General features: G+C 42.3%; 1 protein-coding gene and 1 pseudogene across 2 annotated transcripts; one reads left to right on the top strand and one right to left on the bottom strand.

Moving 5' to 3' along the window:
• Positions 1-17,523: 17,523 nt before the first annotated feature.
• On the bottom strand, positions 17,524-101,444 carry UBE2K (ubiquitin conjugating enzyme E2 K). 2 transcript variants are annotated; one of them, XM_054553452.2, is made up of 8 exons: positions 100,814-101,367; positions 93,455-93,565; positions 62,500-62,593; positions 54,224-54,282; positions 41,566-41,648; positions 22,680-22,779; positions 19,796-19,924; positions 17,524-19,268 (listed from the first exon to the last, which is right to left on the bottom strand). In XM_054553452.2, exons 1-8 carry the CDS (start codon positions 100,874-100,876, stop codon positions 19,194-19,196), a joined length of 714 nt encoding a protein of 237 aa, XP_054409427.1. In that variant the 5' UTR covers positions 100,877-101,367; the 3' UTR covers positions 17,524-19,193. The 2 variants fall into 2 exon arrangements, with proteins under 2 accessions (XP_054409427.1, XP_002814730.1); XM_002814684.5 differs by lacking the exon at positions 93,455-93,565 and having other exon boundaries at positions 100,814-101,444.
• Positions 24,702-27,075, top strand: LOC103890399 (zinc finger and BTB domain-containing protein 12-like; annotated as a pseudogene).
• Positions 101,445-103,465: the final 2,021 nt, after the last annotated feature.

Here is a 103,465-nt window from a genome sequence, read left to right as displayed (position 1 = left end):
TGGCTCATGCCTGTCATCCTAGCACTTTGGGAGACCAAGCAGGGCGGATCACCTGAGGTCAGGAGTTCAAGACTGGCCTGACTAACTTGGAGAAACCCTGTCTCTACTAAAAAATACAAAATTAGCCGGGCGTAGTGGCACATGCCTGTAATCCCAGCTACTTGGGAGACTGAGGCAGGAGAATCACTTGAACCTGGGAGGCAGAGGTTGCAGTGAGCCGAGGGCACACCACTGCAGTCCAGCCTGGGCAACAAGAGCAAACTCCACCCCCAAAAAAAGAAAGAATAATATACCTGAAAAGAAAATACATAAATCTGCAATTATATTTGAGGATGTCAATATTCCTGTCAATAATTGATAGAGGAAGCAGGCCGAAAATTACTAAGGCCATAGATGACCTGAGCAACATCACTATCAACTAAAGTGACCTGACACTCAGAATACTCCACCCAATAATGTCAGATTATACTTTTTTTTTCTTTTTACTTTTTTGAGACAGAGTCTTGCTCTGTCACCCAGGCTAGAGTGGAGTGCAGTGGTACAATCTCGGTTCACTGCAGCCTCCACCTGCCGGGTTCAAGTGATTCTCCTGCCTTAGCCTCCCAAGTAGCTGGACTACAGGCACACACCACCATCCCTAATTTTTGTATTTTTAGTAGAGATGGGGTTTCTCCATGTTGGCCAGGCTGGTCTCGAACTCTTGACCTCAGGTGATCCACCCGCCTTGGCCTCCCAAAGGGTCAGGATTACAGGCATGAGCCACTGCACCTGGCCTTTTTTTTTTTTTTTTTGGTATTTTTGTAGAGACGGGGTTTCACCATGTTGGCCAGGCTGCTCTCGAACTCCTGACCTCAAGTGATCTGCCACCTTGGCCTCCCAAAGTGCTGGGATTATAGGCATGAGCCATCGCACCCGACCTCTACAAAAAAAGTTTTAAAAATTAGCTGGGTGTGGTGGCATGCCCTTGTAGTCCTAGCTACTTGGGAAGCTGAGGAGAGAGGATTGCTTGAGACCAGCAGGTTGAGGCTGCAGTGAACCATGACTGCACTACTGCACTCCAGCCTAGGTGACAGAGCAAGACCCTGTCTCAAAAAAACCCCAAACACAGCCAGCCAACACAGCGAAACACTGTCTCTACCAAAAAACACACACACACACACACAAAAAATTAGCTGGATGTGGTGGTGAGTGCCTGTAGTCCCAGCTACTCAGGAGGCTGAGGCACAAGACTTACTGGAACCCTGGAGGCAGAGGCTGCAGTAAGCCAAGATCACACCACTGCACTATACCCTGGGTGACACAGAGTGAGACCCTGTCTCAAAAAAAAAAAAAAAAAAAAAAAAGAGACCATATTCCAGGTCATAAAAAAACAAATCTTTTTTTCTTTTTTTTGAGATAGAGTTATTTTCGCTCTTGTTGCCCAGGCTGGAGGGCAGTGCTACAATTTTGGCCCACTGCAACCTCCACCTTTTGGGTTCAAGCAATTCTCCTGCCTCAGCCTCCCGAGTAGCTAGGATTACAGGCACCCGCCACCACGTCTGGCTAATTTTGTATTTTTAGTAGAGATAGGGTTTCGCCATGTTGGCCAGGCTGGTCTTGAACTCCTGACCTCAGGTGATCCACCCACCTCGGCCTCCCAAATTGCTGGGATTACAGGCGTGAGCCACCGTGCCCGGCCAAAAAAACAAATCTTAACAAATTAAAAATAACAAAATTCAGCCCGACATGGTAACTCATGCTTGAGATTAGAGGACTGCTTGAGCCCAGGAGTTCCCGGCTGCAGTGAGCTATGATCATGCCACTGAACGCCAGGCTGAGTGTCCCCCAAAAAATATAGTGAAAAATATATTTTTAGGCTGTAACAGAATTAGAAATCAATGACAAAAACATCTGGAAAATCCCCTAATATTGAGAATTAAACAAAATAAAGTATTTATTTTGAGACAGGGTCTCACTCTTACCCAGGCTGGAGTGCAGTGGCTCACACCTGTAATCTCAGTAGTTTAGGAGTCTGAGGTGGGAAGACTGTTTGAGGCCAAGAGTTTGAGATCTCCCCGAGCAATAAAGCAAGACCTCCACTCTACAGAAAAAAAAAAAAATTAGCCTGGCATGGTAGTGCATGCCTGTAATCCTAGCTACTTGGGAGGCTGAGGCGGGAGGATCCCTTGAGCCTAAGTGATTGAGGTTATGATGAGCTATGATCACGCCATTGCACTCCAGGCTGGGTAACACTGCAAGACTCTATCTCTAAACAAAACAAAACAAAACAAAACAAAGAAAGAAAGACAAGAAGAAAGTAAAAGTCTTCTATTCATACATGACATGATTGTCAACATTAAAAAAAATATATAGCCACCAACTGAAGAGACTCTAGTGAAAACAGTAGCTTCAGGGAGTGGTCATGTTTGAGTTAGAAATTTAATGGATAAAGAGATGTGGTGATAGCCATTCTACTCCAAGCTGTTTTTTGTTTTTGCTTTTTTTTTTTGAGATGGAGTCTTGCTCTGTCACCCAGGCTGGAGTGGAGTGGCGCGATCTTGGCTCACTGCAAGCTCCACCTCCCGGGTTCATGCCATTCTCCTGCCTCAGCCTCCCAAGTAGCTGGGACTACAGGTGCCCGCCACCACACCCAGCTAATTTTTTTTCTTTTGTATTTTTAGTAGAGATGGGGTTTCACTGCGTTAGCCAGGATAGTCTCGGTCTCCTGACCTCGTGATCTGCCAGCCTCGGCCTCACAAAGTGCTGGCATTACAGGCGTGAGCCACTGCACCGGGCCTAATTTTTGTATTTTTAGTAGAGACAGGGTTTCACCTTTTTGGCCAGGCTGGTCTGGATCTCCTGACCTTGTGATCCGTCCACCTTGGCCTCCCAAAGTGCTGGGATTACAGGTGTGAGCCACCGCACCCAACCTACTCCAAGCTGTTTACCCAACAGAAATTAAAGCATGTTTCCATACAAAGAAAAAAAAACAGTTGAAGTTACATGGAATTTTGCTCATGACTGTTCCTAAGAATTTGGGAATGGAGGAAGGAGGCAGATAGGAGGCTAGTTAGTAAGATTAGATAAAGATTAGGAAATACACAGGGTGCAGTGGCTCATGCCTGTAATCCCAACATTTTGGGAGGCCAAGGCCGGTGAATTGCTTGAGCTCAGGAGTTTGAAACCAACCTGAGCAACATAGTGAGACCCCCATCTCTACAAAAACTACAAAAATTAGCCTGTTGTGGTATGCGCCTGTAGTCACAGCTCCTCAGGAGGCTCAGATGGGAGGATCACTTGAGCCCAGGAAGTGGAGGTTGCAGTGAGCTGACATCAAGTCACTGCACTCTAGCCTGGGCAACAGAATGAGGCTCTGTCTCAAAAACTAATGAATGAAAAATTAGCCAGGGATATGTGGTGTGTGCCTGTAGTCCCAGCTACTTGAGGGGGCTGAGATGGGAGAATCACTTGAGCCTGGGGTCGTGGCTACAGTGAGCCCTGTTGGTTCCACTGCACTCCAGCCTGAGCAACAGAGTGAGACCCTGTCCACCAGCCACCCCCCATCAAAAAAAAAAAAAAGAAAGAAAGAAAATACAGAGTTTTATGCCAAATAACCGGAAAATACTGAAGTGAGTCACCAAGGTAAATTGAGATGAAAAGCATGATTAGTCCCCTAGGCGTTGGTAAAGTGGGTAACATTTTCATAGTGGTCTTATCCATACAGATAAGACTATACTATTCCCTACAAGGAATGCTGTGGGTCTCCCTTAAATCCTGTCAGGACAGAAATAAAGTTGGAGGCCAGGTGAAGTGGCTGACGCCTGTAATCCCAGCACTTTGGGAGGCCAAGGTGGGCGGATCACAAGGTAAGGAGTTCAAGACCAGCCTGGCTAATATGGTAAAACCCCATCTCTACTAAAAATACAAAAATTAGCCGGGTGTGGTGGCGGGCACCTGTAGTCCCAGCTACTCAGGAGGCTGAGGCAGGAGAACCGCTCGAACCCAGCAGGTTGCAGCGAGCCAAGATCACGCCACTGCACTCCAGCCTGGGCAACAGAGCAAGACTCTGTCGAAAAGAAAAGAAAAGAAAAGAAAGGAAAAGAAAAGAAAAGAAAGAAGGAAAGAAGGAAGGAAGGAAGGAAGAGTTGGAGAATAAATTTATAGATTTTTTTTGTTACTTCAGTGATTATTTTAAAAATTCCTAACAGTCTTATTTTCTTAAAATTCTTTTTTATAGCATCCTGTTTCTATATGGGCGCAATGACTTCTTCGATGTCAATAACTAGATCTCGGTTCACTGCAACCTCTGCCTCCAGGGTTCAAGCGATTCTCCTGTCTCAGCCTCCCGAGCAGCTGGGATTACAGGCGCCCTCCACCACACCCAGTAATTTCTTTTGTATTTTCAGTAGAGACAGGGTTTCGCCATGTTAGTCAGGCTGGTCTTGAACTCCTGACCTCGTGATCCACCCACCTCGGCCTCCCGAAGTGCTGGGATTACAGGCGTGAGCCATGGCGCCCAGCCTAGATTTTTGTTTTAATTATTCTGATCCCTAGATTAAGTTTCAGCCAGGTTATTTTTCATCTTGGTTTCTTTTATGTTGAAGGCTCTTCTAAAAAAAATTTTTTTTTAATTTTTTTTTTATGAGATAGAGTCTTGCTCTGTCACCCAGGCTGAAGTGACGTGGCAACATCTCACCTCACCACAGCCTCGACTTCCCAGGCTCAAGTGATCCTCCCATCTCAGCCTCCCTAGTAGCTGGGACCACAGGCGCACACCACCACAACACCTGGCTAATTTCTTGTATTTTTTGTAGAGATAGGTTTTTGCCATGTTCCCCAGGCTGGTCTTCTCAAAGTTTTAATCTTAGTTCCCCTTACGGTTAAGAGTGAGACACTAAAAGGCTGATTAAGAGCAGTGTGACTGTAAGATAATCATGCAGGGTGAGAATAATTCCAATTTTCAGTCAATTCTTTTTTTTTTTTTTTTGGGAGACAGGCTTTCACTATGTCATCCAGGCTGGAGTGCAGAGGCCACAATCCTCTGCACGCATGGAGTGCTGTCTTGATGTCCCGTGCCCAAGCAATCCCACCACCTCAGCCTTCCAAGTAGCTGGGACTACAGGTGCATGCCATCACACCTGGCTCTTTAAAAATTTTTTTTGTAGAGAAAAGGTCTCACTATTTTGCCCAGGTTGGTCTTGAACTCCTCAGCTCAAGTGATGTGCCCCCTCGGCCTCCCAAAGTGTTGGGATTACAAGCGTGAACCACCATGCCTGGCCGGGTAGCAAGAGTTTTGGTTTCAGGAAGTTTGAAACCTGGTTTGGTCAGGTTATGCTTTGTTGAGTTCTGGTGAGTTGTATATACTATTTCTTCAATTGTAAAAAGACTGTAATAAAAAAAGTACTCAATTTGTTTGAAGGATTCAATGAAATAATATGCTATACTGAAAATGCCATCTGATACATTGAACCACACCAAATCTTCACTTAAACACAAATCCCCATTACTTTCACCTTCATATGAACTTTTTTTTTTTTTTTTAAATAGGGTCTTGCTGTCGTCCAGGCAGGAGTGCAGTGGCGCCCTCACAGCTCACTGTAGCTTTGACCTCCCAGGCTCAAGCAATCCTCACACCTCAGTCTCCATAGTAGCTGGACTACAGGCGTGGTCCACTATCCTCAGCTAATTTCTAAAATATTTTTAGAGATGAGGTCTCATTATGTTGCCCAGGCTGGTCTCAAATTCTTAGGCTGAAGCAGTCCTCCCACTTCAGTCTCCCAAAGTGCTGGGATTATAGGTGTAAACCCACCATGCCCAGCCATATGAGTATTTTTGAAGAGAATACTTACATTTGCCATGAGTAGTGTGAAACTTTTATATACATGAATGGTTATATATATAGATATATAGATATATAGATACATTTTTTTTTTTGAGATAGAGTTTTGCTCTTGTTGCCCAAACTGGAGTGCAGTGGCGCGATCTCTGCTCACTGCAACCTCCGCCTCCCGGGTTCAAGCGATTCTCCTGCCTCAGCCTTCCGAGTAGCTGGGATTACAGGCGCCCGCCACCACGCCAGGCTAATTTTTTCTATTTTTAGTAGAGACTGGGGTTTCACTATGTTGGTCAGGCTGGTCTCGATCTCCTGACCTCAGGTGATCTGCCCGCCTTGGCCTCCCAAAGTGCTGAGATTACAGGCGTGAGCCACTGTGCCCGGCCATGAGTGGTAATATTTACTAGTACAACATGATGGGGAAATACTGTCAATAAAGGAAAGTTCTGAAGAGTGCCCTTAAGGAAATAATCTGAAATACATACAGTGTTTCAAGATGGCATTATTTTTTGTTTTATCAAAGGAATATATAAATTTTAAAAGTCAAATATTGCTAAAAATATTATTTTAAAAAACAAAAGCATGACTGCTAAGGGGTGTTGGGTTTCTTTTTCAAGCAATGAAAATTTCTAAAGTTGATAGTGGTGATAGATGCACAACTTCATGAATATACTAAAAGTCGTTGAATTGAACACTTTTTTCTCCAGCTTTGTTGAGGTATATAATTGGCAAAAATTATGTATACTGTGTTCAATATGTCCCGATGTACTGTACACGGTATTTAAAAATTTTTAATTTGGTAGAGTCTCGCTTTGTTGCCCAGTCTGGTCTCGGACTCCTGGCCTCAATGTAGCCTTACACCTCAGCCTTCCAAAGTGCTGAGATTACAGGAATAAGCCACTATGCCTGGCCTGTATTGTACTTTACTTTTTGAGACAGGCTATCCCAGGCTGAAGTGCAGTGGTGCGATCACGGCTCACTGCAGCCTGGACCTCCTGGGCTCAGGTGATCCTTTCACATCAGCCTCCTGAGTAGCAGGGATTAGAGGTGCACACCACTACACCCAGCTAATTTTTGTGTATATATATATATATATATATATATATTTTTTTTTTTTTGAGACAGAGTCTCTGTCGCCCAGGCTGGAATGCAGTGGCACGATCTCGGCTCACTGCAAGGTCTGCCTCCAGGGTTCACGCCATTCTCCTGCCTCAGCCTCCCAAGTGGCTGGGACTACAAGCGCCCGCCACCACACCCGGCTAATTTTTTTGTATTTTTAGTAGAGATGGTGTCTCCTGACCTCGTGATCTGCCTGCCTCAGCCTCCCAAAGTGTTGGGATTACAGGCGTGAGCCACCGCGCCCTCCCTAATTTTTGTGTTTTTTGTAGAGATTGGGTTTCGCCATGTATGCAAGCTGGTCTCCTGGGTTCAAGCAATCCACCTGCCTCAGCCTCCCAAAGTACTGTGATTACAGGCGTAAGCCACCGTGCTGTGACCTACTTTTATTCACTGCTTTTAAAACATACTTTTTGAAGGTAGTTGAGTACTTACTTGGTTCTTTTACATGGTCCACCCCCACTTCCATTCTTCTTACATTATGACGAATTATTTGTTGCTTAATGAGCTTACTAAAAATGGTTCTTTTAAATTTTATTATTATTATACTTTAAGTTGTAGGGTACATGTGCACAACGTGCAGGTTTGTTACATATGTATACATGTGCCATGCTGGTGTAAAAATGGTTCTTTACATCTTTTTCTATTTGATTAGTTTTCTGTTTCTACTAGTTCTTCCTATTTCTGCTAATTCCTTCTTTGCACTTCATCGCAATGTAATTACACACATAAGATATATGTGATAACCTATTAATTTATTTTGTTGATCTCCATTCTGGAGTATTTCACAGTTCTGGTCCCATGGACAGGAATGGCTGCATGTAAGGCTGCTGCACAACTGGCATTCTGGACTTCATTCATCCCAGAAATAGCCAGCTCCTGTGTTGTATCCCGTTTCATTTGCATGACTTACTCTCCTCCATTTTGGAGGAGTGTACCACTCAGGTGCTTTCTGAGAAAATCCAAATGGAAGACAAAATTTGAGATCTTGAGTATCTGACAATATCTAACTTTTCACTCAAAACTTAAAATTTTTTTATATATTTATTTTTTAAGAGACAGGGTCTCACTCTGTTATCCAGGCTGGGGTGCAGTAGCACAATCATGGCTCACTGCAGCCTTCACCTCCTGGTCTCAAGAGATCTTCTTGCCTGAGCAACACCACACCTGTTTTTTTTTTGTTTTTGTTTTTTTTTTTGCAGAGACGTTGCCAAAAAACAAACAAACAAACAGAAAACAGGTGTGGTGTTGCTCAGGCAACACTATGTTGCCCAAGCTGATCTTGAACCCCTGGCCTCTAACACTCCTCCTGCCTCGGCCTCCCAAAGTGCTGGGATTACAGGCATGAGCCACCACGCTTGGCCTCACTCAGAACTTAGAAGTCATTGCTTCCTCGTCTTGTAGCTTCATATGTTGTTGAGAAAGTTGATGCCATTCTTATTCCCAATTCATTTAGCTCTTTTTTTTTTTTTTTTTCCCACAGACGTAGTATTTAACCTTTGAATATGGTTGTATTTTCAGGTTTTCTTCTCCCTGTAGTTAGAACTATTTTGATCTTGGTCGTTAGTGTTGGGAAACAATCTTTAAAAATCTAGTGAAACTTAAAGTTGCTCATGTTTTGGAATTCACTGGGTGAAAACTCGGCTTTCTCATTGGAAAAACTTCTCTTCTAAAATCTGAATCCCTTTGAAGTTCTTTTCTCTGGGAACACCGAATTTCTATAGAAAAGGATCTTTCCTCCTTCTCCCTGAGACTTAACTGTAAGCATTGTAGAAACTAAGAATCTACCATCCTGTATAATTAGTTGATCTTCATTTTCAGTTTATGCCTGGCATTTCTCAGTCTGAAGATTTCTGTTTCAAATTCTCAAAGAGCACTTTTCCTTCCATGTTAAGAGCACAGTAGTAACCTAGTTACCTATCTCACTGGGTAGAAATAATACAAACTTTTCTTTTTTTTTTTTTTTGAGACGGAGTCTCACTCTGTCGCCCAGGCTGGTGTGCAGTGGCGCGATCTCGACTCACTGCAAGTTCTGCCTCCCAGGTTCACGCCATTCTCCTGCCTCAGCCTTCCAAGTAGCTGGGACTACAGGCGCCCGCCACCACGCCCGGCTAATTTTTTGTATTTTTAGTAGAGATGGGGTTTCACCGTGTTAGCCTCGTGATCCGCCCACCTCGGCCTCCCAAAGTGCTAGGATTACAGGCGTGAGCCACCAAGCCCGGCCTAAGAATACAAACTTTTAACGAATCTCCATTCTCAGTCATTCTGTAGGGCCTGTTTTTCTCCACTGTCTAGTTCTAAGTTGTAAGGAGTAAATTGGCTTGCTTCTAATCAGTATTCCTACAATTAGGTTTGAACTTGCTCTGCTGTACTATGTCAGTACCTATTTTCCGTCCACTTTCCATCTTCTAAAAGTATTTTGACCTTTTATCTACCATTCTTTGTCCCTAGAGCTTTGTACCTCTAAATGTCATTTTGCTTAAGTCTCAAGACACAACTATAGTATTAAAACATTTGTGCTATCCACCATGTTTAATCAGAAGTCCATGGACCAATATTGTAATAGAGAAAAATCAGAAACAATCTAGATACCTAATAGGTAAACTGCCATAAAATATGGCAGCCCTACTCAATGGTCTCCTTATAGCCATTCAAATGTTTATGTAAAGAAACTTTAAAGAACTATAATTTCCATGTTTTTAACAGATGAATATTAACAATTATATGCCCAGCTGGAGTATTAGCTCACTTGTACTGAGCTAAACATAGTACACTGAAAGAATACTTCAGAATACTAAGTGAATTCAAGGAGGTATGGTTACAGCTTATGATTTCTGAAATGAGCACATTTTTATTACTAAAATTGTTTAGGAAAATAAAAGCAAAGCAAGCAGTTTAAGAGAGAAAACCTGAGTTCTTAGTTTGACAATGCCAGTCATCATAATCTGGAAGGGCAGCAGAATTTTCAGACCAATTTTAGATCATGATGCAGGCCAGGCCCAAACTGTAAGAGATAAAGAACAAGAAAAGGGGCCAGGCGTGGTGGCTCACGCCTGTAAATCGCAGCACTTTGGGAGGCCGAGGCGAGTGGGATCACCTGAGGTCAAGAGTTCAAGTCCAACATGGAGAAACCCCGTCTCTACTAAAAATAAAAAAATTAGCCGGGCGTGGTGGCACATGTCTGTAACCCCAGCTACTCGGTAGGCTGAGGCAGGAGAATCGCTTGAACTCGAGAGGCGGAGGTTGTGGTGAGCCGAGATTGAGCCATTGCACTCCAGCCTGGGCAATGTGAGCAAACTCCGTCTCAAAAAAAAAGAAAAGAAAAGAAAAGAAAAGGATAAGGAAGCAATCTATTCAGGATGCAGTATTTTTCAAATGTGATGGGAAACAGAGTAGGGAAAAGAGGAGAAATACACAAACATTTAAATAGTTTAGGGGATGAAGTACTGAAGGGAAGAACATCTAGATGAAGGAAAAAAAAAACTGAAATAAGACAATAGAAAGCATTAAAGAGTACAATAAGTTACCCTTGGGAAAAGAGGAAGCTTCCCAAAGTGAAAAGGCCCAGTGAAGAGTTTTCTTTTTTGGAGACAGGGTCTTACTTTGCACTTTGTCCAGGCTAGAGTGCAGTGATGCAATCACTGCTCATTGCAGCCTCGACCTCCTGGGCTCGGGTGATCCTCCCATCTCAGTCTCCTGAGTACCTGGGACTACAGGCGCCCACCACCCTGCCCGACTAATTTTTGGCTAATTTTTTGTAGAGATAGAATTTCACCATGTTGCCCAGGCTGGTCTTAACTCCTGGGCTCAAGCAATCCACCTGCCTCAGCCTCCCAAAGTGCTGGGATTACAGGCATGAGCCTGAAGAGAGTTTTACTGCACTGAATGGGGGATAGAAAGCAGTACTGGCAATATTTTAATCAACTGGACTTTAACAATTTATTTTTGAGATGGAGTCTCGCTTTGTTGCCTAGGCTGGAGTGCAATGGCGTGATCGTGGCTCACTGCAACTTCCGCCTCCCGGGGTCAGCGATTCTCCTGCCTCCGCTTCCCGAGTAGCTGGGATTACAGGAGCCTGCCACCATGCCCAGCTAATTTTTGTATTTTTAGTAGAAACAGGGTTTCACTATGCTGGCCAGGCTGGTCTCAAACTCCCGACCTCAGGTGATCCGTCCACCTCGGCCTCCCAAATCGCTGGGATTACAGGCATGAGCCACTGCGCCCGATCTTTAACGATTTTTAACAAATTAAAAGGATTAACAAAGCATTTGGGGCCAAGATTTTTAGTTATACTCTCTACACAGAATCTTCCCACATAGGCACTTTTATCCTTCCTACTCTGCCCTCAATAGGTTCATAACCTTGATTTTCTTTTACCACACCTGGCCTTTTTGTTCTTTTTATAATCTCTCTCACCTATCTCTTAAATCTTTTTTTTTTTTATTGAGACTTTTTTTTTTTTTTTGAGACAGAGTCTTGCTCTGTCGCCCAGGCTGGAGTGCAGTGGCGCGATCTCAGCGCACTGCAACCTCCACCTCCCGGGTTCAACCGATTCTCCTGCCTCAGTCTCCCGAGTAGCTGGGACTACAGATGTACACCACCATGCCCGGCTAATTTTGTATTTTTAGTACAGACGGAGTTTCACCATGTTGGCCAGGCTAGTCTCAAACTCTCACTGTTGCCCAGGCTGGAGTGCAGTAGCATGATCTTGGTTCACTGCAACCTCCGCTCCTGGGGTTCAAGCGATTCTCCTGACTCAGCCGCCAGAGTAGCTGGGACTACAGATGCCCACCACCACACTTGGCTGATTGTTGTATTTTTATTTTTATTTTGAAACGGAGTCTCACTCTCTCCCAGGCTAGAGTGGGCTGGAGTGCAGTGGCACGATCTTGGCTCATTGCAACCTCTGCATGTTCAAGCAATTCTCCTGTCTCAACTTCCCAAGTAGCTGAGACTACAGGCACACGTCACCACACTCGTCTAATTTTTGTATTTTTAGTAGAGACAGGGTTTCACCATGTTGGCCAGGCTGGTCTTGAATTCCTGACCTCAGGTGGTCTGCCCGCCTCAGCCTCTCAAAGTACTGAAATTACAGGCATGAGCCACTGCGCCTGGCCTGATTTTTATATTTTTAGTAGAGACAGGGTTTCACCATGTTGGCCAGGCTGGTCTTGAACTCCTGACCTCAAGTGATCCACCTGCCTGAGCCTCCCAAAGTGTTGGGATTACAGGCATGAGCCATGGCGCCCGGCCTATCTCTTAATCTTCTAATTACTACCTTTAGGTACCATAGTCTCCTTGTTGCAGTTACTCATTTTCCTTTCCTCTGCCCTCAGTCCAAAGCAATTTTACTTCAGTGAGTAGATGCCCCTTAACTATACATACTTGCCCCCAAAACCATCTGATTTTCTCAAGGTTTTTCTGCATATGACAGCCCTCCTTTAACCTAAACTCCATTGCTGAGTGAAGATAAAGTTGGGGATAAAAACAAGGAGTGAAGAGATAACTAGGTGTAACTGACAGAACAGAAATGAGTTACTTAAACAGGAATAAGCATATTATTTAGTGACCTGGAGGTAACCTAAAAACAAAAAATCCATTATTTAAAAACTGTCCTGTGTACTAGTAGTAGAGTTTGGTAGAGAATTAGTTTTTTTCACTATGAACTCTTACTACTGACTTTTTAAAAGCAATGAGTTTATTTGGAATAACAGTCATTTTTTTTTTTTTGAGACGGAGTTTCGCTCTTGTTGCCCAGCCTGGAGTGCAATGGCACGATCTCGGCTCACTGCAGCCTCTGCCTCCCGGGTTTCAGTGACTCTCCTGCCTCAGCCTCTCGGGTAGCTGGAATTACGGGTGCCTGCCACCTTGCCCAGCTAATTTTTGTATTTTTAGTAGAGACGGGGTTTCGCCATGTTGGCCAGGCTGGTGTAAAACTCCCGACCTCAGGTGACCCCTCGGCCTCCCAAAGTGCTGGGACTACAGGCGTGATCAGGCGTTAGCCATTCTGCCTGGCCTAATACTTTTTTTTTTTTTTGAGAGTCTCGCCCTGTCGCCCAGGCTGAAATGCAGTGGTGCAATCTCAGCTCACTGCAACCTCCGCCTCCCGGGTTCAAGTGATTCTCCTGCCTCAGCCTCCAGAGTAGCTGGGCTTATAGGTGCGCGCCACCACGCCTGGCTAATTTTTGTTTTGTATGTTTAGTAGAGACGAGGTTTTACAATGTGGGTCAGGCTGGTCTCGAACTCCTGACCTTGTGATCCACCCACCTCGGCCTCCCAAAGTGTTGGGATTACAGGTGTGAGCCACCATACCCGGACTGGAATATATATATTTTTTAATTTTGTTTGGAGGCAGGGTCTTGTTCTGTTGCCCATTCTGAGTGCAGTGGTGGATCATGGCTCACTGCAGCCTCCAATTTGGGCTTAAGTGATCCTCCCTCCTTAGCCTCCCGAAGTGTTGGGATTACAGTTGTGAGCCACCACACCGGCAAAGAAAATCAACCATGCTCCAGCTAATAATCACTTCAGCAATTATCCTGAATTTGTGTCATTTTGCAAACTTTGCCATTTGACTTTATCTGATACCTTAAGAAAGTTATCCTTAATAATTTTCATATTATTCACTGGAAAACTAATTCACTGATGATCAAAACAAGTACCAAGTGTCTGATGCTCTTTGAGTATCTATTGCCAGGGCATGAGAGCTCCTTAAATTCTCACTCTGTTGCCCAGGCTGGAGTGCAGCAGTGCAATTTTGGCTCACTGCAATCTCCGCTTCCCGGGTTTTCATGCAATTCTCCTGCCTCAGCTTCCAGAGTAGCTGGGATTACAGGTGCGCACCACCATGCCCAGCTAATATTTGTTTTTAGTAGAAATGGGGTTTAACCATGTTGACCAGGCTTGTCTCTAACTCCTGACCTCAGATGATCCACCTGCCTCTGCCTCCCCAGGTGTTGGGATTACAGGTGTGAGTCACCACACCCAGCCTTGAATTCTATTTGTTATCCTAGATTTTTAGTACCTAAAGACCCAGTCTTACTCCACAAAAAGAACACTTTATATTGATATCCCATGTCAGGAGGAATTCCATTTCTTGGCAAAGAAACCTATAGGCCTGCTGTGAGTTGGTTACAAATACCATAAAGACACAATCAGTTTTGCCATGTAAAATAATTTGTACAAACTCTGACAAAGTGTCTTCTAATTATCAGCATTTATGGAGGAAGGGACCATCTACAGATAATAACCAATCAATGGACCTTTGAAACAGTCAGACATAACAAAAAATAGCTACTTTGCCAAATCAGAACAATTTTCAAACAAGGTATCCTCTTGGTGGTTTCAGATTAGGAACAGAGTAACCCTTTCATAGTTTAGCCAAAATTTAGTGTTAGAATTATATTAACGTCTATACAAATATATTAAGTAGTTTTATAATAGCTACATCAATCATTTAATTTGATCTTCACAAACATGCTACCAAGTACTGGGCAAATATCTTACCTAGATGAGGAAACTGAGGCTCAGAAAAGTCCAGGCTCTCTGCTCTTGAGTAAAAGCTGGGATTAAACCCTGGACTTTCTGAAACAATTCAATCTTTTTGACAGTACCAAGCAACTTTCCAGAAAGCATATACGGAAACAGAATACAAAGTATTACTTAACTAACTCTTAATTACTCTAAATTTTGGATACCTAAGCAAATACGTTATTTTAGTAAATTTAATTAGAACTACATTTCAATCTGTTTTTAAATTCAAAGATCTGATACAACTTACTGCATTTATATGTCGATCACTATGAAATTTGTGAAGGAGAAATATCTGCCTAGTTCTTATTTAGAGTAAGACTTAATTGCTTGTCCACAGATGAGTACCCAGAAATAAGATATAAACCATTTTCAGGGGAAAACATGCATGCATTTATTTTTAAGAATTCCCAATAAGGGGGGAAAAATTCAACATCTTTAAAAATGTGTTTATTTTTTAAAAAATCAGTTGTGTACAAAAGTGTTTCGTAGTTTTTAATTCTCAAGACAAATACCCCAACCCTCCACCCCACAGCCCACCCTGCTTCAATGGTATTTCTGGTAACCCACCCATTTTCCCCTTACAGGAAGTTAACGGCTCAGAATAGACCCTCCTACAGAATTTATCATCACTAACAGATTGTTTAGAATAGAGATCTAGAGAAGCTAACAAGCAAGGTTCCCTATAATGGCAGTAGACTTCCAGCAGACACCACAACAAAGCACCATCAATTGCTGAAAGCTAAAAAATAGATATTATTTTCAATAATATTTCATTTTCTATTGGAAAAGTTTTTTAAATTACATTAAATAAGTCTCTTTCCCCCCAAAGAAATAGTCTAGCTTTTATTATGATGCCTGTAAAAAGTAGGTAACAGCAAGCAGACAAGGATCGTTAACAGCACAGTGTAATGATTTCTATCCACTCACACCTAGAATCAAACTGACAAACTGTGCCACACCTGATTATATATAGCAGCATGGTTGAAATAACCAAGCAAAAGGTGACACATTCAAGACTTCCATTTAGGTGATTGCAAGTTCATGAGGGTATATCAGTCCAATGAAGCAGTAACAGAACAAATGGGACAAGGGAGATACTAACACTCCCCTACCCCTATGCCACAAGATCTTTGATCTGTATTGCAGCAGTGCAAATAGAATGTGTGACATAATATGTAGACACTGAAGAAAAGTCACACTTGGGAATAAAGGCTATTTATCAGTAAATACTTCAAGTTGCCTTCTTCCCAGTGACAGCAACTGGCTGATGGTAAGCATTTACTTTAAACTGATACTAAAAAGAATGGAAACATAATTTTTAAATCAATGGTTTGTACCCTGGAATTGAAATTCCTTAAACTAGAAAAAGTGATTAATACAACGACATTTTGTAGAAGTCCATGAAATAAAGTTAACTGTAAACAGACGGCTTCCTTTTTCCTATCTAAACATTGTTTCCCTCTACATACTAGAAGGTATACCTGGCTCCAGCTGTTCCCTACCCCAATCCATCTTAAATCTTTAAAACAACAACAACAAAAATTCATAATTTCCTATTTTGCTACACAGGATTGTAAAACATTACCATACACCTACTGCACAGTTTTAAAAGCTCAAATCAGGCATACACTTATACCCAAAATCTGCTTTTCACATTGGTAAACTTATTAAGCAGCCTCAACAGTAATACAGTATGCTGCATTCTGTAGTGCATAAATAAGCAAAATCCGTTTAAACTGCCAATTCTTTCTTGCAGATACTTAAAAAGAATTATTTTGCATAGTTTTATGTGCCAACAATCATAAATGTGTATTACTTCTAAAAAATGAAAAAAAAATCAAGTCTTTCATTTCATAGATTATTCTCTTCAAAAGCAAAATACTTAGACTCCATTTATATATCCTTGAATGTGTTACGTGTTTAAGTAAATCATAGTTGTAATTCCAAACATTTCGGGGTGCCAACTCAGAGCACCTAATTCAGTACCTAGTTCCTCAAATATTTATATACCACTGAATACTTATTTGGGTCCACTAACTGCCATTCATTCATTCATTCATTCATCAGTACTGAAATACTATACAGCTAATTACTTCTTCTTTTAAAAGAGGCACATACTCAGGAAACAGGCCTGATTATAACAAAACCCTACTGGAGTATCAGTGACTTCTAACAAATCGGCCTGCCCTAAATGGCATTTCACTGGATTTTTTTTTAACATAATTTTTGAGGCTTTTAAAACTGACAAACGGAGCCAACTCAAAAATATTAAGAATTACAAAAATAATTTCCACCAGGGTACTTTTCCCCTAGGCCTGATCTTTTAGTGTCTTTTTTTCCAAACATATTTAAGACCAGAGGAAAAAAGCAATTGCTTTAGTTTCTATGTTTGGGTAACTAAATCTACCCACAGACAAGAGAATAACAAAAACCAAACAGTACAGTGGGAAATATACCAGAAAGAAAAAAAAGATCATCACATTAAATGTAAATGAGGTAAATTTTTATCATAAAGTATCTTTTATGAAGAATGTCTCAAACCAAATATCGTACTTTCCAATTTCTTGGGCACTGGGGATGTTGAAGTGTAGTTAGATGAGTATATAACCCTATAGGGCTCATGTGCATAAAAATCAAAGCAGGATATAGCTGCCTCCAAGAGCATGTATGTATGTATATATGTAAAATGCTTGACCTTTAGAAACCTCTGAGCTCTCTCACCTTTGTTTAACCACAGGACAATTAAATATACCCTGATAATACAGGCAAAAAATAAACTGGGTAGATGTGTCTGATATTTTTAAACCCAAATTCTACTAATACTACCAAGTTGCCCTCCACTTAAAAAAAGTAATTCTAACCAACACTGGAGAAAAACCATCCACATTTTCACACAATCCCACCTTACTTCAAAATATAAAGTACAAGGTTTCAGGTATTTAAAATAAATAAAGAAAAATCTTGTTTCCTTTGGCATCTTTAGAAAATAAACTACAGCAATAAAAAGAGGTGACTGTATAAAGACATGCGTAAGCAAACATATGGGGAAAAAACAGCAACTTGTGTTTAGTATGCAATAATATCAACTATAAGAGTTTACTGTTAATTAGGAAAGCCTTACAAATTTTTGGAAGAACCTTCACATCTTTAACATTACAATATATTTAATAATGGTTCTTTTATTGCTTCTAGTATCAAGATTATTGAGAAGTCAAATGAAGTTATGCTGACGTTATGATTCAAAAATTATCTTCCAAACACTTAACGATTATAATTTAAGATAAATAACACTTAAAGAAAGCAAACCTTTTATAATATGACTTTCAATATACAGCCTTACTTTAATTCAGTCTGATTCCATAACATTTTTGTTATTTTGTATTGGTCCTAAAAATTTAAAAAGAATTGTATTTCTATATATAGAACCGCCTGCATAAATCCACTTCAACCTTCATATAATGGTCACATTAGTGTTTGATCTTGCAAAACTAATAATTTTCAAACTTTTGAACTTAGAATGAAATGTAAATTTAATACAAATAGTCTGACTATGTACAAGAGAAGGTAAAGTTTTCAATTCTCATATTATCAGAAACATCATAAAGAAAGCTAGATTTATAACACACTTCTATTCCTATGTGCATCTGAAGTATGTACAATAAAACACCAACACAGCTTTCATGTGTCAATAGGGGAAGTGCAAGCAAGAATGACTGGAAGTATCCAATAAAGCAATCTCTATAGACCCCAAAATCAGGCTAAAAACTGCAAACAGCTGACTGCATCCTTGCCAGTTCTCAAAGAAAAATTTCATCATTTAAAAAATAGGAGTCAAATTCACTGAAAAACTAAGTTGGGTTCTTTCATTAAACCTGGGAATAATGTAACATCAAGTATTTACTATTTTTGCAAGAGAAATAAAATTGGCAGTTCCATTTTCACATTACTTACGAAAAATTTAAGAGTGTTTGAAGAACTGGGACAAAACATTCCAAACCTACGACCTAAAAATGAAGCAAGGGATACATACTGTCCTTCAGCACATTTCCCCACCTAATACAGAGAAATTTACCATTAGAGTATTAGCTGTGTGTGGCAAGGCAGGGGTGGGCGGGGGGGGTCAAGTGGGGGGAACAGACACTATGTCCCAGTCTGTTGACAAGGACAAAAAGGCTCTGAATAGGTCACCATCTTCACTTCTGAATAAATTTCATATTTAAGAATTCTCAAATGCTTAAAATGGTGGTCTTTTCAGCTACCCATCCTAAGAAGTCAAGTACAAGCATGCAAGTAAATTCACAGGCACAGAGGATCCATGTTAAAAACAGTTAAGGTAGCTGTGATGCAACACCAACAATTTGAATGGCCCTGACACACTCAAAATATTATCTTAATTATTCAACAACATCCTGAAGCAAACTCTTGCTAGTCTTGGTACACTGCTAAACACTAAAGTAGCATGTTTCTTCCATGGTTTTAGCTTAGCTCAAGGAATTTTTACACTATTAAGAAAAAAAATTAAAGTATTTCCCCTTTTTAAATTTACACAGACGTTTAATTAGCTTTATTTACAGAGCAGGGATTTTTTTTTTTTCTCAGTCTCCAATGGTGCCTAGATAACATCATTAGGCAAGAATGCCAGTTTAAAAGAAATCTATGCAGAATCCTAAAAATAACAGATGTTGGTGCTCCTCAAGAAGAGGCAAGCTTGACTATATCAGCAGCTCTCTATGCCTCAGTTACTCAGAAGCAATTCTGTTGCAGTCTCTACATCCCATGATTTTGAAGACAAGGCCACTATTACTGCATTCTGTAGAGAAGAAAAGGGGACAGGAAATTAAATCTCAAGGAAACATTTAAACAATACTGAATCATTCACTCTTTATACTGGGATTTAACACCTTGTGTCTTTTCTGTAAGTTGATTTACATTTGCAGTGCATGAAAAGCTTCTAAAATCAATGACAGTAATTAGTAAAAATAAAAAAATCACTGATTTTGAAAACAGAAAATATGTTTACCAAAACTAGATTTTCTCTTATTTTCCTTTTTTTTTTTTTTGAGTCAGGGTCTTGCTCTATCACCAAGACTGGAGTGCAGTGGCATGACTATCACTCACTGCAGCCTCGACCTCCTGGGCCCAAGGGATTCTCTCACCTCAGCCTTCAGAGTAGCTGGGATTACCACCACGTCCAGCTAATTTTTGTAGTGATGGGTTTCGCCATGTTGCCCAGGCTGTGAATTTCTCTTATTTTCTAAACCACTTTTGTCAGCCAAGAATTTGCAATAATTTAAAATCAATCAATGTATCAAAATCAACATGCCCTTATGTACTTACCCTATCAAAGCCCATAGCACATAGGTTTTCTATTTTTTTGGTGTATTCTGGACTAGAAACTGGTGCTCCAGCATACACATGTGCCCAAAGTCGAGCTGTCTGTTTGAACATTTCGGGATTTTGTTTGTACTATATGGGGGGAAAAAATTGATTGACATGACATTACAGTTATAATATTTGATATATTTCAGCTCTTAATCGCCTACAACCCTACTTTTCCAAATAAAACAAATCTACATTTAAAATGTGATTCACTTTGCATTATAGACAAGCTATGTCACTCGAGAAAAGACCACTTAACCTGAAGCTTCGACTCACAATTTGTGTTGACAATAATAAAGACAAGTAACATTAATCTACTTTAATCTCCAAATTCAACAAATATAACTAGCAAGACTAAAATTAGGTTAAGTGAGGTATTAACAGATGCTCCAAACACTGGAAAGCAGCAAACATTATACAACTGAACACAGATTACTAGCTTATAAAAATATGTGGACATTAGAATAATTTTTTACGATGTAACCAGCTTTTGTATTACCCACAGCCCAGGCTAGAATACAACTAGATTCTTCTGTTTTCTTACAGCTGCATTAGTGTACAGTGATTTATGGAAACCCCACATGCAAAGTCCTAACTTATGACATAACTTGAGATGATTATAAACTCACAACAGAGTAATTTTATTAAAAGACTTCCTATATGCATTGGAAAGAGGTAAATTTATCAAATACTTTGGAACCACCATTACTTAGTAAAGCAAAGTATAAATTACTAATTATTCAATTCACTTTAATATTTCTTTTAAAAGTAATTTATATACTTAAATCTATTACATATTAAAACGATAAATCTAGTTTCTACCATTGATTCATCACAAGGAAATAAGTCAAATTATTGAACTACTTTAGGAGCTAAAAGAAACCCTTGAGTCCAACCTCAACGTGTAAGGCTTAGAGCTCAACAGGAAAGCAAAGCTGGAACACAAGCCATGCTTTTAACAGCCAAATATGAACAAATAGCACATATATAAAACATGGAAAACCCTAATTGGAAGTACTCCGAGACAAATAACAGAATATACTGACAAGGATATATACGTATATATAAAAACAGATCTTCAAGGGAAAAGAAGAAAGATAATATATAAATTAAAATCTTATAGGTTAAAGAAGTTTGCCAAGAGGAAGTTTCCTCAGGCAGAGGAAATACGGTAGATTGGATACAATATGTAAAAATGAATGCAATGCTTGAAAAAGCATGAGTTTGAAGAAAAGAATTTAGGAAATAAAGCAGAGTTCAGATCATGGAAAAACTCTGAAAACTAAAGAATTTGGACTCAAGTAGGTGACAGTAGAGCTACTAACAAGTTTTTGTTAGTGAAGTAAGATTTGCACTTTATAAAGCTACCTGATAGCAACGTAGAAGACGGAGAAAGGAAGAAAGAGGTTGAGAAAAGGAGATCTATCAGAGCAGTTGAAAAGAAAGTTTTTAAAAAGTGACCTATGGCAATCAGAGTAATTATGTAAATATAGTGACAGAATGATACAGGGAATGGTTATCAACAGGAGCAAAGGAGACACAGAGAAAAACTCCAAAGGCTGTGACTTGGGTGGTTAACCATATGAATGTTCCTTGGATACCTGAGTGTAACACTGCCAAAACTGAATGCAGTATCAGAAATCCTACAAACCTATCATTCTATGATACCATCACCTACCAATTTAGTTAAACACCAGGCTCTCGTGCTTAGGAGAGAGGGCAAGCCTAAACATTTTATCAATGTACGGGTGGTAACATCAGTACAGATATGATCATCCAAGTGTGAGTGTGTACAGAAAGTAAAGGTAACAAGGTCAGAACTGAGGAACTACATTTAAGAAAGACGAGTAGGAAGGGAAATAATTGTGGGAAATAACAAAGAACAGCTATGAAGTGAGGAAGAAAAGAGGGCAATATCTTAGAAGTCAAGAGAAGAAAAACTTTCTAAGTTAAAAAAAAAAAACAAAAAAACTTCATTATATTCCAATGGCTTAGAGTAGGTGCTGGCAAACTTGTTTGTTTTTTGAGACAGGGTCCCGTTCTGTCACCCAGGCTGGAGTGCAATGGTGTGATCTCTGCTCACTGCAACCTCTGCCACCCAGGTTCAAGCGATTCTCCCACTTCAGCCTCTCAGGTAGCTGGGACTACAGGTGCATGCCACCACACCGGGCTAGTTTTGTGTTTTTAGTAGAGACAGGATTTCACCACGTTGGTCAGGCTGGTCTGGAACTCCTGACCTCAAGTGATCCACCCACCTCGGCCTCCCAGAGTGCTGGGATTACAGGCATGAGCCAACGCACCTGGCCAGCAAACTGTTTCTTAACGGGTCAGATACTAGTAACTTAGGTCCAGTCTCTGTTGTAACTATTAAACTCAGCCACTGTAGCTAGAAAGCGAAATGAAAAATATTTATTCCGTTCAACACATTACAAGGTCATCGGAAACTGCCATTTCACGTAAGCGCCACGGTAGGAGGTGATTAGAATTATCAGCAGGGAGGGATCATCACTGAATGGAAGGGTAAAAAGATGGACACATACACGAGCATTAGTCATAGAATCTAGATGGTAGGAATATGGGTGTTCACTGTGTAATTCTTTTGCCTTTACGTTTTGAAAATACTCATGTTAGGAAAACAGCACCTATATCCAATTAAACTAGGATGTTAAAAGTCTATTAAGTTTTCACTATTACACCTGACAAAATAATCCTACCACAAGAAAGAAAACCATTTCAAAATTTAGTTTCAATAGAGTATGCTCACGTGTTAATGTGCAAACCACTAAAGTGGTTAGAGACTCATACATAATATAAGAAAGTCTTTCAAAAGTAGCCATCTTACCTGATTTGCTACTACAGCATCCTGTGGATCATCTGGCTCTGCAGCTGCCAATAGTGCTTGCAATGACAATAATACCGTGCGGAGAGTCATTGCAGCTGCCCTAAAATTCAAAATATGAAAATATCCCAATTAAGAGGGCTCTGCAGGCAAAAGCAAAGTATTTTCTTAATAAAAATTAAAAAATTGTAGAGCTAAAAGTTACTTAGATCTTTATCTTAATTATAAAGTCATAGACATTTATAATTACATATCTGCCTATCATATATTTTCTTCCTTACTTTACAATTTGCCTATTTCTTTTTTCTTTTTTTTCCCCGAGACGGAGCCTGCCTCTGTCGCCCAGGCTGGAGTGCAGTGGCATGATCTTGGCTCACTGCAATCTCCGCCTCCCGGGTTCACGCCATTCTCCTGCCTCAGCCTTCTGAGTAGCTGGGACTACAGGGGCCCGCCACAACGCCCGGCTAATTTTTCTATTTTTTTAGTAGAGACAGGGTTTCACAGTGTTAGCCAGGATGGTCTCGATCTCCTGACCTCGTGATCCGCCCGCCTTAGCCTCCCAACGTGCTGGGATTACAGGCGTGAGAAACCACCCGCGCCCGGCCTTTTTTCTTTTTTTTGTGACAAGGTCTTGCTCTGCCGCTCAGGCTGGAGTGAGCAGTGGCACTATCTTGTCTCACCGCAACCTCCACCTCCCGGGCTCAAGCGATTCTCCTGCCTCAGCCTCACGAGTAGCTGGGACTACAGGCACACACCACCACACCCAGCGTTTTTTTGTTTGTTTGTTGTTTTTTCCTTTTTTCGTAAAGACAAGGTTTTGCCATGTTGCCTAGGCTGGTATCGAACTTCTGAGCTCAGGTGATCCATCCACTTTGGCCTCTCAAAGGTCAGGGTTACAGGTGTGAGCTACTACACTCGGCCAACTTTTCTATTTCTTAAGACAACTCAAATTCTGAACTGTCCTTGTTTTTTTTGTTGCCAAGATCCTTCTTGTTAGTTTTATCCACTCACTTATTTTCTATCCATTTCTCTAAACAAAATTAAAGTGATAAATCATTAGTACTAATAGCATGTGAGACTTTCTTTCAATGGCACTCTAAAAACAAGATACTATGAAACAAATATATTTTCTTTTTTCTTGAGATGGAGTCTCACTCTGCCGCCGAGGCTGGAGTGCAGTGGCGCGATCTCTGCTCACCGGAACCTCCACCTCCCTGGTTCAAGCAATTCTCCTGCCTCAGCCTCCCAAGTAGCTGGGACTACAGGCACATGCCATCACGCCCGGCCAATTTTTTGTAGTTTTAGTAGAACAGGGTTTCACTGTGAAGCACAGGATGGTCTCGATCTCCTGACCTTGTGATCCGCCCGCCTTGGCCTCCCAAAATGCTGGGATTACAGGCTTGAGCCACCACGCCCGGCCATATTTTCAATAAAATATGAAATCATTCCATAACATTCTGAAATAGGACAAGTTTTTTGGCTTAAACTACATCACTTAATTTATGATTCTAAATGTATTTATAAGGAAAATATCTTTATAAAGCTATTATTTGTCTAAAAAATAGTATCTACCTGTCTAGCAATAATTCTTGGCATTTCTGTTAAAAAGTTGTCTCACTGGCTGGGCGCGGTGGCTCACGCCTGTAATCCCAACACATTGGGAGGCCAGGGAGGGCAATCATCTGAGGTCAGGAGTTCGAGACCAGCCTGGCCAACATGGTGAAACCTCATCTCTACAAAAAATGCAAAAATTAGCTGGGCGTGGTGGCATGTGCCTGTAATCCCAGCTACTCAGGTGGCTGAGGAAGGAGAATCGCTTGAGCTCGGGAGGCAGAGGTTGCAGTGAGCCAAAATCACACCACTGCACTCTAGCCTGGGCGACAGAGCAAGACTCCATCTTAAAAAAAAAAAAAAAGTTGCTTTACCAATTAATAGAGGTATGTATAAATATGTGGACATATTAAAAATGTTGCATGTAAAGAGAATGCCCATTTTTACCATGTGAATTAGATCATTCTTCTTTTTTTCTGAGATAGGGTCTTACACTGCCTAGGCTAAAGTGTAGTGGCACAATCAAGGCTCACTGTAGCCTTGACCTCTTTGGCTCAGGTGATTCTCATACCTCAGCCTCCTGAGTAGCTGGGACTACAGGTGCGTGCCACCACACCCAGCTAATTAAAAACAATTGTTTTTGTTTTTTTTTGGTAGAGACAGGGTTTCACCATGTTACCCAGGCTGGTCTTGAACTCCTGAGCTCAAGCAATCCTCCCACCTCAGCCCCTGAAAGTCATGGGATTATAGGTGTGAGCCACGACAACTAGCCAATTACTCTAAACCAGCCTTTTTCAACTGGGTTCCTGATTTGAACCACAAAATAGAAAAAATTAGTGACTTCTCAATTTTCCCAAGTTTGGTACATAAATAGTACTTCCCTAGATGCCTACGATAAAAGTTAATTTAGGCTGGGTGCAGTGGCTCACGCCTGTAATCCCAGCACTTAGGAACGCCGAGGCGGGCAGATCACTTGAGGCCAGGAGTTTGAGACCAGCCTGGGCAACATGGCGAAACGCTGACTGCTAAAAATACAAAAATTAGCCAGATGTGGTGGCACATGCTTGTAATCCCAATTACTTGAGGGGCTGAGGCAGGAATCGCTTGAACCTGGGAGGCGAAGATTATAGTGAGTCCAGATGGCGCCACCGCACTCCAGCCTGAGGGACAGAGCCAGACTCGTCTCCCACACCTCCACCCGTAGCCAAAAAGTTATTGCCAACAATGGACGTCTTAAGGCAACGATCTCAGTGTTGTTCATCCAACCAACAGCATCAGCATCCCTTGGGAAGTTATCTCTATCCCAGAGCTACTAAATCAGAAACTCCAGGGTTGGAGTCCTAGCCGACGCCACACCCGGCACCAGCCGCTTCCGCCCCTCTCCCCTTACGCCCACGTGGAGCCGGCCCCGCCCCGCGCGCGCTGCCCAGGCCCTGCCCGTGTGTGTGGGGCGCTTCCGGCCCCGCGGGGGTGGGGAAAATAGGCGATAAAAAAACAGCGCGCGGAACCGTGCCAGGGTTGCCCACCCCCGCCACAATGGCCTCTAGGGTGGAAGTCCTGCGCTTCCAGCTGCCCGGCCACTAGGCCGCTACGCTATGGAACATGAACCAGCTCCGGGCAGAGGAGTGGTTCTGCGACGTGACCATTGTGGCCGACAGCCTCAAGTTTCGAGGCCACAAGGTCATCTTGGCCGCCTGCTCACCGTTCCTGCGGGACCAGTTCCTGCTGAACCCCAGCTGGGAGCTGCAGGTCTCCCTGATGCACAGTGCACGCATCGTGGCCGACCTGCTTCTCTCCTGCTACACGGGCGCCCTGGAATTCGCTGTTACGGACATCGTCAACTATCTTACAGCCACCTCCTACCTGCAGATGGAGCACGTGGTGGAGAAATGCCGGAATGCCCTCAGCCAGTTCAATGAGCCCAAAATAGGCCTCAAAGAGGATGGGATCAGTGAGGCTAGCCTTGTGAGCAGCGTCAGTGCCACCAAGTCCCTCCTCCCTCCAGCCAGGACCCCAAAGCCAGCCCCGAAGCCCCCACCCCCACCTCCTCTACCCCTTCCACTCCTGCGGCCAGTGAAGCTGGAGTTCCCACTGGATGAGGACTTGGAGCTGAAAGCCGAGGAAGAGGAAGAAGATGAGGATGAGAATGTGTCTGACATCTGCATCGTCAAGGTGGAGTCGGCCCTGGAGGTGGCACACCGGCTCAAACCCCCTGGAGGCCTGGGAGGGGGCCTGAGCATTGGAGGCTCCGTGGGTGGCCACCTTTGGGAGCTGGCCCAGAGCAGCATGCCCCCCAAGCACTGTAGCCCCACCGCAGGGTGTGGTGAAGGCCTGCTATAGCCTGTCGGAGGACGCAGAAGGGGAGGGCCTGCTGTTGACTCCCGGAGGCCGGGCCAGCGTGGGGGCCACCTCGGGCCTGATGGAAGCAGCAGCGGTGGCCATGGTTGCCTGGGGGGTGGGGGGCAGCCGGGGACCCCTGCCTGGGGGCTTCTCAGGTGGAAACCCCTTAAAGAACATCAAGTGCACCAAGTGCCCGGAAGTGTTCCAGGGCGTGGAGAAGCTGGTCTTCCACATGCGGGCGCAGCACTTCATCTTCATGTGCCCTCGCTGTGGCAAAGAGTTCAACCACAGCAGCAACCTCAACCACCACATGAACGTGCACTGTGGTGTCAAGTCACACTCGTGCGGCATCTGCGGCAAGTGCTTCACACAGAAGTCCACCCTGCACGACCACCTCAACCTGCACAAGCCTGCCATTAGGCGGCATCTCAAGGAGCAACACGGCAAGACCACGGCCAAGAACGTGCTGGAGACCAGTGTGGCCGAGATCAATGTCCTCATCTGCTAGCCGCGCAGGCGTGGAGGCCAGGAGGCTGGGGTCCCTGGGCTGGGTGGGAAAAGGGCTCTTTGGCCCGGGAGAATTGGGGGGTGGGGGGTCTGGGGCAGAAAGGTAAGAGTGGGAGGCTGAGCAGATGCACACATCCTGAGAGAGGGAAGATGATTCCTTGGAGAGAAGACTGTTGTTGCTCTTGAGAGTGCAAGAAGCTGGAGCGGGGGACAGGGTTCCTGGAGTAGGCCAGGAGGAATACGGGGTCCCAGAGAAAGATTTCCTTCTCTTAGAGGCGCATGTCTATGTGGAGGGAGGGAAAAGGGTCCTATAGAACGAGGGAAGACAAAAATGTTTTATTCCTGGCTAAGGCTGCCCAGGGGAAGGTTCTGACATTTCTCGAGATAAGAAGGGTTGGGGGGTGGGTGGGAAGAGGGAGGGAATTTGGCAGGAGGACATGCTCCTGCTTATAATAGACCTGGGGTGAGGGAGTGGTAAGGGGAAAAGATTATTGAGTCCCAGAAAAGGAAGGGGGAGACAGTTCTTGCATGCTGGGGAAATGAGACTGCGAGTATGAGGCTTGCTGAAATTTGAGGAAGAACAAAGTAAGACGCCAGGTAAGAGAACATGGGGTGCACATCCTGGATAGATATTGGGAAGTGGGGGTACAATAGCAAGAACAATGGATAGTAGGGCACTTAGAAAAGAAAGAACACAAGGGCTGTTGGGAGGGAGAGGAGTAGAGACATACAGTATTTTTTAAGAAAAAACATTTTTTAGGATTTTGTCTGGAGTTTGGGGTTTTAGTTTTTCTGCTTTTGTTTTCCACAAAACAAAAAACAAAAAAACGAAACTCCAGGGTTGTTTTAACAGCTCCTCCAGGTGATTCTGATGCACATTAAAATTTGACAAATACTGTTAATTAGGGTGGGCATGGTGGCTCTTGTCTGTAATCCCAATACTTTGGAAGGCTGAGGCGGGGAGATCACCTGAACCTGAGGGTCAGGAGCTCGAGACCTACCTGGGCAACATGGCGAAACCCCATCTCTACTAAATATACAAAAATTTTCTGGGCATGATAGTGCACACCTCTAATCCCAGCTATTCGGGAGGCTGAGGTTGCAGTGAGCTGAGATCATGCCACTGCAATCTAGCCTGGGTTAACAGAGTGATATTCTATCAAAAATAGATAAATAAAAAACAAACCAAAATGAGATATCACCTAGCACTCGTTAGAACAGCTACTATAAAAACGATGAACAAGTGTTGGTGATGATGTAAAGGAAAGGAAACCCTCGCACACTGCTGGTGGGAATGCAAATTAGTACAACCATTATGGAAAAACTGTATGGAGTTTCCTCAAAAAATTAAAAATAGGGCCAGGCACGGTGGTTCATGCCTGTAATCTCTGTACTTTGAGAGGCTGAGGCAGGCAGATCGCTTGAACCCAGGGGTTTGAGACCAGCCTGGGCAAGATGGCGAAACCCCATCTCTTTTAAATGGACAATATTCTTTTAAGACATGAGTCAAAACAAAAAGCCAAACTCAGTCCTCAAATGTTCATTCTTGTCTTTCTACTCGCCATTAAAAAAATTTTTTTTTTTTGAAACGAAGTCTCACTCTGTCCCCCAGGCTGGAGTGCAGTGGCGCAATCTTGGCTCACTGCAACCTTTGCCTCCCAGGTTCAAGCAATTCTTCTGCCTCAGAGCCTCCTGGGTGGCTGGGATTACAGGCGCCTGCTACCATGCCTGGCTGATTTTTTTTTTTTTTTTTTTTTTTTTTTAAGACACGGGGTTTTACCGTGTTGGCCAGGCTGGTCTCAAACTCCTGACCTCAGGTGAACCGCCCGCCTCCGCCTCTCAAAGTGCTAGGATTACAGGTGTAAGACACCGCGACGGCCCATCTTTCTAGTCTCACAATAACAAGGGGAAATTCTTTCTCTAATTTCATTTGATAGTTTGAGTAATTTCAAAGAGAATGTTTAAAGGCACATACATATCAAAAGCTACCTAGATGTTATCAGCATAAAGCTGACTTAAACCACCAAAAATAACATAAGGAACACAAAGACAAAATATAACCAATGAAATATACAACACTTAAGTGCACTAATTTTCCAATGGACTTTCTAAGCAACCTAATTTTAAAATCCATGGTGTTGCCTGAAACAAAATCTTATGTAATTTTTTTTGTTATGTAATTTTTAATAAAAATTATTTATTTAAAGGAAATTTACCTGAATAGCAAAGAAAAATTTTCACTCAAAGGAAGTATTTAATACTAAGGCAACTATTAAACTCATAATACTTATTTTAATTTGAAATAAAAACATAAAGGCATGTAAAATAAAAGCATCTAAATCTTGCAAGTCCTTCATACTATCACATAGGTAGTCTAACATATATCTCAACAGGGCAATAAACACTTTTCTTGAAAACTGTTAATCTTGGGCCGGGCGCAGTGGCTCACGCCTGTAATCCCAACACTTTGGGAGGCCGAGGTGGGTGAATCACAAGGTCAGGAGATCGAGACCATCCTGGCAAACATGGTGAAACCCCGTCTCTACTAAAATACAAAAAAACTAGCCCGGTGTGGTGGCAAGCGCCTGTAGTTCCAGCTACTCTGGAGGCTGAGGCAGGAGAATGGCGTGAATCCGGGAGGCAGAGCTTGCAATGAGTCAAGATCACTGCACTCCAGCCTGGGCGACAGAGCGAGACTCCATCTCAAAACAAAACAAAACAAAACAAAAAACAGAAAAAAAGAAAACTGATAATCTCTCAAATTAATGAAGCTGGACCCTTACCTTATTAATACCATATATAAAAATTAACTCAAAATGGATCAAAGACCTAAACATAAGAGCTAGAAAGCAAAAACATAGGGAGAAAACTTCATGACACTGAATTTGGCAATGATTCCTTGGATATGACATCAAAGGTACAGGAAACCAAAGAAAAAAATAAGGGAATATGCACGACAACTTTATCAAAATTAAAAACTCCTGGCCGCGTGCAGTGGCTCACACCTGTAATCCCAGCACTTTGGGAAGCTGAGGCAGGTGGATCACCTGAGGTCAGGAGTTCGAGACCAGCCTGGCCAACATGGTGAAACACCATCTCTATTAAAAACACAAAATTAGCCAGGCATGGTGGCGCATGTTTGTAATCCCAGCTACTTGGGAAGCTAAGGCAGGAGAATTGCTTGAACACCCAGGAGGCAGAGGCTGCAGTAAGCCAAGATCGTGTCACTGCACTCCAGCCTGGGCAACAGAGCAAGACTCTGTCTCGAAAAAAAGAAAGAAAATAATAAAAATTAGAAATAAGAATAAACACTCCTGTGAAGCTGGTGTGGTGGCACACACCTGTAGTCCCAGCTACTTGGGAGGCTGAGGTGGGAGGATCACCTGAGCCCAAGAGTTCAATGCCAGCTTGGGCAACACAGCAAGACCCCACAACTTAAAACAAAAAAACTTCTGTGTTGCAGGAGAAAATATTTCCAAATCATTTATCTGGTGAGGGCTTAATATCCATAATACATAAAGAACTCCTACAACTTAACAACAACAAAACACCTGGTTAAAAAATCGACAAGGGATGTGAACAGACGTTTCTTCAAAGAAGATATATAAAGTGTCAATAAACACATGAAAAGATGCTCAACACCACTAATCATTAGGGAAATGCAAATTGAAACCACAATGACCTATCACTTCATATCCATTAGAATGGCTACCATTAAAAAAATGGTAATTGTTAGCCAGGTTATGGAGAAATGGAACTCTTGTGCACTACTTGTGGGAATGCAAAATGGTGAAAACTCTATGGGAAACAGTATGGCAGTCCTTCCAAAAAAAAAAACCAAAAACAAAAAAAAACCACAGAGTTACTATATAATCCAGTGATTCCACTTATGGGTATACACCCCAAAGAACTGAAAGCAGTAACTGGAGTAGGTATTAATATATGCATGTTGATAACAATATTATTCACAGTAGCTAGAAGGTAGAAGCAACTTAAGGTTTCCATGGATGGATCAATGGATCAACAAAATGTTTGGCTTTTGTGTATGTATATGTGTGTGTGTGTGTGCGTGTGTGTGTGTGTGTATATATATATATATATCTCCTGACTTCAGGTGATCCATCTGCCTCGGCCTCCCAAAGTGCTGGGGTTACAGGCAAGAGCCACCATGCCCAGCCTACTTACTTATTTATTTGAGATGGAGTCTCCCTCTGTCTCCCAGGCTGGAGTGCGGTGGCACAATCTCGGCTGACTGCAACCTCTGCCTCCCAAGTTCAAGCAATTCTCCCTAGTAGCTGGGACTACAGTCGCATGCTACCAGGCCTGGCTAACGTTTTTGTATTTTTGGTAAAGATAGGATTTCACCATATTGGTCAGGCTGGTCTGGAACTCCTGACCTCAGGTGATCCATCCACCTCAGCCTCCCAAAGTGCTGGGATTATACGCGTGAGCCACCGCGCCTGGCCCTGCTTATTTGAGACAGGGTCTCACGGTCACTTAGGCTGGAATGCAGTGGTGTCATCACAGGTCCCTGTAGCCTCAACCTCAACCTCCTGAGCTTAAGCGATCCTCCAACCTCAGCCTCCCAAGTAGCTGGGACTACAGACTCACGCCACCATGCCTGGCTAATTTTTGTATTTTTTGTAGAGATGGAGTTTCACCATGTTGCCCAGGCTGGTCTTGAACTCCTGGGCTCAAGCGATCCACCCACCTTGACCTCCCAAAGTGCTGGGATTACAGGCATGAGCCACCATACCTGGCCTAGTAAATTTTACACTGTGTACTTTGCAAAAATTTTCTTAAAAAATTTTAAGTAGGCCAGACACAGTGGCTCACACCTATAATCCTAGCGCTTTGGGAGGCCGAGGTGGGCGGATCACGAGGTCAGGAGATTGAGACCATCCTGGCTAACACGGTGAAACCCTATCTCTACTAAAAATACAAAAAATTAGCCTGGAGTGGTGGCGGGCACCTGTAGTCACAGCTGCTCGGGAGGCTGAGGTAGGACAATGGCTGAGGCCATGAGGCGGAGCTTGCAGTGAGCCGAGATCGCGCCACTGCACTCCAGTCTGGGCTACAGAGCGAGACTCTGTCTCAAAAAAAAAAAAAAATAATAATAATAATAAGTTCTTACCTTAGAGATTCAAAAATCCTTATTATAAATACTGTCTATTTCCTCCATTTGCACTGTCTTCCTATTGTGAAGACACAATCTACTACAGACTCTAGGTTACCATTTCAAGAATCAGAAACTTGAATGAAGAGGAGGTTAAAGAAAAAGAAATCAGCCGGGGGCAGTGGCTCATGCCTGTAATCCTAGCACTTTGGGAAGTCAAGACGGGGATTGCTTGAGCACCAGCCAGTATGGGCAACATGGCAAGACCCATCTCTATAAAAAATAATTTTAAAAAAGTAGCCAGGCACGGTGGTGTGCACCTGTGATAGGCTGAGGTGGGAAGAATGCTTGGGGCCTGGAAGGTCAAGGCTGCAGTGAATTGTGATCGTGTCACTGCACTCCAGCCTAGGCGACAGCAAAACCGCGTCTGGCAGGGGCAAAAAAAAAAGAAAAAAGAAAAAAAAAAAAAAAAGGCAATTTGCTCTCAAAACCCTCAAAATTGAAAAAAAAATCTAGAGCTGCAAATTTAGATACAATTCATAACAATGTCAAAGAGAAAAAGTTGTCACTTTTCTGCATGACTAATTTTCACAGAATGTGTGAACATGGCTCACTGCAGCCCTGACTTTCAAGGCTCAAGTGACTTTCTCAACTTAGACTACAGGCATGCAACACCATGCCCAGCTAATTTTAAAATTTTTTGTACAGACAGGGTCTTGCCATGTTGCCAGTGCTGGTCTCAAACACCTGGGCTCAAGCAATCCTCCTGCCTTGGCCTCCCAAATGCTAGGATTACAGGTTTGAGTCACCACGCACAGCCAGTTTTAATAATTAATTTTAAGAAAATTAGTTCAATAATTGAGGTCAGGCACGATGGCTCACGCCTGCAGTCTCACCACTTTGGGAGGCTGAAGCAGGTAGATTGCTTGAGCCCAGGAGTTTAAGACCAGCCTGGGCAATGAGGTGAAACTGTCTCTACAAAAAACTAGCCAGGTGTGGTAGCACGTGACTGTAGTTACAGTTACTCAGAAGGCTGAGGTGGGAAGACCGATTGAGCTGGGAAGGTTGAGGCTGCAGTGAGCCACAGCACTCTGGGTGGCAGTGTGAGATTCTGTCTCAAAAAATAAAAATAAAAATAAATATCCAAACAAAACCTATTGATATAGTTTGGATATCTGTCGTCTCCAAATCTCATGCTGCAATGTAATTCCCAGTGTTGGCGGTGGAGCCTGGGGAGAGGTGTTTGGATCCTGGGGGCAAATCGCTCATGAATGGCTTAGTGCCACCCCATTGGTGATGAATGAGTTTATGTGAGAGCTGGTTGTTTTAAGTGTTTTGGCTCGGCGTGGTGGCTCATGCCTGTAATCCCAGCACTTTGGGAGGTCAGGTGCACAGATGATCCGAGATTGGGAGTTCGAGACCAGCCTGACCAACATGGAGAAACCCTGTCTCTACTAAAATTACAAAATTAGCTGGGTGTGGTGGCACATGCCTGTAATCCCAGCTACTTGGGAGGCTGAGGCAGGAGAATTACTTGCACCCAGGAGGTGGAGGTTGCAGTGAGCCAACATCGTGACTTTGCACTCTAGCCCGGGTAACAAGAGTGAAACTCTGTCTCAAAGAAAAAAAAAAAAAAAAAAGTGTTTTAAGGCTGGATGCAGTGGCTCATGCCTTTAACCCCAGCACTTTGGGAGGCCCAGGCAGGTGGATCACTTGAGCCCAGGAATTCCAGACCAGCCTGGCCAACATGGCAAAAGCCTATCTGTATTAAAAACACAAATATTAGCTGGGCATGGTGGCACGCGCCTGTAATCCCAGCTACTCAGAAGGCTGAGGCATGAGGGCACGAGAAGTGCTTAAACCCGGGAGGTGGAGGTTGCAGTGAACCAAGATTGCACCATTGTACTCCAGCTTGGGCGACAGTCTCAAAAACAAAACAAAACAAAAAAAAGTGTTTTTTGGCCAGATGCGTGGCTCACGCCTGTAATCCCAACACTTTAGGAGGTCGAGGAGGGCGGATCACGAGGTCAGGAGTTCGAGACCAGCCTGGCCAACATAGTGAAACACCGTCTCTACTAAAAATACAAAAATTAGCCAGGCGTGATAGCACGCGCCTGTAGTCCCAGCTACTCGGGAGGATGAGGCAGGAGAATCGCTTGAACCCAGCAGGCGGAGGTTGCAGTGAGCCAAGATTGTGCCATTGCACAGCAGCCTGCTCGACAGTGTGAGACTGTCTCAAACAAAGTGTTTTAAAAGTATGTGGCAACTTCCCTGCTCTCTGTTGCTTCCACTCTATTTTCTACCCTCATCATGTGAAACAGGCTCCTCTTTCATCTTCTGCTGTGATCATAAGCTCCCTGAGGCCTCACCAGAAATTGAGCTGATGTTGGCACCACACTTCCTATACAGCCTGAAGAATCAGAAGCCAAATGGAACTTCTTTTCCTTATAAATTACTCAGTTTCAGGTATTCCTTTATGGCAATGCAAAAACGGCCTACCACACCTATTTTTCTAACCCTAAATACTATAGACCAGGTGTGGGGGCTCAAGTCTGTAATCTTAGCACTTCAGGAGGCCAAGGTGGAAGGATCACTTGAGGCCAGGTGCTTGAGACCAGCTTGGGCAACATAGCAAGACCCTATCTCTACAATAAATAAATAAATAAATAAAATAAATTTAAAGTTTTATTATTATTATTATTATTTTATTTTTTTACTGAGATGGAGTCTCGCTCTATAGCCCAGGCTGGAGTGCAGTGAGGCGATCTCGGCTCACTGCAACCTCTGCCCCTCCAGGTTTAAATGATTCTCTGCCTCAGCCTCCAGAGTAGCTGGGATTACAGGCGCATGCCACTATGCCCGGCTAATTTTTTTTTTTGTATTTTTAGTAGAGACGGGGTTTCACCATCTTGCCCAGGCTGGTCTTGAACTCCCGACCTCGTGATCCACCCACCTTGGCCTTCCAAAGTGCTGGGATTACAGGTGTCAGCCACCACATCCGGCCAGCACCAGGCCTAAAACTTTAAAAAAATAAATGAATACTATAGAAACTTTATCTTCGATAATATAAAGAAATGTGTGCAATTTTGGACTGCTCTAATCTAAATTCAGTAATGTGAAAAAGTATATAACTGAAAACATTCTTTTGTTCCATTTCTTCTTCTATTTACAAAGTAGTGATCAAATCTATATTGTACTGATATCTTTAGGATCAGTATATACAATCAACTTAAATCTATTATAACAAATCCTAACAGGCAAACAGGAATACGAAATTTCAAAATGTGTCAATCTTTATAATTTAGAAGATAATGTGAATAAATCAGTACCTCATAAATCTATGTCCAGTAAATAAATTTTGCTCGTCTCAAATCAGTAAGACATAGTTAATGTGGCTATGTAAATATTTATATATTCATTCATAAGGACTCAGTAAGGCCTTACTATGTAGAATAGTCATGTGAATTGTTCATATCGTTGACTTACTTTTCTGTTAAGGATCTTCCAACAGATCATCAATAATTAAACCATGTTCATTCAAAACACTAAATGCTACTTAAAGAGGATGGCAGCTTTTATACTAAAGATTTTATTTTTTAAAGAGGTTGGGTTTCACTATGTTGTCAAGGCTGGGATGCAGTGGCTATTCACAGGTCTTATCTCACTATTGATTAGCACAGGAGTTTTGACCTGCTCTGTTTCCAACCTTGTCTGGTTCACGTCTCCTTAGGCAATCTGGTGGTCCTCTGTTCCTAAGAGGTCACCATACTCATGCCCAACTTAATGTGGACACTTGACTGGCATAGCACACTTCAGCCCAGACTTGCTGGTCTTAAGCAATCCTCTTGCCTCAGCCTCCTGAGTAGCTGGGACTACAGGTGCACACCTGCTATACCCAGCTGCTATAAATTTTTTTGTTAAAGTTTAAGCAAAGTTAAGATATCATGCAGCTGGATGAATTTTTACATATGTATATATTCATGTAACCACCGCCTGGATAAAAATACAGAGTATTTTTAGCATTACAAAGCCTCATTTCTGCTCCTCCTACTCACAACTCCTGCCCACCCTCACCACTATCGTATTTTTTTACTTGTTTTAATTTTTTTTTAATTCTAATTTTTATTTTTTGAGACGGAGTCTCGCTCTGGCTAATTTTTTGTATTTTTAGTAGAGACGGGGTTTCACCATGTTAGCCAGGATGGTCTCAATCTCCTGACCTCATGATCTGCCCGCCTCGGCCTCCCAAAGTGCTGGGATTACAAGTGTGAGCCACTGCGCTGGGCTATCGTATTTTTTATCACCATAAATTCTGGTTCATCTTCAATTTCATAAAAATTGAACCATACAGTATGTATTCTTTTGTGTCTGGCTTTTGTCACTCAACATGACTGAGTCTCATCCATGTTGTTTGTATCAATGATAGGCTCTTTTTTACTGTTATGTAGTGCTCCAATGTGATCACAATTTTCTTGTTGATGAGACATCTGAGTTATTTTCCATTGGGGCTATCAATAAATCTGCCATAAATATTCTTTTATACATGTCTTTTAAAAAGGAGGCACAGACACTAATTTCTTTTAGATATATACCTAGGAATGAAGCTGATAGGGCATACTGAAGGTGTATGTTTAGCTTTGGTAGATATTACTGGCTTTAAGTGGTTAAACCACATTATTATTATTATTATTATTATTATTTTTGAAACGGAGTCTCGCTCTGTCACCCAGGCTGGAGTGCAGTGGCGCGATGTCGGCTCATTGCAACCTCTGCCTCCCGGGTTCAAGAGATTCTCCTGTCTCAGCCCCCCAATAGCTGGGATTACAGGCGCCCACCACCCACGCCTGGCTAATTTTTGTATTTTTAGTAGAGATGGGGTTTCACCATGTTGGCCAGGCTGGTCTTGAACTCCTGACCTCAAGCAATCCACCTACCTTGGCCTCCCAAAGTGTTGGGATAACAAGCGTGAGCCACCGTGCCCTGCCTGGTTAAGCCACATTCTTACCAGCAATGCATGAGGTATTTATGTTTACAGGTATGTAGTAGTTATCTTATTGTGATTTTAATTTGCATTTCCCTGATGAGTAATGATGCTGAGTATACCTTATTGACCAGGCAGATATTCTGTGCCTGTTTATGTCTTTTAGAAGGGAAGCATCACTGAGTGAAATTTTTATGTGTTGCCATTTTCTTCCCCAGGTAAGTAGACACCATTAGTCATAGTTAAATGTCAGTGGAAAACATTAGAAAATAGTTTCCACATAGCATAAGTTGTGGAATTAAGAAATAAACCAGGGGCCGGGCACAGTGGCTCACGCCTGTCATCACAGCACTTTGGGAGGCCGAGGCCGGTGGATCACCTGAGGTCAGGAGTTCGAGACCAGTCTGGCCAACACGGTGGAACCCTGTCTCTACTAAAAATACAAAAAAATTAGCTGGGCGTGGTGGCACATGCCTGTAATGTAATCCCAGATACTTGGGAGGCTGAGGCAGGAGAATTGCTTGAGCCCGGGAGGCGGAGGTTGCAGTGAGCAGAGATGGCACCATTGCACTCCAGCCTGGGTGACAGAGTGAGACTTTGCCTCAAAAAAAAAAAAAAAAATTAATAATAATAAATATATACTAAGTTGTTAAATATTAATAAAGGTATATCATCACCCCTAGATGCATTAATAAAAGACCAAGATTAACCAATTATTTTCTAGTATGCCTGCTGAAAATTATTTATGTAATTCATTTTTCCTATGATTAAGACTGTATTTTTCTCTATCAAATTCCAGTTCTGAAACCTAAACATTCACATTTAAATATGGATATGCACTAAATGTCAATTATACCTCAGTAAAGCTCTGGGAATAGAGTAATGACTTCATGAATATCTAGTCTCACCTATTTTATCAAATGTGTCTTTGGTATATTCTAATATTTCAAATTGTACAGATAAAAAACAAGATTATTCACCTGCCTTAGGAAAAGGGAATAGTCGATGTAAAAAATGTTTTGTTCCTGTACATCATATTAGGAGAAAATGTTTTGGTATAAAAATTCAACTTCTCTCTCTATATATACACACCATAATCTTTCAACTAGCTATATAGGGAGATAATTACAAGTAATAGTACTGTTGCCTTAACTCTGGGCAAAAAGAGAAGTCAATGGGAAGTTTTCATCTGCAAACTTTTTCTTTCTTTCTTTTTTTTTTTTTGAGATGGGGTCTCGCTCCGTCGCCCAGGCTGGAGTGCAATGGCATGATCTCAGCTAACTGCAACTTCCGCCTCCCAGGTTCAAGCGATTCTCCTGCCTCAGCCTACCAAGTAGCTGGAATTACAGGTATGCACCACCATGCCCAGCTAATTTATTTATTTTTGGTAGAGATGGGGTTTCACCATGTTGGCCAGGCTGGTCTCAAACTTCTGACCTCAAGCGATCTGCCCACCTCCGCCTCCTAAAGTGTTGGAATTACAGGCATGAGCCACCGCACGTGGTCACAAGCTTTGTTTTTAAAGTTGTCATCTGGTTGCTGGGAATAGCTTGAGTAGGGAAAAGCCAGAAGCAGAGAGGCAGACTAATGCAATCATGCAGGCTAGAGGTAATGCGTTTGGAAAAGTGTGGTAGTAAAGCTGCTGTTAAGCTGCTGGGAGGTTTTGCCAATAGATCTACAGACAGGGCATGGGGTACCAGAGAAAGAAACACCAAGGATCATGTGATTTTGGCCTGAGAAAATGCAAGGATGTATTTGCCAATAACTTAGTTGGGGAAGACTATAGAAGCAGGTTTCAGGTTAGAAGACTATCAGTTCAGTTTATGTTTGATATGTTCATTATATAGTCAAGGAAAGATGATAAGCAGGCAGCAGGATAGGAGTCCCAAGTTCAGGGAAGATAATTTGTGAGTTTGCAGTATGTAAAGGTGAAGTTATGATGAAATCAGATGAGCTTACCAAGGAAGTGAGTGCAGCTAGAAAGGAGCAGAAATCCAAGACTTATCCCTGAGGCATTCTAATACACAAAGATGCAAGGAACTGGTTAAGGAGTCTGGGAGTGAGCATAGGAAAGGAAGAACAGAAAATCTAATGTCCTAGAAGCCAAGTGAAAACAGTACAATGTCTCTAATACTGCAAATATGTACTCATATCACTGAATCTTAGAGCTTTTAGAGGCCTTGGCGATAACCTAATGGATTAAAAACACTGACACTTTAGAAGTTCAATAAATTGGCAAAAGTCACAAATCAAAAGAGTAACAGAGAAGATAAAAAGTAAGTCTATTCCACACTGCTTTATGTTAGAAAGTCTTGATCTATATGGAATATAGAATGTATTGAAATACAGATCAAGAAACCAGATCCCAAGAGATGATCTACCGAGGGACAGAATTTACTCAGATATACTGGAATAGAAAAAAACAAAACAAAACCTGTAACTCTAGTCTGTTCATCCAGTTACTAAGTAAACCATTGGCCATACACTAAATACTGTCATTCCTATTTGATTTTCTTTCAGGTACCTTTTTTCCCCCCCTTTCTTAACAAATCAATCACACAGCTTAGGCCAGGTGTGGTGGCTCAAGCCTGTAATCCCAGCACTTTGGGGGGCCCAGGCAGGAGAATTACCTGAGGTCAGGAGTTCGAGACCAGCCTGGCCACCATGGTGAAACCCTGTCTCTACAAAAAATACAAAATCAGGCCAGGCACGGTGGCTCACACCTGTAATCGCAGCACTTTGGGAGGTCCAGGCAAGAGGATCACCTGAGGTCAGGAGTTTGAGACCAGCCTGGCCAACATGGTGAAACCGCATCTCTACTAAAAATATAAAATTAGGCCGGGCACGATGGCTCATGCCTATAATCCCAACACTTCGGGAGGCTGAGGTGGGTGGATCACCTGAGCTCAGGAGTTTGAGACCAGCCTGGCCAACACGGTGAAACCTCATCTCTACTAAAAATACAAAAATTAGCTGGGCATGATGGCACACGCCTGTAGTCCCAGCTACTCGGGAGGCAGGAGAATCGCTTGAACCCGGGAGGCAGAGGTTGCAGTGAGCCAAGATCGTGCCACTGCACTCCAGCCTGGGTGACAAGAGTGAAACTCTGTCTCAAAAAAAAAAAAAAAAAAAAAAAACCCAAAAAAACATAGCTTAAAAATTCTAGTACCAACAATAATATATAATCTTTAGAAGATTAGGCAGCCAGGCTGGGCCCATTAAACACAATTTAGGCTCCAAGTCTTCTTACCAACTGCTGTTCTATTTTGTTCTGTTATACCTTCTCTTGTAAAAGAGTAAAATCAGAAGAAAAGGTCATAATACAAACTCACTCAATTGATTTTTTCTAGTTTTATGGTTTTCTCCCACTCCAATTACTTTTTATACCTTTGGTCTTAGTTTTTCCATCTATAAAATCATGTGCTAAATAATTAACTATCATCTTTATCATTGTTAGACTACATAAAGCTTCCAGCCTGGGCAACAGGAACCCTGTCTCTACAAAAAATACAAACATTAGCCAGGTGTGGTGGTATGCGCCTATATTCCCAGCTACTTGGGAGGCTGAGGTGGTAGGACTACTTGGGCTTTAGAGGTCAAGGCTGCAGTGAGCTGTGATTGCGCCACTGCACTCCAGCCTGGGCAACAGGGCAAGACCCTGTCTCAAAACAAACAAAAACAAAAGCAAAGCTCTATTCTAAGGGAATTACATAAAGTAACTTATTTAATCCTCTGAGCTCTATGAAGTGGGTATCAACCCATTTTGCAGATGAGGACACTAAGGCACACAGACTTTAGGTAATTTGCTCATAACCATGCAGCTTGGTAAACTGGAGAGCCAAGATGTGAACCTGGTGGTTCCAGAGTAGGAACTCTTAAAACACTTAATGCTGTGCAGAGCAAATCAGACAAAAAAAGTGAAAGCACAATACTGCTATCCAAATGAAGACATCACCTACAAAGGTGCTCCTTGTTAGAATTCATAAACCAAAATCTTAACTGTGCTCAATTAACACAACTTGCAACAATTTTGTAACTTACATTCCGTCTAAGGGGGATATGACTACTTCAATACTTACTTTCTACTTTTTTAGTCTTTCACAAGTATCTTCTTAAGATAGCAAAGAATCAAATTTACCAAAATAACAAATGAAATCCAAGACTTTTCAAAGTGTAAAGCCAGCATCTAACATTATCTAACAAGTCTCTATTTAAATATGGATTGTGATCTCAATTATATTGCATTTTCAGTTATGCACTTAAAGAGACTTCATAAAGTTACTGTCCAAATAAGATAAAGTATAATATATGTTTTGAGGCAATTACACATTTAACACTCTTATAGTCTTGGTATTCATATGAGAAGGAGAGAAGGTGAATTCAAAATCTCTTACCATTGATCTTTCAGGATATCCAAACAAATAGCCCCTGTGACGGAACTAATATTAGGATGCCATATTTTAGTGATAAACCGGACCTAGAATATAAAGCACACTTGAGTTTTTCAGTAACAGAAATAAGACAGTTTAAGTAGAACTACAAGAAAATGAAATCTTCAAACTAAAAAAAGAAAGGTCCTTATATCTATTACATCATTTTGCCTAGGTGAAAGAAGGGGTGTAGAAGACAAAGGATCCAGTAAGCTGAATGTTGTCACTAACATATGTTGTTTTTAAACTCTTTAATAAATGTTCCGCCTTTAAACAAACCCAACAATTACTAGGAGCTTACAATTTACCTAGAATAATGGTAGATGCTATGAGAATACAACAGAGAATAAAATCCATTTTGGTAAATAAAATAGTACATAAAATAAAAACATAAATAGTAAATGGCACTTTCCTTCATGTGAGGCAGGGTGCAGAATAGGTTTGAGGAAAAAAGTAAGTAAAACCAGTGAACGGAAGCACAAATAGTAAGTGGCTGTGCTTCTCTTAATTTTTCTGTAGAATTTTTTCTCAAATTCTTATTATTGAAATGCCTATTATGATGTAGCAAACACTGAGATACTAAGGCTTAGAGTTTAAGAAACCTAATTAAATAGCTAAACACAGCACAATGTAAACTCCCACAATCTGATTCCAGATTTTGAGTCTAATCATCTCATTATTTGTCTCATTATGGAATAATAACAAACCAACAAGTGAAAATGCTAAAACTCCATTGGAACACCATGAAATTAAAGAGTTCATCAGCTCTTAGTCATGAACTTTTGGAGGATCTTGTATTCTTATCTCTGACACATATGACAATGACCAGCTGAGCCCATATTCTTTGACACTTAGTAGATTTATTACTATGTGCCAATTAATGTTCTAAGAACTTCACAAAAATTAGCACTCACACACCGTAATCCCAACATTTTGGGAGGCCGAGGCGGGAGGATCACTTTAGCCCGAGTTTGAGACCAGCCTGGGCAACATAGTGAGACCATGTCTCTACAAATAAAAAAATCAGCTGGGCATGGTAGCACACACCTGTACTCCCAGCTACTAGGGAGCTGAGGTGTGAGGATCACTTGAATCTGAAAGGTTGAGGCTGCAGCAAGCCATGATCGTGCCACTGTACTACAGCCTGGGCAACAGAACACGACCAACTGGAAAAAAACGGACTCTTTAATATATGCTCCTTAGCTATTTATGGAAAGAAGCTAAGAGTTTCTACTTCTCTCTTCTCTTTGTGACTTCTTGATTTGTTTACACTACCTATTTCTACTTCCTTACCTCCTGCTCACTAACTCACATTCAATCTAAAAAGCCACTTTAATTCGCTAATGACTTTAAAATACCGAAAACAAGATACTTTCCATTCCTTCATTCTTGCTATGCTTGATTCTTTTCAGTCTTAATAATCTTACTACTTTCAAAGATAACTGACTTCTCTCCATCCACCTTCTCATTAAAGGAGACAATCATTCATCACCTAGGTTACTACACAGTCTCCTGACTTTACTGCCTTCCCTTCTGTTCCCTCCAATTTATTTTCCGCACCAAAACTAAAGAGAGCCCTTTAAAACAAATCTGATTTGCATCACTATGCTGCTTTAAGGACCATTAATGACCTCTCATTCCCTTCATGTGGGCCCACTCTCTCTCTTTTTTTTTTTTGAGAAGGAGTCTCGCGCTGTCGCTCAGGCTGGAGTCTGGACTGCAGTGGCGCGATCTCGGCGCACCAACATGGCGAGATGGGGTTTCGCCATGTTGGCCAGGCTGGTCTCAAACTCCTCACCTCAGGTGATCCACCCACCTCGGCCTCCCAAAGTGCTGGGATTAGAGGCATGGAGCCATCGCGCCCGGCCAAGCCCACACTCTTAACCTGGCCCTAGATTACCACTGAAATCTCAATTTTTATCTCTATCCCACACTCCACTCTCCTGCTCAAAAAGTCATATTAAACTTTTCCCCTGCTCTGGGCCTTCATACATATTTGTTTTCTCAATAACATACCTCTGTGCCCTCTTCTCCCAACTAATTCCTACTCTTCAAGTTTCACTTTCCGTATCACTTCTTCCTGATCTATTCCACACACCTGTAGTTTCCTTTGTCATAGTATTAATTACACTTCTGTGATTTCTGCCTTGTCTGTCTGGTCTTCCCTAAAAGACAATGTATCCATCCTACTTAATAAAGCATCCCCAGATGTAAACGACTCACACGAAATGAATGTGCACTTAACATTATGGCAAAAATGTTATTACAAGGCTAAATATCAAATACAATGCAAGTTAAGTAAGACAGCAATATAGGGCTTATGTACAACAAACATTTCTCCCTCCCCCCCCCGAAGGTCTCACTCCTGTGGCTCACTGCAACCTCAACTTCCCAGACTCAGGTGATCCATCTTAAAAGTAGCTGTGACTATAGGCACACATCACCACACCCAGCTAATTCTTTTATTTCTAATAGTGTTGGGGGTTTCACCATATTACCCAGGCTGGTCTTGAACTCCTGGGCTTAAGAGATCCACCCGTCGTAGGCTCCCAAAGTACTAGGATTATAGGCATGAGCCACTGAACCCACATCAAACATTGCTTTGTAAGAGATATAACCACACATTTCACATCTTAATACAGGTTGAGTATTTCTTTTTCTTTCTTTCTGTTTTTTTGGAGACAGGGTCTCACTCCCGTCGCCCAGGCTGGAGTGGAGTGGTGTGATCATGGCTCACTGCAGTCCTAACCTTCTGGGCTCAGGCAATCCTCCCCTGTCGGCCTCCCAAACTGCTGGGATTACAGGCATGAGTGAGCCACAGTGCTTGACCCATGCTGAGTATTTCTTATCTGAAAATCTGAAATCCAAAATGCCCCAATGAGCATTTTGAGTTACATGTAAACACTCAAAAAGTTTCAGATTTTGGAGCATTTCGAATCTCGGATTTTTGAATTTTGAATAATCAATCTCTATTTACTATTCACTGAGTTCAATTCATAAACAAGCATATGCCATAATGTCAGTAACTCAAGGAATTCACAGCATTTTCTAACTTTAAAATGGTGGCTGGGCGCAGTGGCTCACGCCTGCAATCCCAGCACTTTGGGAGGGCGAGGCAGGCGGATCACAAGGTCAGGAGATTGAGACCATCCTGGCTAACACGGTGAAACCCTGTCTCTACTAAAAATACAAAAAATTAGCCAGGCGTGATGGCGGGCGCTTGTAGTCCCAGCTACTGCAGTCCCAACTACTTGGATGGCTGAGGCAGGAGAATGGCGCAAACCCGGGAGATGGAGCTTGCAGTGAGCTGAGATCGCGCCACTGCACTCCAGCCTGGGGGACAGAGCACGACTCCGTCTCAAAAACAAAACAAAACAAACACACACAAAAAACCCCATGTGGTTTAGTATTTTCAACAAGATTAGAAAATATAATTTAAAAACACTATTGAAGATGTCAGAAGGATTATGGTTCAGTCAAGTGAGCTGAAGATATGTGAAGTATATCTTGCCTTTTGTTTTAATCTTATTTTTTTACTTTTATTGAGACGGAGTCTCACTTGGTTGCCCAGGCTGGAGTGCGGTGGTGCGATCTCGGCTCACTGCAATCTCTGCCTCCCGGGCCAAAGTGATTCTCCCGCCTCAGCCTCCCCAGTAGCTGGGACTACATGTGTGCACCACCACACCCGACTGATTTTTGTATTTTTTAGTAGTGACAGGGTTTCACCATGTTGGCCAGGCTGGTCTGGAACTCCCAAGTGATCCGCCCACCTCAGCCTCCCAAAATGCTAGGATTACAGGCATGGGCCACTGTGCCTGGCCTTTTTTATTTATTTTTGAGACAGGGTCTTACTCTGTCACCTTGGCTGAAGTGCAGTGGCGCAATCTCGGCTCACTGCATCCTTGAGCTCCTAAGCTCAAACAATTCTTCTGCCTCAGCCTCCTGAGTAGTTGGGACTACAGGTGTGCACCATCACTCCCGGCTAATTTTCATATTTTTTGTGGACACAAGAACAGGGTTTCACCATGTTGCTGAGGCTTTTCTTGAACTCTTGGGCTCAAGTGATCCACCCATCTCAGCCTCCCACAGTGCTAGGATTACAGGTGTGAGCAAAAAGCAGGATATGGCGTTCAGCACTGCTTTTTAAAGAAGGGTCTTCTATACAGAATTCTCTGTAGATACACAGGAAAAAAGCCAAGACCCAATTAAATTACTGAACTAATTCTTACTTTGTACTATAATCTATAGTTAGAAATAAATAATTTTGAATTTGGGCCGGGAATGGTGGCTCACGTCTATAATCCTAGCAGTTTGGGAAGCCAAGGCAGGTGGGCTGCTTAAGCTCAGGAGTTCGAGACCAGCCTAGGCAACGTGGTGAGACTCTGTCCCTATTTGAAAAAAAAAAAAAGAAGAAGAAAAGAAAAAAGAAAAAATAATTTTGAATTTGCAGATGATCCAATAAAGAATTTAATCTTCAGGGGCCAGGTGTGGTGGCTCATACCTGTAATCCCAATACTTCAGGAGGCCAAGTGGATGAAATCACTTGGACCCAGGAGTTCGAGAGCAGCCTGGGCAACAAGGTGAAACCCCATCTCTACAAAATACAAAAAAATTAGTCGGGCATGGTGGGGTATGCCTGTAGTCCCAGCTACTCGAAGGCTGAGGTGAGAGGATCGCTTGAGCCCAGGAGGCAGAGGTTGCAGTGAGCCATGATCATACCACTGTACTCCAGCCTGGGCAACAGAGCAAGACCCTGTCTCAAAAAATAAAATAAAATAAAAATTTTGTAAAAAAAAAAATTTAATCTTCAAGATTATCTCCATGGCCCAGCACAGTGAATCAAGCACGTAATCTCAACAATTTGGGAGGCCAAGGTGGGAAGACTGAGGCTATGAGTTTGAGACCAGCCTGAGCAATGTAGCAAGACCCTGTATCTATTAAGAAAATAATAATAATGCCTCCTTATTTTTATATACAAAACTAGTACTAGCATTGTATGGCAACTTCAGAACACTCGCTAGCTTTGGGAAGCACTCAATGAATAAAAACGGAAATCTGAACACTATGTAACAACAGATACTAAATGTTCCCAGACAGAAACGAAGGAAACTATTCTTAAATTATCAATATTGGCATAGCATCAACGGTTCTTATCTCTTCCTACAGGATGCACTGTAAATTTCATTCACTCTTTAGTTTAACACTTCAGCTCCCACTTCATGGTAGATGTGAGTTCATATTTCCATCTGTAACTTCCAGTTTTAAGACCTGAAGATATGTGAAGTGTGTTTCTTGCCTTTTTTTTTTTTTTTTTTTTTTTTTGCGATGGAGTCTCACTCTGTCGTCCAGGCTGGAGTGCAATGCTGCGATCTCAGCTTACTACAACCTCTGCCTCCTGGGTTCAAGTGATTCTCCTGCCTCAGCCTTCTGAGTAGCTGGGATTACAGGCACGTGCCACCACACCTGGCTAATTATTTTTAGTAGAGATGGGGTTTCACCATGTTGGCCAGGCTAGTCTTGAACTCCTGACCTCTGGTGATCCACCCACCTCGGCCTCCCAGAGTCCTGGGATTACAGGCGTGAGCCACCACGCCTGGCCGTATCTTGTTTTTATTTTATTTATTTACTTTTGAGACAAGGTCTCAAAACATATTATATTATTAAGCCAGCTTTAACTCCCTTATCATACAAAAGAAAATGCTATTTTGAACATGCATGTACAGATGAGCATATGCTCATTAAAGATTATTAGCATTGGTATGTATATACAACTTAACATGTAAAAAGTATGTTGATAACACCAAAGAAAAAGAGCAAAATTCACAGCTTAATTTCTTTTTTTTTTTTTTTTGAGACAGAGTCTTACTCTGTTGTCCAGGCTGCAGTGCAGTGGCATGATCTCGGCTCACTGCAACCTCTGCCTGCCAGGTTCAAGCAATTCTTGTGCCTTAGCCTCCTGAGTAGCTGGGACTACAGGCACATGCCACCATACCAGACTATTATTTTTTGCTTTGTTTTGTTTTGTTTTTGGCATTTTTAGTAGAGACAGGTTTTTGCCATTTGGTCATGAAGCTGTGAGCTCAAGCCATCTGCCTGCCGCCTGCCTCCCTAGGTGCTGGGATTATAGGCGAGCAAACCACCGCATCCGGCCTGCTCTATTCGAGCAGGATATACCATTGGACTATATTTTTACTAATGATTTTTTTCACTAACACAATATTCGTTGCAATTTAATGCTAGAAATCATATTGGTTGTATGCATTTAATCAAATTCCTTCTACATGATTATCACCTGATTCAAAGATACATCTTCTCTGTTTTGGAAGTAAGCCTACTCTTCTGGTCAATAATTTATTGCATAATAATAATAAAATATTCTGTGACCATGGTAAGACAAATGTGAATTTTTCATCTTTTCTCACATTTTAGCTGCACAGTAGTAATGAGAATATAACAGCTACCTTGATAATTTTACCTCATAAGACTTAAAATTAAGCCTGAGTCCAAACACATGTGAACACACAATTCAGCAAGAAATTTACATAAATATTCCCCATTCTTCTCATTTTATTTACCAGTCAGTAAAAATTCAAATCAACGTAGTATACATCTAGAACATATTTATCATGTTCATTAACATTTACTGCAAGAGCATAATGCCACAAGTGGGGTATATAACATTTATTTTCTTGTTTGTTCTTTATTTTGTTATTTAAAAAAATTTTATTTCATGTATACCGTATTTAAAGAACACTAAACTGCAACTATGACTAATTGGTTGAAGTCACAGTAATACAAATTGGAGTTGAACCTAAGAAGATGTTTCTAAATGTCAAAGCTACCTCCAAACGGAACAGCTAGAATTAGAGATGTAGAGGCTTTTCTTTTTCTTTTTCTTTTTTTTTTTTTTTTTGGTGACTAGAGACAGGGCCTTGCTATGTTGTCCAGGCTGAACTCAAACTCCTGAGCTCAAACGCTTCTCCTGCCTTGACTTCCTAAAGTGCTGGGATTATAGGCGTGAGCCACCATGCCTGGCCAGGTAACAGTGGCCTCAACAGCAAGATGAGGTAGTAGCAAAAACATCAGACATACTTCAGTTATTATGTTTTGAGTCTATTTTTCTCACTTTAATAAAACATGGGAGTGGATGTGGTGGTTCATGCCTGTAATCCCAGCACTTTGGGAGGCCAAGGTGGAGGGATCACTTGAGCCCAGGAGTTAAAGGCTGCACTAAGCTATGACTGTGCATGCCACTAAACTCCAGACTGAGCAACAGAGTAAGACCCTGTCTCTAAAAAAAAGTGGGGATGAGGTGGGAGAGATTTAATAAAATATTTATTTCAAAAATTAAATGAAGTTACAGGTTGAAGTGCCTAAAACAGAGCCACAACTATGCAATTACTTTGAAGCTATTATATACTATAAAGGCTACACCTTTACTGAGACATAATTCACCCACTTAATGTGTACAACTTCCTTTTTTTTTCTTTTTTTGAGATGGAGTCTCGCTCTGTTGCCCAGGCTGGAGTGCAATGGCGCGGTCTCGGCTCACTGCAACCTCTCTCCTGGGTTCAAGCAATTCTCCTGCCTCAGCCTCCTGAGTAGCTGGGATTACAGGCGCCCGCCACCAAGCCCAGCTAATTTTTGTATTTTTAGTAGAGACGGCATTTCACCATGTTGGCCAGGCTGGTCTCGAACTACTGACCTCAGGTGATCCGCCCACCTCGGCCTCCCAAAGTGCTGGGATTACAGGGGTGAGCCACCACGCCCAGCAACTGTACAACTCGCTAACTTTTAGTATATTCACAGACTTGTGCAACTATCACCACAATCTAATTTTTGACTATTTTATCACCTCAAAAAGAAACCCTGGCCGGGCACGGTGGCTCATGCCTGTAATTACAGCACTTTGGGAGGCCGAGGCGGGAGGATCACAAGGTCAGGAGATCGAGACCATCCTGGCTAACACGATGAAACCCCGTCTCTACTAAAAATACAAAAAATTAGCTGAGCTCCAGTGGCAGGCGCCTGTAGTCCCAGCTACTCGGGAGGCTGAGGCAGGAGAATGGCGTGAACCCGGGAGGCACAGCTTGCAGTGAGCCAAGATTGTGCCACTGCACTCCAGCCTGGGCAACAGAGTGAGACTCTGTCTCAGAAAAAAAAAAAAAAAAAAAAAAAAAGAGGAAGTCAGTTTTGTTACTAATAGTAATGAAGCCTGTTTTGTTACTAGTTAGTAATGTTACTAACAGTAATTAGTAATTCTATAAGTAAAGTGGAAGTCTGTTTCATTAACTTCTGTTATTCTTTCTTCCTCCAACTCGAAACCCTGTAACCATTGGCAGTTACTTCCTCATTCTTCTATCTCTAAGCCAACACCAAATTCCTTTCTGTCTCTAGTCTCTAGGATTTGCTTTTTCCAATGTTTCATATAAATAACACAATGTGAAGCTTTTGTGTCTGGTTTCTTTCACTTAGCATGTTTTCAAGGTTCACAGACTTTGTAGCATTTATCAGTACTTCATTCTTTATAACCAAATAGTATTCCATGGTATGGATATACTACATTTTATTTATCCATTCACCAGTTGATGGGCATTTTTGGTTGCTTCCATTTTTTGGCTGTAATGAATAGTGCTGGTATGAACATCTGTGTACAAGTTACCGTGTGGATAAATGTTATACCTAGAAGTAGAACTGCTGGGTCACAAGGGAACTCTAAGTTTGCCATTTTGATCAAACTGTTTCCCAAAGAGGCTGCAACATTTTACATTTCCCCTAGCAATGTATGAGAATATGAATTTACAGAGAAAATTTAAGTGTCAATACTACTGTATTTTAAAACGTTGTTATAGAGGAAAGCCAACAGACTACTTTGGAAAGCACCTCCCTCACTTGGGGTGGCAGTCATTGGTTAATGCTATCTAACATTTACCAAGTGCTATTCCAGGCACTTGTAACTTACATTTCATCAAATATCAGGCACCATCAACTATTTCTCATACCATTGTTTTATGTACCCTTATGTGATATGGTTTGGATTTGTGTCCCCACCCAAATCGCATGTCAAGTGGTAATCTCCAGTGTTGGAGGTGGGGCCTGGTGGAAACTGGATCATGGTTTCTCATGGCTTAACACCATCCCCCTTGGTGCTGTCATCGTGTTAGTGAGTTCTTACGAGATCTAGTTGTTTTCAAGTGTGTGGCATTTCCCCCAACTCTCTCTTGCTCCTTTTCCTGCCATGTAAGACTTGTCTGCTTCCCCTTGGCCTTCTGCCATGATTATAAGTTTCCTCAGGCCTCCCCAGAAGCAGAAGCCACCGTGCTTCCTGCACAGTCTACAGAAACACGAGCCAATTAAACCTCACCCAGGCTGGAGTGCAATGGCGCGATCTCGGCTCACCGCGTCTGCCTCCCGGGTTCAAGCCATTCTCCTGCCCCAGCCTCCCAAGTAGCTGGGATTACAGGCATGCGCCACCACGCCCGGCTAATTTTGTATTTTTAGTAGAGACGGGGTTTCTCCATGTTGGTCAGGCTGGTGTCGAACTCCCGACCTCAAGTGATCCACCCACCTCAGTCTCCCAAAGTGCTGGGATTACAAGCCTGAGCCACTGCGCCTGGCCTTAAACCTCTCTGCTTTATAAATTACCCAGTCTCAGGTATTTCTTTATAGCAGGGTGAGAACTTACTAACACACCTTGGGAAACAAAAACCTCTGCCAATTAAATTATGACATGCCATCCACCAAAAGATGTATCCTGATTTCAGAGATGTTAAAAATGTGGGGAAAAAATGGATCATAGAATTAATGAAATACAGTTCTCTACACGGATTAACTTCTTTAGTCTTTGTAACCCTATGAAAAGATTTTGCAGGTGAGGAACCTGAGGCACAGAGATTACATAAGTAAGATTTGAACTCTGGTTGATTGTTCTTAGATACTCACAGGTTGAGAGATTTTGTCCTTACTTGTTCCTTATCAGGATAAAGGAAGTAGCGCCCAGGTGGCTTAACAAATGGGCTTGTAAGAGCCATATGGAATCTGGGTTCCATTTAACTTCTAAGCCTCAGCTCACTCATTTATTAGGGTGTTTATAAAGACTTTTGGGAAAAGCATATAAAACTCCTAGCACAAAACAACTGACAGCTGCTACCGTCATTATTTAATAATAAAAGTAAACTTTTTTTATTAATAGTAAACGTATTATTTTACTATGTATAGTAAATAGTAAAATAGAGAACGGTTTCTCTAAGAGCTCTTTTCTTCCTTTCTCCTTATTTCCATGAAAAAAACAAAAAACAAAATAAAACAAAATCCAAGGCCAGGCACAGTGGCTCATGCCTGTAATCCCCACAGCATTTTGGGAGGCTGAGGTGGGCGGATCACGAGGTCAGGAGATCAAGACCATCCCGGCTAATACGATGAAACCCCGTCTCGACTAAAAAACAACACAAAAAATTAGCCAGGTGTGGTGGCGGGTGCCTGTAGTCCCAGCTACTCGGGAGGCTGAGGCAGGAGAATGGCGTGAACCCGGGAGGCGGAGCTTGCAGTGAGCCAAGATCGCGCCACTGTACTCCAGCCTGGGTGACAGAGCGAGACTCCATCTCAAAAAATCAAAAGAAAACAAACAAACAAAAAAAACAAAAAACAAATTAGCCGGGCGAGGTAGCAGACGCCTGTAATCCCAGCTACTTGGGAGGCTGAGGCAGTAGAATGGCGTGAACCCGGGAGGCAGAGCTTGCAGTGAGCTGAGATTGCGCCACTGCACTCCCGCCTGGGCGACAGAGCAAGACTCTATCTCAAAAAAACAAAAAACAAACAAACAAAATCCAAATATCCATTAACAGCTGAATAAGAAAACAAAATATGGTCTATACTTATCATGGAGTATTATTCAGCCTTAAAAACAAAGAAATTCTGACACATGCTTTAACATGAATGAACCTTGATGACATTATGTTAGGTGATATAAGCCAGACACAAAATGACATTTTATGATTCCACTTACATGAGGTTTCTGAATTAATCAAACTCAGAGAAACAGAAACAGTGGTTACCAGAAGCTGGGAGCGGGGAATAACGGGGAGTTATTGCTTAATGGGTACGAAGTTTCAGTTTGGGAAGGTGAGAAAGTTCTACAGACAGATAATGGTAAAGGTTAAACAACAAGGTAAATATACTGCCACTGAACTGTACACATAAAAATGATTACAATGGTAAATTTTATGTCATGCATATTTTATCATAATAAAAAAATCGACCAGGCTTATCAGAAAATAGATGTACATAAACAATAGACTAATAGGCAGCCCATAATGCTAAGTGAGCCAAAATCACCCTGGAACTTCCATTATCATATCTATTCTTAAACTGGAACAACCAATAGGTTGAATGAACAAATTCTAGAACGTTCTGAGTGACTGCTATCATATGCTCAAGGGACACTATACTATTGGGAACTACTGAGAACATATAGGTGTATAAGACATGGTCCTTGACTCAGGAACATAAAAGCTAGAAAAAGATACATATCCAAAATAATACATGAGTTGGAACTATATTTGTGTTGCCACTATATAAATTGTATAAAATGCTATTAAGAGAGGAGAGGTAGGAACATTTGACGAACTCAGCTTAATGAAGAAAGTGATACTCGGGCCTCATAGAAAACCAGAATTTTAAATAATAGGGACAAAGATTTAAGCGAAACTGATAGAAAGCTGTGGAAGAATAAGCATTATCTATAAATAAACAATCTAAGATGGAAAATGAGACCCACATTGTGGGTGGAAGTGGTAGAAGATTAGAGTGGGAAACAAGATTGGGGTCAGGTTCTAGGTTTTAAGTGCCAAGCCATGGAGTTTAGACTTTATTCAGGGAAAGAAAAGCAGCATGATCAAAACTGCACTCTAGGAAGATTTCTAGACCAACAATGCAGAGAATGAGTAGAAATGGAAAAGATGGAAGGGTGATTAAATAATAGACAAAATAGCGAATAAAGCTGAATGCTTAAAGTGCTGATGACAGTAAAAGCAGAGACATGAAGTGGTTCAATCCAAAAATAAGTTTAGGTTGGGTCCCCCTGTTATACATGATCTTAGGGTATTCCATTCTCCCTTCCAACATTTATCACAGTTGCAATTCCATGCTCAGTTTTTTTTTCCCCACTATAATGTGAGCTCTACGAAAGCAGGAACAGTATAAGTCTTAGTTACTGCTATATTTCTTGGCACAAAGTACTCAAATAATGACTGAATGTGGAAGGTACTCTCCTAAAACACATACTTCTTTGAGTCAAGTAAGAACCTCTGTCTATGTGTAAAAGGGCTCTCTAAATTTGGGAACACTGCCACGTATTTCTAGATCTAGTATATGAGCCATTGTCAGATGTACATCCTATTCCAGTTTTGAGCCATTACTGGCTGCTTTTGGGTAAGTTTGCTTTTCATTCTAATTTCAGAAGCAAGCCATCTGCCATTATCTAAAATCCTGTCCACATCAAGTTTACACAGTAAGCAACTCATAAAGCTGTGACTTTAATAAGCCCTAAAATATATATTAATAAAATGAGGTCAGAAATATAAAATATTTTATAAGTTCATACACAAAAATAGGCTTACAATACCTTAGGGGGATTAAATGGGTAGGTTTCTGGTATTTTTATCTCTAGTTGATATCTTCCTCCTAAAAAAATGGGGAAAACAAAGTTAAGAATGCTGCTCAATTCAAATACATAAGACAAATATACTGATGAACTTTTCAGAGCAGCTATTTTATATTCAATTATAAAAATTCATTTTAAAGTTGAAATCCAGAAAGTAATCAAAAGCACTAATTTTTAATTTAAAGGTTGTTTAAAGCATACAGAATATCCATTTCATACAACTATATTAGTTTATCAGTGAGTAACAAGGCTAGAGATAAATACATTTAATCCAGACAATGCAATGCCAACATTTCATCAGGACAATTAACTATTAGAGTTCTAATCTCCCACTGTGTCCTCTAATCCATCCTGTTAAGAATTGCTAAATAACAACAACAACAAAAGGGTCAGAAAAAAAAAAGAAAGAAGGCAAGGAGGTATAAAAGTACAAATGATACAAAGGACAGAGATTATGCCATAAACAAAATTCTACTTCTAGCTGGTTCTCCCAAATGAAATACGGTCCCAATCTTTTCATTTGTGCCCTAAATTAAACGTCAATACTTATTTGTTAACATTTTATTTGTGCAGTTAAACTGCAATTACTTTTGCACCAGCCTAATAAAAACAAGCTGGGTCCATGGCTAATGCCTGTAATCCCAACACTTTGGGAGGCCGAGGTGGCAGGACTGCTTAAAGCTAGGCCAGGAGTTTGAGTACAGCCTGGTCAATATAGCAAGTCCTTGTCTCTATTTTAATATAAAAAACTTTAAATATATTTTTTATTTTTTAAGCAAAATTCAACAAGAGAGACAGACATAAAGACAAACATTCCTTTATTTATTTATTTATTTATTTATTTATTGAGACAGAGTCTCGCTCTGTTGCCCAGGCTGGAGTGAAGTGGCGTGATCTCGGCTCACTTCAAGCTCCACCTCCTGGGTTCACGCCATTCTCCTGCCTCAGCCTCCCAAGTAGCTGAGACTACAGGCGCCCACCACCACGTCTGGCTAATTGTTTTGTGTTTTTAGTAGAGACGGAGTTTCACCGTGTTAGCCAGGATGGTCTCGATCTCCTGACCTCGTGATCCACCCGCCTCGACCTCCCAAAGTGCTGGTATTACAGGCGTGAGCCACCGTGCCCGGCCCAAATCATTCCTTTAAATGGGTATATAAAATGCAAAACTTTACCAAGGAGCTTTTCTAACCAGTAATATACAAATAGAAGGCAACTTTTTGTTTTGTTTTGAAGTTATCTTGAGCAACTAGCAGTTATACAGCATTTTTAAAAAGCTTATCTAGGCTCAGTGTGGTGGTTCACGCATGTAATACCAGCACTTTGGGAGGCTGAGGTGGGTGGATCACGAGGTCAGGAGGTCGAGACCATCCTGGCTAACACGGTAAAACCCCGTCTCTACTAAAAACACAAAAAATTAGCCGGGCATGGTGGCGGACGCCTGTAGTCCCAGCTACTCGGGAGGCTGAGGCAGAAGAATGGTGTGAACCTGGAAGGCGGAGCTTACAGTGAGCCCAGATTGTGCCACTTCACAATCTAGCTTCTCACAACTGGGGTACCCAAGGAAAGGATAACTGCCTCTTAAGAAACTCTGGGCTGTGTGCAATGGCTCATGCCTGTAATCCCAGCACTTAGGGAGGCTGAGGTGGGCAGATCACTTGAGGCCAGGAGTTCAAGACCAGCCTGGCAAACATGGCGAAACCCCATCTCTACTAAAAATACAAAAATTAGCCGGGTATTGTGGGATGTGCCTATGATCCCAGCTACTCAGGAGGTTGAGGCACAAGAATCGCATGAACCCAGGAGGTGGATATTGCAGTGAGCCAAGTTCGCACCACTGCACTCCAGCCTACGTGACACAGTGAGAATCTATCTCAAATAAACAGAACAGAACAGAAAAAAGAAAAGAAAAGAAAACACTGAATGGGTAAGTCTTACACTGGATGAGAGGCTGGATTCAACTCTTAACTCTAAGATTAATAACATAGAATACTATTACAAAATACAGTAAATAAAACCGTTCTATTGAAATATTTATATATATAAGACTATGAGATTTTGTTTCAAGATAATCAAAGAATAAATTAGATCAAAGATGGCCATGAGCTGATAGTTATTAAAGCTGGCTGAAGAGGTTTCATTATATTCTTTTTTTTTTTGAGATGGAGTCTCACTCTGTCGCCCAGACTGGAGTGCAGTGGCGTGATCTCGGCTCACTGCAAGCTCCGCCTCCCAGGTTTACGCCATTCTCCTGCCTCAGCCTCCCGAGTAGCTGGGACTACAGGCGCCCGTCACCATGCCCGGCTAATTTTTTTGTATTTTTAGTAGAGACAGTGTTTCACCGTGTTAGCCAGGATGGTCTCAATCTCCTGACCTCGTGATCCACCCGCCTCGGCCTCCCAAAGTGCTGGGATTACAGGTGTGAGCCACTGCGCCCGGCCTATTCTTTTTTATATATCTGAAATTCCCTGTAATAAAAAGTAAAATAAAAAACTGTGTGCTAGGAACATTATCTTCAAAATTCTATACACTCAGCTCTTTAAAAAGTCAAACAAGAGACTTTCTTCAGTATATTCTAGACTCTCTCAAATATATCTCCTCACTCCTCCATTGTTATGAATGGATGGATGACTATGAATCTGAGGAAAAAATAAAAGTGGTACTACTTTCTTCAAGCCCTTTTTGTTTCGAATCCTTCTCTTTTTTTTTTTTTTTTTTTTTTTTTCTGAGACAGGGTCTCGTTCTGTCGCTCAGGCTGGAGTGCAGTGGCGCAATCTTGGCTCACTGCAACCTCTACCTTTCAGGTTCCAGCAATTCTCATGCCTCAGTCTCCTGAGTAACTGGGATTACAGGTGCCCACCAAAATGCCCAGCTAATTTTTGTATTTTTAGTAGAGATGGGGTTTCACCATGTTGGTCAGGCTGGTCTTGAACTTCTGGCCTCAGGTGATCCACCCGCCTCAGCCTCCCAAAGTGCTGGGATTACAGGCATAAGCCATTGCGCCTGGCCTCTCTTCCTGCCATTTTTTATTTGAGGCGGATTCTCACTCTGTTGCCCAGACTGAGTGCAATGGTGCGATCTTGGATCACTGCAACCTCCCCTCCCAGTTTCAGCAATTCTCCTACCTCAGCCTCCTGGGTAGCTGGGACTACAGGTGCACGCCACCATGCCTGGCTAATTTTTTAATTTTTTTAAGTAGAGATGGGGGGTCTCACCATGCTAGCTAAGCTGGTCTCGAACTCCTGACCTCAAATAATCTACCCGCCTCAGCCTCCCAAAGTAGTGGGATTACAGGCATGAGCCGTTACGCCCAGCTGCTAGTTCTTTTTAATAGAATCCCATAGTGATTCATGCATGAGTTGAACTAAATGCCTGAATCACAGAACATGTAACAATAATGAAATTTAAAGAAAAATAGTGGAAAGAAAAAAAAAACTGACAGTTAAGAGAAGGGTACCTGAAGAAATTTTGTGACAATAACTGTCTATACCCAGAATTAGAAATGCCAGCTTCAAATATAGTTATAATAAATTTGGCTTCAGCACTACATAGGCTTTTCTTTTTCCTTCCTAAGAATTATTTTTTTTTCTGATTAAACTCCAGATTAAACCATCTCTATAACCCATCATACAAAGTTCTTTGTTAATGGCCAAAATAATCTCTTAGGCGCAGTGTGAGGGCCCAGAGATATTTATATAAATAATGCTGGACTCGAGAGTCTCTAAAATCTTACTTCTATCCCTTATGTTACATGCTCTGACAACTTTCAATATATGACCACTTAGCATTAATCATAGCATTATTTGATCAGGGTAATACAACTAAGGAATCTTTATGATAACTATATTATTCATATTATAATAGTTTTTACTTTACAACATTAACTTCTTGAATAGCTTTTAATATTAAAAATTAACAATCTTTAAATTTAACTTAACCCAAAAAGGAGATGAGGAAGGAATGAGAATTTTTAAGCTGTCAACAATGATTCCATAAACCTAAAATAAATTTTAGGAAGAAAAGCTCAAGAACTAAACTGTTCCTTTGTCACTGAATTATTAAGGCAAAAGAAGTGAAGAAAATTGAGTTAAGTAACATCCACAATATGCCATTTTCCCGTGAGTATTCTACTTCACAATCCGATTCTTTAAATACTATAAAAAGAGCTGCTTCATAACTTAATAATGGTTATAAATTGCTTAACATTCCACATGTAAACTTTTGCTTTAGCATTTAAGTTTAGATTTTTAAAAACTCAAAAAACTGCAACATCCTTGCAATAAACATTTAACCTATCGTCACATTTAAAAGAAAAAGCATTAAAGTTTATGCCCTTGAATGGTGCTTTTCCTTAACAAAATGAACTTCTCTCAACAGTTTTATATAAAATAACAGAATTCAAGTTACTCTACCTCAAATATATAAAAAGCATATTAAATCTAATCTTATCAAAATATTCATTTAGCAGCAGCAGCATCAGCAGCAGCAGAAATAAGCACTTTTTTTTTTTTTTTGAGACGCAGTCTCCCTCTGTCTCCCAGGGTGGAGTGCAGTGGTGCGATCTCAGCTCACTGCAACCTCCGTCTCATGGGTTCAAGGGATTCTCCTCCCTCAGCCTCCTGAGTAGCTGGGATTATAGGTGCATGCCACCGCACCAGCTAATTTTTGTATTTTTAGTAGAGATGGAGTTTCACCACATTGGTCAGGCTGGTCTTGAACTCCTGACCTCGTGATCCACCTGCTTCAGCCTCCCAAAGTGCTGGGATTACAGGCATCAGCCACCTCGCCCAGGCAGATATAAGCACTTTTAAATGACCAAACTTTTGGCCCCATTCTCGGTATCGGGAAAAAGAAAAGAAAAAAAATGACCAAACTTGTTTCTAACCAATAAAGAATATATCTTTTTTTTTTTTTTTTTTTTTTAGACGGAGTCTTACTCTGTTGCCCAGGCTGGAGTGCAGTGGCACAATCTTGGCTCACTGCAAGCTCCGCCTCCCGGGTTCACACCATTCTCCTGCCTCAGCCTCCCGAGTAGCTGGGACTGCACCCGCCATCACGCCTGGCTAATTTTTTTGTATTTTTAGTAGAGACGGGGTTTCACCGTGTTAGCCAGGATGGTCTCCATCTCCTGACCTCGTGATCTGCCCGCCTCAGCCTCCCAAAGTGCTGGGATTACAGGTGTGAGCCACCGCACCCGGCCATAAGAATATATCTTAATGTATCTTTTTTTTTTTTTTTTTTTTGAGACGGAGTCTCGCTGTCGCCCGGGCTGGAGTGCAGCAGCACGATGTGGGCTCACTGCAGTCTCCAGCCCCTGGGGGTCACGCCATTCTCCTGCCTCAGCCTCCCAAGTAGCTGGGACCACAGGCGCCCGCCACCTCGTCCGGCTAATTAATGTATCTTAATATATCTTAATGTATATAAGTATACATTATCCAATTAAAAAAAATTAATCTACCTATTAAATATTGCTTCTATCTAACTTAGCTCAGGAAGTGCATTGTTTATAAAAGTCAATGAAAAAATTTAAAACTTTGCTGGCAGACCTCTAGAATAATGTCATTGCCCTACTATCTTCCAAAAATACTTCAAAACAACCTAAAAAAAATTCAGGAATAACTATAAGGTCTGACTTCAAGAAGCAGCTAGTATATTATTATATAAAAACATCTGCTATTAGGACAAGCACCTGATTTTTTAAAGATAACTAAAGGTCTCCTCTACATTTAATGATTGCAAAAAGGACTAAATGAAACAGCATCCATGAAAACGGCCAGACCAAGCCAAGCAAATAGGAAGCACTCGATAAACAGCATAAAAAATTAAATATCTAGAAATGGCTCGTATGAACTATAAAACAAAAAATAAAATTTTATCACTTAAGAATTGGTACAAGGTTGGGCACAATGGCTCCTGCCTAGAATCCCAAGACTTTGGGACACCAAGGCAAGAGGATTGTTTGAGGCCAGGGGTTTGAGACCAGCCTCGGTAACTTGGCAAGATGCCATCTCTCCAATAAAGAAAGAAAAAAATGGGCTGGGTGCGGTGGCTCACGTCTGTAATCCCAGCACTTTGGGAGGCCGAAGTGGGCAGATCACAAGGTCAGGAGTTCAAGACAAGCCTGGCCAATATGGTGAAACCCCGCCTCTACTAAAAATACAAAAATTAGCCGGGCATGGTGGCGGGCGCCTGTAGTACCAGCTACTCGGGAGGCTGAGGCAGGAGAATTGCTTGAACCCGGGAGGCGGAGGTTGCAGTGAGCCAAGATCATACCACTGCACTCCAGCGTGAGAGACAGAGCGAGACTCTGTCTCCAAAAAAAAAGAAAAAAATGAATAAACAGAATTGGTATAATATGCTAAAGACATTCTAGGGTCTTAAAAAATCTGGATTAAAAACAGGAAAATATTCAAGAATATTAGATTTTTAAAAAGTGTTTTGGGTAGCCGGGCATGGTGGCTCACACCTGTAACCCCAGCACTTTGGGAGGCCAAGGCTGGCAGATCACGAGGTCAGGAGATCGAGACCATCCTGGCTAACACGGTGAAACACTGTCTCTACTAAAAAAATACAAAAAAAATTAGCCGGGCATGGTGGCTGTAGTCCCAGCTGTTCGGGAGGCTGAGGCAGGAGAATGGCGTGAATCTAGGAGGCAGAGCTTGCAGTGAGCCGAGATCGCGCCACTGCACTCCAGGCTGGGCAACAGAGCAAGACTCCATCTCAAAAAAAAAGAAGTGTTTTGGGTAACTGTTCATTACAGAATTATAGAACCACTCAAAAGTATTTAGCTGGTGGCAGGGATTGGTGGCTCACGCCTGTAATCCTAACACTTTGGGAGGCCAAGGCAGGCCGATCACCTGATGTCAGAAGTTCAAGACCAGCCTGGCCGTTATTGTGAAACCCCGTCTCTACTAAAAATACAAAAATTAGCCGGCATGGTGGTGCGCCTGTAATCCCAGCTACTCAGGAGGCTAAGGCAGGAGAATCACTCGATTCTGGGAGGCGGAGGATGCAGTGAGCCAAGATTTCACCACCACACTCCAGGCTGGGTGACAGAGAGACTCAGTCTCAAAAAACAAACAAAATATGAACAACGAAAAACACACACAAAGTATTTAACTGGATATGGTGGCATGTACCTGTAGTACTAGCTACTGAGGAAGCTGGAGGATTACTTGAGCCTAGGAATTCAAATTTATAATGAGCTATGACCATGCCACTGCTCTCCAGCTTGGGTAACAGTAAAACTTTGCATATAAAAAAATAGATAAAACAAAATAGACATCACCACCACTTCCAATATTAAGTCAATTCTGATTTACATAAAGTGATTAAAAGCACAGGCTTTGAAGGCAAAAGCTATCAGTTGTGCTATTTAGATGGTTGACCTTAAACAAGCTACTTCTCTTAACTTGTTTCTTCATCTATGAAACAGCAATCGTTCTATTTACCTAGTAAGATTTGCTGAAAGGATTAAATGAGAAAATACATGTAAAGACAGTATAATTAGGGTTACCATATATTCTGTTATATGTTTTCTAATAAACAAATATTTGAATAGTTATTAATGCAAGAGCCTTGGTTATATGCTATGTAACCTAAATTTACAATAATATTAATTAATGAAGACTCACCTAATAAGAAAGTAAAATGCTATAAAGTTTATTTCTGTATCTTACCACCCAATTCCATGGTCTAAAGTAGTTACAGACTTAATTTGTGAACACCAAGTTCAGCAAAGCCACCTCCTATGTCTTGAAATCATCACTAAAAGCTTTCCTGAATAAAGAAAATAAACATTTGGACTACAGCCTGTATGAGTGAATGAAATGCTAAATGACAGAAAGAAGAACTTTAAAAACAAAAGCAACATTTTACCAGTGAGATATTTAAGGCAAGGTCTGTTTTAGATACCATATGAAGGGTAACTGAGTGTCTACAGTCCATATAATTTAGAGGTTTACCATGCCAGATCTTTTATTCTATTAAATTCTAACCAATAATACCTGTAACAAAGCTCTGCTAAAACTGTTTTATGGAAAGAAAAAAATTAGCTAAAATTCAGTAAGAAATACCAGTCTATATTCAGTATCTAAATTTAGTATTTTTTAAATTGCTGTTTATCTAAACCAAATGAAGTTACCCTCCATATAATTTATAGATGTTTAAGATTATTCTGATTAAATGTTTCAGACAAGTTCTAATACGCACAATATTTTGATACAGAAAAAAGTACTTGCCTTCATATGGTGTGTCTGGAGGTCCTGCTATTTCTCCTCTTAATTCTGTAAAATTCTCATCTACAAGATCTACTTTAATTTGATTTTTGCTCGTCTTAAAAATAAACAGAAAATAAATGTTAGTTACGTCAGCAAGAAAAACGCCTAAAGTATTACCTATAAAAAATCTTGAAACCCCCTCTTTCATAAGCTTGATTATCTGCTCTAGTAAAATAAGTCTGGGCTTTTCTAGGACTTAATTATCCAGTTTTAAGAATATTTAAAACAAACTAATAAATTTTAACTTCAATGTTTTAAATGAAATAACACCACTATGAACAACAATACAATGGCTTCTTGACTTTCTAGGAATGTTATTAGAGAAAAATAGTATAAAACCTATTTTATGTTTGCCAATTCCATGTATATCAGGTCCAAAGTGATAAATCTAATCATCCACAGATGAACGCTTTAAATTTATCTACATTGACTTATTTTGCACTTTAAACTACTCCAAGTACTTTCTTATCTATAGCATTACTGCGTCTCTTAACCTTACGACAGTCCATTCTCAGAGCCATGATAACCTTAAATGATTCAGAAAACCATCCAGTGGGATTCACATTAACATTCATAAGTGCCTGCCAGCAAATGGGCTCTCCGCTTATATTCTCAAACCTATGTTAAAAATATAGTAAATTCTCTCGATTTTTTAAACCAAAATCCCTAAAGAACAAGTTACATCTTCCTTTTTTTTTTTAGACGGAGTCTTGCTCTTGTTGCCCAGGCTAGAGTGCGATGGCACCATCTCACCATCTCGGCTCACTGCAACCTCCACCTCCTGGGTTCAAGCGACTCTCCTGCTTCAGCCTCCTGAGTAGCTGGGATTACAGGCACCCACTACCATGCTCAGCTAATTTTTGTTATTTTTAGTCGAGATGGGGTTTTGCCATGTTGGCCAGGCTTGTCTCGAACTCCTGACCTCGTGATCTGCCCGCCTTGGCCTCCCAAAGTGCTGGGATTATAGACGTGAGGCACCGTGCCCGGCCTATATCTTCATTTTTTTGGTTAGAATTCCATATTGTTACCTGATTGACACAACATATCTACTCTTATGAAACAAAGCCTCACTCAAGGTTTCAAAAGTGAAGTTTTTTGCTTTTAGACTGACTTTCTTAAACTTGATTACTAGATGAAACAGTGTAAGAATTACTGTCTTTGGCTTCCTCCTCCAACCCAAAAAAAGACACAATTTTTACTCTTTTTCTATGTTAAATATTTTTTAGTACAGAACGTTTAGTTCATAAACAATACATGACTTAAAACCCATATTTTTCAAAGTTCACATCACTCCTAATTAATCCTGTTTTTTAATAAAAACACAGGATTTAAAAACTTACCTTCTAATTAGTACTGTTTTTCTACATTTCTCTGAAAATATTTTTTATCCAAAAACTAAATTTAACTATAAATATGTACAATAAGAAACTACTTCTTATGCCCTAAAAAATCATTAACAACTTTGGTATTTGTGGTAGAGGAGAAAATGTACATTTTAGCAACAGTAAAAACACTTTCATGGCCGGGCGCGGTGGCTCACACCTGTAATCCCAGCACTTTGGGAGGCTGAGGTGGGCAGATCACGAGGTCAGGAGATTGAGACCATCCTGGATAACACGGTGAAACCCTGACTCTACTAAAAATACAAAAAAATTAGCTGGGCGTGGTGGCAGGCGCCTGCAGTCCCAGCTACTCGGGAGGCTGAGGCAGAAGAATGGTGTGAACCCGGGAGGCGGAGCTTGCAGTGAGCTGAGATCACGCCACTGCACTCCAGCCTGGGTGACAGAATGAGACTCTGTCTCAAAAAAACAAAAATTTAGTTGGGCGTGGTGGTGCACACCTGTAGTCCCCCAGCTACTCGGGAAGCTGAGGCAGGAGAATCGCTTGAACCAGGGAGGCGGAGGTTGCAGTGAGCCGAGATCGTGCCACTGCACTATGGCCTGGGTGAAAAAGCGAGACTCCATCTCAAAAAAAAAAAAAGTTGTCTAGTATCTATGCATAATGTTAAAAAGAAAATTGGAGGCATCCAACTTTCACTGACCAATTTAAGAAGCCAGTGTTAACTAACACTCACATTTCTCCTCTTAAGGCTTCTTACAGGAATAATCATCTTGCTAATCATCAATGCTTTCAAAGATCTCGATAGCTTTCCACAATTCCCCCTCCAAAAAGTAGTATGTAAATAACCCAAAGATGTTAGGATACTAAAGGATCTGATTAAAGTTTTTTGGGAAAGGAGAGGGAGATTAGAAAAGCTGCTTTTTGGGACTGCCCAAATCTCTGGCTAGTAAAATGCCAAATAATTATTCCTTTTCATACCTCTGTCCTTATTTCTGTCTACATCACCCCCAAATTATTATTATTTGTTTAAGACACGGTCTCACTCCCATCACCCTGGCTGGAATGCAGCAGTGCAATCTCAGCTCACTGCACCTCAACATCCCAAGCTCAGGTGATTCTCCCACCTCGGCCTAACCAGTCGCTGGGACTACAGGTGTGCACCACCATGCCTGGCTAAATTTTTAAATTTTTAGTAGAGAGGGGGTTTTGCCATGTTGCTCAGGCTGGTCTTGAACTCCTGGGCTCAAGTGATCCACCAGCTTTGGCCTCCTGCCTTGGCCTCCAAAAGTGCTGGGATTACAGGTGTGAGCCACCGCGTCCAGCCCCCAAATTATAAGTCAGAAAAAAATTGCTCTTTTTTTCACACTATAGAAAGAACATTATTATTGTATGAAAAAATGTACTAAATAAGCTCAAGAAAATACCATCATCATGATGAATTACATTACGAAAAAGCATTCTGGTCAGGTGTGTGCGGTGGCTCGTGCCTGTAATCCCAACAGTTTGGGAGGCCAAGGCAGATCACTGAGTCAAGAGTTTGAGGCCAACATGGTGAAATCCGGAAAAATTAGCCGGGCGTGATGGTGTGTGCCTGTAATCCCCGCTACTTGGGAAGTTGAGGCATGAGAATCGTTTGAACCCAGGGTGTGGAGGTTGGAGTGAGCTGAGATTTTGCCACTGCACTCCAGCTTGGGTAACACCGTGTCTTAAAAAGCAAAAAAAACAAAAACAAAAACAAAAAACAAAAAACAAACAAAAAAAACACATTCTATAGGGTTTAGAGTAGGGTCTTTATTTGCACATAACTAAAGATAAAAAGAAAACAAAGTTAAGCCAAAAATTTTTCACAGCTCAATTTTCCATCAAGCAACAATTATTCTTTATACCACCACAGTTTAATTCAAACATCCAGTTATTTCACAATCTAAAACTCCAATCCCACTGCTCCCACAAGCGAACTTAAAGTCTTACTTTAAGAGTCAGGAACTATAAGACATGGAGAATGGTGAAAGATGACAGTATTACAAAAGTCATAGCCTTTGGAGTAAGACATATGTGGGCTGAATCCTAGTCGCTTACTTGTGATATTCATTCAGGTATACCACTTAACACCTAACTCTCAATTTTATTACTGTAAAATGAGAATACTTTCAGAATTAAGTTTCTTGGATAGAAATAAGCAGCATAGTTCCCCTTTCCCTAACAACATTAACTATAAAACCTTTAATTTGGCTGGGTGCAGTGGCTCACGACTGCAATCCCAACACTTTGGGAGGCCAAGGCGGGTGGATCATTTGAGGTCAGGAGTTCGAGACTAGCTTGGCCAACATGGTGAAACCCCATCTCTACTAAAAATACAAAAATTAGCCAGGTGTGCTGACAGGCACCTGTAGTCCCAGCTACTCAGGAGACTAAGGCAGAAGAATGGCTTGAACTTGGGAGGTGGAGGCTGCAGTGAGCCGAGATTGTACCACTGCATGCAGCCTGGGTGACAGACCGAGATTCTGTCTCAAAAAAAAAAAAAAAAAAAATTAAAGCCCGATTTTACAAAATTAATTTCACTGTTCTGTTTCCACAGTCTAAGAAAAAAATGTAATATCTAAAAATAAATAACAAAATAATGTGTTATTCACTTCAATGACTGCAACAACCAAGACAGCTGAAGCTTTTGGGTGAAATTCTGAAGAACTGTGTTATCACTGTAAATTTTTCATGAGGATAGGTTAAAGATTGCTTTTCTAAACTTTCTTCTCCCAACTCAGCTAAACACACAGCGGGACCTCTGGTAGTTTTTTTTTTTTTTTTTTTTCCTGATGTTCCCTGGGGGCTTCAAGGCATTTCTAATGCACAAAAGGAATAGAGATATATAGAAGCTATAGCAGCCAGGCCAGGCAGGGTGTTTCACCCCTGTAATTCCAGCACTTTGGGAGGCCGAGGCAGATGAATCATTTGAGGCAAGAAACTTGAAACCAGCCTGGCCTATATGGCAAAGCCCTGTCTCTACTACAAATACAAAAATTAATTGGGCATGGTAGCACATGTCTGTAATCCCAGCTACTCAGGAGGCTGAGGCATGAGAATTGCTTGAACCCGGGAGGCAGAGGTTGCAGTGAACCAAGATCACACCACTGCACTCCAGCCTGGGCTACAAAGCAAGACTCTGTCACCAAAAAAAAAAAAAAAAAGGAAGAAGCTATAGAAGTTAGCAATTTTCAAATCAACTATTTTATTAAGATATACATGAAGCATGCAAAATAGCACATAACGTTGAAGCTAATTTGAATGAGATTAAAAAAAAAAACATTATTGTCAACAACCAATAGTGAAGAACTCAAAGCGGTTCTAATATATTTCCAAGGCCACCTCTCAGTGAAATGATATTGTCATTGTTACCATCATCACTGTAAATATTCTTTCAAATAATGACTAGGGTCTAGTATATGCTATCTCAAATGTTAGTGAACAAAACCTAAGTCCCTGCCCACTTGGAGCTTACATTCTAGTGGGAAAAACTAAACACTGGAAGATTTTATCATTTAAGGACTAAATACAAAGTATATTATTGTTTAATCTTTTTAAAACGTACTAGCTATGAACAAGTTAATTAACTACTTTGTACTCCAGTTTCATCCTCTGTCAACTAAGGATAAGATAGTTCCTCATAGGGTTCGCTGGTGAATTTAACGAATAAAGTATATAGAACAATGCCTGCCACACAGTAAATGCTAAATTTATCACTGTAATATGCTGACTGTTGATAATGATGTTGGGGCAGAAAATTTTAACCCAAAGCAAATACTGTATTTTTTAAAAAGAATAATTAACAATATTAGCCTCACTTCTATTTATTTTTAAAAAATGCTCTAAAATAAAATTTAAATCCAAATCTCAAATAAGACAAATATAATTCTAAATGCCCCCTAAAGTTACAAGTAATTCTCATTGATATAAAGAAATTATTATTTGTTTCCTAGTCAAGCCACAACTGTTTTAGGAGCCCTGCTCATCATTATCATGCATCTAAAAGTGAAATTTAGTTCTTCCTAATTTGTTGGAAATAATACTTTAAAAGCTTAACAGTTGCCATTATTTTCTCAAAATTTAATATAAATGACTTATCTTTCCCCTATTATTCAAAGGCCTAAGAAATAAACTCGATTTCTACCTTCTAGGCAGTTAAATTTTTTTTTTTTTGAGATGGAGTCTTGCTGTGTCACCCAGCTCACTGCAACTTCTGCCTCCTGGGTTCAAGGAATTCTCCTGCCTCAGCCTCCCAAGTAGCTGGGATTACAGGCGCCCGCCACCACGCCTGGCTAATTTTTTTGTATTTGTAATAAAGACAAGGTTTCACCATGTTGGCCAGGGTGGTCTCGAACTCCTGACCTCCGGTGATCCACCTGCCTTGGCTTCCCAAAGTGCTGGGATTACAGGTGTGAGCCACCGTGTTTTCTAAAGCTTATGGCACATAACAGTCCCAAAGCAGAAGTGACATGAAAACAAAGGGATTGGGAGAATAATGAAAAACTGAAGCCATGGAGACACATGTATGATCCTTACCAAAAACAAGTTCTAGACTAGCAGTATCCAATACAATATAATGTAAGCCACATATGTCAATTTAAAATTTTCTGGTATCCACATTGAAAAGAGTACAAAATGGCCGGGCGCCGTGGCTCATGCCTGTAATCCCAGCACTTTGGGAGGCTGAGGCAGGCGGATCACCTGAGGTCAGGAGTTCAAGACCAGCTGAGGCAGGAGAATCGCTTGAACCTGAGAGGCAGAGGTTGCAGTGAGTTGAGATCGCGCCACTGCACTCTAGCCTGGGCGAAAAAGCAAGACTCTGTCTTGAAAATAAAAGATAAAAATAGTACAAGAGACTGGACATAATGGCACACTCCTGTAAATCCCAGCTACTTGAAATTCTAAGGCAGGAGAACTGCTTGAACCCGAGAGGCGGAGGTTGCAGTGAGCAGAGATCTCGCCACTGCACTCCACTGGACGACAGAGTGAGACTCTGTCTCAAAAAAAAAAAAAAAAAAAAAAAAAAAAAAAAGAAGCTATAGCAGCTAGCAATTATTATTATTTTTTGAGACGAAGTCTCACTCTGTTGCCCAGGCTGGAGTGCAGTGGCACGATCTCAGCTCACTGCAACCTCCACCTCTTGGGGGCTCAAGCGATTCTTCTGCCTTAGCCTCCTGAGTAGCTGCAATTACAGGCGCCCGCCACCATGCCTGGCTAATTGCTGAATTTTTAGTAGAGATGGGGTTTCACCATGTTGGCCAGGCTGGTCTCGAACTCCTGACCTCAAGTGATCTACCGGCCTCAGCCTCCCAAAGTGCTGGGATTACAGGCGTGAGCCACCACACCAGGCTGCAGCTAGCATTTTTTAAATCACACTTGTAATCCCAACACTTTGCGGGGCAAAGGAGGGAGGATCACTTGAGCCCAGGAGTTTAAGACCAGCCTGGGCCACACAGTGAAACTCCCATCTCTACAGCGTGGGAAACAAAACAAAACAAAACAAAAAAAAAACGTGTGCCTGTAATCCCAGCTATTCAGGAAGCTGAGGTGGGAGAATCACTTGAGCCCAAGAGGTCAAGGGTGCAGTAAGCTATGATTGTGCCACTCCACACCAGCCTGTGTGACAGAGTGAGACTCCACCTCTTAAAAAAAAAATTTAAGTTCTGGACTTCTGTCAAACTTTACTCAATCTACAATGAAGAGTAATTCAAGTCTGAATTTATCAATTCCATGAATATTTACTAAGTACTTGCTATCTGCAAGGCATTATAACAGATACTGGTAGTATAATGATCAACTAGAAATTTTCTCTACCCTGTATCAACAGTTATTTCATTCTAAGGTACTGAACAACTAATTATATAATTTTTAAATGAAGTACAGGATACTATGAAGAACATTTAGCAGAGAGAAAATCTAGAAAGTAAGAGGAAGCTTGCTTGAGGAAACTAGTTTTAAAAGACTTAACTTTAGGAAAAGCCAGCACTTAAGGCAGAGCGTACACGCTGTGCAAAATGGAGGCAAACGAGGACTTGACAGGTTTAGGAACTGAAATGCCGCCAATGTGACTACAATACAAAGAATGAAAATGACGAAATGAGGCAGGAGAAGTAGTCAAAAGCCAGATTATTCACGGTCATGAAGAATAATAAAAATTTGAAGTGTTATAACAATCAGATCTGGGTCTTTTAGAGATCACCTGGCTGGAGTAGGGGGAAATGGTTGGAAGGGGATTAGAGAGAATACTTAGGAATCCAGTGAGAGATGCCAATGAAGTCCAGTGCAATGAAAAGAAGTAGATGAATTAAGGCAGACAGGAAGTAAAATTTAAAGGACTTAGTCACTAACTAAAAGCGTATTATCTTAGAGGAGGGGATTTTTTGCTGGGTGGATGACAGTATAATAAACAAAGATAAGGAAACAAAGAATTGAGAAGTCAGGGTTTGAGGAGGAGGGGAAAAATCAGTTTGAGACATGTTGGATACAAGGTATCTGTGAAAATCCAAAGAACCAAGTAGATAAATGAAAATTCAGGTCTCTGCTTCAGGAGTGATCTGAAGATACAGTCAGAAAGATAGGAAAGACCGGGCGGCATGGCTCACGCCTGTAATACCAGTACTTTGAGAGGCCAAGGTGGGCGGATCATCTAAGGTCAAGAGTTCAAGACTAGCCTGGCCAACAAGGTGAAACCCCGTTTCTACTAAAAATACAAAAATTAGCTGGGGGCATGGTGGTGCGTGCCTGTAATCCCAGCTATTCTGGAGGCTGAGGCAGGAGAACCGCTTGAATCCGAGACGCGGAGGGAGCAGTGAGCCGAGACGGAAGCACTGTACTCCAGCTTGGGTGACAAAGTAAGACTCTTTCTTAAAAAAAAAAAAAAAAAAAAGGTTGGGGGCTGTGCGCGGTGGCTCACGCCTGTAATCCCAGCACTTTGGGAGGCCGAGGCGGGTGGATCACGAGGTCAAAAGATGGAGACCATCCTGGCTAACACGGTGAAACCCCGTCTCTACTAAAAATACAAAAAACAAAAAAAACAAAAAAAAACAAAAACAAACTACTAGCCGGGCGTGGTGGCAAGCGCCTATAGTCCCAGCTACACAGGAGGCTGAGGCAGGAGAATGGCGTGAATCCAGGAGGCGGAGCTTGCAGCGAGCCTGGATCGTGCAACTGCACTCCACCCAGGGCACAGAGCGAGACTCTGTCTCAAAAGAAAAAAAAAAAAAGAAAAAAGGAAAAAAGGAAAGGCAGAAGGAAGGGGAGGGAAAGGGAAAAGCAACGAAAGTAAAGAAAAAAGGAAGAAAAAGACATTTGGATAGTCTGATATCACTGACACTACAGGAATAATATTTCAAGGAAACAGTGGGTAATGTTGCTGAACGATCAATAATAATACCTAATACATCGCTTTATCATCCAGGCAGGAGGTACAGTGGTACAATCATAGCTCACTGCAGCCTCAAACTTCTGCGCTCAAGCAATTCTCCCGCCTCAGTCTCCCAAACTGTTGGGATTAGAGGCGTAAACTACCACTTCCAGCTCAATATTTATATATAATTTACAGGCAATATTTTAACTGATGTATATGTAATAACTCAATCTTAAACTTATGTGCTTACCAATAAGGAAGCTGAGGCAACAAAGTCACAAAGCTAATAATCAGTGAAGCCAGGTTTTAAAACTGATTCAGGAGTCAAGATAGAGCTTTTCTTTCACTTATTTCTTTTTTTTTGAGATGGTGTCTTGCTCTGTCGCCCAGGATGAAATGCAGGGGGGCAATCTTGGCTCACTGCAACCTCCACCACCCGGGTTGAAGCGATTCTCCTGCTTCAACCTCCTGAGTAGCTCGGACTACAGGCGCGCACCACCACACCTGGCTAATTTCTTACATATTTTTTAGTAGACACAGGGTTTCACCACATTGGCCAGGCTGGTCTCGAACTCCTGACCTTATGATCTGCCTGCCTCAGCCTCCCAAAGTGCTGGGATTATAGGCGTGAGCCACTGCACCCGGCTCACTTCTAAGATTTCAGTTAGAGGACATCTCAATGTACGCCAATAAGAAAAAAACACTGCCATTTACACTATGACACAATACTTTATCACTCAGTTTTTATTATACACTTACTCAACTTTTAGAATTTATATACTTCAATCCTAAAATTAGGCCAGGCACGGTGGCTCACACCTGTAATCCCAGCTCTTTGGGTGGTGGAGGTGGGCTGATCATTTGAACCCAGGAGTTCAAGACCAGCCCATCTCTATCCTTACGGAAAAGAAAAAAAAAAAAAAAAAGATCAGTCCAGACAACATGGTGAAACCCTGTCTCTACAAAAAAATTAGGTAAGTGTGGGTGTGGTGGTGTGTGGCCATAGTCCCAGCAATGCGGGAGGCTGAGGTGGGAAAATCACCTGAGCCCAGGAATCCCAGGCTGCAGTGAGCCGTGGTCTTGCCACTGGCACTCCTGCCTGGGTGACTGGGGTGTATCCTGTCTCAGCGCTCCCCCCATAAGAAACCTTTAAGATCATTAAAGAGAAAAGAAAAACAGTCAAAGCTACTCCTCAAACTTCTTCACATCAAGTCCTACTCTCCAGTATCACCTTTTCAATTCAGTCTTTGTTGTCCATGTTTTTCCTACACAATGCAATCCTCTGTATGTGATACAACATTTGTACTCTAAGACTGCTTGTGACATAAAAGGACTAGAAAGTAAACTAAATGATTACAACCATTAAGAAGAATAACGTAACTGTAAAAAGATAAGTCAGAAGTCAAGGGAACCTGAGCATGTACTGTGTCATTACATATTTAAAAATTAGCGTTTCTTTTGTTGGACATAAGACACTTGATTGGGTTTCATAAAAATGTCCTTGTATGTTAAAGATCCACAATGAATTATTCACTGTACAATGACAGAATTCTGGGGTTTGCTGCAAAATAACTCAGAAGATTTGTTTCAAAATAATCTAGAAGGGGACAGGCACAGTGGCTCACGCTGGTAATCCTAACACTTTGGGAGGCCGAGGCGGGTGGATTACCTGAGGTCAAGAGTTTGAGACCAGCCTAACCAACATGGTGAAACCCTGTCTCCACTAAAAACACAAAAAATTAGCCAGGTGTGGTGGTGCACGCCTGTAGTCCCAGCTACTCAGGAGGCTGAGGGAGGAGAATCGTCTGAGCCCAGGAGGCAGAGGTTGCAGTAAGCCCAGATCGCACCATTGCACTCCAGCCTGGGAGACAGCGAGACTCCATCTCAAAAAACAAACAAACAGCAAAATAATCTAGAAGGGAGTGGGAATCTCACAGACAAAACTAGCCACATGTTGACAATTACAGAAAGTGGAGGCCAGAAGTGGTGGCTCACACCTGTAATCCCAGCACTTTGGGAGACTGAGGCAGGAGGATTGTTTGAGCCCAGGAGTTCAAGACCAGCCTAGGCAGCAAAGTGAGATCTCCGTCTCTAAAAAAAAGAAAAAGAAAAAAGAAAAAGAAACTGGGTGATGATATCTATTATTCTATTTTCTCAACTTCAGTACAAGTTTAAAAATTTTAACAGAAAGTTAAAAAATAAAAACAGGCCAGGCACGATGGCTCACGCCTGTAATCCCAGCACTTTGGGAGGCCGAGGTGGGTAGATCACCTGAGGTCAGGAGTTCGAGACCAGCCTGGTCAACATGTTAAGACAGACACACAAGGAGGATGCCACATAAAGAGAAATTATTGGGGTGATGCATCTACAAGCCAAGGAACACCAAAAATGCTGGCAAACCAACAGAAACTAGGAAGAGGCAAGGAAGGATTCCCCAGAGGTTTCAGAGGCAATCTGACCCTGCTGACACCTTGATTTCCAACTTCTAGCTTCCAGAACTCTGAGAATAAATTTGTTTTATTTTAAAAACCCAAATATTTACAATACTATTAAAAAAAAAGGCCAAGTGCGGTGGTACATGCCTGTAATCCCAACATTTTGGAAGGCCAAGGTAGACAGACTGCTTGAGCCCAGGAGTTCGAGACCAACCTGGGCAACATGGCAAAACCTGGTCTCTACTAAAAATACAAAAATTAGCCAGGTATGGTGGTGTGCACCTGTAGTCCCAGATACTCAGGAGGCTGAAGCAGGAGGGTCACTTGAACGCAGGAGGTTCTCACAGTGAGGATGGAAGAAAATTCCCTGCATGCTTCTGGCAGAGGGAAGGGGGAAAGTAGTCATTCTGAAGTAATTCCAAAGTAATCTGTTCTTAAAAAGGCCTGCCTTCAAGAGAAAAGATTTCACCAGAGGTTAACCAACTGGAGTTTTATCAGAGCTAACTGACCTGAGGGAACTGAAAAACCCAATCCCAGCCTTCCAATCTCAACTAAGGAGGAAGTGTGAACTGAGAAACAACTGTGAATATCACAGCCCAGGTACACAGAATCACTAAAAGACTACAACAGAATACTGAAACCTTAAACCTTACTATCAAGAGGTTTTTTTTTTTTTTTTTTTGAGACAGGGTCTTGCTCTGTCACCCACGCTGGAGTGCAGTGGCATGATCATGGCTCACTGCAAACTGCCTCCCGGGTTCAGGTGATCCTACCTCAGTCTCCTGAGTAGCTGTGAGTACAGGTGCATGACACCACGCCTGGTTAATATTTGTATTTTCTGTAGAGACAGTTTCGCCATGTCTCTATTTGTCTACAAATCTTGAATTCTTGGGCTAAAGCAATCTGTCTGCCTTGGATTCCCACAGTGCTGGGATTACAGTTGTCAGCCACCATGCCTGGCCAAGAAGGCTTTTGTATAACAACAGGACGTTACTCAAAGAACTGCATTTGTGCAATACTTGCAAGGAATTAAAAAACTAAGAAAGAAAAAATATAACTGCATGTCTCAGATCTTATTTAAGAAGTCTCTAAGGAACCCCAAGACAACAAAGGAAACAAAAATAAGAACACTGGAGGAAATATTAGTTCTCACACCTACAGCTCCAACAAATGTTAATACAAAACACAGCCCAATCCTAAGTCAGATAAACTTTAATGCCCCACACTAAAGGCTTATTTATCTCAGTCACTTTTACCTAGTAAAACATGCCCAGCACTTTTTTTTTTTTGAAACAGGGTCTCACTCTGTCCCCCAGGCTGAAGGGCAGTGGTGCCATCTCAGCTCATTGCAACTTTTGCCTCCAGGGCTAAAGTGATCCTCCTGCCTCAGCTCCTCCAAGTAGCTGGGCCTACAGGCATGCACTACCATGCCTAGTTAATTTTTGTTTTTTTTTGTTTTTTTTTTTTTGCAGAGACGGGGTTTTACCATGTTGCCCAGGCTGGCTTTGAACTCCTGAACTCAAGCAATCCACCTGCCTCAGCCTCCCAAAGTGCTAGGATTACAGACATGAGCCACCATGCCTGGCCCATGTCCGGCTTTCAACAAAAAATTACAAGGTGTACTAGAAGACAAAAAAATACAGTTTGGGCCGGGTGCAGTGGTTAATATCTGTAATCCCAGCACTTTGGGAAGCTGAGGCAGGAGGATTCACCCCAGGAGTTTGAGACCAGCCTAGTCAACACAGCAAAACCCCACCTCTACAAAAAAAACACAAAAATTAGCCAGGTGTGGTGGTGCATGCCTATAGTCTCAGCTACTTGGGAGGCTGAGGTTGGAGGATCACTTGAGCCCAGGAGTTCGAGGTTGCAGTAAGCCATGATTGTGCCACCATACTCCAGCCTGGTGACAATTAAAAAAAAAAAAAAATTAAAAAAGGACTGGGCATGGTGGCTCACACCTGTAATCCCAACACTTTGGGAGGCCGAGGCAGGTGGATCACCTGAGGTCAGGAGTTCGAGACCAGCCTGACCAACATGGTGAAATCCCATCTCTACTAAATACAAAAAAACCAGATGGGTGTGGTGGTGTGTGCCTGTAGTCCCAGCTACTTGGGAAGCTGAGGCAGGAGAATCGCTTGAACCCGGGAGGCAGAGGTGGCAACAAGCCGAGACTGTGCCATTGCACTCCACCCTGTGCAACAAGAGAGAAACTCTGTCTCAAAAAATAAATACATTTTTTAAAAAAGGAAATTAATTGTACAGTACCCATCATTAACACAGAGAAACAATGATTTTAAATGTTATTATTTTCCCTTAACAAAAATTTAAATTACAAGGACATTCTGAGTTTTCCCTCAAACTTATTAATCTCTTTAAGAGCAGACAGGCTGCGTGCAGTGGCTCACGCCTGTAATCCTAACACTTTGGGAGGCCGAGGCAGGTGGATCACGAGGTCAGGAGATTGAGACCACCCTGGCTAACACAGTGAAACCCTGTTTCTACTAAAAATACAAAAAATTAGCCGGGCGTGGTAGCGGATGCCTGTAGTCCCAGCTACTCGGGAGGCTGAGGCAGGAGAATGGCATGAACCCGGGAGGCAGAGCTTGCAGTGAGCGGAGATCGTGCCACTGCACTCTAGCCTGGGCAACAGGGCGAGACTCAGTCTGAAGAAAAAAAAAAAGAGAAGACAGCAGGGCTGGGTACAATGGCTCATGCATGTAATCTCAGCACTTTGGGAGGTCGAGGTAGGTAGATTGCTTGAGCTTAGTTCGAGACCAGCCTGGGCAACATGGTGAAATCCTGTCTCTACTAAAAAAAAAAAAAAAAAAAAAAAAAAAAAAAAAAAAATTATCTAGGTGTGGTGGCAAACACCTGTAGTCCCAGCTACTCAGGAGGCTGAGGTGGGAGGATTCCTGGAGCCTGGAAGGCAGGGGGTGCAGTGAGCTGAAGTTGTACCACTGCACTCCAGTCTGGGTGACAGAGTGAGACACGGTCTCAAAAAAAAAAATTAAAATTAAAAAAAAAAAAAGAGAGGCGAGTGGATCACCTGAGGTCAGGAGTTCGAGACTAGCCTGGCCAACATGGTGAAATTCCATCTCTACTAAATTAGCCAGGTGTGGTGGTGTGCGCCTGTAATCCCAGATACTTGGGGGGCTGAGGCAGGAGAATCACTTGAACCTGGGAGGCAGAGGTTGCAGTGAGCCGAGATCATGCCACTGCACTCCAGCTTGGGTGACACAGGGAGACTCCATCTCAAAAAAAAAAAAAAAAAAGAGAGAAAAAGAATACAGCAGCTCCTTGGATAACATCATTTCCTTATAACATTTATGAGGAAAAAAAAATCCCACACAGGCTGCTGTCTTATGTGCAGCTTGCATGTTCTCCCCATGTCTTTGTGAGTTTTCTCCAGGTACTCAGGTTTCTTCCCAAATTCCAAAGATAAACATGTTAGATTAACTGGCATGGTTAAACTGTACCAGCATGAGTGAGAGTGGGTGTATGTGTGAGTGCACCTGGTAAAAGGATGTTGGGAATAAGATTATTTCCAGGATGCCAAACAATTGATCCATCATTTACTTGCTAATTGCAAAGAGCATAAAATGTACCTTTACAAAGAAATCTTGTGGTTCCCACCTTAATCAAATGATTAAACAAGTGACCAAGCATCACTAACAGTAAGACAATCTGATATTACACATGTACTAATATGATTCAATATGAAGTACACAACATCACTTGGGGTCTTCTTACCAAAATGTTTAACCTGAAGCTAATCAAACCTTTACACCTAAACTAGGACAGACATCAGGATTTTCAGTATTAATAAGATAAGAAAAAAAGGAAGGTATGTGGAGGGGTTAACAATCATAAATTTTAAAAGACCCAAGAATACAATTATATACAATCTGTGAACTTTACGTAGATAAGACTTTTTTTTAAGTTAACTGAAAAATAAAAGTTTGGGTTTTTTTTTTGGAGACAGGGTCTTACTCTGTCACCCAGGCTGGATCGCAGAGGCTGCAGTGAGCTATAATCATGGCACTGTACCTACTGGGCTCAAGCAATCCTCCGACCTCGGCTGCCCAATTAGCTGGGACCACAGCCACATGCCACCACACCCAACTATTTTTTTCTATTTTTTGTCGAGATGGGCTTTTGTCATGTTGCCCAGACTGGTCTCAAACTCCTGGGCTCAACTTATCCTCCTGCCTCAGCCTCCTAAAGTGCAAAGATTATCAGAGTGAGCCACCATGCCCAACCAAAAGAATATTATTTGTAAGAGATGCATGCTCAAGTTTTTGGTAGTGAATTATATTCATGAGAGCAACATGATCTTAGCTAGTGGGGATACAAGTGTACTGTCCTTTCGACTTTTCTCTTCAAAATTTTATTGATAAAAAGTTAAAAGTTGGCTGGGTGTGGTGTCTCATGCCTATAATCCCAGCACTGTGGGAGGCCGAGGCAGGTAGATTGCTTGAGCCCAGGAGTTCAAGAACAGCCTGGGCAACATGGTGAAACCCCATCTCTACAAAAAAAATATGAAAATTAGCAGAGCATGGTGGCACGTGCCTGTAGTCCCAGCTACTCAGGAGACTGAGGTAGGAAGATCACTTAAGACCAGGAGTTTGAGGTTGCAGTGAGCTGTGATTGAGCCACTGCACTCCAGCCTGGGTGACAGAGGGTCTCCCAAATACTTATAACTTCTCTTCAGCTCCCTATTCAACTCTAGCCCCACACTACAATAATCCCTTGTCCAAGCTACCTAAAAAGGTTTCCTAAACGATCCTGAGTTCATTCTTGCCCCTCTACCCTCTACATGGCTAGCTGTCTAATCAACTTTCTTTTTTCCTTCTTCCCTACTAAAGAAACTCTCATTTTAATTGAGGAGTACTGTACTCAGCTAAAGAAGATTTCCTAGCCTCCCTTAAACCAAGAAGATGTTATGATGCAGTTTTGGTTAAAAAAATAAAAAGAGTCGTAGGACAGTCCATCAGGAAAAGAAAAAAAAGAAAAACAGAAGTTGGCCAGGCAGGGGCTCAGGCCTGTAATCTCAGCACTTTAGGAAGCCAAGGCAGGAAAATCACTTGAGGCCAGGAGTTCAAGACCAGCCTGGGTAACATGGCACAACTCAGTCTCTACAAATAATTTAAAAATAATTAACCGGGCACAGTGGTGTCTACCTGTAGTACTAGCTACTCGGAAGGCTGAGGCAGGAGAATCAATTGAGCCCTGGGAGTTCAGGGTTACAGTGAGCTATGATCATACCACAGCACTCCAGCCTGGGCAACAAACTGAGACCTAGTCTCTAATAAATACAAACATATATACATAGGAAAACACAATCAAATGTTTTTCATTATTCATTGTATAATGATTATTAACTATCTATACGTATACAGAGTTGATCATGATCATTCTAATTTATCCTGTAAGTATCAGTTACCGGTTATTCCCAAGAAACTCTTTCCCTGAGGCTAGAATACCCAACTTCCATAGGTTCCCTTACTTAAAGTCAACAAACACACTTATTAGCTGTTCAATTTCTCACTGCCTTACTGAGCCATAATTTATTCCGTAACAGCAAGGATCATGTCCATTTTATTAACATAGATAGCATTCAGTAAATATGTGAATAAATAAAAAATGTAAAGTTACACTAAAGAACTGTACCACAGATGATGTCATATATACTAAATAGATGCCCAGTGAGATCTTCAAAGGGGAAAACTACCCAAAAAAAAAAAAAAAAAAAAAAAATTCCCTTCCCACTATCTTGTTTCCCAGTTTTGGGCTTGGACATTCCATCATCCTAATTCAAGACCTGACTACATTATTAATACTTACATGCAACAGAAATCCAACTTTACCTGGAGGCCACCTTTATCAATATATTCAACTCTTCCTAGTCCCAGAAGCAGGATGAAACTTTCACAATGGTTGGGGATGAGCTCCCTAGAGCTTAGGAATATCTTTAAACTCATTCAGGAAAACAAGTATCTCCTGCTTAGCAGGCAATGTGCTAAGCAATGGGGAATGGAAGATTAGTGAGAAAGAACTCTGCTTTCAATGACTCACATTCACAGTTCCTATGGGTAGATGGAAAGAAAGCACCTAACAATATAAACACCTAAAATTTCATCCAACACTCAGTGACCACTTAGTATGTATCACTTTCAGAGATATACACTCAAAATTCTCACACAAGTACACTATCAAGAAACTGGAAATAACTGAATGTCTAATAGACAAGAGGCAAAAACTGTGCTATATCCTATACAACAAAAACTAAGTCACTACAGTGATCTAACAAAAAGCATAAAATGTTTTATTATCAGCTCGCTGAAAAGCAATAGCATTGGACAACCCACAATTGGGTATGACAAAACCAAGTAAGATGCTTCACTTGAAACAAAAAAGCCTAAAAGCAGGACACCCATAGTTAATTGAGAGAAAAGAGTACATAGACTAGCTGGTCCTACATTTCTAATCACTAGAAAAATCCATAATCACACATTTGCTAAAAGTAACGAAAGCCTGCCCTAAACCTATGTCCTAAGAGCACTTTTAGCAGCAGCTCCTCAAAATTAGATGCCTATCAAAGACTTTTTTGGTGTGCTTTAAATTACTAAGCCTTCTACATTCTAGGAACCCCACAAGGTGCTAAAGAGAAAAAAATGAATATGAGCCCTCAAGGAGCTTACTCTATCAGGAGTAGAAGGACATATGTATAATTATCAATAGTAAGATAACTGCTCTCATGAAGTCTGACAATGAAAAACAGAAGGAAACTTTGGCTTCAAGAAAGGCTTACCAGGGGTGGTATTTTAGGATAAGTAGTTTTCAAAAGGTAAAAAAAAAAAAGATAAGGGCTTATTCCAGACAGATGAAACAACTAAATAGCAAGCAATTTTGTATTGCTGAAGGTTTGAGGGAGACTGAAAGTCTGAGGTATGTGTACGAATGCAAGTGTGTATCTGTGACTTAACAGGAAATAGGTCAGGAAAGGCAGGTCAGAATGAGAGGTGACAGCGTGCTGGCAGCCCTCGCAGCCCTCGCTCGCTCTTGGTGTCTGCTCGGCCTCAGCGCCCATTCTGGCCATGCTTGAGGAGCCCTTCAGCCCACCGCTGCACTGTGGGAGCCCCTTCCTGAGATGGCCGAGGCCGAAGCCAGCTCCCTCAGCCTGCAAGGAGGTGTGAAGGGAGAGGCACAGGCGGGAACCAGCGCTGCACACAGCGCTTGCAGGCCAGCTAGAGTTCCAGGTGAACGTGGGCTTGGCAGGCCCGGCACTCCGAGTGGACGACTGGCCCTGCTGGCCCCGGGCAGTGAGGGCCTTAGCACCCACGCCAGCAGCTGTGGAGGGTGCACCGGGCCCCCCAGCAGTGCTGGCCCACCAGCGCTGCGCTCAATTTCTCGCCAGGCCTTAGTTGCCTCCCCACGGGGCAGGGATCTGGACCTGCAGCCCGCCATGCCTGAGTCCCGCCCCCCCGGCTGTGGGCTCCCGTGTAGCCTGAGCCTCCTGGACAAGCACCGTCCCCTGCTCCACGGCACCCACTCCCATTGACTGCCCAAGGGCTGAGGAGTGCGGGCGCACGGAGCGGGACTAGCAGGCAGCTCCACCTGCGGCCCCAGTGCGAGATCCACTGGGTGAGGCCAGCTGGGCTCCTGAGTCTAGTGAGGACTTGGAGAACCTTTATGTCTAGCTAAAGGATTGTCAATGCACCAATCGGCACTCTGTATCTAGCTCAGGGTTTGTAAATGCACCAATCAGCACTCTGTATCTAGCTCAGGGTTTGTAAATGCACCAATCAGCACTCTGTCTAGCTCAGGGTTTGTAAATACACCAATCGACACTCTGTATCTAGCTAATCTAGAGAACATGGAGAACTTTTGTGGAGAACTTTTGTGTCTAGCTCAGGGATTGTAAATGCACCAATCAGCACCATGTCAAAACGGACCAATCAGCTCTCTGTAAAACAGACCAATTGGCTCTCTGTAAAATGGACCAATCAGCAGGATATGCGTGGGGCCAGATAAGAGAATAAAAACAGGCTGCCTGAGCCAGCAGTGGCAACCCACTCGGGTCCCCTTCCACACTGTGGAAGCTTTGCTTTTTCGCTCTTTGCAATAAACCTTCCTATTGCTCACTCTTTGGGTCCACACTGCCTTTATGAGCTGTAACACTCACCGCGAAGGTCTGCAGCTTCACTCCTGAAGCCAGCGAAACCACGAACCCACCGGGAGGAACGAACAACTCCAGATGCGCCGCCTTAAGAACTGTAACACTCAACCGCGAAGGTCTGCAGCTTCACTCCTGAGCCAGCGAGACCACGAACCCACCAGAAGGAAGAAACTCTGAACACATCTGAACATCAGAAGGAACAAACTCCAGACACGCCGCCTTTAAGAACTGTAACCCTCACCGCAAGGGTCCGCGGCTTCATTCTTGAAGTCAGTGAGACCAAGAACCCACCAATTCCGGACACAAGAACAATAGTATAAAGGTTTTGACTTTAATCCCCATAGGCAGTAGAAAACCCAACAGAGAATGATGTAAGATCGTATTTTTAAAATTAAATCAAGTGGCATAGCACCATCAGGGTTGACTAGAAAAGCTGGGAGAGGCTGGGCGCGGTGGCTCACACCTGTAATCTCAGCACTTTGGGAGGCTGAGGTGGGTGGATCACAAGGTCAGGAGTTCAAGACCAGCCTGATCAACATGGTGAAACCCTGTCTGTACTAAAAATACAAAAATTAGCCGGGCGTGGTAACATGCATCTGTAATCCCAGCTACTCAGGAGGCTGAGGCAGAATTGCTTGAACACGGAGATGGAGGTTGCAATGAGCCGAGATCGCACCACTGCACTCCAGCCTGGGCGATATAGCGAGAGTCCATCTTAAAAAAAAAAAAAAAGGAAGAAAAGAAAAGCTGGGAGAGACTGAAGGCAGAAAAATAAGTGTACATAAGCAAACTTTTATTCTATTTTATTCTTTAAAGACAGGGTCTTGGCTCTGTGAAGTGCAGTGGCAAAGTCAAAGTTCACTGCAGCCTCGATCTCCCAGGCTTAAGGGATCCTCCCACCTCAGCATCCATAGTAGTTTAGGACTACTGATGCGCACCACCCACCCCAGGGTTTTTTTTTTTTTTTTTTTTTTTTGAGATGGAGTCTCACCTTGCCGCCCAGGCTGGAATGCAGTGGCACGATCTTGGCTCACAGCAACCTCCACCTCCTGCGTTCAAGTGATTCTCCTGTCTCAGCTTCCCAAGTAGCTGGGATTACAGGTGCACGCCGCTGTGCCCTACTAATTTTTTGTATTTTAGTAGAGACAGGGTTTCACCGTGTTGCCCAGGCTGATCTTGAATTCCTGAGCTCAGGCAATCCACCCGCCTTGGCCTCCCAAAGTGCTAGGATTACAGGTGTGAGCCACTGTGTCTGGCCTCATTTTTTAAATATTCTGTAGAAACAGGGTCTCACTATGTTGCCCAGATCGGTCTCAAACTCCTGGGCTCAAGCAATCCTCCTGCCTCAGCTGTCCAAAATGCTGGGATTACAGGCTTAAGCTACTACAAGTTGCCATGAAACGTTTAATACAAATAGTCCATCTGGGCTGGGCGCACTGGCTCATGCCTGTAATCCCAGCACTCTGGGCGGCTAAGGCACATGGATCACTTGAGCCTAGGAGTTTGAGACCAGCCTGGGCAACACAGCAAAACCCTGTCTCCACAAAAAGTAAAAAAAATCAGCCAGGCATGGTGGCAAATGCCCGTAATGCCAGCTACTTGGGAGGCTGTGGTGGGAGGATCACTTAAGCCCAACATGTTAAGACTGCGGCATGAGCTGTGATCACAACACGGCACCCCAGCCTGGGCGATAGACAGGCAGACAGACAGACAGGTACCATGTTTCAAATAAATAAATAAATAGTCCATCCTGAGATATAAAAACCTGACCTATGGTATTAACAAAAGGAATAAAAAAGAGAAAACAAACATTCCAGAGACAAGTGGAGGATGAAAGGTAAATCAGTGACAATATTTTATAAAGGATAGTAACAGAGGTTAAAGGAAAATCAGAAAAGAGCAGTATCAGAGCAACCAAAGGAGGAGAGTTCTAAGATTGAAATGGAAATGCTGAAGGAACATGTACAAAATGGATGATCACGAGAACTCACTCTGTGTTCTATAATTGGGAAGGTACTGCCTGAAGGAGCAGTTTCAATATGACATGGTAGAGAGTGAAACCTGAGTACAGAAGTTAAGAAAATGAATTAACTTTTAAGAACCAAATACAGAAGAATGTCTTTAAAAAAAAAAATAAATAAATAAATAAAAAACGGGTCCTCTGGCACAGTGCCTCCAGAGCAGGAGGTCAGGCCAACCAGTGACCTGGGTCCGAGAATGCCTTTATTAATATCAAAGTAGGAGAAGGCTTCTTAAAATGCAAAAAACACACCATGCAGGAAAAGATAAAATCTGACTACCTTAAAATTAAACTTCTGTAAGACAAAAGGGAGGACAATAAGTAAAATACGCCAGAAAAAAATCGACTACTTTAAAATTAAACTGGGCCAGACACGGTGGGTGACACCTGTAATCCCAGCACTTTGGAAGGCTGAGGCGGGTGGATCACTTGAGATCAGGAGTTGGAGACCAGCCTGGCCAACATCGTGAAAAACCCCATCTCTACTAAAAATACAAAAAAGCAGACGGGCATGGTGGCCCACACCTATAATCTCAGCACTTTGGGAGGCTGAGTTGGGAGAATCCCTTGAGCCCAAGAGTTCAAGATCAGCCTGGGTATCATAGGGAGATTCCCATCTCTACAAAAATTTTTTAAAAAATTAGCCAAGAGTGGTGGCTCGTACCTGTAGTCCCAGCTACTCAGGAGGCTGGGCTGAGGCATGGGAAAATCACTTAAGCCCAGGAGTTCCGGGCTGCAGAGAGCCATCATCGCACCATTGCACTCTATCCTGGGTAAGCGTGTGAGTGAGACCTGTTTCTTAAAAATAAAACTTCTGGGCCAAGCGCGGTGGCTCACGCCTGTAATCCCAGCACTTAGGGAGGCCAAGGTGGGCACATCACAAGGTCAGGAGATTGAGACCATCCTGGCCAACATGGTGAAACCCCGTCTCTACTAAAAATACAAAAAAAAAATTAGCTGGGGGTAGTGGCGCATGCCTGTAATCCCAGCTACTCGGGAGGCTGAGGCAGGAGAATCACTTGAACCAGGGAGTCAGAGGTTGCAGTGAGCTCAGATCATGCCACTGCATTCCAGCCTGGCAACAGAGCAAGACTCAGTCTTAAAAAAAAAAAAAAAAAAAAAAATTAAACTTCTAAAAGACAAGGAGGACAGTTAAGTGAAATAAACCAGTCACAAAAGGACAAATAATGTGCTCAGAGGATAATTCTGCATAAGTCAACTCGAAAAGCTGTACAAAAAATAAGCAGAAGTGTCCCAGGAGCCCTATTCTGACAGCCGTGCATGACATAACCCTTGAGGGCTTGGTCTTCCCAAGTGAAATTGTGGGTGAGAGAAACTGGATGGCAGGCAGCTCATAAAGGTTCATTTGGACAAAGCACAGCAGAACAATGTTGAAAACAAGGCTGAAACTTTTTCTAGTGTCTGTAAGAAGCACAGGGGTTTGATGGCTGCGGTGGCTCATGCCTATAACCCCACAACTTTGGGAAGCAGAGGCAAGAGGATCACTTGAGTTTGACATCAGCCTAGGCTGAGACCTCATCTCTACAAAAAGTAGCGTGAGACCTCATCTCTACAAAAAATACAAAAATTAGTCAGGCATGGTGGCGTACCTGTAGTCCCAGCTACTTGGAAGGATGAGGTGGGAAGATCACCTGAGCCCAGGAGGTTGAGGTTGCAGCAGTGAGCCATGATTGCACCACTGCACTCTAGTCTGAGCAATAATAGAGCAAGACTGTCTTTTAAAAAAAAAAAAAAAAAAAAAAAAAAGCTGCTCATGGGCAAGGATGTTATTTTTAACTTCCAGAGTTTCGGTTTTAAACAAAAATGAAGAAAGTATACTCAGAGTTGTTTTTTTTTTTTTTTTTTTTTTTAAGGGACAAATAATGAATGACAGAGCAGTCACACAGATTGAGATACAAAGTAGAATGGTGAATGCCAGAAGCTGGGTGGTAGGGGGATAGGGAGTTAGTAATATTGGGTACAGAGTTTCAATTTTGCAAGATGGAAAGTTCTGGAGATGGATGGTGGTGATAGCTACACAATGTCCTTAATGCCACTGAACATTTAAAATGGTTAGGATGATGAATTTTATGTTATGTGTATTTTACAACTTAAAAAAAAGGCATAAAAAAGATAAGCCAAAATTAAAAATCAAGCGACATAATGTAAGATAGACAATATCATATAAATAACATAAAGAATTCCTACAAATCTGGCCGGGCGCAGTGGCTCACGCTTGTAATCCCAGCACTATGGGAGGCCGAGATGGGCAGATTGCCTGAGGTCAAGAAGAGACCAGCCTGGATAACAAAGTGAAACCCTGACTCCAGAGCAAGACTTCAGCCTTACTCCAGAGCAAGAATGTCTCAAAAAAAAAAAAAAAAAAAAAAATTCCTACAGAAGGAGAAAACTACAAACCACCTAATTTTTGTTTTTTTTTTTGAGACGAAATTTCACTCTTGTTGCCCAGGCCAAACCATCCAATTTTAAAAAAAGCAGTTAAAGAATGTAAACATGGCCGGGCACGGTGGCTCACACCTGTAATCCCAGCACTTTGGGAAGCCGAGGCAGGCGGATCACCTGAGGTCGGGAGTTCGAGACCAGTGTGACCAGTATGGCAAAACCCATCTCTACTAAAAATATGAAATTAGCCAGGCTTAGCAGGGCATGCCTGTAATCCCAGCTACTTGGCAGGCTGAGGCAGGACAATCGCTTGAACCCAGGAAGCAGAGGTTACAGCGAGCCAAGATCGCGCCACGGCACTCCAGTCTGGGCGACAAAGCAAGACTCCATCTCATTTAAAAAAAAAAAAAAAGTAAACACTAAATTCACAAAAGCCTAATGGCCAATAAACACAAAATATGCTTAATATCTCTACTGACTAGAGAATTAGAATAAACCACCATTTCACATCCATCATAGTGACAAAAATATAAGTCTTAAAAATGTAGGCCAGGTGCAGTGGCTCACGCCTGTAATCCCAGCACTTTGGGAGGGCGGATCACAAGGTCAGGAGTTCAAGACCAGCCTGACCAACGTGGTGAAACCCTGTCTGTACTAAAAATACAAAAATTAGTCGGGCGTGGTGGCATGCATCTGTAATCTCAGGAGGCTGAGGCAGGAGAATTGCTTGAACGCAGGAGATGGAGGTTGCAATGAGCCAAGATCGCGCCACTGCACTCCAGCCTGGGCGATAAAGCGAGAGTCCATCTTAAAAAACAAAACAAAACAAAAAAAACACGCAGAAACCCTGTCTCTACTAAAAAAAAAAATACAAAAAATACAAAAAATTGGCCGGGCGCGGTGGCGGGTGCCTGTGGTCCCAGCTACTTGGGAGGCTGTGGCAGGAGAATGGCATGAACCCAGGAGGCGGAGCTTGCAGTGAGCTGAGATCTTGCAGTGAGCTGAGAGTGAGACGGAGTCTCACTCTGTCGCCCAAGATGGAATGCAATGGCGCAATCTCAGCTTACTGCAACCTCTGCCTCCCCAGTTCAAGCAATTCTCCCACCTCAGCCTCCCAAGTAGCTGGGATTACAGGCATGCACCACCACGCCCGGCTAATTTTTTGTATTTTTAGTAGAGACGGGGTTTCTCCATGGTGGTCAGGCTGGTCTGGAACTCCTGACCTCAGGTGACCCGCCGGCCTTTGCCTCCTAAAGTGCTGGGATTACAGGAGTAAGCCACCTCTCCCGGCCAGAACTCTTTTAGTGGGAATGTAAATTGATCCAATCATCTGGAGAACAATGAAACAATGTCCAGTAAGGCAGAAGCTGAAAATATGCTCAGGTCTTAAAAATCTACTTCCTAGAAAAACTCTTACATGTCCCCCCAAAAATTATAAAAATGTCCAGTACATCCTTTTATCTAAAAGTTGGAATTAAATGCCATCAATAGGAAAATAAACTTTAAAAACTGACATGGAATGCAATATAGTCTATATTGAAGAACTAGCACAACATGCACTATCACAGATCTTTAAAAAATAATGCTGCCGGGCGCGGTGGCTCACGCCTGTAATCCCAGCACTTTGGGAGGCCGAGGCGGGTGGATCACGAGGTCAGGAGATCGAGACCATCCAGGCTAACACGGCGAAACCCTGTCTCTACCAAAAATACAAAAAATTAGCCGGGCGTGGTGGCAGGCGCCTGTAGTCCCAGCTACTTGGAAGGCTGAGGCAGGAGAATGGCATGAACCCTGGAGGCAGAGCTTGCAGTGAGCCGAGATCACGCCATTGCACTCCAGCCTGAGTGACAGAGTAAGACTCCATCTCAAAAAAAAAAAAAAAAAAAAAAAAAGCTAAGAGAAAAAGTTTCCAAGAGACATACATTACAATCATCCATAAAAACTGTTTTTTAAAAAAACTTTAAAAAAAAAGCAAAAAAGTATTTTATTTTTAAATTCAGGAGACATTATGTTTAATAGTAAAAACAAAAATATGAAGGGGAAGGATATACACTAACTTCACATAGCAGATACTCCTAGAAAGAAAGAAAAAACGGAATAAGAAAGAAGTTATCCAGTGAGCTTTACCTCTATGTTTTACAGTATTTGGGTAGAGGCAGTTTAGCCCACAGTATGAGAAGATTACAATCTGTTAAATATGGACCACAGATATAAAGATGTTCATGTATTACTTTTAAAACTTCTAAGTATAAAGTATTTCATAGTTTTTAAAAAATCTTCAAAAATGTAGGGATCAAGCAGCAGATATGAGTATAACTCTTTCCACCATAACCACCAATATTCTGGACGCACAGACCTAGTTTCAAACCTTTGTTCCACCACCAAGTTACTGATACTGAGAAAGTTACTTAATTTCTTCACAGCTGCAACTGTTGGATCTGTGAAACAAGAATACTATCAATCCCATAAAGCTGCCATATATAAAAAATGTCAGATAGGCAGGGTGCAGTAGCTCATGTCTGTAATCCCAGGACTTTGGGAGGCTGAGGCAGAAGGACTGCTTGAGCCTAGGAGTCTGACACCGGCTTGGGCAATATAGTGAGACCCTCAACTCCACAAAAAATTTTGAAAAAGAAAATTTAGCCAGGTGTCGTGGCTACTAGGAAGACTGAGGCAGGAGGATCACTTGAGCCCAGGAGTTCAAGGTTACAGTGAGCTGTAAGGTCTTGCTCTGCTACCACTGCACTACAGCCTGGGCAACAGAGCAAGACCTTGTGTCTTAAAATCAATCAATCAATCAATCAATCAATCAATCAGACAGTAGGCATTCAACTGTAGGCAGTTATTCTAAATTTGGAGTAAAACCAAGGAACTAAAGGGAAGAGAAAGGAAAAAAGGGTTTTGCAGTGGTGTTTACAACTAATTGATTATAACCAGTTACAGACTTTTTTCCTTTTCCATTTCCACTGCTTCGTTTGACTAGCCTTAAAAAAATAAAAAATTTTTAAAAAAGCATGTTCAATGAAACAAAGTTTTCCCACCTTTTCGGATTTACGTAAGAGAATAAAACGGATGTCAGACGAATAAGACCACCTATTTTCTGGCTCCCAAAGCCCACTGAAGAAGGGATTTGCAAAGGGATCCAAGATTATATACCACAAGATTAGAATCTAGATTCTTTGGTGTAGTTTCAGGAAACCAGAGCCATGTCAAGAAATCCAAAATAATCCCATTATCTCTATATCATTTGAGAGTTTCCCAAATAAACTTTTTCATTCAGGAAGGTAACATTTTAACACAAACTTTGAACAATTTATAACTGTCTCCTAAAGAAAGATTAAATAAATCACATCTGGAGAACAGAGCCCACATATATTCCTTTGTATTAATATATCCCCTCTTATCCACAGGGGACACGTTCCAAGATCCCTAGTGGATGCTTGAAACCACAGATAGTACCAACCCTATATGTTTTTTCCTATATGTACATACATAACATAAAGTTTAATTTATAAATTAAACACAAGAGATTAACAATGGAGTAATTATAACAATATACTGTAATGAAAGTTACGTGAATGTGCTCTCTCAAAATACCTTATTGTACTATACTCACTTATTTTTGGACGATGGTTGACAGTGGGTAACTGAAACTGCAGAAAATCAAACTGCAGATAAGGGTGGACTACTTGGCCACCAGCCCCGTGGATTATTGGCACACAGGTGACAAAGAAACACTATTAGAAGTACCTTAGCCCTCATCTTGAGCTTTTCTTGAGGCATATTTACACCCAATAATCACTAAGCCATTGAACAATACCTTTATAATCCAAGAACAATAAGCACAACAGAATATGAAAACATAGCTAACTCTGACATCTAACAGCTATCTGTTTACTGAATGTTTAATTACGTCCCAAGGTTGTTCTAAGCACTGTAAGGACTCTCCTAATCTTCCCACATTTTTACAGATTAAAAAAATCGAGATACAGAGCCAGTACTTCAGGTTTTAAGAAGAAAAGCCAGGACTCAAAGCAAATCTAATTCTAAAGCCCACGCTCTTAATTACTAAGCTAACTTAACTAAATTATGCTTCAGGAGTTAAAAATCTCTACCTCCTTGGCAAGTTTAAGTTCTCATACTAAGAGGAAAAAAAAAAAAGACACAAATAATACTGCATTGTTATCCCCTTCTGTAAAGTTGTATTAGCAGTCAGCTTTTATACTATCATTTATGAAAAGGATATTCCCACAAACCAACTACTTATTATGACTAAACTGGTATGCAAAAAGCCTGGGTTCACCATTAACCAGCTCTGTTTCTCTGCGAAACAATCAACCTCCTTGGGCCTCAGTTTCCTGATTTTATAGATGAGGAGTTTGGCCTAAATCTATTTCAGCTCTGAAATTCAATACATTTTGCCATATTTTCTAAGACACTATATTTTTCTTAAGAAAGATTTTGAAAAGCATCTTTTGAAAACTTTCAAACTTAAAATACATAATATATACTCACATCTATTCTTTTACTCAAACATACTCAAAACTAATCTGTTATTAGAAGTCAGGAAAGTAACTAGAAAGGAAGGCGGATTCCTATGGTACTGGGAAGGGTCTGTTTCTTGATTTGGATGCCAGTCACACTTTATTACGTACATGTTTTACTTTAATATGAAAAAGTGTGGTTTTCCTCCCCAAAAGGTAACCATGAAGAAAGTTAAGAACATGATCTAACTCTAAAACTATGTTTGAATATGTAAGAGCTGTGCAACCTTTCTGTTCTAAATATGCAAATGTGTTTCTTGAATAATTGTATCAATAATCTCTTTGTTCTATGGTTCCAATTCATGTGCCCAGAGAAAAGTTCATTTACTTAATCTCGGCCAGGCGTGGTGGCTCACGCCTGCAATCCCAGCACTTCGGGAGGCCAAGGCTGGCAGATCACCTGAGTCCAGGAGTTCGAGACCATCCTGACCGACCACCATGGAGAAACTCGGTCTCTACTAAAAATACAAAATTAGCTGAGTGTGGTGGTGCATGCCTGTAATCTCAGCTTCTCGGGAGACTGAGGCAGGAGAATCGCTTGAACCCGGGAGGCAGAGGTTGCAATGAGCTGAGATTGCGCCATTGCACTCCAGCCTGGGCAACAAGAGCAAACCTCTGTCTCAGAAAAAAAAAAAAAAAAAGAATTGCAATATTACCAGAATTCCTTTGGGACTGTCTCCTGAAATTTGAGGTCAGTCTTAACTTTCCTCTAGAACTCAGCTCAAGAAGGCTGGGTGAGGTGGCTCATGCCTACAATCCCAGCACTTTGGGAGGCTGAGGCAGGAGGACTGTGTGAAGCCAGGAGTTCAAGACCAGCCTGGGCAACATAGTGAGACCCCATCTCTACAAAAAATAAAAATTAGCCGGGTGTGGTGGCACACACCTGTAGTCCCAGCTACTCGGGAGGCTGAGGTGGAAGGCCTGCTAGAACCCAGGAGGTCAAGGCTGCAGTGAGCTATGATTGTGCCCCTGGGCGACAGAGTGAGACCCCATCTCAAAAAAAAAAAAAGGCACCTAGCTCAAGAACCTCCCTCATACAGTCATACAGGCCAGGCACGATGGCTCACACCTGTAATCCCAGCACTTTGAGAAGCCAAGGCAGGCGGATCACCTGAGGTCAGAAGTTCGAGACCAGCCTGGCTAGAAACCCCGTCTCTACTAAAAATAGGAAAATTAGCTGGGTGTGGTGGCACGTGCCTGTAATCCCAGCTACTGGGTCAAGCAGGAGAACTGCCTGACCTGGGAAGCAGAAGCTGCAGTGAGCCAAGATCACGTCACCGCACTCCAGCCTGGGTGAGAGAGTGAGATTCCATCTCAAACAAAACAAAACAAAACAAGAAAACTCCAGGTGGGGTGGCTCACACATGTAAGCCCAGCACTTTGGGAGGCCAAGACAGCCGGATCACCTGAGGTCAGGAGTGTGAGACCAGCCTGGCCAACATGGTGAAATCCAGTTTCTACTAAAAATACAAAAAAAATTAGCCGGGTGTGGTGGCGCATGCCTGTAATTCCAGCCATTCTGGAGGCTGAGGCCTGAGAATCACTTGAAGCCAGGAGGCGGAGGTTGCAGTGAGCTGAGATCAAGCCACTGCACTCCAGGCTGGGCAACAGACACTGACTCAAAACAAAACAAAAACAAAAAAGAACCTCCCTCATTCAAATACCCTCAGAATCCCATAGCATTTACACTTTGCCCCTCTCATTTTTATCTATCCTTTGTCTGTCCTGTATCTCCAACCAATTAAGCCTTTTGGGGCTGTGGTCAACATGTTCGGTAACTGTCAATAATGTATTCACTGGGAAATAAGAGTATATAGTCTTGGCTGGGCATGGTGGCTCACACTTGTATATCTTATCACTTTGGGAGGCCGAGGCAGGTGGATTACTTGATGTCAGGAGCTCGAGACCAGCCTGGCCAACATCATAAAACCCTGTCTCTACTAACAATATAAAAAATTGGCTAGGAGTGGTGGGGCATGCCTGTAATCCCAGCTACTTGGTAGGCTGAGGCAGGAGAACCGCTTGACCTGGGAGGCGGAGGCTGCAGTGAGCTTGGATCATGCCACTGGACTCCAGCCAGGGTGACACAGCGAGATTCCATCTGGGAAAAAAAAAAAAAACAAAAAAAAACAACTCCAGGCATGCCAGGCATGGTGGCTCACCATGTAAGCTCAGCACTTTGGGAGGCCCAGGCAGGCAGATCATCTGAAGCTGCGAGTTTAAGACCAGCCTGGCCAATATAATGAAACCCTGTCTCTACTAAAACTACAAAAATTAGCTGGGCCTTGTCGCTGGACACGGTGGCTCACACCTGTAATCCCAGCATTTTGGGAGGCTGAGGCAGGCAGATCACGAGGTCAGGAGATCGAGACCATCCTGGCTAACACGGTGAAACCCCGTCTCTACTAAAAAAAATACAAAAAATTAGCCGGGCGTGGTCGCGGATGCCTGTAGTCCCAGCTACTCAAGAGGCTGAGGAAGAAGAATGGCGTGAACCTGGGAGGCGGAGCTTGCAGTGAGCTGAGATCGCGCCACTGCACTCCAGCCTGGGTGACAGAGCGGGACTCCGTCTCATAAAAAAACATTAGCTGGGCGTGGTGGCCATACCTGTAATCCCGGGATCCCAGCCATTCCAGAGGCTGAGGTATTGGTTGAACCTGGGAGGCGGAGGTAGAGATTGAGCCACTGCACTCCAGGCTGGGTGATAGAGCCGAGACTCTGTCTCAAAAACAAAACAAAACAACAACAAAAAGGAATCTCTCTCATACAGATACCCTTTAGAATCACACAGCATTTACTCTTTGCCCCCACCATTTTTATCTATCCTTTGTCTGCCCTGTATCTCTAACCAGTTAAGCCTTTTGGGGCTATAGTCAATATTTTCAATAACTGTCAATAATGTATTCACCGGGAAATAAGAGTATATAGTCTTGGCTGGGCACGGTGGCTCATGCCTGTAATCCCAGCACTTTGGAAGGCTGAAGCAGTTGGATCACTTGAGGTCAGGAGTTCGAGACCAGCCTGGCCAAAATGGTAAAACCCTGTCTCTACTAACAATACAAAATATTAGCTGGGCGTGGTGGGGTACGCCTGTAATACCAGCTACTCAGGAGGCTGAGGCACGAGAGTCGCTTGAACCCAGGAGGCAGAGGCTGTGGTGAGCTGAGATTGTGCCACCATACTCCAGCCTGGATGACAGAGCAAGACTCTGTCTCCAAAAAAAAAAAAAACCCCAAGCGTGGTGGCTCACGCCTGCAATCCCAGCACTTTGGGAGGCCGAGGCAGCAGATCACAAAGTCAGGAGTTCGAGACCAGCCTCGCCAAAATGGTGAAACTCTGTCTCTACTAAAAATACAAAAAAAAAAAAAAAAATTAGCCATGCACAGTGGCACACACCTGTAATCCCAGCTACTCAGGAGGCTGAGACAGGAGAATTGCTTGAACCCGGGAGGCGGAGGTTGCAGTGAGCTGAGATGGCGCATTGCACTCCAGCCTGGGCGACAGAGGGAGACTCCGTCTCAAAAAAAAAAAAAAAAAAGTGTACAGTCTTTGAGAAGCGGTGACAGGCCAAGCATGGTGGCTCACGTCTGTAATCCCACCACTTTAGGTGGCCAAGGCGGGAGGATCACTTGAGCCCAGGAGTTCGAGACCAGCCTGGGCAACATGGTGAAACCCCGTCTCTATAAAAAATTACAAAAATTAGCTGGGCATGGTGGCAGACACCTTTAGTCCCTGCTACTTGGAAGGCTGAGGTAGGAGGATCACCTAAGCCTGGGGAGTTCGAGGCTGCAGTGAACTGTGATCACGCCACTGCATTCTAGCTTTGGTGACAGTGAGACTCTGTCTCAAAAATAAATAAATAAAAAAGGAAGAAGCTAGGGGAGCCCAGATGTGTCTAAACCTATGCCCAGTGGACAGACCTCAAAGTCTTTGTAACAGTGTATACAAGGAATTCACCCCAAACATATTACCTGCACAGACTTTGATTTTTTTTTAACCCAATCTATAGGCTTTCCTTGCTCAATCCATTCCAGAAACTGTAAGAAACACTATTTAAATATTACATAAAACTGTAACTTACATAACTTTCAAAAACACTTTTGAAAAAATAAAATAAAAATAAAAACTTTAAAAACCACTTTTTTACTATTTGGAGACAGCGTGTTGCTCTGTCACCCAGGCTGGAGTGCAGTGGCACAATCACCGCTCACTGCAGCCTTTACCTCTCAGACTCAAACGATTCTCCTGCCTCAGCCTCCCAAAGTGCTGCAATTACAGATGTGAGCCACCACGCCTGCCTCTAGTCTTAGAAACAGCTGTTCAAATTCTTGTTACATTCATTTTTGGTAGAGAATTTTACCTTATTAAAATCAAAAGGGAGAATTTTTAAAAGAAAAACACTAAAAAGGGGAAACGAAAGTTTTAAAAACAAAACATTCAAAGCCAGTATATATTTTTTGTCTTTACTGTCCGTGTCCATTTATTCTTTAGATAAATTATCTTACACATCTGATACAGTTAAGTCTCAAAGTATTCTTTTTTTTTTTTTTTGAGATGGAGCCTCATTCGGTCACCAGGCTGCAGTGCAGTGGTGCCATCTCGGCTCACTGCAACCTCCACCTCCCCAGTTCAAGCGATTCTCCTGCCTCAGCCTCCTGAGTAGTTGGGACTACAGGCCCATGCCACCAAGGCCAGCTAATTTTTGTATTTTTAGTAGAGACGGGGTTTCACCATGTTGGCCAGGATGGTTTTGATCTCCTGACCTCGTGATCTACCCGCCTAGGCCTCCCAAAGTGCTGGGATTACAGGCGTGAGCCACCGCGCCTGGCTGTGTTCTTCTTGTATAGTTAATAAATAGCCAGGAATCATTTTCTTTTTTCATTTTTGAGACAGGGTCTCGCTGTTGCCCAGGCTAGAGTGCGGTCACATGATCACAATTCACTGCAGCCTTCACCTCATGGGCTCAAGCATCCTCCAGCCTCGGCCTCCCAAGTAGCTGCCACTATAGGCACATACCACCAGGCCTGGCTGATTTTTTAAAAATGTTAGTAGTAACAAAGTCTCACTATGTTGCCCAGGCTGGTCTTGAACTCCTGGCCTCAATCAAGTCTCAGCCTTCTAAAATGCTGGATTACAGGGATAAGCCACCCCACCTGGCCGTAAACACTCTTTTTATAAAGAGTTTTGTCAGGCCAGCCTGGCCGAGCCAACATGGTGAAACCCCCGTCTCTACTAAAAATAAAAAAATTAACCAGCCATATTAGCAGGCGCCTGTAATCCAAGCTACTTGGGAAGCTGAGGCAGGAGAATGGCTTGCGCCCAGCAGGTGGAAGTTGAAGTGAGCTGAGATCGTGCTACTGCACTCCAGCCTGGGTGACTGAGCAAGACTCTGTATCAAAAAAAAAAGTTTTGTCTACACACTTCTCAACATATGGCAGTCTGGGGACATTTTTAGTTGATGCATCCAGCAAGAAGAGATAGTGGGGACATGGGCTGGGGATCTGCGGTGCTACCTGCATATACTGGTAGAGGTCAGGGATGTTGCTAAACATCCCACAATGCACAGGAGAGCCACTCGACAAAGAACTATCTGCCCAAAATGTCAATAGTGCCAAGGTTAAAAAATCCATGGTCTACAGAAATCAAAAGGCTTACTTTTAGAGATTTACAACTACTTCTATTACAGAATAATCTAGATAAGCTAGATCAAGTACATTAAAATTTTAAAGGAAAATAGACACAAAAATCTATTTAAATGATGAAGGAAAACAATGTACTATACTAATTTTCATGAAACCAGTTTATGCCATAGATTTAAACACGCCCTATGAGACTAGAAAATGTTGGCCAGGCGCAGTGGCTCACTCCTGTAATCCCAGCACTTTGGGAAGTGGAGGCGGGCGGATCACCTGAGGTCGGGAGTTCAAGACCAGCCTGATCAACATGGAGAAACCTCGCCTCTACTTAAAATACAAAATTAGCCAGGCATGGTGGTGCATGCCTATAATCCCAGCTACTCAGGAGGCTGAGGCAGGAGAATTGCTTGAATCCAGGAGGCGGAGGGTGCGGTGAGCCAAGATCACGCCATTGCACTCCAGCCTGGGCAACAAAAGCAAAACTCTGTCTCAAAAAAAAAAAAAAAAAAAGAAAAGAAAATGTTACCAAAGTGCAATTACAACATGAAAAACCAACAGGTGCCATACAGCATAAGACCAACAAGAGTAAGTGCACTGATTTAAGGGTGTTTTATTTCATTAAGTTTCCAATTTTAAAATATTTTGTATATTGAAATTCAAGTAAATCTGGCTGGGCGTAGTGGCTCATGCCTGTAATCCCAGCACTTTGGGAGGCTGAGGCAGGCGGATCACTTGAAGTTAGGAGTTCGAGACCAGCCTGGCCAACATGGTGAAATGTCGTCTCTACTAAAAATACAAAAATCAGCTGGGCATGGTGGCGGGCACCTGTAATCCCAGCTACTCAGGAGGCTAAAGCGGGAGAATCTCTGGAACCTGGGAGGCAGAGGTTGTAGTGAGCTGAGATCACACCACTGCACTCCAGCCTGGGTGAGAGAGCGAGATTCCTTCTTAAAAGAAAAAAAAAAGAAAGCAAGAAATTCAAGTAAATCTTAAAGTTAATTATAGGTAACGCTTATTTCAATGAGTTTAAACTAGCAAATTAAACTGTGTTTAAATCCTTTAACCAGTAATACAAACCAGGCTCAATTTTTTAAATTAATTAAAAGCATGCCTATCCTTGGCAAGTCATGACAGCGTGGTACAGTATGAACACAAGCAGACCTAGATCCAAATCCCAGGCTCTGTGATTGCAGACAAATAATTTAACTCCTCTAAATCTCTATTTTCTCATCTAGGAAAAGAACAAATCTCATCTAAAGATTTGTTCTTAAGAATTAGCAATAATGTATAAACAAATGATACTAAGAACAACTAGCCATTCTACAAATGGCAGCTAGTTATTAACAGCAACAATAATAGTAAATAATACAACTTATGAATAAAACATTGATTATGGGTTTATATCCTCACAATCAACAATTTACTTATGTAATCCTACTCATAAAATAACTAATTATAAAATGTACTTTACATCAATATTCCATGCCTAACAACTTTCGAATATTATTTAAAACTACTTAAAATTCATACTCGTATTTAAAAACAAACATCTAAAACAAAGAAAATAAATATTAATAAATAAAAAGAAACATCTGACAAATTTCCAAACACTGTCTTAAGGGAAAGAGGCCAAATGATGCCTTTGAGTAAATCACATTTGTATGACACAAAATTCAAAAAATATCTATACCCCATGCCCCAGACACCCAATTCCTCTACACAGAAAGCAATCAATTTTACCAATTTCTCATGAAACCTTCTACCGATACAGGCAAATACACACATTCCCCTCTTTTTGACACAAATGGTGGCCTCTTCCACACTATTCTGCACCTTGCTTTTTCATTTATCTTGTTGGCTGTATTTTAACACACTCTAAGAACAGCCACTTATAATCTCTCATAACCAGAATCCAGTAAGCGTCAGCTATCTTTACAAAGGCACTTATAAGGCCACCCCTAAAAGTCCTTAAATCAACCAGTGTTCTTAGTAAACACAAGCATACAAAAACACATGAAATAAACTTTGGTAAAGTGCTGATTTACCAAAAAAGTGACATAATGAAACATTTATTTGATCAGCCATTCAAAAGACTGTATTTATACCCTTAAAAAGGAAACACACGGACTATACTACAAGTCTTCAATGAGCTGAAAATAACAATACACTTATAGAAGGGGCTACTAAAATATCAAAAAATACTGGTGAAAATAAGCTATTTAATGGTTATATTTATTCCCTTTCCTAAATGTTCTTTGCAACTTATTTTCCCAGAAGTTTCCTTCCATATTTATACAAGTACTGTTCTAAACAAAACAAAACAAAACAAACAAACAACAAAAACAACAAAAAACCTGTCTGTTTGCATTTCCTGTTTTCTTCTTCTGAAACACTTTTGATGCTTATCTGAAGTAAGGCTTCATCATCCCTTACGTATAAAGATCAGTGTTTTTTTAACAATATGCATTACCAGAAAGCAATACAAGTATTTCTAGTAATCTTCAACTTAAGTACTAAGAATACTACGGTGAAAAGTCAGCTCATAAAAAGCAAAGAGACCATATTAATTACCAGAGCGGTAACTTACCACTTGTAAGTAACAGAAAATAAAGCATTAAAAGTCTATTAAGTTTCAGGCTTGTACAACCTTATTAAACAAGAAATGTTTCCAGTTGTTGGCAACAATATTAGCTGCTATCTTTCATTAGGAGTATATATGTCAACTAACCTGGAATACATTTTCATATTAAATAAGTTAAAATTGCTGTTTCATTGTATCAGTACAGACACTTATGACTCTATTTCTGCATTGTACCACAAAATACAAAGTCATCCTTCCATTCAGAGTTTTGGCACATGAACAAACATAGAGGTCAGAGTTCATACACATGCTCTGTAAAACCGACCATGACTTATATACTACTACTTTCAATAAGTCTGTTGTCATTTTTGAATTTTAAATAATTTTTTCTCCATGTATACTCATCACATACTTAGAATGCTGAATTTCACAAATCATTATTGACACTATCAAAGTACTAACCGTAAAAGAAAAACATAAATAGCAATTATATATTCAATAATGGTATGTGAATCTTGAAAATAATCATTTTCTGTATTACTTTTTGTTTAATTCATGAGGGGAAGACAATCTGGCATTCTTGTTGATCTTGGTATGAGAAACTGTACTAATACTTGCATAATTTTGAGTCAAATTACTAGAGCATTGTGAATATCTTACATAAATAAACGTAGTACTAATGTATCTAAATTCTGCAGGACTTAAGAGCAACGGGAGGCAATTTTTTTGAAAATCTGTTAAGTCGTGATAAATCTCAATAAGGAGATGAAACAATGTATTAATCTGGTGAAATTTCACATTTTTAATAAGTCTACTTTTCAAAAGTAAGAATCAAGTTAACTATGAGGGACATCATAATGAAGTTTCGTGGCACAACACGAGTCACAGAGGCACTGTCTTAGGACAGTCTCTCTGATCTGTAACTTGTAAACAATATTTTGAAATAATCTACTCATACATTCCATTATTTTTTTCCTAACTAAAAATATTTACATGTCTTTAATACACCAAACACCTTGCCTTTGCCCACTCAAAAGATTGAGATGTCAATAAAGATGAGGCCTAGGAATTTGGGGGTTAAGTGGAAAAGAGATAATTATCTCATTTGGAATTAACTTGCTAACTCAGGTGAAAATTCCCTTACCCCCCGCCACCAAATAAGACCGTATTCTATTATGTCTCCCTTTGACTCCTAACACCCAACTAAGAAGGACTAACTCTGAATGTCCTTCCTTTTTAATCAATACCTAAGGACTCACCGATCCTTCCCTAAGAAAAGAACAGTGAAGGTCTGACAGGCAATAACCCCGAATACCCTCAAAAGTGTGGGCCTTCGAGCAGCACTGCTCTTCGGATCCAGTTACCACCTTTCCCCTTCCCCCAACCCACTTCCCGGGTTTTCTCAGGCTCGGCCTGCTCCCTCCCCACCCCACAGCCACATTTCCAGCTGCGGCCACCGCCTCGGGTTCTCTTGTGAGCTTCCATCCCTCCGAGGAGTTGCCCCCTGTCCATCACCTCCCCAAACCGTGTTCCACCCCAGACCACCCGCCCGCGAGACCGTCCATCCTAGCGCTCTGGGAGGGGAGGGGAAGGCGGCGGAAGGAGGAGGGGAACACTGCTGGTTCCTCACAGGCAGAAGGGCGGCCGCAAGGAGGGCCACCCAGGGACTACCGGGGATATCGGGGTCGCAGCTGGGAGGACCCTCCCGCCCCAGGCAGAGGTGGGGGATATCCGGAGTTCATTTCTGACCTCCTCGCTCTTCAGCACCTCCTTGAACTCCCGCTTGATTCGCTGCACCGCGATGTTGGCCATGTCTCCGCCCGCAGCTGATTCGTACCCGCCTCCTCCGCCACCGCTACGACCACCGCCACCGCCGCCACCTCTTCCTCCACCGCCTCCTCCCTCGGCGATTCAGACCCGAGCACACGAACACTGCCACTACCACCCCGGCCGTCGCGCTCGCCTCAGTGTGGAATCACCTCCGCGCCCGGCCACCAAAATGGCGCTGGGTCGGCGCATGCGCACGACGCTGACCCGGCCGGACGGCGCAGCCGCTCCCGTTGTAGCCCCCATACGCCGGAGCCACGAGCTCGCGTCTCGGCTGGGGCTGCGGCCGCGTGGCTCCGCCCTGCCGGCGTCTGGGGCCGCGAGGGTGCGGCTTCCAAGCTGGCCGCCCCTAGCTGGCCCCCCTGGTCCTTCCCGGCGCCTCAGCTCCTGTTTAAACCCGGGTGCTGTGGTCTAGGCTTCCAGCGCTGGCCTCTGACCGAAGGTTCGGGCGCAACCGAACGGGTTCCCGACGCCGCACTGGGCTGGAAGGCCGCCCTGACTCAGCTAAACCCGGAACCCGGAGGCTGAACGCCGTGTCTAGCGCAGGAAAACGCTCTCCCGGATCTCGGTCCGGCCCATTTTCAGTTGGTGTAGCCCCAGAAAATCCACTGCAGTCGTTTTTGTTCTGCAACATTTATAGTACCACGATTATTCCCATCATCTCAGGTAGCATAGATTATTGAATTAAGGCTGGTTATTGTTGGATCAGATTGGGTTTGAGACAGGTACTCGGTGGAGAGGCCTGAGGGTGGGTTTAGAAGCTAGATGTTGATCTTTGACCTATTTAATACCGAGCTTGACACACACACACAATCTCTCTGTCTCTCACACACACACACACTCACTCCTGTGCCCATCCCTAGAGTGTGGGGTGGGCCTAAGACTGCGTTTCTAACAAGTCTCCCAGTTGCTGCTGCTGTTGGTGCTGGTTCCGGGACCACACTATGAGAACCACTGAACTGAAGCATGTGAAAATTCACATATATTAAAGTGAAAATTGGAGAAATGGAAACAATTATAGTACCCTTCAGGGGACTCGGGTGGGGGAGGGGGAGCCTTATTTCTGTAAACCTAGGCCTCAAAGGTGCCTGGTGATAGTGGGCACTCAATAAATATTGAATGAGTAAATGAGTACAGATAAGACTAAAACGTTTTTGCTGGCGCGGCGGATCGCTTGAGGTCAGGAGTCCGAGACCAGCCTGGCCAACATGGTGAAACCCCGTCTCTACTAAAAATACAAAAATCAGCCAGGTGTGGTGGCAGGCACCTGTAATCCCAGCTGTTCTGGAGGCTGAGGCAGGAAAATCGCTTGAACCTGGGGGCCGGAGGTTGCAGTGAGCGAGATGGCACCACTGCACTCCAGCCTGGGCCACAGAGCAAGATTCTGTCTCAAACAAAACAAAACAAAAAGTATAAAATATTTTAAGTGGAAAGTAAGTTTGAAAGTGGTTTCTGGGCCGGGTGCGGTGGCTCACGCCTGTAATCCCAGCACTTTGGGAGGCCGAGGCAGGCGGATCACGAGGTCAGGAGATCAAGACCATCCTGGCTAACACGGTGAAACCCCGTCTCTACTAAAAAAATATAAAAAATTAGCCGGGCGTGGTGGCCGGAGCCTGTAGTCCCAGCTACTTGGGAGGCTGAGGCGGGAGAATGGCGTGAACCCAGGAGGCGGAGCTTGCAGTGAGCGAGATTGCGCCACTGCACTCCAGTCTGGGCAACGGAGCGAGACTCCGTCTCAAAAAAAAACAAAAAACAAACAAACAAACAAAAACAAAAGAAAGTGGTTTCTGGTCGGGCGCGGTGGCTCATGCCTGTAATCCCAACACTTTGGGAGGCCGAGGGGGAGCAGATCACTTGAGCCCAGGAGTTCAAGACCAGCCTGGGCCCCATGGTGAAATCCTATCTCTAAAGACAATAATTTTTAAAAAAGAAAGTGGTTTCTAAGGTGCATAGTAATAATGGTTTGGTACTGAGAAGCATTTTGAATAGAACATTTTGGAATAACTAATAAGGGTGTCATTTTAGATGTTTGTACTTCATGCCCTTCCTTCACCTAGCCAATCAGTAAAATAGCTATTATAAAAATATCACAAATACATGGTCTTACCAAAAGTAATTAAAATTGTGGTGGCAAACACGGAAATAGCCAATGGAGGCGAATCAGTTGAGGCACAAGGCAAAAGAGAATTTCTTAAACTCCTGCCCCAGGAACCAAGAGGAGATTTTAAAATTCCAGTTTTCTCCCATGGCAGCTCTCTTGCCAGCTTTTATTTCCTCATCTACGAAATGAGAAAACTGGATTAGATTATCTCTTTCAAGTTTTAAGAGTTCAGAATTCTAAAATATCATCTCAAAACCTTTCCCCTAAGTGGGCTGACATAAATTATATAAACCCTTCTAGCAGAGCCCCCTAGTGGTCCTAAGAGGACTCAACCATATACGTAGGTCATGGTACAAGGAATTATTGGTATAATGTAAATTACGCAATGCTGTGTGTATTTGTGCCAGTAGACTTAAAAAAATTATTTTGAAGAGTGCAAAAACTTTTTGAGCACTTTACATTATCACTGTCCA

Source organism: Pongo abelii, chromosome 3 (assembly GCF_028885655.2).
Source record: "Pongo abelii isolate AG06213 chromosome 3, NHGRI_mPonAbe1-v2.0_pri, whole genome shotgun sequence".
In the NCBI taxonomy this organism is placed as follows: domain Eukaryota; kingdom Metazoa; phylum Chordata; class Mammalia; order Primates; family Hominidae; genus Pongo; species Pongo abelii.
The sequence above is the reverse complement of the archived record's forward strand: the minus strand, read 5'-3'. Positions and strand labels throughout refer to the sequence as shown.

What these genes read in the sequence shown, in the direction of transcription:
- UBE2K (XM_054553452.2), bottom strand. Translation starts at nt 100,876, where the DNA reads ATGGCCAACATCGCGGTGCAGCGAATCAAGCGGGAGTTCAAGGAGGTG. An exon ending in AGGTGCTGAAGAGCGAGGAG is followed by an intron (nt 93,566 to 100,813) that starts GTCAGAAATGAA and finishes TTTTTGAGACAG; the next exon opens with AGTCTCGGCTCTATCACCCA. An exon ending in GTGCTATGGGCTTTGATAGG is followed by an intron (nt 19,269 to 19,795) that starts GTAAGTACATAA and finishes TCTTCTCTACAG; the next exon opens with AATGCAGTAATAGTGGCCTT.